General features: G+C 44.4%; 12 protein-coding genes across 19 annotated transcripts; 10 read left to right on the top strand and 2 right to left on the bottom strand.

Annotated features, from left to right (window-relative positions):
- Positions 1–8633: 8633 nt before the first annotated feature.
- Positions 8634–18477, top strand: LOC311422746 (uncharacterized protein; the record flags this gene model as incomplete). Its single annotated transcript, XM_084496098.1, has 4 exons — positions 8634–9534; positions 15768–15831; positions 16230–16275; positions 17542–18477. The coding sequence occupies 4 exons, from the start codon at positions 8634–8636 to the stop codon at positions 18475–18477; spliced, it is 1947 nt and encodes a 648-aa protein (XP_084352224.1).
- Positions 18478–21534: 3057 nt separating this feature from the next.
- On the top strand, positions 21535–27431 carry LOC311423074 (olfactory receptor 6B1-like). The gene is made up of 2 exons (XM_084496666.1): positions 21535–21585; positions 26202–27431. The coding sequence occupies exon 2, from the start codon at positions 26228–26230 to the stop codon at positions 27161–27163; it is 936 nt and encodes a 311-aa protein (XP_084352792.1). The 5' UTR covers positions 21535–21585; positions 26202–26227; the 3' UTR covers positions 27164–27431.
- A 9601-nt stretch (positions 27432–37032) lies between these two features.
- LOC311422745 (olfactory receptor 6A2-like) lies at positions 37033–37989 on the top strand (the record flags this gene model as incomplete). The annotated part of the gene is made up of 1 exon (XM_084496097.1): positions 37033–37989. The coding sequence occupies one exon, from the start codon at positions 37033–37035 to the stop codon at positions 37987–37989; it is 957 nt and encodes a 318-aa protein (XP_084352223.1).
- Positions 37990–44347: 6358 nt separating this feature from the next.
- On the top strand, positions 44348–48793 carry SDR39U1 (short chain dehydrogenase/reductase family 39U member 1). The gene is made up of 6 exons (XM_084496667.1): positions 44348–44447; positions 45328–45434; positions 45772–45854; positions 46531–46652; positions 47243–47386; positions 47585–48793. The coding sequence occupies exons 1-6, from the start codon at positions 44432–44434 to the stop codon at positions 47998–48000; spliced, it is 888 nt and encodes a 295-aa protein (XP_084352793.1). The 5' UTR covers positions 44348–44431; the 3' UTR covers positions 48001–48793.
- Positions 48794–50195: 1402 nt separating this feature from the next.
- LOC311423071 (olfactory receptor 4N5-like) lies at positions 50196–102772 on the bottom strand. 3 transcript variants are annotated; one of them, XM_084496663.1, is made up of 5 exons: positions 102536–102772; positions 100399–100567; positions 98493–98670; positions 59528–59590; positions 50196–51662 (listed from the first exon to the last, which is right to left on the bottom strand). In XM_084496663.1, exons 3-5 carry the CDS (start codon positions 98575–98577, stop codon positions 50707–50709), a joined length of 1104 nt encoding a protein of 367 aa, XP_084352789.1. In that variant the 5' UTR covers positions 98578–98670; positions 100399–100567; positions 102536–102772; the 3' UTR covers positions 50196–50706. The 3 variants fall into 3 exon arrangements, 1 of the variants encoding a protein (XP_084352789.1); XR_014685572.1 differs by lacking the exons at positions 50196–51662; positions 59528–59590; positions 102536–102772 and adding an exon at positions 101406–102008 and having other exon boundaries at positions 97209–98670; positions 100399–100605; XR_014685573.1 differs by lacking the exons at positions 50196–51662; positions 59528–59590; positions 102536–102772 and adding an exon at positions 101325–102007 and having other exon boundaries at positions 97209–98670.
- On the top strand, positions 62072–62920 carry LOC311422728 (olfactory receptor 4D1-like; the record flags this gene model as incomplete). The annotated part of the gene is made up of 1 exon (XM_084496085.1): positions 62072–62920. One exon carries the CDS (start codon positions 62072–62074, stop codon positions 62918–62920), a length of 849 nt encoding a protein of 282 aa, XP_084352211.1.
- On the top strand, positions 68569–69616 carry LOC311423129 (olfactory receptor 10A7-like; the record flags this gene model as incomplete). The annotated part of the gene is made up of 1 exon (XM_084496775.1): positions 68569–69616. The coding sequence occupies exon 1, from the start codon at positions 68666–68668 to the stop codon at positions 69614–69616; it is 951 nt and encodes a 316-aa protein (XP_084352901.1). The 5' UTR covers positions 68569–68665.
- On the top strand, positions 74913–95497 carry LOC311423069 (von Willebrand factor A domain-containing protein 5A-like). 4 transcript variants are annotated; one of them, XM_084496656.1, is made up of 18 exons: positions 74913–75033; positions 84890–84958; positions 85748–85995; positions 86136–86358; positions 86721–86863; positions 86996–87110; positions 87845–87972; positions 88117–88205; positions 88460–88604; positions 88999–89081; positions 89556–89670; positions 89832–89996; positions 90279–90382; positions 91830–92011; positions 92182–92385; positions 94083–94306; positions 94618–94741; positions 95472–95497. In XM_084496656.1, the coding sequence occupies exons 2-18, from the start codon at positions 84916–84918 to the stop codon at positions 95480–95482; spliced, it is 2346 nt and encodes a 781-aa protein (XP_084352782.1). In that variant the 5' UTR covers positions 74913–75033; positions 84890–84915; the 3' UTR covers positions 95483–95497. The 4 variants fall into 4 exon arrangements, 3 of the variants coding, with proteins under 3 accessions (XP_084352782.1, XP_084352781.1, XP_084352783.1); XM_084496655.1 differs by lacking the exon at positions 95472–95497 and adding an exon at positions 94918–95358; XR_014685568.1 differs by lacking the exon at positions 95472–95497 and having other exon boundaries at positions 94083–94460.
- Positions 102773–102902: 130 nt separating the features above from the next.
- Positions 102903–112753, top strand: LOC311423067 (von Willebrand factor A domain-containing protein 5A-like). Of its 3 annotated transcripts, XM_084496649.1 has the most exons (18): positions 102903–103059; positions 104067–104125; positions 104535–104782; positions 104889–105111; positions 105457–105599; positions 105810–105921; positions 106367–106494; positions 106806–106894; positions 107308–107452; positions 107754–107833; positions 108327–108438; positions 108780–108944; positions 109089–109192; positions 109523–109704; positions 109883–110089; positions 110577–110797; positions 110978–111104; positions 111299–112753. In XM_084496649.1, the coding sequence occupies exons 2-18, from the start codon at positions 104077–104079 to the stop codon at positions 111433–111435; spliced, it is 2472 nt and encodes an 823-aa protein (XP_084352775.1). In that variant the 5' UTR covers positions 102903–103059; positions 104067–104076; the 3' UTR covers positions 111436–112753. The 3 variants fall into 3 exon arrangements, with proteins under 3 accessions (XP_084352775.1, XP_084352776.1, XP_084352777.1); XM_084496650.1 differs by lacking the exon at positions 107308–107452 and having other exon boundaries at positions 104862–105111; positions 106793–106894; XM_084496651.1 differs by lacking the exons at positions 106367–106494; positions 107308–107452 and having other exon boundaries at positions 104862–105111.
- Positions 112754–121031: 8278 nt separating this feature from the next.
- Positions 121032–121982, top strand: LOC311422744 (olfactory receptor 6E1-like; the record flags this gene model as incomplete). Its single annotated transcript, XM_084496096.1, has 1 exon — positions 121032–121982. The coding sequence occupies exon 1, from the start codon at positions 121041–121043 to the stop codon at positions 121980–121982; it is 942 nt and encodes a 313-aa protein (XP_084352222.1). The 5' UTR covers positions 121032–121040.
- Positions 121983–128336: 6354 nt separating this feature from the next.
- Positions 128337–130651, bottom strand: LOC311423073 (olfactory receptor 4N2-like). Its single transcript, XM_084496665.1, has one exon. It carries the CDS (start codon positions 129321–129323, stop codon positions 128352–128354), a length of 972 nt encoding a protein of 323 aa, XP_084352791.1. The 5' UTR covers positions 129324–130651; the 3' UTR covers positions 128337–128351.
- Positions 130652–139681: 9030 nt separating this feature from the next.
- LOC311422743 (olfactory receptor 4D1-like) lies at positions 139682–140590 on the top strand (the record flags this gene model as incomplete). Its single annotated transcript, XM_084496095.1, has 1 exon — positions 139682–140590. Exon 1 carries the CDS (start codon positions 139697–139699, stop codon positions 140588–140590), a length of 894 nt encoding a protein of 297 aa, XP_084352221.1. The 5' UTR covers positions 139682–139696.
- Positions 140591–140958: the final 368 nt, after the last annotated feature.

Raw genomic sequence — 140958 nt, 5'->3', positions numbered from 1 at the left:
GCATGTTGGGCATGTCAGGTTCAGGTGGGTGCAAAAAAGGGGGTCAAGGGGTCAGGCATCTCAGTTGGGTGGGTGGAAAAAAGGACACTGGCTTAGCGTCCTGGGTCTGGGCTCAAACCCATGACCTCAGCCTTTGCCCTGGGCCAGGTGAGAGGTAAGCATCACAAGTGCAGTGTTACAGTTGGCCCCTGGTAAGGAGGGGCACCTGCCTCAGTCCTGTCCTTGTGGTTGATTTACAACATACTCTGTGTGTTAGCTAAAACCTGCAAAATCAACATGCTTTCCCTTGTTCCCTGTCTGATGTTTTCTTTTCTTTATTCTAAGCAAATTCTTTGCATACAACACTCCTTCTTCATTCAAAGTTTTCATACAATTCTTACCAGTTTTTATTTGGTGCTTGATTTGGTTACGCTTCCAGGTTTCATATTCATCTAGTGCTTTTATACAGCACCAAAATGCACACTGTACTAAAACACAGGTTAAGAATACTAGTAAAAGCAAGATCCATATTCCTATAACCAATTGCTTAAGCCAAGAAAAGTTGGATAACCTTCAATTTGTTCTGTAATTCTCAAAAGCCCCACAAGGTGTCATCTTGAACTACCTTTTGTAAGATCTTGGTCTTTTCCCAAATATTTTTGAGATCAGTCTCAACTCGCCCTGCCTTATTTATATGCATACAGCAACTAATATTTATTAATGTGCATACTCCCCCTTGGGAGGCTAATAAAAGATCTAGTGCCTAAAACGTTCTTATTGATTTGTTCTAGTTGCTTGCCCAAAACTATAATACGTTGTCATAAATACTGGAATCCTACTTGTGTTAGATCTTCTCCTTTGTATGCATTTGGTAAGGCCTGCAATACACTGGTTCTGGGAACACACACCATTTCCTGCCCAATATCTGGTAGCTGTATGACACTCCCATTTGCTCTAGTACCTGCCACTACAGGCCAGGGGAATTTAAACCCCCAGTCTGTTCCCTAATCCATTCACACTGGTGAAGCAGTAGCTACTATTAGCATAAAAACTGGTCAAAGAAACTCTCTAAGACTCAATTTGGAGATTTAGAAAGTGGGCATTCTTTGATTGTGTGCCAAACACACAGGGCATCAATCCACCTACTGTGCGTGCTGAATTGTTCAAGCTACAGGAGTTGCATACAGTCAAAACATACATAGTCATTAGATTTCCTAGAAATAATCAACATACTCATACTATTTCCCATATCTCATTAAAATATTCAAATGTCCCTGATATATGCGCAATTGTTTCTACTGGTTTTTCGGGGGTCTCTGGTGGCTGTCAATAGTTTTCCTCACTATGTTTGCTGCTTGAAACCAGTTCTTGTGCATGCTCAGACCATAACTTTCTTTTTTTATCTTCTTGTTTTAACTTAGGCATGCATACTAAGCTAAGTCATTTACACATCCAAAGACACGGGCATACTTTGAGTTCCTAACCTATTCTTTTCAGGCACATCCTCCAGGCCTAGGTTATGTTGCCCCCCTGCCCTGTCCTGGGATACAATTCTGTACAGTCTTATGGGTAGGGATGACTAATTAGTGAGTAAGGTATCACCAGAGATACAAAGTTTCTAAACTTCCTCCTATCTAACTAAACATAGTAAAGGTTTGGCCTATCTGTTCATGAAACACTTTGGATTTGGCTCTATTATTCTATCATGGAGAGAAACGTATGTCCTGATTCAGTATCACTAGCCTCTAGACATTGCAGCCATCTCGCACACACATACCAACACTCACCCTAGTATCTGTTTTTTGGGACTCACACCATTCCCATCTCAGGATGGTTGGTGGGGATAATCTTACTGAAATAAACATTCTGACATTCCATTCTGATATTCCATCCCCACTTATCAATTAGGATTGCTGACCGGCTTGTTTCTTGTTACTGCTGTGAGGGCCCAGAGAGGACAGTCCTGGATGACCCACTTAGAGGTTGATGTTCAAAGTACCCTTGGGCTGCATTAAGGTGACATAACACCAAACAATCTATTGAAAAACTTTATTGATGACAGAAACTATTCTGGCAGAAACTGATTAAATCTTGTATTTAACAGGAGCTATTTAAACCTTGTTATTTAAAAAACAAAACAAACCAAACTAATCAACCAAACAAACAAAAACAACAAGAAAAAACAAACAAACAAACACCTGAACAGCCCATAACATTGAGAGAAAAAGAGAGTTAAAAAGGCAGAAGTAGAGGAAAGGTCCAGATAACCAGCCCGGGTTCCAGCAACATCTCTGCTCCAGTCATTGTGTCTGTGATGATGGTGGGGGCACATGTAGCCCCTCTGAGTTGTGCTATTTATGAATTAGTCCCCACCTCCAGCTCTTGCTTTGTATGCTAATTATTCCAAGACTGTGTCCCAAGACCTTCTTGAGAGGGTGTTGGTGTGGTGGTAGGGCGTTGCTAATGCCTTTCTCCCCCAGCTACAGACCACTCATGCCAAGGTATCTCTGATGCTTATCCTAGAAAAGGAAATAGGCCCCAGGAAAGTGGTATCCCGCCGCCACAGGATCCTCTTTTCTGACAGTATCTTACCCTTTTGTTAGCCTTATAACACCTTGGCTCTGACAAGTTGACAAGTGTTTGAGGTTTGTTTTTTTTTTGTTTTTTTTTTTTGGCTTTTCAATCTCTTGCAACTGCCCTTGTCATTTGTTGATCAGGTATATCTCTCTATGGTTGTGTTTATGGCTTCCTCCTTTTCTCATCATTCATTTTGTTTTCATTGAAAAGGCCCTTGACCACATACTGTTAAAGGAACAGATGTTTTGTACTTCCATATAACTTTAGAGTATTTAAAGTTACTTGTCTTACTTGTTTTCAACCCTGTTATATGAAACATAAGATTATGTCAATGTAGGGCTAACAGACACAGTATTGTTACAGCAAGTATTGTTGGAAGTTGCAGTTCTTTCACATACAACTTCAGTCAGTTATCACAGAATCACAGAATCACAGAATTTTTCTAGGTTGGAAGAGACCTCAAGGTCATCGAGTCCAACCTCTGACCTAACGCTAACAGTCCCCACTAAACCATTTCCCTAAGCTCTACATCTAAACGTCTTTTAAAGACCTCCAGGGATGGTGACTCCACCACTTCCCTGGGCAGCCTGTTCCAGTGCCTCACAACCCTTTCAGTGAAGAACTTCTTCCTAACATCTAACCTAAAACTCCCCTGGCTCAACTTAAGCCCATTCCCCCTCGTCCTGTCACCAGGCATGTGGGAGAACAGGCCAACCCCCACCTCGCTACAGCCTCCCTTGAGGTACCTATAAAGAGCGATAAGGTCCCCCCTGAGCCTCCTCTTCTCCAGGCTGAACAAGCCCAGCTCCCTCAGCCGCTCCTTGTAGGACTTGTTCTCCAGGCCCCTCACCAGCTTTGTCGCCCTTCTCTGCACCCGCTCAAGCACCTCCATGTCCTTCTTGTAGCGAGGGGCCCAAAACTGAACACAGTACTCGAGGTGTGGCCTCACCAGAGCTGAGTACAGGGGGACGATCACCTCCCTAGCCCTGCTGGTCACACTGTTTCTTATACAAGCCAGGATGCCGTTGGCCTTCTTGGCCACCTGAGCACACTGCTGGCTCATATTCAGCCGACTATCCACCATCACTCCCAGGTCCTTCTCTGCCTGGCAGCTCTCCAACCATTCCTCTCCCAGCCTGTAGCTCTGCTTGGGGTTATTGCGCCCCAGGTGCAGGACCCGGCACTTGGCCTTGTTGAACTTATGAATAATTGGTTCTGTAAAGGTTTGGATGACTCTTTTTTAGTAATAGACAATATTCTAATATTATTTTGAAAAAAAAAAATATAACCAAAAACACACACACACACACACACACACAAACACCACACATACACACAAAGAAATCACAAAACCACATTATTTTGATTTAAACAAAAATATGTATTCCTCCACCAAGATCCTTGTATCAGAGCAGAATAGTTTTCTGATGTGTTGGGTTTAGTCATCAAAGCGCTCCCATGTATAGGAAGGATCCATTCACACACAAAAGCAACCCTGTAGTAGATTATTCCTTGAAAAACAATAAACTGGCAGACCATGAGCAGTCAGGTGATGACTGAGCCAGCAAACAAAACTGTCTTAGTGGTCTTACTCATCTATACTGCCAGAAGGAAGTGTGTTTTTCCCCATTACACTCTAACCTGCATCTCCTCAACCTACCGACTGACCTAACAGTATACAAAACAGCTTGTTCCTCAACCCTCTTTCACCTTGTTGTTATTTAAACATTTGATCTGAGGATCCAACACTGGATCAAGCACAGCAAAAAAAAAATGAACACAATTGCAGTGGAAAGTACTTTACCTAGTGTTGGTGCTGAATTGTTCAAGGTACAGGGGTTATATACAATTAAAACATACATATTCATTTGATTTCAAAGAAATAGCTAACATATTAGGGGTCCAGGAGGGGTCCAGGAAGGCTGGGCGCTCTTCAAGAGGGAAGTCTTAATGGCGCAGGAACGGTCTGTTCCCACGTGCCCAAAGACGAGCTGGCGGGGAAGAAGACCGGCCTGGCTCAACAGAGAATTGTGGCTTGATCTTAGGAGGAAAAAGAGGGTTTATAAGCTTTGGAAAAGTGGGCAGGCCACTAAGGAGGACTTTAAAGAAGTAGCGAGGCTGTGCAGGGACAAAATTAGGAAGGCCAAAGCTCATCTGGAGCTCAATCTGGCTACTGCCGTTAAAGATAACAAAAAACGTTTCTATAAATACATCAACACAAAAAGGAGGACTAAGGAGAATCTCCATCCTTTACTGGATGCGGGGGGAAACTTAGTTACAAGAGATGAGGAAAAGGCGGAGGTGCTCAATGCCTTCTTTGCCTCAGTCTTTAGCGGCAATACCGGATGTTCTCTGGATACCCAGTACCCTGAGCTGGTGGAAGGGGATGGGGAGCAGGATGTGGCCCTCATTATCCATGAAGAACTGGTTGGTGACCTACTACGGCACTTAGATGTGCACAAGTCGATGGGGCCAGATGGGATCCACCCAAGGGTACTGAGGGAACTGGCAGAGGAGCTGGCCAAGCCGCTGTCCATCATTTATCAACAGTCCTGGCTATCGGGGGAGGTCCCAATCGACTGGCGGCTAGCAAACGTGACGCCCATCTACAAGAAGGGCCAGAGGGCAGACCCAGGAAACTACAGGCCTGTCAGTTTGACCTCAGTGCCAGGAAAGCTCATGGAGCAGATCCTCCTGAGAGTCATCATGCAGCACTTGAAGGGGAAGCAGGCGATCAGGCCCAGTCAGCATGGCTTTATGAAAGGCAGGTCATGCCTGACGAACCTGATCTCCTTCTATGACAGAGTGACGCGCTGGGTGGATGAGGGAAAGGCTGTGGATGTGGTCTACCTTGACTTCAGCAAGGCTTTTGACACCGTCTCCCACAGCATTCTCCTCAAGAAACTGGCTGCTCTTGGCTTGGACTGGCGCACGCTTCGTTGGGTTAGAAACTGGCTGGATAGCCGGGCCCAAAGAGTCGTGGTGAATGGAGCCAAGTCCAGTTGGAGGCCAGTCACTAGTGGCGTCCCCCAGGGCTCGGTGCTGGGACCGGTCCTCTTTAATATCTTCATCGATGATCTGGACGAGGGCATCGAGTGCACCCTCAGTAAGTTCGCAGATGACACCAAGTTAGGTGCGTGTGTCGATCTGCTTGAGGGTAGGAAAGCTCTGCAGGAGGATCTGGATAGGCTGGACCGATGGGCTGAGGTCAACTGCATGAAGTTTAACAAGGCCAAGTGCCGGGTCCTGCACCTGGGGCGCAATAACCCCAAGCAGAGCTACAGGCTGGGAGAGGAATGGTTGGAAAGCTGCCAGGCAGAGAAGGACCTGGGAGTGATGGTGGACAGTCGGCTGAATATGAGCCAGCAGTGTGCTCAGGTGGCCAAGAAGGCCAACGGCATCCTGGCTTGTATTAGGAACAGCGTGACCAGCAGGGCTAGGGAGGTGATCGTCCCCCTGTACTCAGCTCTGGTGAGGCCGCACCTCGAGTACTGTGTTCAGTTTTGGGCCCCTCGCTACAAGAAGGACATGGAGGTGCTTGAGCGGGTGCAGAGAAGGGCGACGAAGCTGGTGAGGGGCCTGGAGAACAAGTCCTACGAGGAGCGGCTGAGGGAGCTGGGCTTGTTCAGCCTGGAGAAGAGGAGGCTCAGGGGCGACCTTATTGCTCTTTACAGATACCTTAAAGGAGGCTGTAGCGAGGTGGGGGTTGGCCTGTTCTCCCACATGCCTGGTGACAGGACGAGGGGGAATGGGCTTAAGTTGAGCCAGGGGAGTTTTAGGTTAGATGTTAGGAAGAACTTCTTTACAGAAAGGGTTGTGAGGCATTGGAACAGGCTGCCCAGGGAAGTGGTGGAGTCACCATCCCTGGAAGTCTTCAAAAGACGCTTAGATGTAGAGCTTAGGGATATGGTTTAGTGGAGGGCTGTTAGCGTTAGGTTGGAGGTTGGACTCGATGACCTTGAGGTCTCTTCCAACCTAGAAAATTCTGTGATTCTGTGATTCTGTGATTCTGTGATATCCACACTTTTTCCCAGAACTCATTAAAGTATGCAAATATCCCTGACATAAGGAAATAGGCCCCAGGAAATTGGTATCCCACCTCCACAGAATCTTTTTTTTTTTTTTTTTTTTTTTTTTTTTTTTTTTTTAATGCTGGTGGGTTTTCGGGTTCTTCCAATCTTCTTCCATAGTCAACTTAGGCATGCATACTAAGCTAAGTCATTTACACGTCCAAGGACATATGAGCTTGGACCACGAGGACCATGGTTTGGGCCAGAAAGACCATGAATTCCTCTACTAATCTTTTCAGACACATCCTCCAGGCCTGGTTCATCATTTACACATACAAAGTTTCTAAACAAAATTTCCAAAAATCCTGAAATTTCTCCATTTGCTTATGGTGGATCATAGTATAAAGCTACGGCTCAATGACTACTAATTTAAAATACATTTGCTTAAACTTTTCAGTTAAAACAGAATTCATTCCTCCTCCTTTGCCCCTTCCTTTCAGGCCTTTCCTTCACTACATCTCCATGACTCCCAGCTAAATCCTCAAGAGATCTTCATGTGGTGGATTCCCTGGGAGAGGTTTTAAAGAGTGGTACTTCATCGGTTTTGTTCTCCACCCTACTTGCTGTTGCTGGGTTATGAAAACATCATTCAGTGCACACAGGCAACATAATTGAGACAGACCATGAACACTGTTGTCACAAAAGCAGGAAATGTCAAGAAACACTTGTGATACAGGAAAGCAAGAAAATAAACTAGATGGTATTATGCAATAAAAGACACATTCTAAGCAATTTTTGGAAGCTTTTAAGATTCAATTCTATGTTCTTTAAAGAGTCTGTGTTCTGACACATTCATACCAGGGACGGCAGACACCGAGGAGATAAAATTGTATAGCACTTTCAGAAAAACTTAGATCTCTAAATACAGAAAAGGTAAGTTTTCCAGTTTGTCTGTTTTTTTTTTTCTTTTTTTCCTTTTTTTTTTTTTTTTTTTTTCCCTTCCCTTCCCTTCCCTTCCCTTCCCTTCCCTTCCCTTCCCTTCCCTTCCCTTCCCTTCCCTTCCCTTCCCTTCCCTTCCCTTCCCTTCCCTTCCCTTCCCTTCCCTTCCCTTCCCTTCCCTTCCCTTCCCTTCCCTTCCCTTCCCTTCCATCAGTCAGATATATATTTTGTAAAAGGAATTTGGTGGTTGTGGCAGGGACCTTACCAAGAGGGATATGCAGTAAAGCTGTATTGTTAACAGGTTGTATCTTCACAATCCTTTCAAAAAAACATACACCTTTATTTTTTAGCTTAGGAATTTCCTATCTGCCATTGTTCCAGAATTCAGTTTTCCTTGATCACTTATCTCTTGATCATTCTTTTCTGAACAGCTGATTACCTAAACATGATACAAGGACTAGTGCTGTTTGCTTCCAGTTCTGCTATTGCCTGGTTTGAGCCCAGATATTTATTTTCCCCTAGGTAACTGTACTGCCATAAAGGTGTGATTATGTAATATTTTATGCTATTTTCTGGAGAAATTTGCGCTATTGCTAAATGAAAGGAGGGATGGAAAGGAGCAAAGCTTTGTTTTAACAGGTAGAAATTGATATCCTGTTGTTTTTATTGATCCTTATTTTTTTTTTTATTTTATTTTATTTTATTTTATTTTATTTTATTTTATTTTATTTTCTTGGAGAGATATCAGAAGAAGAATATCTTTCACATAATGCAAACACAGGAAAAGTCACTAACTATCTCCACTTCTTCTCTAGACTTTACTTTGTGGGTTTGAGATTAATCATGGGATTTCTCCATTTCTGTTTCTGTTGTATGATTGATCAGCTTTTGCTTGCAGCAGAGTTTGTGATGTAAGTTTAAATTGTGACCAGAAAATTTCAAGTAGTTTTAAATTGTGACCAGATAATTTAAACCAACTTGTAAACTTAATATTAATCCTGTATATTTTTAGTCTGTATATACTTCTGATACTAATTCATTATTAATAATGAAAAAAGTGAAGAATAATGTCCTTTTCTTTCCAGGTGTATAGACTGTATATTGTATATTGCCAACCAAATGATTAACATGGAGAATGCAAGCAGTGTGAAGGAATTCATTCTTCTTGGACTTTCAGAAAATCAAGTAATTCAGAAAATATGCTTTGTTATGTTTTTGTTCTTCTATATGATTATCATGTCAGGAAATCTGCTCATTGTTGTCACTGTAATGAGCAGTCAACATCTGAAATCACCCATGTATTTCTTCCTTTCCTACCTATCCTTTGTAGATATCTGTTACTCTTCTGTCACAGCTCCCAAAATGATTGCTGACTTCCTCATTGAAAATAAAACCATCTCCTTCGTGGGTTGCATAATGCAGCTGTTCGGGGTACATTTCTTTGGCTGCACCGAGATCTTCATCCTCACAGTGATGGCCTATGATCGTTACACTGCCATCTGCAGACCTCTCCACTACACCACTCTCATGACCAGGCGTACTTGTGACCGGATGTTGATCTGCTCATGGGTGGGAGGTTTTGTGCATTCCATGGTGCAAACGCTCCTAACCTCTTTTCTCCCCTTTTGTGGCCCCAACAAAATTGACCACTTCTTCTGTGATGTCCACCCCCTACTACAACTGGCTTGTACTGACACCTATGCTGTGGGCATCCTTGTTGTTGCCAACAGCGGAATGATAGCTCTGAGCTGTTTCTTCATCCTGGTCGTGTCCTACATTGTCATCCTGGTTTCCTTGAGAAGACAAACATCCGAAGGGCGACACAAGGCCCTCTCTACTTGTGGGTCCCACATCACTGTAGTGATTCTGTTCTTCGGGCCATGCACATTCTCCTACATACGCCCTTCCAGCAATCTGTCAGAGGACAAGAGTGTGGCAGTGTTTTACACTGTCATCACACCCATGCTGAACCCACTCATCTATACATTGAGAAATGAGGAAGTGAAGAGTGCCATAAAAAAACTGTGGAGTAAAGAAGCAGGACATGAAAAGGGAGAGGTGTAGAACAACAGTAACTTTTCAAAAGTGTCAGAGATCAAGTATCACTCACGATAGTTCCTCTTCTGAAAATTTCCCAAGAACTCCCTCTGAAAGACAAGCTGTATTTTAGCTCCTATTGTAATTAGGAAGATCTGAAGGTGTATCTTCTGATTTGAAGAACAATATAAACTGTAACAAGAAAGGATCCCTTTTCTGTTCTCTTATACTGTCACAGACCCAGGCCTAGCATTCCTGAGAACTACCGAAACACTAGCAAATAAATAAATACTATCAAAAGTATCAAAAATGTCATCTAGACCATTACTTGGAATTCTCCCATATATAAACTTTCAGATAAACTTCATCTGCTCTGTAACCCTGGGAAGAGAAGACTACCCTAACCTGCTGCTGGTAGCAATCACATCAAAGTAGGCCCCTTTCTGCTAGCTGTAAATTCCTTTTCCTGAGAACAACATTCTGTTATTTTGAATCCATATATTAGCAATTAAAAACCTGATATTAGGTGCTAGTTATGTTATTTTCTGATGCAGGTAACAGGAGGAGAATCTTCTCCCTTTCAATTCAAAGGCATCAAGTCCTTCTTGCAGTATTTCAGGTGTCATTGACACTATCCTGTGGTGGTTTTACCTTGAGAGGGCAGCTGAAAAGCAAACCGCTTTCTCACTCCCTCTCCTCAGAAGAAGAGGGGAAGAAGAAATTATGCTGGAAAGAAAAAAAAAAGAAAAAAAAAAAAAAGGCTAGGCTCATAGGTTGAGGTAAGGATAATTTAATTAAAGGAAAAAGGAAGAGGAAAAAAGCAAGCAAAGGCCATGCTGATTTTTTTTTTTTTTTAAATATATTGTTAAAAAATATCGCTCTCTATTTCCCATCAATTAGCAATGTTTGCCCATGACCCATAAAGCAAGGCCACAATATACGTAGAGGTAATCTGGGAGGACACATGTCTGTAGTGGGTTTACGTGGCAAGGTTTTGGTAGCAAAGGGCTGCAGGGGTGGCTTCTGTGAGAAGAATCCAGAACCTGCCACATGTTAGATAAGGGCCGGTTTCAACAAGCTCCAAAGGGACCTGCCACTGCCCAGAGCTGAACCAGTAAGTGATGTTGATTGTGTCTCTGTGATAGCATATTCAAGAAAGGGAAAAACCTGCTGTGCAACAGCAGCCGGGAGAGTGAGGAGTGAGAAACAGCCCTGCAGGCACCAAGGTCAGTGAAGAAGGAGGGGCAGGAGGTGCTCTAGGCACTGCAGCTGAAGTTCCCCTGTAGCCTGTGGAAAGGACGATGGTGGAGCAGGCTGTCCCCCTGCAGCCCATAGCGTATCACAGTGGAGCAGGTTTCCACTCTGCAGCCTGTGGAGGAGCCCTTTCTGGAGCAGGTGACTCTGATCTGAAGGAGGCTGCGGCCTGTGGAGAACCCCTGCTAGAGCAGGTTCTGGACCAGACCTGTGGCCCATGGAGAGGAGTCCACGCAGGAGCAGGTGATCTGTCAGAAGCTGCTGCCCGTGGTGGACCCAGGCTGGAGCAGTGTGTTCCTGACGGATGGACCCTGTGGTACGGACCCATATTTGGAGTGGTTGTTTAAGACCTGCTGCCTGTGGGAAGGCCGTGCAGGATCAGTTCGGGAAGGACGGCATCCTGTGGGAGGGACCCCACGTTGGAGCAGGGGAAGAGAGGGACTGAGAAGGAGCAGCGGAGACCAGGTTCTATAGACTGACCACAAACCCCATTCCCCTGTTCCCTTGTGCCACTCAGGGGGAGGAGGTGGAAGAAGGTGGATGGGGGGGTTGAGTGTGTGTAGGTTTTTTTAATTAATTAATTAATTAATAAAATTTATTTATTTATTTATTTCTCACTTCTCTAGCTAGTTAGTAATAGGTAATAAATTTCCTTAATTTCCCTATGTTGAACCTGTTTTACCCGTCATGGAAATTATTAAGTGATCTTCCTGTCCTTACCTCAACCCTTGAGCCCTTTTCATTGTATTTTTTCCCCCTTTCCCTTTGAGAAAGGGGAGTGAGAAAGTAGTTGTGGTGGGGCTTGGTTGCCCAGCTGAGTAAAACCACTACAACATCTTCAGAGCCCCTCCTCCCCCCTCCCACCCACCTTACCCTTTCCCACTTTTTTTTTGCTGAGTGTGACCTCACATGGTATGGAATATCCCTTTGGTTGGTTGAAGTCACCTGCCCTCCCTATGTCCCCTCCTCACCTCTTGCCCATCCCCAGTCTGCTGGCTCTCGGGGGGTTTTGGAGGGAGTCCTGATGCTGTGCCAGCCTTGCTCAGCAACAAACAAAACACTGGCGTGATACCAATGCTGTTCTAGCTATAAGTGCAGAGCACAACACTATATGGGCTGCTGCAGGGAAAGTTAATTCCATCCCAGCCAGACCCTGTACAAACCCTTATTCCATAGCATTTGTGTCACACTCAGGTTCCATGTATTTCAGTATTCTCATCACCACTGTTCCCTGTCCTTTAACAGATATATATACAGGTACTTCTTTTCATTTGATAGGCCTCTCCCAAAATGTTCATAAGAACTGTTGATGATTTAGGTTTCATCTGTGAAAGTGGTCACTCAAGACAGGCAGAGTAGGATTTCTGGACACCAGCAGCAGCTTAGCTTCAGTCGCTGCACTTGCCCAGTTCCTCGTGAAGTTGACCTGTCATTGGTTCTGCAGTGTCTTCCTACAACACGTAATTTAGATTACAGATTATTATTATTATTTTTTTATTATTTTTTTTTTCCCAAGCTTAAATCTCCTTGAGTCACACACTTGATACTCCCATCCTTTTGCATCACCCACCACAAGTAGTCCATTTTTGGGGTGAAGACAATCCCACAAGTGGATTTGCCTCTTCCCTTGGGAGCAACCCACACTGACGTCCCCAGTCACTTCCCTACATGCACTATGTGCACTACTTTAGCTCCTCCCACAGCATGTAGGGGTTTTGTTTCAGCAGGACCAGGATGGTTGTCAGATCCCCTGGTGTTCACTAGCCCAGTGGCTTCTGGTAAATTAATGTTTCAGTGTTTCCATGTCTCAGCTCCTAATGCTTATGACATGATCTTTAACGGCCCATTGTATGTCTCAACCTTTCCAGAGGCTTGTGGGTGATAGGGGATGTGATACACCCACTCAGTGCTATGCCTCTTGGCCCAGGAGGTGACAAGATTGTTTTGGAAGTGACTCCCACTGTCTGATTCAATTCTCTCTTGTGTACCATGATGCCACAGAACTTTCCTTTCCAGGTCAAAGATAGTGTTTCAGACAGTGGCATGGTCTACTGGGTTTGTTTCCAGCCACCCAGTAGTTACGAAATGACAGAACCCCAAAATGGCCAAGGTTGGAAGGGACCACTGAAGATCATCCACCCCCCTGCCGTACAGCATCACCTAGAGGATGTTGCACAGAATGGCATCCAGGTGAGTTTTGTATATCCCCTGAGAGGGAGACTCCACAACCTCTCTGGGCAACCTGTTCCAGTGCTCTGTCATCCTCACAGTAAAGTGCCCTCTCATATTCAGCTGAAACTTCCTGTGCTTCAGTTTGTGCCCATTGCCTCTCATCCTGTTGCTGGTCACAACTGAAAAGAGCCTGGTTCCATTGTCTTGACACCCTCCTTTCACATATTTATATGCATCAATGAGATCTCCCCTCAGTCTTCTCTTTTCCAGGCTAAACAGGTCCAGTTCTCTCTGCCTGTCCTTGTACAACAGGTGCTCCAGTCCTCTAATCATCTTTGTAGTCCTCCTCTGGACTTGCTCCAGTAGTTGCTTCTACCATGGTGAGAGTTTACCAGGCATCACCATATCGAACTCCTAGCCACCGCCCCCTATTCCAGGGAGACATGGCTCTCTTGATCACAGCACAGGTTTCACATTTATGGGTGACCTGTGTGATGGCCTCAATGGTCAGGTCCACCCCTCAATCACAAGCCCATCTGTATGTGGCATCCCTCCCCAGATGTCCTGATATTTCATAGGCCCATCAAGCTACAAACAGCTCACCCTTATGTCCGCAGTCCAGGTCCACCTGAGGCAATTCAATTGTCAAAGCTCGGTCCACCTGTCTGTTATTCTGATGCTCTTATGAGGTTCAACAAGGCCAAATGCAAGGTCCTACATCTTGGCCAGAGCAATCCCAAGCACAAATACAGGATGGGTGGAAAATGGACTGAAGGCAGCCCTGATGAGAAGGACGTGTGGGTACTGGCTGACAGGAAGCTTGACATGAGCTGGCAATGCACACTTGTAGCACAAAAAGCCAACCATATCCTGGGCTGCATCAAAAGAAGCATGGCCAGAAGGTGGGTGGTAGGCAATTCTCTGCCTCTACTCTGTTCTCTTGAGATCCCATCTGAAGTGCTGTGTTCAGATCCACTCAGTCCAGTAAATCTAGTTGTCCCTTTCCTCTTACCTATTGTCCTATTACTCTTTGACAGGTATAGGCTAGGCCCCAGCACAGTGCAGCAAGCTGGAGTTCTCTGGCATTGCCAGGATCAGGACACACATCTTTCAAGCATTCTGTCAGTTTTTCAGGATTTCGCACTTGTTCAGGGGTAAAGTTCAAAATCATCAGAAGAGACAACCATGACAGGTACTTGCCCATATCCTCCCACACACCTTGCTGCCCACCACCACACTTTTTTTGGGGCAGATTCCAGCATGGCATTCTTAAGTGATTGTTTAATCTTAGGAAAAAAAAAAAAAAAAAAAGAAAAGAAAAAAAAGAGAGAAACGCATTCCTGAAACCTAGCAATAGGAGTATTTTGGTTACCCATAGATGCTAGAAAAACTCAAAAGGTGCTTTAATTACCCCAAAGGGAAAGAAGGATATACCATTCCTGATATCATTTACAAACTGACTTCCCCTTTTCCCCCTGCCTTTCCTCTTTCCCTTTTTCCACCTTTTATTGCTGAGTGTGTCATAATATAGTATGTATATCATGTATGGTATATGGTATATAGTATGTATAGTATGTACAGTATGTAGTATATATATCATGTGGAGTAGAGTAGAGTAGAGTACAGTACAGTACAGATATAGTAATATCTCTTTGGTCGGTTTAGGTCAGTTGCCCTGGCGATGTCCCCTCTTCACCTTTGCCCACCTCTAGCCTACTGGCTTCTGGGGGAGTCAGAGGGAGTCTTGCTGATGTGCCAACGTTGCTCCACAACAGACAAAACATTGGTGTGATAAGAGGGCTGTTCTAGCTCCAAGTGCAGAGCACAGCACTATATGGGCCGCTGCAGGGAGAGTTAACTCCATCTCAGCCAGACCCAGTAAGGAATCATATAGGAAAGGAACTCAAGAAGGACAGGGAAGGACAAGAGAACTGCTTGAGAGTCCAGCACAGAGCCACAAGGATGATTAAGGGAGTGGAGCATCTCCCTTATGAGGAAAGGCTGAGGGAGCTGGGTCTCTTTAGCTTGGAGAAGAGAAGACTGAGGGGTGACCTTATTAATGTTTATAAATATGTAATGGATGAGTGTCAGGAGGATAGAGCAAGGCTCTTCTCAGTAACACCTAACGATATGACAAGGAGCAATGGATGCAAGCTGGAATATAGGAAGCTTAAAATATGAGAAGAAACTTTTTGATGGTGAGGGTGACAGACCACTGGAACAGGCTGCCCAGCGTGGGTTGTGGAATCTCCTCTAGAGACATTCAAAACCTGCCTGGATGTGTTCTTCTGTGACTTGATCTAGGTGTTCCTGCTCTAGTAGGGGGGTTGGACTAGATGATCTTTCAAGGTCACTTCCAATCCCTAACATTCTGTGATTCTGAAAAAAAAAAAAAGGAAAAAGAAAATTATTCTCCTTAAAACTGATGCGAATAAAGTGCATATGTCTAATTGCAGGAAAGGTGGCTCCACGGGGAGCCCACAGAACATTTTAATGGTCCCGTTGTGCCTAGTCTACTGTGTCTTGGATTCAGAGACTCTGTGGCCAACCAGAAATTCAACAACCAAACAGAGCACAAGTATATGAATGTGCATGTAAGCTGCTAAAATACCTCCTTTTTGATAAGGAACAAGAGATTTTCTTCTCCTGCAGGTACACTTTCTCTTTGTATCTATACAGATACAGTATATTTTTCATTCTAGTTTGAGAGAATGTAAATCCCATAGTGTCAGGAGTCAATAAAGACTATGCATCTTGCATTCAAATCTGCATTAGCTGAATTTCCTTTTTCTTTTACAGGACAGTCCACTGACATGAGAAGAAACACCAGTACACCCAAGCATGCTACAGTGTTTGTGGCAAGGTAAGAACAGGCTTGGAAATAAGAGTTTTGTGATGAACACAAATGCCTAAACATATTTTATACTTTTTTATTATTATTATTATTTTTTTTTGTGGGTTGATTCCCCCATATCCATTCCTTACAGTATAGCAATATGAGTATTCTTGAAAAAAAAAATATATATATTTTAAATTTATTTATTTTTTCAAATTGTGGGAGCTGAGTTTACTAGCTTTCTCATTTTGATGAGTTTCTCTTTGACATGAGAACACACTCTTTAATTCAAGACAACAATTTGGGGGCAGGGGGTAAGACAGAGCAAGTCATTTTCATTTTAATTGCAATGGGAAAATTTAGGTTAATCTCACGGAGAATACTAACTATCATGTTTATGAGATCATGCTTATGTTTTTGAGAAGAAAGGCCGAGAGAGCAGAGGATGTTCAGCCTGAAAAAGAGAAGACTGTGGGGTGACCTTATTTCAGCTTTTCAATACTTCAATAGGGTTTATAAAAAGGTGGAGAGAACTTTTTGCTCAGGCAGACAATAAGAGGACAAAGGGAAATGGTTTTGAACAAGAAGAGGGGAGATTTATATTAGATGTTAGGTGGAATAGCTCCACTCAGAGGGTGATGAGACACTGGAACAGGTTACCAAAGAGGTTGTGGATGGAGGTGTTCAAGACCAGGTTGGATGGCAACTCTGGGCAACCTGATCTAGTGGGTGGCATCCCTGCCATGGCAAGGGGATGGGAACTGGATGATCTTTAAGATCTCTTCCAAGTCAAGCCGTTCTATGATAACATTCTATAAAGAAGCAAAATTAGTAGGGATCATGGGCAATCTATTGGAGAGTTTAAAGAACAAATCAGACAAATATTTTCATAAGTTACATCAACAGAGTTCATTCTTCCTTGGAAAAGTGAAATGGACAAGATCAGTTCTTCCAAGGTCTCTACTTAATTTTTTATTCCTGGGCTTATTTCTAGCCTTCAGAAAGCGAATGTGCTCAAGAAGTCAAATGATTATAATTCTCATGTTATTCTTGATTTTTTGAAAATAATAGCAGAGCAGAAGTTCTGCTCCCTTTCAAGCTGAAATGCCATTAATATTTATAGGTGAGCTATTCCAAACCCTTAGCTTTGGCTTTCTGCTTACCATAATTGACCTGAAATTTTGACATAATTATAAGGTGTATATGTCTGACCCCATTTCTTTTGATAGATTTTCCTAGTTTAGCATGTGTTTGACTTTTATATATTATATATCATGTTATAAAAGTTATTTATATATAACTTTGTACATTGTACAATTATCCATATGGGAAAAATGAGTATTTAAAGAGCATCCTGCAAATCATGTTTGAGTAAACATCTAAATTATGTGAGGTGAAACATATACTATGGGGTTAATGTTAGCTGTGCAGATTACTCATTTACACATTAAATTAAGCATTTGTGGAGGAAGAGGTAGTGAGATCTGCAGTAGTAAGTGTGATTTGTTAACCTGTGCTCATTCAGAGTACACTGAAATAATACAAGGCTTTGAAATGCAGGAAATGAAAATGAGATAATTTGAGTTCAGAACTTAAAAAATGTAAATAGGAAGACTGGCAAAGTTATATCTTTACCTTACATCAGCGCCTGACTCCAGCCAGTTTGATGTATTGATGGGCATTTACCTTTTTTTTTTTTTTTTTCAGCATAACTCTGTCTTTTCCTATCAATGATAGATGGCAGAAGGGAATCACACCGTGGTGACTAAGTTCATCTTATTGGGATTCACCGACAACCTGAAGTTACAGGTTCTTCTCTTCACAGTGTTTCTACTTATCTATCTGTTGACCGTCGTGGGAAATCTGGGGCTGATTGTGCTCATCCAAATCAACTCCAAGCTCCACACCCCCATGTACTTCTTCATCAGCAACCTTTCTTTCTTAGATGTCAGCTACTCCACCATCATTATACCCAGTACACTCATGACCCTTGTGGCTGAGACAAAAGTCATATCATACACAACATGCACAGCTCAGCTCTTCCTGTTCTGCATCGCAGTGACAGGCGAGTGCTACCTCCTGGCAGTGATGGCATATGACCGATTTATAGCCATCTGCAACCCCTTGCTCTACCCTGTCATTATGTCTAGGAGGTTCTGCATCCTCCTCGTGTGCATGTCCTACTTCATGAGTTGTGTGAATGCAACCATTCAGACTTTATTTATATTCCACCTGTCCTTCTGCAATTCCATCATCGATCATTTCTTCTGTGATGTGCCCCCCATCCTGAAGCTCTCCTGCTCTGATACTTACATCACTGACTTGGTACATTTCACCTGTGCTACCGTGCTTATCATCTCAACCATCCTTCTTATTCTCATCTCCTATATCTGCATTGGGATTACAATCTACAAGTTGAAATCTGCCAAAGGCAGATGCAAAGCCTTCTCCACGTGTGCTTCCCATCTGACTGTTGTTGCCATCTTCTATGGGACAGGCTCCTTCATGTACTTACGGCCCAGTTCAAAATACTCTATGGAGTATGACAAGATCATCTCTGTGTTTTATACCCTGGCAATACCCATGCTGAACCCTGTAATTTACAGCTTGAGGAACAAGGAGGTCAAAGAAGCCCTTCGAAGAACAGTAACAAGTCTATATTGCTCTCTGTGAGTACTACAGAGATTCAGGAGTCCAAGTGGGAGTGAGAGAACCTGAGAACTGTCAAAACAGAATAATTAAATATGCAATAGTTTGGTTCCTGTCTGACAAAGAGAAAGGAAACGGGAATAGTACCTTAGACATTTTTTTGCCATACCTGCATGATGTGAGAGAGTAGGCAGCCCCCCTTTGCCATTGCAGGGCTTCTTATTTACACCCTCCTAACCCCCCCTCCCTCCCCCTCCCTGAGGGATGTGTCACTGAGTAGTCTGAAGGAACTAACTTTTCAGATGGTGACAGTCACTATTTCAATAGCAATAGGCTCTGTAACATAGTAGTGCCTTACATCTGATCTCATGTTGTGACCTCTGCAACTATAGACAGTGTAAGACAAGTCTACTGGGTATATTCATAGGCATTTTTATTCTCTGCACCCCATCCCCCACCCCCATTTGGAAGACAAAGATAGTAGAATAGATTTCTCAGCAAACTTACTAAGGATGAATTCAACTCCTGCATCCTGATCATTGATAACAATGTTGAACAGGACAGGCCCTAGAACTGAGCCCTGAGGAACACTGTTAATGACTGCCCACCAGCCAGATGTAGCCCCCATTCACTATGACCCTTTGAGGTCATAGTGAATGGTCATCTACTGATGAGCCAGTTCATTATCCAGTGTAGACTGAACCTCTTCAACACACATTTGGACAATTTGTCCAGAAGGATCCTGTGAGGGATGGTATTTAAGGCCTTACTAAAACCCAGAAATATTATATCCATTGTCTTCCCTTCACTCCACTCACAAAGAAAGTGACCTTATCATACAAGGAGATCAAGTTATTAAGGCAGGACTTTCCTCTCATAAATCCACGTTGACTATGCCTGGTAATTGCTTTGTTCATTAACTGCCTTTCTGTATACCCCATTAGAATCTTCTCAATTTATCTGCTAGGTACTGAGGTTGGACTGACACGTCTGTAGTTTTCTAGGTCTTCTCTCATGCTCTTTTTGAAAATGGGTGTAACATTGACTATCTTCCAGTCAGAAGGAACCACCCCAACACTAGTCAACACTATTCAGCACCCTTAATGGGAAGAGAAGGTCTCTGGATCTCATCCCACCTCCAAAACATGTTCTGTTGATAATCCAACTCTGGATACAGACATTGTGGCTAAATCAGAGAGCCAGCCATTGATGCTCAGTTGTCCCTGTAGTCAAAAAGAAACATAGAATCACAGCATCATAGAATGGTTTGGGTTAGAAGGGACCATAAAGATCATCTAATTCCAACCCCCTGCAACAGGCAGAGACACATTCCACTAGACCAGGTTGCTCAAAGTCCCGTACAATCACAGAATCACAGAATTGTCTAGGTTGGAAGAGACCTCCAAGATCAACTAGTCCAAACCTCTGACCTAACACTAACAAGTCCTCCACTAAACCATATCACTAGCCTCTACATCTAAATGTCTTTTAAAGACCTCCAGGGATGGTGACTCCACCACTTCCCGGGGCAGCCCATTCCAATGCCTAACAACCCTTTCGGTAAAGAAGTTCTTCCTAATATCCAGCCTAAAACACCCCTGGCACAACTTTAGCCCATTACCCCTCGTCCTGTTGCCAGGCACATGGGAGAATAGACTGACCCCTACCTCACTACCTCCTTTAATGTACATATAAAGAGCAATAAGGTCACCCCTGACACTCCTTTTCTCCAGGCTGAACAAACCCAGCTCCCTCATCTGCTCCTCATAGGACTTGTTCTCCAGACCTCCCACCAACTTTGTCACCCTTCCCTGGACTCACTCCATGTCCTTCTTGTAGCAAGGGGTCCAAAACTGAACACAGTACTCGAGGTGCAGCCTCACCAGAACCGAGTACAGGGAGACAATCACTTCCCTAGACCTGCTGGCCACACTGCTTCTTATACAAGCCAGGATGCTGTTGGCCTTCTTGGCCACCTGAGCACACTGCTGGCTCATATTCAGACAACTGTGAAACAATACTCCCAGGTCCTTCTCTGCCAGGCAGCTTTCCAACTACTCATCTCCCAGTCTGTAGCTCTGCTTGGGGTTATTGCGCCCCAAGTGCAGGACCTGGCACTTGGCCTTATTGAACTTCATGCAGTTGACCTCAGCCCATCAGTCCAGCCTATCCAGATTGATCAATCTGCCCTTTGGTTGTATCTGTGCCCTATGGTGTGACTATTTAACACAAGTGCTAAGGGGAGGAAGACTGCGCAACCTGATTCCTTTTTATATTGGCAAAGATCTAAATCCTGGAAAATTAGAGACCAAAAGACAGTGGTCACGCAATCCTATAAACAGTGATCCCAAACAAGAACTCTTTGAGCTCTCCAGGGTCTGCAGCGGGCTGCACCCTTGATCTCCCCCTGAGCTGGGCTACTTGTCAGGGGATGTACATCTCACGGCTGACTGAGGAACAAGCTCATCTACCAACAAAGGAGTAGTGTGAGTAATTCACACTAGCAGGTATTTTGGAAGCACGTGACTTCCATTCCCCTTACCCCTGGTCTCAGGTGAACCTTGTCATTCATGAGTCTTTAAATAAATTGTTGTTTCTATTGTAGCAATTTTCTTTAGATCATTCTGTTAATTGACTAACAGATACTGATTAAGTGCTGTTAAAATCATATAATTTTGTTATCTGCTATAAAGATATAGAATAAATCCTTACTTGCTGCTGCATTAAAGTTGCATAAATTTAATTCTGCAATACTCATGTATGGTGGCAAATGCCCTTTGGGAATGGTTACAGCAATGGAAGTAGAGTAACTGTCAGTGCTAAGGCAAACCCATCTGGGCTGCCACATTGTGGCAAGATATTGCTGCCCAGGTAGAAAAGCTGGTTGTAGAAGTATGCCTTCTAAATGCTAATATACCCAAGAGTAGTGCCACTGAAGAACACCAAAACAACCAGCAGGTGAATCAGGCTGCTAAGATTGAAGAAGCTCAGGTGGATCTGGACTGGCAATTTAAGGGGAAGTTATTTATAGCTCAGTGGGTCCATGACACCTGAGAATATCAAGGAAGAGATGCAACATATAAATGGACTTGTGATCAAGAGGTGGACTTGATCTTGGACACTATTGTACAGGTGATCCATGAATGAAAAACATGTGCAAGAAGGACATGGAGGTGCTCAAGAGAGTCCAGAGAAGGGCAACGAATAGGTGAGGGGTCTGGAGGACAAGTCTTACGAGGAGCAGATGAGGGAGCTGGGTTTGTTCAGCCTGGAGAAAAGGAGGCTCAGGGGTGACCTTATCGCACTCTATAGGTACCTTAAAGGAGGCTGTAGCGAGGTGGGGGTTGGTCTATTCTCCCATATGCCTGGTGACAGGACGAGGGATAATGGGCTAAAGTTGTGCCAGGGGTGTTTTAGGCTGGATATTAGGAAGAACTTCTTTACCGAAAGGGTTGTTAGGCATTGGAATGGGCTGCCCTGGGAAGTGGTGGAGTCACCATCCCTGGAGGTCTTTAAAAGACATTTAGATGTAGAGCTTAGTGATATGGTTTAGTGGAGGACTTGTTAGTGTTAGGTCAGAGGTTTGGACTAGTCGATCTTGGAGGTCTCTTCCAACCTAAATTATTCTGTGTGATTCTTTTCTTTCCTTTCTGTTCCATTCTTTTTTTTTTTTTTCTTTTTTTTTTTTTTTCTTCTTTAATTAAACTTCCCGCATCTCAACCCATGCCTTCTTTCACACTTCTTTTCGATTTTCTCCCCCATTCCACTGAGGGGGTGGAGGAGTGAGTGAATGGCTACATGGCATTTAGCTGTCTGCTGGGATAAAACACAACAATTGGACAGTTACTCAGGGAGCCTGTGGCAGAAGTCCATGCTCTGGCTGAGGCTTGGGCTTTTCATGCCTTTTATCCTCCTAAACCAGGGCAACTGCAGGGTGTGAGGACACTCATTGGATGACTTGATGTGGAATCCTGTTAGTTTTATACTACCAAAGGAGAAAATATTCTGTAAATATTATGTTTTCACCAGACATAGTTGCCGTTGTTGGGAGAAGTAATGAAACTGCTCAGGAAATAAAGCTGTGGTGGCTTTACCTTGCTACTCATCTGAAATCCACCACAACTGCTCTCTCACTCCCCTTCCTTACAAGAAGAGGGGAAGAAGATAGTATGCTGGAAAGGAAAAAAAAAAAACAACAAAAAAAAACCAACAAAAACAACAACTCAGGAATTGAGATAAGGATAATTTCCTTAAAGGGAAAAGGAAGAGGGGAAAAGCAAACAAACAGAATCATAGAATCATAGAATATAGAATAGAATCATAGAATATCCTGAGTTGGAAGGGACCCTTAAGGATCATCAAGTCCAACTCTTGACACCGCACAGGTCTACCCAAAAGTTCAGACCATGTGCCTAAGTTCACAGTCCAATCTCTTCTTAAATTCAGACAGGCTCGGTGCAGTAACCACTTCCCTGGGGAGCAAAGAAAACAAGCAAAAGCCATGTGGAAGTACAAAGATAGAGGAAAGAAATGATTCTCAACTTCCCATCAATAAGCTGTACTTGACAACGTTCCTGAAGTCAGGCCTCAGTACATGTAGCCGTTGTTTGGAAGGACAGACATTTTCATAATGAGGACCCCTCCTCATCCCTCCTTCCCCTTTCCCATCTTTCATTGCAGAGTGTGACATCATATGGTCATTTGTTTGGTTGGTTTATGTCAGCTGCCCTGGGGATGTCCCCTGCTCACCTCTTGCCCACTTCCAGCCTGCTGGCTCTTGGGGGAGGTGGGGGTTGGAACAAGTCCTGATGCTGTGCCAGTATTGCTTGGCAATAGTCACAACACTGGTGTGACACCAATGCTGTTCTAGCTACAAGTGCAGAGCACAACACTATAAGGGCTGCTGCAGGGAAAGTTAACTCCATTCCATCCAGACCCAGTACAAAAGCTCAGCTCCATCAAGCTTTCTGTATTTTCATCTTTTTTTCTTGGGCTGGCCCTGATAAATAGCTTTCTTTTCAGCCTTCAGATGATGCACTGTCAGCCAGTCCCAGGTAGGTGTTCTTGCTACTTCAGGTTGTTGGACAGAGTTACATTTGTTTGTTGGCCCTGCATTTGATTAACTGAATTGATGTCTAGATTCCACACACATTTTTGTCCAATTCATCTTTGCCATATAGAAAGTTTGGGTGGTCAGTGCCTACAAACATTTTTAGGTGCCTGAATGAATGATACTCTTAAATATTAAATATTGTTGTTTTTATCTTCAAACTGAATCACCTAATTTTTCAATGGCTACAGTAAAGCAAATTAGTTACAGCCATCCATGTTTGTGTACACATTCACTTCAGTTGTATGCATCTGGAAAACACTGAAGATAAGGTTGTCAAATTTTCATCTCTGGAAGTTTGTGTCTGCTAGGAATCAGACTGCAAAGCCTAGGTAAGCTGGAGTTTTGTTTTGTTTTGAATAACAGCTAAAGTTCAAAGTTACCATAAACAAGTTCTTTTAGAGATAAAAATTCTTAGCTTAACTGAAATATTTCAACACATAGATTTCTTGAATCAATTCCAGGCTGTTTGTTTGGTCCATTAAACATACTTATATGCCTTCACGCAGACCCCCAGGACGTGCAATTTTGTATTGAGTTTACATGGCAAAAGTTAATTAGCAGGGACGCTGCAGTGGTGGCCTCTGTCAGAAGAGTCCAGAATTCCCCCATGATAGTTAAAAGCCAGCTCCAGACAGCTCCAAAAGGGGCCCACCACTGGCCAGAGCTGAGCCAATGAGTGACATTGGTTGCACCTCTGAGAGCATTTTAAGAAACATAAAAAACCCCACTGTGCAATAGCAGCTAGAGGAGAGAGAAGTGAGAACCCACCATGCAGACACTAAGAGCAGTGAAAAAGGAGGAGAAGGTGATTGGACACTGGAGCAGAAGTTCCCCTGTGGCCTGTGGAGAGGCCCATGGTAGAGCAGGTTATCTCCCTGCAGCCCATGGTGTGCCACAGCAAAGCAGAGTATTCTGGAGATAATTATTGGAGATAATTAGAGATAATAAGCTTCTACACCCTCCATTACTTTAATTGGTAAAAGACTTTACTAGCTCAGACCTTTTTGCTGCAAGGGAAGCTTTCCCATAAAAGAAGGGGAAAAAAATAGACAAAGAGAAAGAGAAGAAAAACAACCAACCAACCAAAAAAAAAAAAAAATAAAAATCACGGACTCCTTTAAAGGACAACCCTTCAGATAGTTCAGAAAAACTCTATCTGATACCTCTGCTTGTTGCAAGAGTTTAATGGCCAAATGCATACTTGGGAATCCTGAATAGGTAAGCAAGTCTTAATGTTTTCTTGTAGTAACAGATGACACAAGAAATCACAGATCCATTCTGGTGTAAGTTATTGATCTGAATGCTTCAAAAACAATTTATTCTTTGTTATGCCATGTACTTCATGTAAACTGACAGTTGTATGATATGGGAAAATAGCTGTAAATTAAGAGTAATAGCAAAATGTATTAAGTCTTTTCATCAGATTTTCCCTCTTAATTGAAAGTGCAAGAGTTTGAAACTGCTGAATGCTAGTACTCCTTGTCTCCAGTTCTTTTGTCATCCCTTAATCAAAGGACCATACTTATTCAGGTAGGTAATGAAAGAAAATAGCTAAAGAGTATGTTTCTGTTCTCAGTAAATAAGTACATCTCTTGTGTTGACATCTTTCTTTCTTAGCTTTCCACAAACTTGCTTGTATTAATGAGCTGTAAAATCTACAAGCAAGTAGATTGGGATGAGGTATGTTTGTGTGTTAATTATATGTTTGTTTCCGTTAAAAGCAGTAAGAACAAACCTTATTTTAAATCCTCTATTTTAAATCATCTACAGTTCTACTATAAACAATGGCATCTACTTAAAGGTTAATCAAGGGTCACCGAAATCTCTAGAAATAGGCATTTCTAGAGTGCAAATACATTATATATTTTAACATGTTACATCTGAAGACTCTGTTATACTCTAGGTTATGAATGCTCAATTAATGCCTATTATCCAGGTATCCATTGATGGAATATCTGAAAAGGAATCTAGAGCACAACAGTTAACAGAAACATGTAATGTCTACTTTAAGTTATTGAAATTAAAACATCCACTAGATAGATGTCTAGAGCTAAGATGAAGATATCAAAGTGGAAGAGAGAATTACTCTTCTCTTTCTAAGATGTGTTTCAGTTAGATGAACTGTGGGCTGAAGGAGCCAGTCTTGCCACTCACTGAAAATCTCATTTGACTTGCTTAAACATAAACTACTAAAATCTGTAATATTTTGAAAATGATCTGTTCAATTTATATTATTTTTCTTAAACATTTTTGTCTACATACTCTCTGAGCTTTTGTGGTGCTGTTTTCAGCAGTGTGAATGTTAGTCTTTTTTTTTTCTTTCTGTTTTCTTTTTTTTTTTTTTATTCTCTATACTACAAGAAAACAGATAACTTTAAGAAGGTCTTCTGGTGCTTTTTCGTTCATTTTTGGTTTGTTTTGCTTTTTCCAGTGTTGCTATTAAAAGCGAGATAACAAATCAAGGGAAACAATGATGGGTGGACCTCTCACTTCATTCTGGTCATAAATTTTGGTTCTACTTAGTGAAAAACAGTTTCCATGGGAAACAGTTTACTAAGTGACCTAATTCTTCACACAGTCTTCCTTTTGTGGAACTCTTAACATTTTTCTATTTCTTCTGCTTTGACATCTGCAGGGATAGCTGTGTGCACCCAATATGTTATGAAGAACCAAACCACTATCGATGAGTTCATTCTTCTGGGATTTTCCTATGGGATGCAGATCCAGACCTTACTTTATCTGGTCTTTCTTGTCACCTACATGGTGACAATCACTGAGAATGCAATCATTATCTTTGTGGTGAAAAGGAACCATCATCTACAGAAGCCCATGTATTATTTCTTGGGAAACTTGTCCTTCCTGGAGATTTGGTATGTCTCAGTAACATTGCCCAAGCTTTTGTTTGGGTTCTGGTCACAGAACAAGACCATCTCATTCTCCAGCTGCATGACCCAGTTATACTTCTTTATCTCCCTCATGTGCACTGAATGCGTCCTCCTGGCTGTAATGGCCTATGACCGCTACTTGGCTGTCTGTCATCCCCTGCGCTACCCAGCCATCATGACCCACAAGTTGTGCTTTCAGCTGTCAATTCTTTCATGGACAGGAGGCTTTTCTATTTCCTTGGTCAAGGTATCTTTTATTTCACGCCTCACATTCTGTGGCCCACAAGTCATAAACCACTTCTTTTGTGACATTTCTCCAGTCTTGAACCTTTCGTGCACTGACATGTCCCTTGCAGAAACAGTGGACTTTGCACTGGCTTTGGTGATCCTTCTGGTACCTCTCCTGATCATTATTTTCTCCTATTGCTGCATCTTGTCAACCATCTTGAGTATGCCTTCAACCCAGGGAAGGAGAAAAGCTTTTTCCACTTGCACATCCCATTTCACTGTTGTCATCATCTTCTTTTCAGCCACTCTCTTTATGTATGCCAGGCCCAGAAGGATCCATCCATTCAACCTCAACAAGATAGTGTCCATCTTTTATGCTGTATTCACTCCAGCGCTAAACCCTCTAATCTACTGTCTCAGGAACAAGGAAGTGAAAGAGGTTCTGAGAAAGATCATAGTCACAAGCTGCTCTGCACATCGCTAAGTGCCTAGGATGAGGATACTGATGAGCAAGGACACTACTGAGAAGCTTCCCTCTTGAAATGCATATGAGTAGGACCTCTACTACTTACTCCTTCATGGTTGCTTCAGTCATCAATGACTTGTTGCACTGAAGTCTGGTAAGGAAGAACTTGTATCATTTTTCTATGTGGAAATATCTCCTTCCTATTTGTGAGGATGCTTATATGACTAAACTCACCTGGCTGTAAATTATTCTGCTACAATAATAATGTAATAATTCCTACCACGTTCTCGGTAATAGAAAAAATTCTTTTAGAAAACCTAATAATAAGGTCTATTGTTTTCAAAACCATGTAGGAAGATGGATATCAATGAAAATCAGTTAGCCAAATCCCTATGGACAGAGATACAGAGAGCTAAGTACATGTCAAAGAAATTGTCTGATTTTCTTATACTATCACAATCTTGCTGTATACAGGAAATGTCACTCTTGCTGTATGTATACTATTTGTGTTAGCCATACCTTCACATGACCTCATGTTTGGCTTATAGTAATCCTGACTGAAAGGCAATTGTACATGGACGAGTTAGTAATCCTAATTAATGTAATTTTTAACCTGAGCTGGCATAAGTTTGTGCCATGCTGCACATACAGCTCGGTGTTCAGGCCTGTATTGTGATGTGTGCATCCATTGGCAACAGGGTAAACTTTGCCATTTGATTTTTAACAGTAGAGCCTTCAGTATTTGTGATCATGCCACTTGTATCCTTGCCTTTATCTAAAAGTGCAGCAAGAACTTCACATGTGAACATGTGTTCTGTTTGGTTGAAACAGTAGAAGAAAACAATTCTATCCAAGAAAATACTATACTGGTTCAACTGGCCAAAAAGATAACATTTTGGCAGAAGGGGTATGCACAGCATGCTATAACCTGATTGGAGGTCTGTTTGATGCTATACAATTCAGGATTGCCAGCACCTGAAAAAGGATGTAAGATTATTAGGAAGAAATGCTTCACTGTAAGGGTAGTGAGGCACTGGAACAGATTTCCCAGAGAAGTTGTGGATGCCCCATCCATGGAGGTATTCAAGGCCACGTTGGATGGGGCCTTGGCCAACCCGATCTAGTGGGTGGCATCCCTGCCCATGACAGGTGGGTTGGAACTAGATGACCTTTATGATCCCTTACAACCCACAACCCAAGCCATTCTATGGTTATTAGTACCCTTTTCTTTATACTGGTAGCACCTATAAATTACATTTTGAGCAATACTTTACAAAATCTGAGTTCCTTTCTTACTGGTTTCATAATAAGCCATCAACTCCTGCTGCAAAACACAGGGCTTGAGGCAATTCCATTCTTACCACTGCTAGGAAGGCCATTTAACTCATAAGGGCCAGAACTAGCATGAGACCCAGGGTACAGTCATAGATTTAGGTCTTCAGTGTCACTGAGAATAATACGCACACAAAAAAGTAAAAATGGCAGGTGTTCCAAGCATCTGAAGTGACTTGATTATCTATGCTATCCATTTCTTTACAGTGCTAGCTCCAATAAATGACATTTGAAGGAATATGTTATAGACTGAGTGCTTTTTTTGTGAGGATCATAAGGACCCAGCACTTTCTGGTATAAAACACCTAGTATGGAGAGCTTTATACTAGGAATGATGCATCTTGCTAATGCTTTCTTTTTGATAGATGTTCCTTTAGAAAGCCAGGACCAATTTGCCTTTACCTGGCAATAAAAGCTATATACATTTCATGTTCTGCCTCAGGGATGTACACGGTCCCTCTGTTAGCCACCAAATGATAGCAGCTGACTAGCAGTATGGTCAGGTACCATCACCATTTATCATTATATTGATGATCTACTGATTATGGCAGAGTCAAAACAAAAAATCGAAGTAGCTATCAAATCACTGAAACCACACCTACAAGACCAAGGCTGGGCAATTAGTCCAAAGAAAATACAAGACCCTAGTACTACTGTGCAATTTCTAGAAACAGTCTGGTATGGACAGACTAAAGAAATACCAGAAAAGATACAGCAAACAGTCCAGCAATTCCCTGTACCAACCACAGTGAAACAACTGCAGACTTTCCTGGGACTTTTAGGGTATTGGAGAACCTTTATTCCACATCTGGCAGTATTAATGCACCCTCTGCAAAAAATGACTAGAAAAAAAAAGCTGTTTGGCAATGGACCAAACAACAACAAGAAGACTATGATGCCTACAAAAATGCTCTGAGCACATACAATTATATACTCCAAGGCAGTGATACACTTTTTAATTAGAAATAACAATTCTAAATGATATAGTTTCATGGGGATTATGGCAAATGACTGGGCTGAAAAGTCAGAAAGAACCTATAGTATTTGGGTCCAAAGATCTGCCATGCATATGTTTCTCTGTCATACCCTGATGGAGAAACAAATCTTAGAGGTAGTTTGGGCAGTGAAAGAAACTGAAAGAATTGCAGACCAAGACAATGTAACTGTACATCCACCCTTTACTATTCATAGGTGGGTTACAGGTAATTGTTTTAGGGCCCACACAGGGATAGGCCGGGCAGCCACACATTTACAGCAATGATTCCTGCCAGGAAAACCACATGTAATCACTCCAGAAACCACGCTTGTAGGAAGTGTATCCTTTAACTGTGGGCCCGCACTATGGGAAGCTCCATGCCCCATACCTCCCACCCCACGTACCTCCCCAAATCTCTTGTGGGTGAAGCACACCCTTACAATGAGTTAACAGAAGAGCACAAAAAAGATGCCTGGTTCACCGATGGGAGTGCAACATACACTTCAGCTGGATGAAGACAATGGAGAGCAGTTGCATATGTTCCAGTTTCAGGGATTATATTGCAGCAAACAGGTGTACAGGCATCCAGTCAGTAGGCTGAATTGATTGCAGCATCCTTGGCTATCCTTGAAGGAAAGGCACATTATTTGTACACTGACAGCTGGGTTGTATACAAAAGCCTCACAATGCGGTTACTGTGATGGGACCAAGAAAATTGGCATATACAGAAATATCCTGTATGAGGGCAGACATATGGCAACAAATTTGGCAAAATATCCTTTAAGTATCTCTTAAAAGTAAACTGTGTCTCACCCCACCAAAAAGACAATTTGTCTGAGTCGCAAAACAACAGGGAAGTAGATGATACAACCTCTGCCAAGGTATATGGTCAAGCTATAAATTGCACATATAGCTTGCGGACATTGATCATCTCATACTGCCTGTGCATTGCTCACAATCAACCCCCTTTACAATTACATATGTAAAAGGCATGTGCACATAATTGTGCTATTTGTAGACAGCTACCTTTAAGAGCATGATATAGACCCCAGGGGAAAATAAAATAGTGTCAGTAGTCTTTAAATACCTGTCAGGTTGATTACATTGACCCCCTGCCTCCACTGAGGGTGTGGCAATATGTATTCACTACCGTTGATACAGTGTCAGGATTACTGTTTACTAAACCCACCAAACATGCTAATCAACATAGCATAATTGAAGCATTGGAGAACTCATTCATCAACTTGGACCTCCTCAACACATACAAAGTGACAAGGGGGGAGACTACAACTTCCCAGACATATCCTGGAAGCACAACACAGCCCAGAGAAAGCAGTCTAGGAGGTTCCTGGAGTGTGTGGAAAATAGCTTCCTGACTCAACTGGTTAGTGAGCCTACCAGGGGAGGTGCCCCGCTAGACCTGCTGTTCACAAACAGAGACTATCCAGGACTGGTGGGAGCTGTCTTGGGCAGAGTGACCATGAAATGGTAGAGTTCTCTATTCTTGGTGAAGTGAGGAAGGGGACCAGTAAAACTGCTGTCTTAGACTTCTGGAGGGCAGACTTTGAGCTGTTCAGGACACTGGTTGGCAGAGTCCATTGGGAGGCAGCTCTGAAGGGTAGACGAGTCCAGGAAGGCTGAGCACTCTTCAAGAAGGAACTCTTAAAGGCTCAGGAGCAGTCTGTCCCCACATACCCAAAGAAAAGCCGGTGTGGAAGAAGACCAGCCTGGCTGAACAGAGAGTTGTGGCTAGAGCTCAGGAAGAAAAAGAGGGTTTATGACCTTTGGAAAAGGAGGCAGACCACTCAGGAGGACTATAAGGATGCTCCGAGGCTGTGCAGGGACAAAATTAGAAAGGGCAAAGCTCATCTGGAGCTCAATCTGGCTACTGATGTTAAAGATGACAAAAAAAAAATAAATTATAAATACATCAACACAAAAAGCAGGGCTAAGGAGAATCTCCATCCTCTTCTGAATGCGGGGGGAAACTTCATGACAAAATGAGGCTGAGGTGCTTAATGCCTTCTTTGCTTCTGTCTTTAGCAGTGAGACCAGTTGCTGTCTGGATACCCAGTCCCCTGAGCTGGTGGAAGGGGACAGGGAGCAAAATGTGGCCCTCATACTCTATGAGGAAATGGTTGGCAACCTGCTACAGCACTTAAATGTATGCAAGTCGATGGGGTTGGATGGGATCCACCCAAGGGTACTGAGAGAACTGGTGGAAGAGCTGACCAAGCCATTTTCCATCATTTATCAGCAGCTTGGCTATCAGGGGAGGTCCCAGTTGCAAATGTGATGTGCATCTGCAAAAGGAGGCAGAGCGTGGACCTGGGAAACTATAGGCCTGTCAGTCTGACTTCGGTGCTGGGGAAGCTCATGGAACAGATTATCTTACGTGTCATCATGCGGCACTTACAGGGCAACCAGGCGATCAGACCCAGTCAACATGGGTTTATGAAAGGCAGGTCTTGCTTGATGAACCTGATCTCCTTCTATGACAAAGTGACACACGTAGTGAATGAGGGAAAGGCAGTGTATGTGCTCTATCTTGACTTCAATAAGGTTTTTGACACCGTTTCCTACAGCATTCTCCTCAAGAAACTGGCTGTTCATGGCTTGGACTGGCGTACACTTCATTGGGTTAAAAACTGGTTGGGTAGCCGGGCCCAAAGAGTTGTGGTGAATGGAGTCAAATCCAGCTGGAGGCTAGTCACTAGTGGTGTTCCCCAGGGCTCAGTACTAGGGCCAGTTCTCTTTAATATCTTTATCGATGATCTGGAAGAGGGCATCGAGTGTCCTCCCAGTAAATTTGCAGATGACACCAAGTTAGGTGCGTGTGTCAATCTGCTTGAGGGTAGGAAGTCTCTGCAGGAGGATCTGGATAGGCTGGACTGATAGGCTGAGGCCAACCGTATGAAGTTCAACAAGGCCAAGTGCCGGGTCCTGCACTTGGGTCACAACAAGCCCAAGGAATGCTACAGGCTGGGAGATGAGTGGCTGGAAAGCTGCCTGGGAGAGAAGGACCTGGGAGTATTGGTTGATAGTGGGCTGAATATGAGCCAGCAGTGTCCTCAGGTGGCCAAGAAGGCTAACAGCATCCTGGCTTGTATGAGAAACAGCGTGGCCAGCAGGTCTAGGGAAGTGATTGTCCCCCTGTACTCAGCTCTGGTGAGGCCACACCTCGAGTACTGTGTTAAAAAACGTAACTGTGTTAAAACATAAAACTGTGTGTGTGTGTGTGTAAGGGGGGGCTGAAGGGGAGAGGGCTATTGGCAAGGGGGATGCCTTTGTTTGGGAACTGGCTGGGCATTGTTTGGGTGATGGTGAGCAATTGTGTTCTGCATCACTTCTTTTGTTATTCTTTTAGTTGCTTTTTTTTTTTTTTTTTTTTTCTTTAACATAAAACTTTCCTTATCTTATCCCATGACTTCTTCCACTTTTCTTTCCAATTTTCTTCCCCATCCCACTGTAGAGTAGGGGAAATGAACAAAAGGCTGTATGTTGTCTAGCTGCCTGCTGGTTTAAACTACAACAGATACATGTCTTTAAGTTCAATGACAAATACTACTGCCAGGCTGGGGAAGAGAAGCAATTATTTGTTTCTTTGATTGGTCCCTTTGGAAGAACTAACCAAATGCACAAATGAAGTCTTCAGGAAAGTAAAGAAATCATAAATGGATATCAGAGCACATTCTCTCCGAACTTCTCGCCTTCTCTTTGAACATCAAGCAATCCATTCAACATTGGGAGAAGGATTCAAATTTGTAAGTGAAATTGTAGTATTTGCTATTTAAATATTTCTTACTGTAAATAAAAATAACACTTTGTGTCTTTCATGTATTATATTGGTTAAGGAAGATGGTAAAAATATGACAAAATGTATACATTTTTAACTAAATATTTTTAGTGAGAAACCACAAAATAAATCTTATTTCTCATACAACATGAATTTTCATGCAAAGAAGAAAAATAACACACACGATATCTTTCAATCGAAGATACCTTTTGTCAATCTTTTCCCTTCCCTTCCCTTCCCTTCCCTTCCCTTCCCTTCCCTTCCCTTCCCTTCCCTTCCCTTCCCTTCCCTTCCCTTCCCTTCCCTTCCCTTCCCTTCCCTTCCCTTCCCTTCCCTTCCCTTCCCTTCCCTTCCCTTCCCTTCCCTTCCCTTCCCTTCCCTTCCCTTCCCTTCCCTTCCCTTCCCTTCCCTTCCCTTCCCTTCCCTTCCCGATTCATTCAAATAACTTTGAGAAAAAGGACTATTGTTACAAAAAGACACTATGAAGACCTCTATATTTAAGCACTTAAGAACTAAGCACATTATGAATGTTAATGTAATAGATTGCAAGAGTTTTGAAACCTTTTTCAAGAAGTTCTTCAAGGTATAATCCATATGATTTGCTTTTAATAACAAAAATATGTACTTTGAAGCCTTTTGAATTTAGACATATAAGTTTGTGAAAGCCAACATTGGCTCTCTTAACAAAGAAAAATGAGAAAAAAACTCAATGTTTTTCATTCAGATACATATGTTATCTGGATTTCAATTTTATTGTTTCTTTTTCTCCCCAATAATCGGACAGCAGTGATGTGATTCAGCTCTCAGAATAAGAATTCTTAATTTTGGGGTCTATATGTAGGTGTCCTCATGTGAGATAGGAGTTAAGATTCAATTGTCAAAGTGTCTAAAGCTGTCTAATACCCCTTGAGATATACTAGATGATAACCTCCAATTAATGATGGGCATGTAACAACTCATGGGTGTATATTGGATAGCTTAGGCTATCTTTAAGCGATGCCTCCTAGAAGCACAAGATAAGGCAATTCCAAAATATCGCAAGTCAGGCAGGCGGGGCAGGAGGCCGGCGTGGCTAACCAGGAATGTTCTAATGGAGATTAGGCGGAAACAGAGAGTGTTTCGCTACTGGAAGGAGGGCCAGGCGTCATGGAAAGAATACAGGGATGCTGTTCGTGTTTGTAGGGAGAAAGTTCGAGTGGCCAAAGCACAGCTAGAGTTGAAGCTGGCTGTGTCTGTGAGAGAAAATAAAAAGGGTTTTTTTAGATATGTAAATGGAAAAAGGAGAACTAAAGAATACATAGGGCCGCTCCTTGATAGGGAAGGTCTCCTCACAGATGATGACGTAGGCAAAGCAGAGACGCTTAACGCCCTCTTTGCCTCTGTCTTCAATGCCGATGATGGGCTTCGGGACCCAGGGTGCCCTGAGCTGGAGGACCGGGACGGTGGGGATGACAAACTCCCAACTGACCCTGAACGTGTGCGGGATTTGCTACTCCACCTGGATCCCTACAAGTCCATGGGTCCGGATGGGATTCATCCCCGGGTGCTGAAAGAGCTGGCGGATGTCATCGCAGAACCTCTCTCAATTATTTTTCAACGATCCTGGGAATTTGGAGAGGTCCCGGTAGACTGGAAGCTGGCAAATGTTGTGCCGATTTTCAAGAAGGGTCAGAAAGAAGACCCTAGCAATTACAGGCCTGTCAGTCTCACGTCAGTGCCTGGTAAAATTATGGAGAAGTTGGTTCTCGGACTTATTGAGGCGCACCTGGGGGACAAAGCAGTCATTGGTGCCAGCCAGCATGGGTTTGTGAAGGGTAGGTCCTGCCTAACTAACCTGATTTCCTTTTATGATAAGATCACCCGTATGGTGGACCAAGGGAAACCAGCTGATGTGATTTTTTTGGACTTCAGCAAGGCTTTTGACACGGTTTCCCATAGGATCCTACTGGACAAAATGTCCACCATACAGCTAAATAAAAACATCATACGATGGGTGAGCAATTGGCTAACGGGCAGGGCCCAAAGGGTTATGGTAAATGGAGCTGCGTCAGGCTGGCGGGCGGTCACCAGTGGGGTCCCTCAAGGCTCCATTTTAGGGCTGGTACTTTTCAATATTTTTATAAACGATCTGGATGTAGGAATAGAGGGTATTTTGAGCAAGTTTGCTGATGACACCAAACTTGGAGGAGTTGTGGACTCAAATGAGGGCGTAAAGGCCTTGCAGAGGGATCTGGACAGGTTGGAGAGCTGGGCGATCACCAACCGCATGAAGTTCAATAAGAGCAAGTGCCGGGTCCTGCACCTGGGACGGGGAAACCCTGGCTGCATGTACAGACTGGGCGATGAGACGCTGGAGAGCAGCCTAGAAGAGAGGGATCTGGGGGTCGTGGTAGACAGCAAGTTGAATATGAGCCAGCAGTGTGCCCTGGCAGCCAGGAGGGCCAATCGTATCCTGGGGTGCATCAAGCACGGCATCGCTAGTAGGTCAAGGGAGGTGATTGTCCCGCTCTACTCTGCGCTGGTGCGGCCTCACCTCGAGTACTGTGTGCAGTTCTGGGCACCACAGTATAAAAAGTAACTATTTAGATAACTTAATCAGTCTGTATGTGTCAAAACTTCTCTTGTAGTAGCATGTCAGTGTTCAAAAAGTGTTTGGACAATACACTTAGGCATATGGTTTAACTCTTAGGTTGTCCTGTGTGGAATCAGGAGTTGGACTAGATGACCCTTTTGAGTCCCTTCCAACTGAGGATATTCTATGGTTGCATGTTAGCTAACAGACTTACATCAGTAAAGACAAGAAAGTCAAGATACCAATTTAACTTAACAAAAAAGATTTGAATAAATTGTCCACCATTGAGGTGCTCAGAAATGTTCTGCTCAGCTCCCAGCTGCCATTTCACCAGGTCAGAGGTCCTTTTTAGGTCCTGTGTTATATCTAGCTAAAAGTAATTGATAATTACAGTACCTCATTGTATCTCAGCTGATACACACATTTGGAAATCTCAGATATCTTGAAGTTTCTTAAGTAGTACTACATAGCTATATGTATCCAACTGAATTTGTCCTTGAGGAAAGAGGATCCCAAAACTCAGTAGTTATTCAAGTTTGTACCCTTTCTATACAAGAACTGGAACATATTATGCAAAATGGGAACACACAAATTTTTCAAAATTCTTTGAAAATGTGACACAATATAGAAAATTTTCAAATTGGGTTGTGGATTAAGACCACAATTTCTGGATGTGTGGTCTACAGAGCAGAAAAACTTTATTTATGATAGCTATTTTAATTTCATTATAGTTGCAGCTTAAGTTCTGACTTTTATAAAAATTTCTGCTTTACAAAGTAATAATGCATTGGTAGTGACTACGTAGATGCTGCTAATGATGTTGATAACTGTGATTTTCACAAGTATCTATGGGGATTGATTTTCTGGCAACTCTGTTCACAAACCCACAGATTAGTGCACTGTAAAATTTAGAAAAGGACAAGACAGAGTAACAGATTATTCTCTGTAGAAGGTCAAATAGGAGTTAGGCATTATGTAGCTCAGAGAATTCATAATCCTCTTGAGTTACGGTAATTTTCTTCTAACTAGCATGTCTTTGACTATCTTAATGATTAACGGTACTAGTAAGTATAGCACTATCAACTCTAACGTAGTGTGAAAGAAATGTAAAACAACTGTAAAATGTGAGAGAGATACAGAGAGACAAGTGAATTATATTCACTAATAATAAGTCATTGATGTCATTGTCTTTACAGAGGTAGATGGGAGACATGGAAGTTGGCAATCACACCACAGTCAAAGAGTTCATCCTTCTTGGATTTCCCATTGCTCCTCACTTGCAGATTCTCTTCTTTGCAATATTTCTCATAGCATATATCTTAGTTTTAGCAGAAAATGTAATCATCATTCTGGCTGTCTGGACAAACTATAACCTCCACTGCCCCATGTATTTCTTTCTAATTAACTTGTCCTTCCTGGAAATCTGGTATGTGACAGTCACACTTCCCAAGACAATGCTGAGCTTTGTATCAGAGGCAAAGGAAATCTCCTTCATGGGATGCATGACACAGCTGTACTTCTTCCTCAGCCTGGGAAACACTGAGTGCCTCCTCCTAGCAGTCATGGCATATGACCGCTATGTCGCCATCTGTAAGCCTTTCCATTACTCCACCATTATGAGACATATTGTCTGTGTCTACCTTACTATGGGATCCTGGTTGACTGGTTTCTTAATTTCTGGATGTAAAGTATTTTTTATCTCTCAGTTAACTTACTGTGGACCCAATATAATTAACCATTTCTTCTGTGATGTTTCGCCTCTCTTGAACTTAGCCTGCACAGATATGGAAAGAGCTGTTCTTATGGATTTTGTGGCTGCCTTATTTATTCTCCTGATGCCTCTCTCCATAGTAATGCTATCCTATGCCTATATTATCTTCACTGTTCTTCACATTTCATCTGTACAAGGTTGCCAAAAAGCCTTTTCCACCTGTGCCTCCCACCTTATAGTGGTTATTGTCTTCTATGCAACAAGCATTTTCATCTATGTGAGGCCCAAAACACTTGCAGTTCATGACTCACACAAAATTGTGTCTGCTTTCTATTCTATTGTTGTTCCTCTCTTCAACCCCATAATTTACAGCCTAAGGAACCAGGAAATCAAGGATGCTGTCAAAAAGGTTTTCTTCAACAAAACAGTTTCCTTGCAGAAGCATCAGCAGGTTTAATGAGAGATTGGAAAGATAAGAAAACCATATAAAAACATAGAATTTTATAATTAAATCAAGTTATGAAAATCTCTGGTTTGTACTTCAGAAGCTGAAGCAAGCTGGTCCAAAAAAAAATTTTTTTTTTTCTTTAAATTTTGGAATTGCAGGGAACTGAATGATACACAGTCATACGCATGGTCTTATGTCACTATGAACGTCCCCGTAGGTCCTTTTAAGGAGAAATAATAGTAACAGTCAAAGGTAAATGTGGTGTTAAGGTCAGGGGAAAACTCCTGCTTTTGCAGTTCATTCTCCTGTATAATCAATTCTTGTGATTTAACCTGTCATGCAGCTAAGTACCACACATCCATTCACTTACTCCCCTGTACTGGGACAGGGGAAAGAATAAGAAAATGTAAAAGTGTCAGAACTCATGGGTTGAAATAAGAACAGTTTAATAAGAAAAGAATAAAAAAAAAATAAAAATAAAAACAAACAAACAAACAAAAAACAATACAGAGAAAAGAGTAAACAAAACAAGTGCTGCACAACACAATTACTCGCCACCAACTAATTGATGCCCAGCCAATCCCCAAGTAATGGGAGCTCCTCACTGGCCACCTTCCCCAAGTTTTATTGTTCAGCATGATGTCATATTGTATGGAATACCACTTTGGCCAGTTTGGGTCTGCTGTGCTGGTTGTGTCCCCCACAGCTTCTGGTGCATCTCCAGTCCCCCAGCTCCTCTCTACCTGGCCAGGATGAGAAGCTGAAAATTCCTTGACTTGGTGTAAGCAATGTTCTACAACTAAAATATCGGTGTGTTATCAGCATTATTTTTCTGCTAAATCCAAAACACAGTACCATAACAGCTACAAGGAAGAAAATTAATCCTATCCCAGCCAAAACGAGGACAATATCTACCTCTTAGTCTATGTGCATCATGCTCACGTCCCACACTTTCCAATACATGCCAGTTAATCACCACCACACTTCTTGTCTTTTGACATATAAACACAGATATCATACCCTTAGTCTATAAGCCTTCCCACTAAAATGTCCATTGAGTTCATTTAGTTTATAATTTTGGGCTCCACCTGTCTTAATGGGGCATTTCTGAGGGCAAGAGAGATGGTGTATGGTGTTGGATAGTTGCATGATGAGGTCAGCTCTGATTCCATCTCCGCTTCACTTCGCTTGGTTCCACCAAAATCTTTTCTTCATTAGTTTGGATGATTCTTACTGTAATAACATTGACATGACATATAGCAACCATAGCAATGATGGCATCATATAGCAACTAACATCTTACAATTAAAATCATTGGCTATTCTTTGATAAAATCAAATCCCCTCAAGATACACATCAGACTTGCCAAACCCTATGCATTTTTCAACAAGTAGTCCCAGATCTTCAGCAAAAGTAATCCCACATATGTGTTTGCCTTTGCCTGAGGCAGCAATAACCCAGACTGTCTTCCCCAGCATGTTTTTTGTACGTGCTCTTCAGGGACTTTATCCCCTTTTAAAGCACATGCAGGTTTCAGTTGGGAGGACCATATCAATTAGCAAATAATTGAGTATTAACTAACCAAGTGGCTTTTGCTAAATCTGTATCTCCGTGCTTGAATGTTCCATCATACATTGCTCTCAGTTTTTAAAAGTCCACCATATTATTGTCTTCCCAGGGACTGGTGCATGACAGGGAATCTTATACACCTACTCAAAGCCATATTCTTTGTTTCAGGTGTCTATGAGGTTGTTTCAGAAATGAGTCCTGTTTTCCGATTCAGTTCTTTCTGGAGTGTCACCTTGCCATAAATCTTTCTTTTCAAGGCCCAGGACGGTGTTTCCGATAGTGGCATGAAGCACTGAGTGTGTTTCAAACCTTCTGGTGGTAGCTTGCACCATAAAGCCAAAAGGTAGTGGTCAATGGTTCTATGTCTCTGTGGAGACCAGTCACAAATGGTGTCCCTCAGGGGTTGGTCTTAGGACCAGTGCTCTTCAACATCTTTATCAATGACATAGATGACGGAATCAAGTGTACCCTTAGCAAGTTTGCAGATGACACCAAGCTGAGCAGTGCAGTCGATGCAATATAGGGAAGGGATGCCATCCAGAGGCATCACCTAATGCATCACCTAATGCAAGGTGTTGCACTTGGGCTGGGGCAATCCCAGGTATTTACATAGACTGGGCAAAGAATGTGAGAGTAGCCATGCAGAGAAGGACTTGGGGGTCCTGATGCGGCTCTAGGCAGCCTGCTCTAGTAGTTGGCAACCCTGCCCAGAGCAGGGGGGTTGAAACTAGGTGATCTTTAAGGTCCTTTTCAACCCAGGCCATTCTGTGATTCTATGATAAAAGAAGGGAGATTTAGATTAGATGTTAGGAGGAAATTCTTTACGCAGAGGGTAGTGAGGCATTGGAACAGGTTGCCCAGAGAGGTTGTGGATTCCCCGTCCCTGGAGGTGTTCAAGACCAGGCTGGATGAGGCCCTTGGGAACCTGATCTAGTGCGTAGCATCCCTGCCAAAGGCACACATTTAAGGTTAAAAAAAAAAAAAGAAAAAAAAAAGTTTTCTGCTGATGCACCTTCTCTCCTTTGCCTGTAAAGCTTTTCTAGGCAGCTAGCTCAGTTTGTAACAACTATATTGTAAATGTGTAATGTCAAGACACCCGAATGTAATCCTAAACTTCTTGTAGACAAAAATGGTAAGATTTATCACCCAAACGTAGATTCTACAGTACGTATATCTAATTCTGAGCCAGTAACTCTTTAGAACAGATGATGGCAGTATTAGCTATTTTTTATTAAATGTTTACTGAACACACTTTAAATGCATCTCTGCTTGTTTGATAACAAGTTTAAAATCTGAAATTACATCAACAACTGATTGAAAATTTCCTTTAAAAACTTAGCCACTGAAATTTTGTTTTTCAATAAATATATCTTATTTCTGAAAAATATGAGACACAACCCAACATAGGGGCTTCATGAGGTTTTCTTATTCTTTTTTTTTTTTTTTTTTTTTTTTTTTTTTCATAGAATCACAGAATATCCCAAGGTGGAAGGGACCCATAAGGATCATTAAGTCCAACTCCTGGCACCGCACAGGTGTGCCCAAAAGTTTAGACCATGTGACTAAGTGCACAGTCCAATCGCTTTTTAAATTCAGACAGGCTTGGTGCAGTGACTACGTCCCTGGGGAGCCTGTTCCAGTGTGCAACCACCCTCTCGGTGAAGAACCCCCTCCTGACGTCAAGCCTAAACTTCCCCTGCCTCAGCTTAACACCATTCCTGCAGGTCCTATCACTGGTGTTTACAGAGAATAGGTCACCTGCCTCTCCACTCCCCTTCGAGAGGAAGCTGTAGACCGCGATGATGTCCCCTCAGCCTCCTCTTCTCCAGGCAGAACAGGCACAGTGCCCTCAGCCGCTCCTCATACATCTTCCCCTCTAGGCCCTTCACCATCTTCATTGCCCTCCTCTGGACAATCTCCAACAGTTTAATGTCCTTCTTGTACTGTGGTGCCCAGAACTGCACACAGTACTCGAGGTGAGGCCGCACCAGCGCAAAGTAGAGCGGGACAATCACCTCCCTCGACCGACTAGCAATGCTGTGCTTGATGCACCCCAGGATACGGTTGGCCTTCATGGCTGCTGGGGCACACTGCTGGCTCATATTCAACTTGCTATCAACCACAACCCCCAGATCCCTCTCTGTGGGGCTGCCTTACAGTGTCTCATCGCCCAGTCTGCACATATAGCCAGGGTTGCCCCATCCCAGGTGTAGGAAAAATACATGAATGCAGCCCCCCTCTACCACAAATTATGCAGTCAAGTTTCCTGCATTTGGGGAAATTGCAGGAGTCAGCACACCCGGAGTGCAGGGGATGAGTCTTGCCCTGGGAAAACCACCTGCCTGATCATGGTGTCTCCCCTGCTAGATAAGTAGAGACACAACCCAACATATGGGCTTCATGAGGTCTTCTTATTCATTATTTTTATTATTATTATTATTATTTTTTCACAACAAAAGGAAGTAGAAAAGGTAAAAGAAAATTGTTAGATTGTTAATTGTTTTCTTTCTAGCTCTTGGTAGGTGTTTTTGTTTTTGTTGTTGTTGTTGTTTTTCCAGATTGATATATTCAAATTTGGGTTACAGAATCATGCTTGGGCAGTATCATTTTTCAGCTAACTTTCCTTCAAAAATATTATTATTTTTCATTAGTTTTACGTCATTTTTCAGTAAAGGATTATATATACCTTTGATGGAGTCTGGGAATATTTTACATTTAAGTTTCATGGTTCTTGAATCCAAAAACTTTTAAAGTTTTGGTTGCCTAAAAAATTGAACAAATTAAAACATAACATTGTTACTCGTTATTTTTTAAGCTGCTGCTAAAGCATAAAGGATTTGGATTTACTCTCCTTTTTCTCACTCTTATTCTTATCCTTATTCTTATTCTTATTCTTTTCTTGTTTATTTTTCATTTAATGAGGGAAAAAAAATCAGACATTGTAGATAAAGTGTTGATTAAATAAAAGATTTTTTGGCATAGAGAAACATAATTTCCCAACCCTATGAAATCTCTGGTCAGTAGCTATCCACTATTTCCTTGAGTTTTCTTGACAAGTCTGTGGTACCAGTTGAATATTTGTTTTCACTCTTTGCTTTTGCAAGGCCTTCCTTCCAATACAGAACCATATTCACACAGTGAAGAGAACAAAGAACTTCAGCTTTCTGATGGGTTGGTAATGAGCTTGGAAAATGAAGTATACAAATGAAGAAATGAAGTATCCAAATGGTTGGGCACACTGAGTTCCTCAAGACAAAGAGAGAAATGGCCAGGGGCTACAGTGCAGGACTTCTGGAATGAGACTGAATAGCAAGAGGAAGTGTAGAGCAAAAAGAGCCTGACTTCAGCTCTGAGTTGTGACATGGTGCCCTCACAGACACAGGGGACACAGGGAGAACTAGAGCACTGTCAGTCATCCAAGTAGAAATGTTACCCTCCCATTTTTATTTTATTTTATTTTATTTTATTTTATTTTTTTATTTTATTTTATTTTATTTCCAGATGTCTGTCCAGGCCACAAATCAGATCAGTTCATGATGATGTCATTGCAGCAGTTTCAGATGTTCTCCTGTCACACACTAATCCAAGGTTGTTCACATCCTGTTCACATTGTCCTGTTTGTCATGGCTCACCACTTCCAGCTACTGTATGCATATGTATTGCTTATACAAAGCAAGGCTATGATACAGCAACTCAGCTAGACAAATACATTGTAGTGAAGCATGCTGAAATTTAGGCCACATACTTAAGTGATCAAGGTGAGGTAATACTTAGCAAGTCACAATGCCAGGCAAAGTACTTGCAGCAGGTACCTGTTTCTTGTTGGGTAAATCCAGTTTCATGCCTGGCTCATAAAGGCTTTGGAAATGGGCTTGTTTCCAGCCCAAGAGACTCCGTCTGTAACAGCTGTCCCAGGGAAGCTGGGGACTGGGCAATTGCAGGCACAGAACACCACTACTCAGTGGCATACACTGTAGGTTCCATTTACCAAGTTGATGTCTATGGCAGTAGATGGCAACTTCTATTCACAAACACATAAATCTGGGCAGAGCTCTGACATGAGTCAAGGTCCGAGATCCCTCCTCAGGAGAGCGAGACACACACTGCAGCTGTTTGAGGTGACAAGACGTGGCTGGCAAGCAGCAATTTCAATACAGCAGTTCCACCTTCAGGACATGATGTTGAGATATGAGTCGCTTAGTGGGTAGTATTGATGATAGGATGTTTGGACTAGGTGATTTTGTAGGTCCTTTCCAATCTTGTGTTTCTATGATTCTATGACAGTCCTGTTGACAGTGCAGGCAGTTGGTGGGTGAATTTCTCCCCCGGGTTACTGCTTTCACTATGTACTGCTTTCTAACGTAGACATTCAACATGAGCTCCCAACTGTTTCACTGGTCACATCACCCCAAAGCCAAACTCAGAGTTTCTCCATCTCCAAAGCCGATTCGCTGTTGTTACCCAGGTTCCTTTCTTACCTCTCCATGCAACAGCCATAATTCCTGCCTCACTCACTGTTTAAATTAATAGATGGCCACACTCCCATTTCATCACATTCTTCCAATAGGCGTCACCTGTGTCACGCTACACCCCCGTTCCCCTCGCTTTGACCTGGGGAGCCGCACGTTCCCCAGCGCCTACCGGGCTCACGGCAGCCGTTTCTCCGTCGCCACCTTCCCACCACGGGACCCGTCACCCATGGCGGCCGCCTGCCGCCCTTGGCGTTCCCGCCTCAGCCCCTCCCGTCAGCGCCCGCAGCACGCGGGCCCTTTAAGGATCCCCCAGGGGGGTGGGGAACTGCACGCGCCGGGACACCAAGGGCGGGAGGGAGACCGACTGCGCTCGGCGGGCGGGAGCGGTTGCGCATGCGCAGCCGGCAGCAATGCGGGTGCTGGTGGGTGAGTGCGGGGCGCGGCTGCGCGGGGAGCTGTGAGGGGAGCTGTGAGGGGGGGGGGGCGGCGGCTGCTGCGGAGTGGGGTTCCCCGGGGAGCCGTAGGGCGCAGGGGGGGCTGCAGGAGCTCTGAGGGAGATGTGGTTTGGGAATTGGGGGGGGGAGGGGCTGGGCCTGGATTCACGGAATCACAGAATCGTTTAGGTTGGAAGAGATCTCCAAGATCACCCAGTCCGACTTCTGACCTAACACTAACAGTCCTCCACTAAACCATATCACTAAGCTCTACATTTAAATGTCTTTTAAAGACCTCCAGGAAATGGTGACTCCACCACTTCCCTGGGCAGCCCATTCCAATGCCTAACAACCGTGTCGGTAAATAAGTTTTTCCTACTACCCAACCTAAAACTCCCCTGGCTCAACTTTAGCCCATTCCCCCTCGTCCTGTCACCAGGCATGTGGGAGAACAGACCAACCCCCACCTCACTACAGCCTCCTTTAAGGTATCTGTAGAGAGCAATAAGGTCACCCCTGAGCCTCCTCTTCTCCAAGCTGAACAAGCCCAGCTCCCTCAGCCGCTCCTCATAAGACTTGCCCTCCAGACCCCTCACCAGCTTCAATGCCTTTTTGTGGACACGCTCGAGCACCTCAATGTCCTGTGTGATTCAGCATAATGTGGGTAGCCGTTGGGATCCAGGCACCCTGAGGGATAGGATGCAGTGCGTGGAGCCAGGGTATAGGGAGTGGTGGAGGCCTGCAGTGGGAGGGCTGGGGAGAGGGTGATCAGGGCCCAGTGGTGTACCCTAGGAGGATGGCCATGGTAACAGGAACTCCTGCGGTAGCTTTGCAAGCTGCTTCTGGTCTCTAATATCCTGTCTTTTTCACAGGTGGTGGGACTGGATTTGTGGGCAGAGCCCTGACCCATTTGCTTCAGAGCCATGGTCATGAGGTGACCCATGTCTCTCGACAAGGGGGCAAGAATCGCATCAGCTGGGTACGAAATAAGAGTGATTACAGAAGGGAGACCATGTCAAGGCTGAGGAACTAGCCTACCTGGCATGGCATGCAGGGAATTTGCAGTGGGGAAACTGTTTCCCACTGATGTACCCTGCATCTCCTAGGTGCTGTACTGGTTGTGGTCAGTTGGGGTGGGTACTGCTGCAGCTCCAAGGAGCAAAATGTTCTCCATTCATGCTTGTGCGACAGGCAGTGTTTTACAAAGGTCAGGAAGTAACTGGCTGGATGTCTTGGGAGCTCATCCTGCTTGGTTGTTGGGAAGGCTTGAGAAGAGGGAAGGCTGGGTGTGTGATGTCTCTGTTACCCCTGCCTAGGAAGAGTTGTCCCGCGTTGGACTGCCCCAGTGCGATGCAGTGGTGAACTTGGCTGGTGAGAATGTCCTCAACCCTTTCCGCAGGTAATGTAGTGTTGTAACTTAGTGTTCCATAGTGTTGTGGGGACAAGGTGAAGGCAAGACAGCCCAATGTTGTCAGAAAATGTGGAGTGGGTCTGGCAAGGGAGTAGGGTGTCCAGAAAGGACAACCTGGGTTCCCTGGCTGTTGACATCTGAGTCTTCAGGTATCCAAAACATTTCTGTAGGCCTGTCAAGTCCCCAGAGAATTTTAAAAGATGCATTTTCTTCTGGACTGACAGGTGGAGGCCAGGCAAAGTAGTTGCATATGTCCAAAAAGGCACCAGATGCCTATGCTTAGACAATACTTAATAATATGCTTAGATAAAGTCAGAACCAAAATGGACTGTGGAAGTTGTTCTTGTATTGCTGAGGGTGTTTTTGGAAATGCCTCTTCCAGGTGCTTGAGGAGAATTCACACAGCTTTGGTGCCCACATTTTCTAATGTGTTTGCCCTAAGGGCATCCAAAACCTATAGCCTGTTCTGGGAAATGGTGAGCCGTGTTCTCCCACAGTTATCGTATGTTTAGGTAGTAATATTCTATGTCCTCCTTCTACTCTGGGGTGGGGGGAATTTATGTGACATCTCCTGTGCTTGTGAGGTGACGGTGGGGGCTCCCCATGGGGCTATTGTTTCCTGGGATATCCTGGTGGGAAGTATGAGTGGCTCTCCTTTTTCCAGATGGGGAGATGCTTTCTGCAAGGAAGTTATCAGCAGCCGAGTTGAAACCACCAGGACCTTGGCCAAAGCCATTGCTGATGCTGACCAGCCACCCAATGCTTGGGTCGTCGTCACCGGCGTAGGTATTGGTTGGGCCCAGCGTGCCTCATGCTGATGAGGAGAGGTGTACCTCCAGACAGAAGCATGCTTCTGGGGAAAATATGTCTTGCCTTGAAAGGCCAGCTTTATTGTCATCAGCATCACTGCGACTAGGCAAGGCTTGGTCAGCTTTTTTTTGTACTGCAGTGGAACTTGGATTCTCATGCTTTCACTTGGTAGCATTAGGACAGGACTTAATGTTTTCCCTGTGAAAGCCTTAAGGCATCTGTAGAACCAAGTTGTCTAAGCTGAATCCCCCCATACATCTCCAGCTTTGCATTTCTGCTTCCTACAGGCTTTGAAGCTGCTGCGGGTTAGCATTTATGACAGACAGGAAGCTCCTTTCTATGCAGCCAGCTCAGTGCCTTGTTTGCTGGTGCATTTGATTCATGGCGTTGCCATCTCAGCTGGAATACTAGCACATGCTGTTGAACCTGCAGAGTGCATTTGTAGTTCAAAACCTAGTGCTGTTCATATGAGGATGTCCCTGGAGACAGGGATAAGGGTTGGGGAGAAGAGGGCCAGCTGATGTTGGGATTCAATCCCAACCCGCTTTTTGCTGTTATACCCACAGGCTATTACCGCCCTAGCCCCACAGCTGAGTATACTGAGGATAGCCCTGGAGGGAATTTTGACTTCTTCTCACGTCTGGTGAGCTCCTGGGAAGCTGCAGCTGTCATCCCTGATGGTCCAACTCGTGGTGTTCTGGTGAGATCTGGTAAGACAGGGCATCATGCATGACTGGAGTGGCTCTGCTTTGGAGCTGGGGCAGGAGGGGAAGGGGTGGGAGAAGTGCATCAGATTATGTATCTTGTCTTGTTGGGGTGCGGTCCCAGGTCCCGCCCTCTAAGGATTGTCTCCTGGCTGTAGGTCTGGGGCTGGAGAGGGTCCCTGTCTCACTCTGTTCTTTCCACAGGTGTAGTGCTGGGCCGAGGTGGTGGCGCAATCTCTCAGATGCTCTGGCCATTCTGGCTAGGACTGGGAGGCCCCATAGGGTCTGGGCACCAGCCATTCCCGTGGATCCACATTCAGGACCTGGCTGGGATCATATGTCATGCCCTGGAGAATGAGTGCCTGCAAGGGGTCTTTAATGGTGTCTCCCCATCTTCTCCTGCCACCTCCAACAGCACCTTCACTCAGGAGTTTGCTGCAGCCCTGGGACGCCCAGCCCTACTGCCAATGCCTGCCTGGGCCGTGCGAGCTGTCTTTGGGGTCGAGCGGGCTGTTATGTTGTTGGAGGGCCAGAAAGTGGTACCAAAGCGCACCCTGGAGAGCGGCTACCATTTCATCTTTCCTGACCTTTCTGCAGCTTTGAAGGACATTGTGGCTTGAGCATTCCTTGTTCAGGCTGTTTAGGGCCTTGTTTTTGTGGTTCCCTGGCTCATATACCTTTCCTTGGGTGAAAGAGGGTGTCTTTTCCTGTTCTGTCTTCTTTTGCTCATCGCCAGTTTAGGAGCTCTTAAAGGATTGTGACTGCTGAATCTGCCATCTCTTTTCCACAGCATTTATGTGAGCTGCTCACAGAGCACTTTGGGGGAAGGATGTCTCTGCCCCCTGCAAAAGAGGTATGGTAGCAGGGAAGATTTTCAGGTGTTGTAACTCTTCTCCATGTTACTGGAAGTCTCTCTTCCTTTTTTTCCCAATGTCTTTCACCACATGATCACAAGAGACTTAGTTACGCTCTTCTGTTTTCCTTGTCTCAATCTCATAGGAAATTGTAATTAATTAATTGTAAGCTTGTAATTAAGAAAGGGGGGGATCCATTTGAGGAGGTACAGAGAGTGATGGATATGGGTGACTTGGAGACCTTGCCTTCTCCTTTTTTTCTGGTAGATTCGTGCTAGAGCAAAGGTGTCAGAACCTCCAGCTGACTCGGCCTGAGCATTGTGCCCCTACAGGTGGATTTGCAGGATTCCATAGTACGTAAGGGTTTTCATTCATAAGTTTTTCTGCTTTATGACAAGTTACTACAAATCACTGCTAGCATGTATACGTGTGTTTAATAACACAAGTATATTTATCGAGCTATTATGAATTATTATCAGGAAAACAAGTGTGTGTATTTGTATGTGTTTATATATAAAAAGTCAATAGCAGTAGTCAGTAATAAAGCAGTAAGCATATATACTAATATTACAGGTTATTACAAACAATGCTAGTGAAATTGCAAGCATTCTCATTATTGATTACTTATAGGCACATACATATATTCAAAACATAACCAGTGCCACTAGCTAACAAATCAATCCCCAAAGTGGGGATCAAGCTGTCTTCAAAGTGGTCTAACTAGGAAAACCACCCTCAGAAAGGGGTTAGTAGAGAAAGCTGACCTTAGAAAAGTCAATTTTCAACTTGACAGTTTTATTTTGCCAAATGGTATGCAGAAGATAGTTAAATGAGCAGAAGGCTACAAAGATAATGAGGGGAGTGGAGTACCTCTCATACGAGGAGAGGCTGAGAGAGCTGGGCCTCTTTAGCTTGGAGAAGACTGAGCGTGGGTCTTATTTCAATGAGTACAAATACCTGAAGGGAGGGTGTCAAGAGCATGGGGTCAGACTCTTTTCAGTGGTGCCTAGCAACAGGACAAGAGACAACGGGCACAAGTTGAAACACAGAAATTTCCAGCTATTAAGGAACATTTTTTTACTGTGAGGGTGACAGACCACTAGAACAGGTTGCGCAGAGAGGTTGTGGACTCTCTTTCTTTGGATATATTCAAAACCTGCGTGGATGCCATCCCATGCAATGTGCTCTAGGTGATCCTGCTTGGCGGGGGGGCAGATGATCTCAAGATGTCCCTTCCAATCTCAGCCATTCTGTGATTCTGTACGGTGCGGTGCAGTGCCTTCTTGCATATTAGTGGAGACTTTGTGGATGGAGCTATATTTAGCATATTCTGCACCTACATTGTCTATGAAACATACACTCCAGTAAGAAAACCATGTTCTCTGAAATCCTGGTTTTTCAACAAAAGGAATTAATTTTTCTCAACAAGGAATTATTTGGCCAATTCTACTTGAGAGGCAATACAAGAGGTAAATTACAGGGCAAGTAAGCGCCAAGACAGAAAAAATGGCACAGTTTATTTCAACTCAAAGCAGAAATTGTGTTGGTTGAATCTCTCCCTAGAAATGCCTTTTGCAGGAATCCTTAGGAATCCATAGGATTCTATGTTGCAGATGCCTATAACTGTATAGAGAAACACTACAATCAATGTGTGATGAGGTAGTGGAACAGGTTGCCCTGGAAAGTTGTGGATTTCCCATCCCTGGAAGTGTTCAAGGACAGGTTGGATGGGGCTTTGAGCAACTTGGTCTAGAGGGTGGCATCCCTGCCCATGGGAGAGGGTTTGAAGTTAGATCATCTTTAAGCTCTCTTCCAATCCAAATATATGATTCTATGCCTCCCATAAGACCATGACCACATTGCCTTTGATTTTCACTTAACAATTTCAGTGGACTAGCTATGTTGGATGAGAAGCAAAAGCTTGCCTACAAACTAGATGATCCAGCAGCATACACATTGTCCCTTTGTGGGGAAGCAATCAACTCATTCAAAGGCAGCGATGGAAGAGGGGAGGCAGTCATGCTCCAGAAAGGCAGCATCAACGTTCAAAGTTCAACTATAAACTGAAATCTTGAATTAACATGCTTGCAACCATTTTGACTCTCTGCATCAGAACCTCAAGTCCATTAATAATTCTAGAAAGTCTCAAAACCTACCAGATTATTTCTCAAAATAAAAAAAAAGAAAAAAAAGAAAATAAGAAAAGAAAGATTTTTAACAGTAACTTCATAGCACTACTCATATGATTCCTTTACACAGCTTGGTTCTCCTCTAAATGATTCCATACAGTAATTAGTATCACCCTATGGCTTTTTTGATGGAAGAAAATTTCTTAAAGATTACTGTTTATGTATTATGCTCTTACATAATGTACATCATGGAGTTGCTCCTAAGAGAACTTTATTAACAAACAAAACAACAACAGCAACAAAAACAGTTTTATTTACTTCAAAATACTTAACTGTTTCTTTATTATATTTTTCCACACGTAAGAATGTATTTGCTGACCAGCTTCCACACTGAGCTTCTGATCTCCTTGTTACACAGGGTATAGATTATGGGATTAGTCAGGGGGAAGATGACTGTATGGAAAAGAGCAACAATCTTTTCCATTGGGACAGCTTGGAAGGGTAAGACATAGATATACATAGCTGGGCCACACATGACAAAAACCACAATGATGTGGGAAACACAGGTGGAAGCAATTTTGCTCTTTGCCTTGGAGGACTGTGTCCGGAGCTTCAGCAGCAGGACAGCGTAGGAGATGAGCAGAAGTGCAGAACACATGACAATGACAACTCCATTGTTGAGAAATATCAAAAGTTCCACTACGTGAGTATCAGCACAGGCCAATTTAACCAGCTGATGGACATCACAGAAGAAGTTGTCCAGGATGTTGGGGCCACAGAAGGGGAGAGCAATGGTAAGAGCAAATAGAGTGATGCCATGGATGAAGCCCCCTGCCCATGAAGCTCCAACCAGGACATAGCATACTGCCCTGTTCACAAGCCTGGTGTAGTGAAAAGGTTTGCAAATGGCTACATAGCGGTCATAGGCCATGGCCACGAGCAGGAAAGCTTCAGCTGCTCCCAGGAAGTGGAGGAAGAAAAGCTGGGCCATGCAAGCATTGTAGCAGATTGTCTTACGGTGTGAGAAAAAGTCAGCCAACATTTTAGGTGGGGTCACACAACAGTAACAGATGTCCAAGAATGCCAAATTGGCCAGGAAAAAATACATGGGTGTTCCCAGTTGGGACTCTCCTTGAATTGTGAGAATGATAAGGATGTTGCCTGGGAGAATTATCATATAGAACAGCAGGAAGAAGAAGAAGAGAAGCATCTGGACTTTGTGGGTTTGAGAAAATCCTAACAGAACAAACTCTTTAACTACTGTGTTGTTCTCATACTCCATTTGGACTCTGTAAAACCCTGAAAAACAGTAATCAAAGAAAAATGAACAAATACAAGTGTAAATATACTAGAATATTTAATTAACTTCAGGTATACTTAGACTGCCTAATAAGCACATGCTTTGACCATTGCCTAGTTTTAAGGCGCTTCTTATGGTGAAATACTTGAAAGCTAGTAATTTAGATTCCCATTAACCTGGGCATTGTACTGGAAATATAAACTGAAAACATCCACACGTCATCAGGTGTTCCACATTTTCTCTACACCCCATGAACGGGCACCAGGATTAAGTGTAAGTCATAAAGTATCAGTCCAGTCTCCTATAGTAAGCTATTTTTTTGTGGTTTACAGTGTAACTGTCTATCTGAACTACTCCTGTATACATCCTTTCCAAACGACAAAAGTAGGCCCTTCCAGGGTACTATACAATTCATTCTAATGTAGACAGTCAAACAAGTCTAGATGAATTGCACTCCAATAACTCAGTAAACCTAACAATCACATCCACGGATTATGAAAGAAAGCTAAGTATAGATCACTCATATCTGAAGTGTATTACAACTGAACAATTTAAAATCTCTTTACAGTCAATGATATCTGTACAACCAGCCCAAGGAATAAAGAATTCCATCATAAATTTTTTCAATTCACGCACTTTTTAAAAGAATATATTTTCCTCAATTGTCTTTCAAGGGAGCCGAGATCACATACTGACTTCCATCTTTCCTCAAAGAAATCCCTCAGCAGTGTCTAATTTTCAGACCATTCATCAGACCATTGGAACCATGAAGAAAATTCAATTATCTAAATCTCTCTCTGAAATTAATCCACCAAGAATTGACTTGAAGGGAGATTTTGAAAACATATTGAGCTTTTCCATGGAATGGATCAAGTCATTTAAATTTCCATACATTTTGAATGACATTGTGGATTTTAACTCATCTCTCACAAAGACAGACATTACAAACAAACAAACAAACAAACAAAAACATAGGAAAGAAAACAAAAACAGTCAACTTTAGTTAAATAGAAAGACTTGTAAAATAAGTTCTGTCATTCCTCCCAATTCCAGTTCTGTTTCTTCTGAGTTAGAAGAAAGTTACATGAAATTTTGTCTCCTTTTCTTCTCTAATAGCTTTCTTTCATTTTGCTGCAAAGATGGTATGTTTGTATGCATGACTATGTCTGCCTGTTACTGCATTAATTAAAATAAAATAATGAAATAAAGGAATATAAGGAAGGAAAAAAGAGAGAAAAATACCCTTTAAGACACTTTTTGATGTTTCTGTCAAATATCAAAATTTCTCATCATGCCTTGAAATAAACAAACCAAAACAACAACGAAAATCATATTATTGACATTTTGTGTTTTCTTTATTTTCTCCTTTACTACATGGACAGTTGAAAGGCTCATTGTGCTAGATGTGTGTATAAATAGGTCCATAATTGTCCACTATTTAATTTCTCAGCTACCTGCAAATCCATGCCAACAGGCATCTGGAGCTAAGTGTCTCTTTGCCTCACTTTATATTTCCTCTCATTGATTTGGTCGGCTCTGGAACTAACCTAACAACCCTTCCCATCCCATCACGTGTCAGGAAGATTCCTGCAGGAATCTATTGCTCCACACTGCTGTCCTTTATCTGACCCTACACACCCATCCAATGCAGTAACACTCACCTCTGCTTGCCTATAGATACTTCTGTGGTTGCACTTGACTTTCATGACTTCACATCTCTACCACCTAGGTTTCTCATCCCTAACTGGTATAGAAGCAACTGAAGCTACATCCTCTTGTGACATTTTATGTGCTCTGCTCTACAGTTTCAGATCTAACAGATCTGACAGCACTGAATACTATGTTCAGCTGTTTGAATTCCGCTCTACATGTCTACCTCAGACTTGCATTTTTTTCTTTGGACAGATCAAAATTATATATAATCTCTGAATTTATTCCCTGGTTCTGACTGGCATTCTTGAACCTAAATGTCTGTGAAACTACAGTTCTCACCCTTCTTGTCATCCACCGTTTAAGGCAGAATGTCCTTCCTCCTCAGGCAAGGTTAGCAGTCAACATCTCAAACCCCATACTGGGAGGAGAACAGTATTGCCTGTAATTCTTCTCTTCCTTATTGGTTGTGATAGTTCATTGATTTGGGGTTATTCTCACTGACATCAATTTTATGTAAGACAGCTAAGACCTGAACACCCCTAATTCTTCCATCTCTTATCTACTGTTTTCCCAAGTGCTTCCCAGGTACCAACAGCTCTCCAGCTACCAAACTCTTAGCTTCACTCCAAGCCGTGACTTTATTTCTGAAGCAATCCCAGCTTTAAAATCCTACAAAAGCTAAAATGCATAAAAGCTTCAATACATATCTCACTTTCAGGATCTCTGTTGGTAGTCCATCATCTCTGCTTGAAGTCTTCTTTCTCTTCCTCTCCCCCACACTCCTATGTTTAGCACTGCTGTGCATGCACCACAGGTTCGGTTCTGTTAAATTCCATGCCCATTTTCAGTGGTTTTTTTCCCTGTCTGCTTGTCAGCACTAGCACGACAGAATGCAAACAGATTGCCTATGACCTTAGATGCTTCACTCACCTCCTGCTGATAAAGGATGAAAGGTGTATGCCAGAGGATGAAGAAGATTTTGTTTCTTTGCATCCTCTGTATGTTACTTTCTTTGTCTCTTTAAGAGACAACTGGGGCTGCAGGTGGTTTCTTGTTCCAAGTGTGGAGGTTACACAATTATAGAAAGCAGCCATTCTTCCAGAGTGCTAACTGAGATGCCCAGGGGTCTTAATAAAAGCCCTAAGGTATGTGATTATTTAAGAGCAGGAACGAGTGATAGTCCTCTGGCTTGACCAAGCTCAGTAGCCTCTCTGTGATGTCGTGAATGTGTGTTCAAGGTAGGCAGCAAACCTCTTGAGAGATTGTGTGGGTGGAAAATGGTCCCTCAGTGCCTCTCAGAGAGGAATCTCCAATTACCAAGAGCTAAACTTAGTGAGGGATGCAAAGAATAATATGAAGAGGTTCTACAGGTACATTGGCCACAGAAGAAAGACTAAGGGAAGTGTACCACCTCTGACAAATGAAGACAGAGATCTGGTAATGACAGATGTGGAGAAGGCAGAGATACTTAACAATTTCTGTGCCTCAGTGTCTTTACTAATGGTCAGGCTTCCCATATCTCTTGAGTCCCCGAACCCCTAGGCAGGGGCTGGGAATTTTCCTGAGGGAATTGGCTGATGTAGTCATCAAGCCTGTCTCCATCATATTTGAAAAATCAAGGCACTCAGGCCAAAGTTCCTGGTGACTGGAAAAAGGGAAATATCACTCTCATTTTTAAAAAGGGTATAAAGGAAGAGCTGGGGAACTATAGACCAGTAGTTGCTCTCCTCTCCTACTTTTGTAGCCCTTCTCTGGAAATGCTCCATGGTCTTCATGTCCTTCTTGTAGCGAGGAGCTCAAAACTGAATACTACTCAAGGCGTGGCCTCACCAGAGCAGAATACAGATCACGTCCCTGGTCCTGCTGGCTACACGATTCCTGATACAAGTCAGGATGCCAGTGGCCTTCTTGGCCACCTGGGCACACTGCTGGCTCATGGTCAAGCAAGCATCAATCAGCACCCTCAGATCCTTTTCCTCTGCACATCTTTTGAGCCACTTTGCCCCAAGCTTGTAGTGTTGCATGAGGTTCTTGTGGCCAAAGTGCAGGACCCGCCACTTAGACTTGTTGAGCCTCATCCCATTGGCCTCTGCCCATTGATCCAACCTGTTCAGGTCCCTCTGCAGGGCCTTCCCGCCCTCCAGCAGATTGACATTTCCCCCCAGCTTGGTGTTGTCTGCAAACTTACTTGGGGGTGCACTCAATTCCCTCTTCCAAATCATCAGTGAAGATATTAAAGATATAATCTGGGTGACTCTTACTGTAATACTGCTGATGTGGCATATAGCAACCATAGTAGCGATGACATATTGTATTATATAGCAATTAACATAATACAATTCAAATCATTGGTTTTTCTCAACCAAAATTAAATCCCTTTGAGCAAAATATGGGGCTTCCCCATGCTTATGCATTACCATCAAGAGCAACCAGGTACTTGAGCAAAAGCAGTCCCACAAATGCGTTTGCCTTTACCTGAGGCAGGAATAACCCAGACTGTCTTCCCCAGTAAGTTTTTTATACAGGGATATTATCTCCTTCTACACTGCATAAGAGTTTTGAGTGTGCAAAGACAGTTTGGTTGGCAGATAACCTAGTGTTGAGTAACCAGGTGGCCTTTCCAAGTGTCCATGGTCAGGCCTACCCCTCAAGCAGCCTATCCACGTGCTGGCCTGTATATTCCTGACTCCAAAACTCTAGGGGATGACTTGGGGTCTCCCTTGGTACTTTCTGAAAGATGTTGCAGGTGGGGCCATTCTTCCCCAGCTGCAGTGTAGAGCATGTTTTTTAGATTTTTGTCCTTCCTGGACTGGCCCAATGGCTACAGCATGATGAATATCCTGATTAATTTGTTCTAAGACTTGTCATTGGTCAGGGCCCAATTTGAAATTGTTCTTCTTCCGGGTCACTTGATAGAGACAACATACAATCAGACTGTAGTTTGGAATTTGCGTTCTCCAAAAACCCACAATGTCTAAGAAAGCTTTTCTAAGCCAAAAAATCCTAAGAAAGCTGTTTCCTTTTTGCTAGCTGGTGGAGACATAGCTGTTATTTTGTTGATCACATCCACTGGAATCTGACAATATCCAATTTGCCATTTATTTCTAAAAACCGGATCTGCTTTGCAGGTCCCTTAATATCACTTTGGTTTACAGCAAAACCAGCTTTCAGAAGGACTTGGAGATATTTTCTTCCCTTTCTCAAATACTCCTTCTGCTGTACCGTCCCACTTGATGATGTCATCAATGTATTGCAGGTGCACTGGAGCTTCCCCCTGTTCCAGTGCAGCCTGGATCAGTCTATGGCAAATGGTAGGGCTGTATTTCCACCCTGAGGCAGTTGATTCCAGGTGTACTGGACACCACTCCAAGTGAAAGCCAAGTGTGGCCTGCACTCTGCTGCCAAAAGGATTGTGAAAAATGTATTAGCAATATCAGCTGTTCTTCAGCCCTCTTCAGTCCCACAACAGAAGGGTCTTCTGAGAGACTGGGCAAGGTAGGCAGCTGTTTAATTTCCTCTGTCTCCAAGGCAGCTATGCCAAAAGCCCACTAGTACCCTTTGGCATCCTTAAAATACCATACCATGAGGTAGTCTATGACAAAGATGCACCAGAGCCTCCAGACTTGTCACCAAGTGCTTTTGCCACTCAATTCCTGTTAGACTCACCTCAGCCGCCAATGCAACCACCTGTCCCTGTCACTCCAGTAACAAAGATGGGTTCTGCCCCTTTCTAACTTGATGGCATTAAGTTACACCGTGTATTAGTGTCCACTAGAGCCTAATACTTCTGTGGGTCTGATGTGCCAAGCCTTTGAATCCACACAGTCCAATAAACCTGATTGCTCCTTTCCTCTGCCTGGCTGGAGGCAGGGCCCTTCCAATCAATTGTGGTCACTGTGTTGAAATTCATTACTCACTTCATGTAAATGTGGATCAAATGTCCCTTCACTGAAGCCAGGAGTAAACTCAACTCATCTGTTCTGGAGATCTGCTCACTGGATACTGGAGCAGTCATTTTCTTAGCAGTCCCTTTTTCAGTCCCTTTTTCCATTGTTTTTCCTTGTAATTCGTGTATCTATGTGTTAGTGTTGAGGTAGATTTTCCATCCCACTTCCTCATGTCCTCCCTGTGGTTGCACAGGTAAAACCACAGCATGGCACATGGTGTGTACCCGCTATGTCCTCTCTTGGGCAGAGGAGCACTTACTCCTAATAGCTGAGACACTGGTTCATATAGATAAGGATTAGGGCATAACTCTTTGATTTGCTGGACCTCTTGGGGAAGTTTCCTCACAGCTGAGACACAGGCCCATAGAGCGGAAGAGAGGCTTTCTTCATACTGCTGAAGTTGGACAGACAATGCATCCGCCTTGTGTTCCTCTCCATCTTTCCAGGTTATTACTGCCAATGAGTTGGTGTACAAAAAGAAATGAAAAAGAAGGAAACAAACAAACAAACAAAAAAACATAATTTGGACATGTTGGAATCAATAGTTCATGTATGGGAGTTAGAGACGTGAATCCAACCATAAGCTGCTGCCTAGGTCTATTTTGGCTACATCCTGTGAAGCCATGATCTACTAAATGGCACAATTTAACCAGAACATCCGTTCTTTATGAAGGAGACAGGATGGCATGTGTGAGTGAGGTAGACTCTAGCAAAATCAATAGCTGTGTTTCTTAGACACCAAAAACCAGTATTTATTATTAGGGGTGAAATTCTGATTTACACTAGATGAAGACCAATCTCATTATCAACAACATAAGTTCCTGTTTGTGTGAGCTATTCATTTGGGGTTTGTTTCATGCACATGTGGCATATAGAAACAAGGAACAGGAGAGGTGAATTCAGGGAACATGATATATTGCTGGTAGAGTCTGATGGGTGGGCTCATAAAAAAAAAGTTTAGAATTAATGGATGAATGATTTTGAATGTTTATTTCCTCTTGGAGTGCAATCTGAATCATCTTTAAAAGAGGCAAAAGTAAAATCTGTAGCCATTTGAAAGGCATGTTCCGTTGAAGTGATTCAGGCTGATCACTCTAGTGTTACTGTATTAGAGTAAATAATCTTTTTACAAAATAAAACAAAAAGTCACTTTAGATCTTACCTTGCCCGTTTTGGAAATAAAATTTAAAAAAAAAAATCAAATTTTCTAACTCATTTCTTGGAGGTAAAAGTAGATCAGCTCTCAGAAGCAAAGTTAGTTGAAGCTTAAGTGAAGTTTCCTTAAGTTTGTTTCTCCAGCGTTTTAATTAGGCTTCCAATGTTGCACAGGGAAGTTAATTTCCCTGGGCACATCTAAACAACAACAACAAAAAAATGCTAAATATAATTAAGCATTTTGCCATTAGTTGTTTGTTGTGAAGATTCTGAAGTCAGGCAAACAATGTACCCTGAGATGGCTTATGTTACCTTTCTCTTTAAAAAGCAAACTAAAAAATTAATATTTTGTAGGCCAGTCAGCAGAGTTTGCATTTCATTCTGTCAGTGTTCCTCATCCAATTCTTTCTTCCTTCTTTTCTTTCTTTCTTTCTTTCTTTCTCTCTCTCTCTCTCTCTCTCTCTCTCTCTCTCTCTTTCTGTCTTTCTTTCTTTCTTTCTTTCTTTCTCTGTCTCTCTCTCTCTGTCTCTGTCTCTCTGTCTCTCTCTCTTTCTCTCTTTCTCTCTTTCTCTCTCTCTTTTTCAAGGGTGCTCTGTGTTCTAGCTATGTATGTATATTTGTACATACATATGGTGTGTAGGTTTGCTCTGTGTGTGTGTGCCAACTGGGGACAGATGTTCAGCCGTGGTTCTGGCTGGTCCTGGAGACATGGAGCTGCATCAGCCTCATCTTCATTGCTAACATGATGTATTTATCTGTAATACAAAGAGGTGTCCTATGGAGTTATTTTTTTTCCCTTCTAAAAAAACATCTTGCAGTGCAGCTCAAGCTCACTGCTTAAGACTGGCTGTGTTTTTGTTATGATCAGTTAAGCTAGACCTCTCTCAGAGACCAATAAAGCATCTTAAAATGTAATTGTTATTATTACATGCTGAAGTGCCTGAACCATTACCCAGAAGAAGGTTTAAAACATGAATGCCAAAGTGCCATTGTTACATGCAATAAGGTAAGGTCATCTAGGAGTGTCTGAGAGCGCAGCAAAAGCCGGGATAGCTTTACAAATTGTTTCTGGTGAAAAAAAGTCAAAGTTTATGTGGTGTCAACCTTACTGCCAATAGAAAACAGAAAATGGAGTGAGCTCTCCTCAGAACTGCACCAGTCTTCGGAACATCCTAGAGATTGGATTTGAAGCAAGAGTAATCCCAGATGAGTAATCACAGGAGGCACGGAGGGCAAATTGTACAGGTAACTTAATTGGCAAAGTGAAGATATTTCCTAAGGTGGCCAAAATTTAAACAAAATCAAGGCAGTGAAGTAACAATAGAAACAACCCTTTCCATTCCCGTACACTAGACAAAGAATAGCTTGTCTCCTAGACTAGGCCTGGAAAAACATGAGTACCAGCTCCCTTACTCCTTCTCTGATAAATGGATGTTACTCCCCTTTTGAAATTGTATCAGCAGCTGTGGTGATTCATCTGACCAGTTTGGGACAACTCTAATTAGATAAATTCTGCTTATAAGTAACTATCTTCTCCCACTGCTTACAGATAGGAACTGGATGATATGTGTAGACTTAGTCAATTAAATTTTAGGCAGCTATGTTTAAGTGAGATGAATCCTATCATCCTATCTGTCTACATTATGCTACCTAGCAGATCTCATTGCCTAGAAAAAAAAAAAAAAAGTGAATATTCTTATTTGTTTGCTTGTATGCTTGCACGCTTGCTCACTCCTAATTAAAGTGTCTAAATGCTTAAATTTATGTGGAATACACCCCCTTCACTCATGCGTTAAACCAGCCAATCACATACTCAATTATGACAGTTTTACTAAGCAACTACCTGTTGCAGTGCTGCAATCATTGACAAGCCCTTAGCTGGAATTATTCAGAAACTCATCGGAGATAGACATTAAGATTGTATAGTCGAAGGAGAAAGCAATACTACTGAACTTGCTTTCGTTTACTTTGGGGTAAACGCCTTAAAGGTCATTTTTAAAGCTGTGCTGTGAAAAGAATTGTTTCTTTGTGTTTAGTGTGAAATCAGCGTAGACAACTAGCTAAGATGAATCTTGTAAATTGGAACTATCAAAATTTGGATAGACAATTTGCATCTTTAAAGAGAAGGGTAAAACCCTGAGACCAGCTCTTTTATACTGAGCATGCAGACTGAAGAAACACTTCTGTTTTTCCAAAAGGTACAAGTAACACTGAGAACACATACCTTGCAGATTCTACAATATTTTTAAAGCCCTTGAAGATAAATTATTTTTTTTTATTTTAGTGTATGTCACATGAAAGTGAAGTGTTATCTGCAACAATCTTTTTACCCACTAGCAGGAAGCTTGAGCCTCCACCAAACTGCACAAGGAATAACAGATATCTTTAGAATATAACTGGCTCTTGTGTATCTGAAGAATCCATACCTCACGTCATCTTTGCTGATTTCAAAGCTAGCTATCCCAAGAAGTTTCCCATCACAGCTCTTCATCATCCATACCACAGACAAGGAATCAGGCCACTTTTGGAGAAGAAGAAACTCCAGAATCTGCTAGGTATGTCATTTTGCCTGCCTATTGACATGCAAACAAGGATCAAAGTATTTCTCTAACTTTTGTGAGGTCTTCTTGGTGTGATTAAAAAAGTAGCTATATTGCAATATGGGAAATAAATACAGCAGGTCTGCAGTTGCATGCAGAGTCATTAGAATGAGGGAATAAATGAGGAAGATGAAGAAGGGAGGAAGGGAAGAAGGGAGGAAGGGAAGAATGGAGGAAAGAAGGGAGGGAGGAAGGAAGGGAGGGAGGAAGGAAAAAAGGAATGAAGAAGGAAAGGAGGGAAAGAAGGAAGGAGGACACATCTGTGGAATTTCCACTTGAATCCCACACATAGACTGAACATTTGGAACATGGACAGCTGAAGGAATAAGTTTTCTTTTACAGAGAGTATTTTGACACTCTAGTTTTTGTTTGACTTTACTGACCAAAGCCCAAGGATGGAATTCAGCTGACTAAACACATATGTCTATGCTATATGAGATCTCCTGGTGATACACACCAGCTATCTCTAAAACAGCATGATGCCAAGGTTTAACATAGATACTAGGTCACATCTCCCAGTTCTGTGATTATATCTGGATTACCTAGGGATATCTAAAATGACACTGAGCACTTACATTTAGTCAAATCATGCCCACCTACTTTAACTATAGCAAAAGCTTAGAAGTGTAGTTTACATGAAGATGGACAAAATGCAGATATGCAAATTCAGGTGCCAAAATTCTGAATTGAAACTTGCATTTAGAGTCAAATGACATGAATCCTATGGCTGATCATTTTCAAGGACGTACTGGAAGACTTTGTAAGAAGAGGACTTCTACAGATTAAAACTGCAGTGCAAGAAAAGCTAAAGAAATACAATGGCCTATCACATTTGAGGGAGAACAATAGAATAGCTAATAGACTACTCTTAGTAAGTATATTTATGAATAATAACTACTTCACCTAATCTCATCTCTGTTGATTGCATCCTATAGGGTAGTAATGGAGCTGGAGAATTGCACCACCACTGTGAAAAATATTTTCTTTGTTGGTTTTACTGAAAGTGCCATGTTACAGTATGTACTTTTTGCAACTTTCCTCATAATTTACACAATGACTTGGCTTGGAAATGTCACCATCATCACCACAGTAATCATAGATCAAGAGCTTCACAAGCCTATGTACTTTTTTCTAGGAAATTTAGCCCTCATAGACCTCAGTGAATCCTCAGTGACTCTGCCCAAGATGCTATGGGACTTCCTGTCTGAGTATAAGTCCATTAGTTTTGGAGGATGCATTGCACAGATTTTCTTCTTCCATTTCACAGGAGGTGCTGTGGTTTTCCTCCTCACAGTGATGACTCTGGAGCGGTATGTGGCCGTTCATAAACCTTTGCAGTACTTAAATATTATGAATTACAATGTTTGCCTTGGCCTGGTTGCAGGAGCATGGATAGGGGGATTTGTTCATTCTATTGTGCAGGTAGCACTGATCATTCAGTTGCCATTCTGTGGACCAAATTTACTAGACAATTTCTACTGCGATTTCCCACAGGTAATCAAACTAGCCTGTACAGATATCTATGCGGTAGAGTTGCTCATGGTTTCCAACAGCGGACTGCTTATGATCCTCATATTTATTGTCCTGATTGTGTCACATGTTGTCATCTTGGTCAAAATCAGGGCACATATCACACAAGGGAAGCACAAAGCCTTTTCCACTTGTGGAGCCCAAGTTGCAGTGGTGAGCATCCATTTTGTACCCTGCATCTTCATCTATGCATGGCCATTCAAAAAGTTTGTGGCGGACAAAGCCATGTCGTCTCTTTATACTATCATCACCCCAATGCTGAATCCCATAATCTACACATTAAGGAACACAGAGATGAAGAATGCCATCAAGAAATTTCTCAACAATGTCTTTTTCAGAATGAGAAATTCACAACTGTCATTCCTTTCTTAGATGGTTGTTTTCTTTTACAAATAAATGTAAAAGCAAAGTAGATAATGTGTTAATAACTGATTTTTGCTTTAGAAGAAGAATCATAGAATCATAGAAAGAAATTTAAATAACAATTGACGCAAGACTAAGATGCTGTCTCTGAAGGTAATAGCTGCTTGGAAATCAAAGTGGTTGTAGACTAATAAAACAATGAACCTGTATGAAAACAGAAAATCAACAACACGAATTAAACCAATGAAAACATCCCTTGTCCATTACAGTAGTTCATTTTACTAGGGGTCCAGTTATTTTTTAAGTTTCTATTTTTTAAAAAATTCTAGGGAACTTATATATGGTTGTTCCAGATTTATTTTTTGTTTGTTTCTTTGTTTTTGTTTTGATTTTCTTTTCATGTGGACTATTTGTGATCAGGTGAAAAAATGCAGAACATAAGACTTGACAATAAGCATGAAAATATTTTTGATTGCTTTTGAAAGCAGTATATATATTCTATTTCAAAATTTTCAAAATGTCCAAACTTTCTTTTAAGAAATATTCTTTGTTCAGATCAATGCATTGCGTGAAATATTGTTAATTTATCGTTATCACAATAATATAGTAGTCCAGGAAATCAAGCAGTGACGAGCAGAGAACAAAGCTATTGCATAAGAATGGGAAAGTCTTACTCATTTAATATACATGTATTTACCACAATTTAGTTTAGTTTAATTTAGTTTATGCAACTGTGTTCCATCACAGAAGAGGCAAAGGTTCATCACAGACTTATTCAGATTTTAGGATTTTTCGCTGAGTACTTGGAGACCTGGGCAGCCAGTGTGCTGTGGTTTAACCCAGCCAGCAGCTAAGTACCACACAGATAAAACTCATGGGTTGAGATAAAGACAGTTTAATAGGAAAGAAAATGGGGGAGAGGGGGAAGAATACAAAAAACAAGTGATATGCAACACAGTTTCTCGCTAACACCCAACTCATGCCAAACCTGTCTCCAGATAATGGTAGCCCCCTTGGTCAACTCCCTGCAGTTTTATTGCTCCGTGTGGTGTCATATGGTATGGAACACACCTCTGCTCAGTTTGGGTCAGCTGTCCTGGCTGCGTCCCCTCACAATTTCTTGTGGATTCTAAGCTTCCTCACTACCAGGGCAGTATGAGAAGCTGAAAAGCCCTTGGCTTAGGGTAAGAACTGCTTAGCCACAACTGAAACACCAGTGTCTTATCAGCATTATTTTCCTCCTACATCCAAAACATGGCACCATAGCAGCCACTATGAAGAAAATTAACTCTGTCCTAGCCAAAACCAGGGCAATATCCACCTCTTATTCTATACCATTTATGTCATGGTCAGGTGTCACAGTTTCCAAAACATTCTCATTAATCATCACCGCCTTTCCAGCCTTTTGATATATACACACAGATATCCCTTGGTCTACGGCCTATCCCTCTGTGGTTCAGCCTTCTATGCAAGGGCTGTAGCTTTCATGACTTTGGGCTCCATCAGACATAAGGGTCTTTCAGGGTAGAAGAGGTGGTGTGTAGTGTTAAATTTTTGCATGCAGAGACCAGCTCTGGTGCAATACTACGATACTTCTTTAGTTGTATCATTGCTGCACTTTGGTTCCATCAAAATTCATTCTTCTTTGGTTTGCTGTTGCCTGAGGCAGGAATAACCAAGACTGTCTTTGCCAGCATGTAGTTTGTTGTTGTTTGCTTGCTTATTTTGTTTGTATGTGCATTACAGGGACTTTATCCCATTCTACATTAAATAAAAGTTTTGACGGGGCAGGGTCAGATCAATTGGCAGATTTCCTAGTGTTGACTGAGCAGGTGGCTTTTTCCAAATGCATATTCCAATGTTTGAATGTCCCAGCACCCATTGCTCTTAGTGTAGTCTTTAACAGTCCATTGTATTTTTCCATTTTTTCCAGAGGCTTGTGCATGGCAGGGGATGTGATATACCCACTCAATGCCGTAGTCTTTGATACTGGTGTCTCTGAGGTTGTTTCAGAAATGAATTCTGATGTCTCAGTTCTTTCTGGGGGTGACGTGTCATTGTAAAACTTGCTTTTCAAGTTTTTTTTTGCCTTGGAAGGGAAGGGAAGGGAAGGGAAGGGAAGGGAAGGGAAGGGAAGGGAAGGGAAGGGAAGGGAAGGGAAGGGAAGGGAAGGGAAGGGAAGGGAAGGGAAGGGAAGGGAAGGGAAGGGAGAGGGGAGGGGAGGGGAGGGGAGGGGAGGGGAGGGGAGGGGAGGGGAGGGGAGGGGAGGGGAGGGGAGGGGAGGGGAGGGGAGGGGAGGGGAGGGGAGGGGAGGGGAGGGGAGGGGAGGGGAGGGGAAGGGAAGGGAAGGGAAGGGAAGGGAAGGGAAGGGAAGGGAAGGGAAGGGAAGGGAAGGGAAGGGAAGGGAAGGGAAGGGAAGGGAAGGGAAGGGAAGGGAAGGGAAGGGAAGGGAAGGGAAGGGAAGGGAAGGGAAGGGAAGGGAAGGGAAGGGAAGGGAAGGGAAGGCAAGGGAAGGGAAAGAGGGGAGGGGAAGAGAGGGGAGGGGAGGGGAGGGGAGGGGAGGGGAGGGGAGGGGAGGGGAGGGGAGGGGAGGGGAGGGGAGGGGAGGGAAGGGAAGGGAAGGGAAGGGAAGGGAAGGGAAGGGAAGGGAAGGGAAGGGAAGGGAAGGGAAGGGAAGGGAAGGGAAGGGAAGGGAAGGGAAGGGAAGGGAAGGGAAGGGAAGGGAAGGGAAGGGAAGGGAAGGGAAGGGAAGGGAAGGGAAGGGAAGGGAAGGGAAGGGAAGGGAAGGGAAGGGAAGGGAAGGGAAGGGAAGGGAAGGGAAGGGAAGGGAAGGGAAAGAGGGGAGGGGAAAGAGGGGAGGGGAAGAGAGGGGAGGGGAGGGGAGGGGAGGGGAGGGGAGGGGAGGGGAGGGGAGGGAAGGGAAGGGAAGGGAAGGGAAGGGAAGGGAAGGGAAGGGAAGGGAAGGGAAGGGAAGGGAAGGGAAGGGAAGGGAAGGGAAGGGAAGGGAAGGGAAGGGAAGGGAAGGGAAGGGAAGGGAAGGGAAGGGAAGGGAAGGGAAGGGAAGGGAAGGGAAGGGAAGGGAAGGGAAGGGAAGGGAAGGGAAGGGAAGGGAAAGAGGGGAGGGGAGGGGAGGGGAGGGGAGGGGAGGGGAGGGGAGGGGAGGGGAGGGGAGGGGAGGGGAGGGGAGGGGAGGGGAGGGGAGGGGAGGGGAGGGGAGGGGAGGATTCAAAATAATTAGCTAGAAATGAATGAAATGTCAGCTACAGCCCCTAAAAGCATCCAGTCCAAATAGACAAAGACAGCAGACTAGATCAGTGGTTAAGGTAGGGCTAAAACAAAGCTTTCTCTCCCATAGTTATATCACTTGAATCACACATCTTTTGATGTTTTCAGCTATTTTTCACACCCTCTTGCTTAACAATGATCATCAACTCTTTCAGGATGCACAATTCATAGCATTAAACATGTAAAACATGATATGCTTAAGTCTGAAGAAGTCACTCTGATCCCCCTTTACAGACAAGTAAGAGAAGTTTGCCACTCAAAATAGCATTTGATCTACTATCAGAAGTATGGAATTGGCTCGCTCCCTCCCATTGTCTACAGAGGGAGCCTCAAGTTCAGATCAACCAACTTCTACAGTTCCAAAGTCATCTGAAGTAGATCCCACCCAAAAGGGAAATAGAGATTTCAAGAGAGTCTTCTTAAACTCGGAGTAAATGATGACTCAGAGGTAGTTCAGATATTCTCTTGGCCAAGAAACAAACCAAACCAAACCAACAAAAATGTAAGCTTTGTGAGGGGACACTGCAATGTAAGCTGGCTGTAGGCATCATCGGTCCAATGCTGTCCGTAATGTAAGAAGAAAAAAAAAAGGAAATTCTTCTAGTGAAAATCACCTAACCCGTTTTGGAGACACTGTACGGCAGAGCTGCCGAAGGTAAGACACTTACTTCAAAATGCCTATTGTTATTATACAAAGGAAGTACTAAGGAAGTTCTAAGACCAAAAGGAAGTATTAAGACCAAAACTTGTAAGTCCTCATAGTTACTAAAAAAGAAGTACACAAAGTAAGAGTTGTTCTTCACAGGTGTTTTTCATTAGGTAATAAAACACTAACCTATCAGTAAAGCAATGACTGCCACGAGTTTAATTAACTTTAATTAAAAGCTAAACCAAGGCAATAGGTTAAAACTTTGTACCAAGGCAATAGGTTAAAACTTTGTAAATGATCAAAGAGCTTAGGCAGATTCTACTTCAGCTAATTGGACCTCAAAAGTTAAGAAAAGTATTGTAAATACATGTCCTTCCAGTCTAAGGGTAACTTTTAATGTTCTTCTCTATTCTGAGTAGGCTTTATCGAGGTCTCTCTCAAAACTGGAACTTCAGTAATGTACTATTCTTTCATTTCCATCCCAATAGAAACAATGAAAACCACAAAGATTCCCTTCAAATACATTAGATTTTTAAATGCCTGAAGATGTTAAGAGTTCCCTTATTTTATATATAAATTAAAATCATCTGTGGCTCCCACGTCCACAACTTTGACTTCCTTGTTCATGTTGGAAAAACCACAGACAAAAGGGCAGCGAAAGGGTAAGATACAGCAGACAAAGAAATTGGATTAAGTATTTACAAAAGGTGGCTGAATCATGACAGGGTTGTGAGCATTGCTCTTGTTTTGATAATGTATTATTCTCTTTTGTTGTGGTCTCTTGACAAGGTCCCTATATGTATTGTGGAAAATGTACTTCCGCACCACTCTCCCCATATAAGGATACACTTCTGCCACCAAAGAACATTTTGTGCCTTGAGATTCACTAGTGTAGTCCAATGTTGGGTTCCCCCCTAGGTAACAGAACTTGAGCCTGGAGAATGCAGAGTTAATGACCATTTGTTCTGCTGTGGCAGTCTAATTTCTTCTCTCTCTTTCTCTCAGTTTCCCCTTCTGGGCAGTAACAAAACATGAAGCTGCCACAGTTGGCACAGTGCTGCATAGTGCTCCATCTGCATCACACACATAGAGGCACTCTTCAGGATAATGAATCAATGTGACTAATGAGGCAGACAGCACTGAACTTCACTCTTTATGCCTTATTGGTGTTCTCTGTGGGTATCTTTATTATCCCTTCTTTTGTTAACAGAAAGAATAGACAAAGGCTACTTGGTTTTGCTTTGTTGTATTCCTTTTTCTTCCTTCCTTCCTTCCTTCCTTCCTTCCTTCCTTCCTTCCTTCCTTCCTTCCTTCCTTCCTTCCTTCCTTCCTTCCTTCCTTCCTTCCTTCCTTCCTTCCTTCCTTTCTTCCTTTCTTCCTTTCTTCCTTTCTTCCTTTCTTCCTTTCTTCCTTTCTTTGGTTTGTCAGTGTTTTCGTTGTCAGCTGGGCTTTGTCTTTAGTGCAGGGAATTCCTATGGAACCATTTGGGACCACTAACCTGACATCTGGGGGAGCACATGGTCTTGGCAATTAACCCTACGCCTGTAATGAAGCAAACCCTTAAATACCAACTACTAATAGTTGTATGTTTGGGTCACTCTCGCACACTATGAAACTTAGTGAACACCAGTGTTACACTCTTACAGCACACACAGCAATTGCCTTCTTTGTTCAGCAAAGCCACCTCCAGAGTGGTAACCCTCAATCCAATGCCTCCCCAGGGATTCCCAGAGGCTCCTTGCTTCAGTAACTGGCTGAAACGCTCTGATCTCATTGCAGTGACTACTCCTCTGACACCCTGTCCATTTGCTTCCTCCCAGATGAAGCCAACAGAAAGACCAGAACTAGGAAACCATACTCTTCTGACAGAATTTGTCCTCTCTGGACTGTCCAACCACCCAGAACTGCAGAACTTGCTGTTCTTCACATTCTGCTTGATTTATACATTCACTATCACTGGAAATCTTCTCTTCTTCATTGCCACAGTGCATCCCAACCTCCACATGCCCATGTACTTCTTCCTCCGGGTCTTATCCTTCCTGGATGTTTCGACAGCATCCATTGTTGTTCCCAAGATGTTAGTAAACTTCCTGTCAGAGGAGAGGAGAATTTCCTACGTGGGCTGTGCCACACAACTCTACTTTGTGATTTTCTTAGGAGCTACCGAATGCTACCTGTTGGCAGCCATGGCCTATGACCGCTATGTGGCCATATGCAACCCCCTTAGATATGCAATCATCATGAATAGCAGAGCTTGTTTTTTCCTAGTCCTGCTGTCATGTGCTAGTGGTAATGTTGTGTCTGTGGTGCAGACAGTTTGGGTGTTCACATTGCCATTTTGTGGGCCCAACAAGATTAACTACTTCTTCTGTGATATTCCACCAATCATTATGCTCTCCTGCACTGACACCTCCTTCTATGAGAAGCAGACAATTACAGCCACAGTGCTGGTCATCTTTACACCATTTTGTCTCATCCTGGTATCCTATGCCTGCATCATCTCCAGCATTCTGAAGATTTCCTCTGCAGAGGGAAGATGCAAGACTTTCTCCACCTGTTTTTCACACCTAATTGTTGTAACACTATATTATGGTAGTGGGACCTTGATTTACTTACAGCCCAAGTCCAATAATTCACAAGACACTAAGAAAATCATAGCTCTCTTTTACACTGTCATAATTCCTACATTAAACCCCTTGATATACAGCCTGAGGAACAAAGAAGTGAAAGGAGCACTAGTCAAAATTATAGCTGAGCTGAGTAAGATATAAACTTATGCTGCTTGAAAGGAATCTTCTCCTCTGCATATTTGGATTGTATGTTTCTTTTATCACAGAATCACAGAATCACAGAATTTTCTAGGTTGGAAGAGACCTCAAGGTCATCGAGTCCAACCTCCAACCTAACTCTAACAGCCCTCCACTAAACCATATCCCTAAGCTCTACATCTAAACGTCTTTTGAAGACTTCCAAGGATGGTGACTCCACCACTTCCCTGGGCAGCCTGTTCCAGTGCCTCACAACCCTTTCAGTGAAGAAGTTCTTCCTAACATCTAGCCTAAAACTCCCCTGGCTCAACTTAAACCCATTCCCCCTCGTCCTGTCACCAGGCACGTGGGAGAACAGACCAACCCCCACCTCGCTACAGCCTCCCTTGAGGTACCTGTATGTTTCTTTTATGTTCAACTGTTTTTAAATGTCCTGACAACTTGAAACACTAGGAAATTGGATGTATCTCAAAGTGCACTCAGGAAGTTTTTGTTTCTTTTGTCCAGTATGAGTGTATATGAAACTTACTAATTCAGTATTCATAATGCATCACCTTGTATCAGATGCTAGAGATGAAGATTTTTCTAGTTTTTTTTTTAAATTTTATTGCTTCATGAAAGAAATATTCTTTATTTCATAGATAAACAAAAATTCTCCACCCCCCACATGCTCCCAACATCTTGTAATAGATCATACAATCATTCAGGTTGGAAAAGACCTCTAAGATCACCTAGTCCAACCTTTAACTTAGTACTAAAGTCCACCACTAAACCATGCTACTGAGTTTTGTATCTACACATTTCTTGAAGACCTCCAAGAATGGTGACTCAACCACTTCCCTGGGTAGCCTATTCCAATGATGCACAACCAACCCTTGCGGTAGGTAAATTTCTCCTAATATCCAATGTAAACCTTCCCTGGCACAGCTTGAGTTCATTTCCCCTCATCTTACCACTTGGGGCTTGGGTAATGAGCATCTCATTATTTGACAGGGGAGGAAAGGGAAGAGAAGAAGAAAAACCAATACTTGTTTTGAGAAGAGAAGAGAAGAAGAGAAGAGAAGAGAAGAGAAGAGAAGAGAAGAGAAGAGAAGAGAAGAGAAGAGAAGAGAAGAGAAGAGAAGAGAAGAGAAGAGAAGAGAAGAGAAGAGAAGAGAAGAGAAGAGAAGAGAAGAGAAGAGAGAAGAGAGAAGAGAAGAGAAGAGAAGAGAAGAGAAGAGAAGAGAAGAGAAGAGAAGAGAAGAGAAGAGAAGAGAAGAGAAGAGAAGAGAAGAGAAGAGAAGAGAAGAGAAGAGAAGAGAGAAGAGAAGAGAAGAGAAGAGAAGAGAAGAGAAGAGAAGAGAAGAGAAGAGAAGAGAAGAGAAGAGAAGAGAAGAGAAGAGAAGAGAAGAGAAGAGAAGAGAAGAGAAGAGAAGAAACACAGTAAAGTCACTGTAGCAGAGACTGCAATGCATCTTAGACAATTATCTTGCTACCCAGGCCATACTGTCATTTGTATTTTGCATCTCTCTGCTACTTGTTCTTTATGCCATGAATAATAGCTTTTGGCAAAGTGACTGAGAGGTTTGTAGAAGCAATTGCAGATATGTGACTCCAGGACATTAGAGTATTCATTCAGGAGGAGGGAAGAAAACAGCCCTAGCTTTCTCAGAGGGGGAAGGAAACTGGAATCAGTCTCATCCACGGTCAATGAATGCTCTAAGTCCATAAACGATGACTGTATGTGCCATTTTACCTGGTAAATCAGGACGTCTAGGCCAGATTTCCCATAATTCTTCTGCCTCATATTTTTGTACAGCACACAAGGTTTCTCTTTGAACAAACTCCAGAAACCAAGACACATCATTTAGTCTTCCAAGAGTAAGTAATGTGTTATTTCCAAGAGCAAAATGTATTATTTGATCAATTCACCTAAACACAAAAAATACCGTAACAGGAAAGAAGAAACCTCTGTTGGGATTCATCTCCTCTGAGCTTTGTGTGTTGCCTTGTAGGGACAAATATTAGAGATAAGCATGATTGTAGGTCTATAAGCTGCCACGTTTAGCAGTACAGATATTGTTGATCACCTGGTCAAAGCTAAGGGTTTTAAACTGACCCTAACTCATGGGACTGCATGGGGAAGCTGATGTGTCAGAGCTGATGTGTGGAGACATTACAGACTGTCATTCTGTGTTGGCAGCTGACAGAAACTCCAACAAGTGGAATAGAACCTTACATGCTCCTCCCAGGTGGGTCACAGATTTGAGATGTTATATTACCTTATATACACCTTATCAGCTTATTCTACCAATATCTGTCCCACCAATAATCATAGGATCTTGTCATGGTCCTCTTCTTGGGTCACTTTTTTCAGGTATATTTAGCCAGTGTTGAGAGTCTGCTATCAAAAATATGTTGTTTAAAAGAATAAAACAATTGTTTATTGTTTAATGCATACAAAAGATTATTGGAATGTACCAAGCTCTAAGGCTAAGCATTTGTGTGTTTTTCACTTCCGACAAAGCACCCAAAGAGCCTTGGATGGCCAAGCAGGATTCCGTCAGGAGGGGAAGTAGAAGTCCCATAAATCCTGATGGCAGCTGCAAAGGTGTCTGAGTCATCAAGAGATGTGTGGGACTGCAATGCTTACTAGCATTTAAACAGAGAATTACTGAAGTTGGAAGGAAGCTTTTAAGATCTCTAGTCCAACTCACTCACTCAAAGCAAGTCAACTACAGCAGCGGGCTGAGGGTCTTGCCTAGTTCAGTTCTGAACATCTTCAAGGATGGAGACGCCACAGCACCTCTCGGCAACCTGTTCCATTGTTTGACTACCTCTGAAGTTAGAATGTTTTTCTTACATGTAATCAGAATTTCCTGTATTTTACCTTGTTCCCATTGCCTCTCATCCTGTCACTGGATGCCAATGAGTAGAGTATAGCTCCATCTGCTATGATCCATATTCTTTACTTATTTTTCATTCAGTTGTATGCATTCAACATAGCCCAAATACTTGATCATGGATGAGGTTCATACATTGCAACCGCAAGCCCAGCAGCAGAACTTCTGTATGGTGCCTCTAGTGGGGAATTAAAATCTCTTTCCCACAGCTCAGAAACAGAAAGCCAACAGAAAGTATGGTACAAACACCATCTTAAAATGATGGACCCTGTCTGTCATTTTCAGTGCCAACTTACTATTTCCTTGGTAGCAAGAATCCACTGCTGCAGGATGGGAGCAACTTAGTGCACTTTGGTGACTCCAGCCCTCAACTAAAATAGACTTTGCATTGGGGAACAAGGAGGTCTAAGTGGTCCTCAAAACAGTACCCCACCTCTGGATATAGGCTCACCCATTACCAAACCATTTCCAGCTTTGGCAATCAATTCTCTGTGGGTGTGTGCCTTCAAACAAGCTCAGCAATGTCTACAAGAAAGATCCAAGACGCCCATGTCTTCTTCCAAGGCTTCTTCACTGCTCTAAAATTGGCTCCATACCTGTATCCTGTTGGACCCAATGAGGCATGTTGGCAAAGCAAAAGGTGTAGTGGGTTTAGGTGGCAAGGTTTTGGTAGCAGGGGGGCCATAGGGGTGGTTTCTGTGAGAAGGATCTAGAAGCTGCCCCATGTTTGGTAAAGGCCCCACTGTTGACCAGAGCTGAGCCAATAAGTGATGTTGTTTTGCACCTCTGTGAGAGCATATTTAAGACAGGGAAAAAAATGCTGTGCCGTACAGCAGCTGGGAGAGTGAGAGGAGTGAGGAACAGCCTTGCAGGTGCCAAGGTCAGTGAAGAAGGAGGGGGAGAGGTGCTCCAGGTGCCGGAGCAGAAGTCCCCTGCAGCCTGTGGTGAAGACCATGGTGAAGCAGGATGTCCCCCTGCAGTCCATGGAGTACCACGGTGGAGAAGGGTTCCAAGCTGCAGCCCATGGAGGAGACCACGGTGGAGCAGGTGGCCCTGCTCCAATGGAGGCTGCCGCCTGTGGAAGACCCCTGCTGGAGCAGATTCCGGGCCGGACCTGTAGCCCATGGAGAGGAGCCCACGCAGGAGCAGGTGACCTGGAAGGAGCTGCTGACCATAGGGGAGCCAGGTTGGAGCAGTTTTCTCCTGAGGGATGGACCCCATGGTATGGACCCATATCTGGAGCAGTTCTGGAAGAGCTGCTGCCTGTGGGAAGCCCACACCGGATCAGTTCATCAAGGACTGCATCCCGTGGGTGGGACCCCACAGCACAGGGGACAAGAGTGACCGACAAGGAGCGGCAGAGAAGAAGCGCTGTAGACTGACCATAATCCCCATTCCCATGTTCCCCTGTGCCGCTCGGGGGGAGGAGGTGGAAGAGGGTGGATGGGGGGGGGGGGGGGGGGAAGGTGCTCTTGGTTTCTTTCCTTTGTTTCTCACTTCTCTAGCTTGTTAGTAATGAGCAATAAATCTTACTATCTCCCTATGCCAAGTCTATTTTGACCATTACAATAATTACTGCGTGATCTTCTCGTCCTTATCTCAATCTTTGAGCCTTTTTCATCATATTTTCTCCCCATTCCTCTTTGAGGAGGGGGAGTGAGAGAGTGGCTGTGGTGGAGCTCAGCTGCCCACTCGAGCGGAACCAAAACAAAAGGCAGGGAAGAGCATCGGGAAGGCCAGCTGATGAACTTGTTTGAAGTACTTGTGTGAGTGCAGGGTAAACTGAGGTGGCCATTTGGAGACACTACCTGATCAGCACCCACTTTTGCTTCTGGCTGTGGGGTGCTTCCTGAGGGGAACACATGAGCCTGTCCCCATCCCCTGAGCCCAGTCCCTCAGCAGAGTGGGCAGTACTGGGCAGACACCCCACCCTGTGCATCGCTGCTGTAGGTTGCTCCCTGATAGCCCTGGCTGTACACAACAAGCCTTTGGCAAGTGGCATCCGTGGCTCGGAGTCCCCAGAAGGTGGCCAACACATTACATGGTCTCTGTCAGTGCCTTTCCTAGCCTCTTTCCTCCATCCAGGCCCAAAAAGCACTTCCCATTCAGATTCCCCATGGCCTTATTTTCTTTATGGCTCCACTGACATCTCAGAACAGCCCAAAGACCCTGAGCATCCATACACCCAGTGCCTTCCACCCATCCCAACAGGCAGGGCTGGCAGTATCTCCAGTCCCCCTAGCCCATCCCATCAGGAAGGACCGGCAGCATCTGTGGTTCCCAGCCCTGAGTGCACATTTGTCTGCATTCCAGGCAGCCACACAGGCACTGTAACAGGGAACTCAGTTCCTATCTGTCCCTCCCACTTCCTGCAGAGATCAGCCCTCCTCCTCCTCCTCCTCTTCCTTCTCCTCCTCCTTCTTCTTCTTCTCTGAGCACGTCTGTCCATACTTTCATGCTGCAGCTAACAGGGTTCAGTCACAGAACCATTCCTGTGTCTGTCTGCTCGTTGGTCCTGCTGCAGCCTCCTGTTCCATGGTGAGTGTGTGCCTCTACATCCATCCTTACATCTGTTCCATGCACATGCGCACGTTTGTTTGTGCTTGCTGTACTGCTGCAAAGGTTAGGAGGCTTCTCCGTGTCTGTCTGTTTTTTATTGCTCAATCCTGCCAGGCTGAGGGGCATGGAACTTGTGTTGCTGTTCGTTTCTGTTGCTCTGTGCAATGAGTCTCTCCATCTCTTGTTACTTACAGGGCTTTTGCATGAGACTAAGAACAACGTATGCCCTCAGGGAGAGTGCAGAAATAGAACTGGTTTGAGTAAGTTAGTTTAAATGTTGTCTATATATTTAGGCTCTTCATGGCTGAGGACAGAAAGTGTGCAAGCTAAGATTCAAATTGCCGTGAGATCATACACACAGAGATCATGATATTCAGAAATTCATATTAACACAGAATAAGTGAATAAGCATACATATTTTGTTACTAGATTTCTTAAAATTGGTTGCTGATAAAACAAAATTTCTACTATGATCACAGAATTATATCCTTAGTCAGATCTCTACTAATTTAGCAGCACTCAGTTTTATCAAATAGAAATGGTCTTCACATGAATCCCTCTGACAATGGGGTCCTCCAGCAACTGGAGGTTTATCCACGTACAGCTTAAAGAAACTGGCAGCAAGGATGGCTGACTGGAGACAGGGGTCTCTGGCAACATCAGGGACAAAGATGATGTGTATATGAGAGTATCGCTTTCTTATATGAGTAAGGTGCAGACACTTATACCTACCCTTACTTTTTGTGGTGAATGGTCCCTGATGGCAGGTTTGAACATAGTCATTTTCCTTCCTTTCTTCTTTTCTACTTTTCTCATTCTGTACTTTTGCTATGTGAAGACCCCAAACCCAGACGAAAAACTGTCTGATTTTTATGAGGTCCTTTCAAATTTACATGTGTTAAAATCCCCTTAACTTGGTAACTGTTTGGGGCAGTACTGGCAGAGAATACAAGACTGCCATTAATGCTGAGCTGAGTCAGGGTTGCTGGAGGCTCTCCATCTCCTGGGAACAAAAGGGTGGTTCCCAAAACCATTCCCTCAGAAATCTCACCCTGACTGCAGATGATCATCAAGAGCTAACAGTTCTGAGCTCTCTCTAGGTGCTGTATCATTATGCCTGGAATGGAACTGCATGGTCATGCATCACATCTTCCTGGCTGAGAGCTTAGAATGACTTTGCAAGACAGTTCATCCCCTTCCCGCCCCCGCCCTGCTTGTGTTAACATTCATGTTTACTCCTGGGGCAATGGGGTGGATTTCCATTCATTAGACTGACTTCTGCTCCTGTATGTTGGACAGTCATAGCCCATTGCTTATTACACCATCTGCCCAGTGTTACAAGCAGAGCACATGGGAGACACTCATCCCTCCCACCCCCGCATGCCCCAGCCTCCCAGCCTTCACTGTGAGCCATGCTGCAGAGGGGTCCCCCCTTGCCTGGTCTCATTTGCAAGGAGGTGGGACACAATTCAGCAAGATGCCTCTTCCTCATCGACTGGGGAGAGGCAAGCAGGGACGATGCCCCAGTGCTCCAAGCTTCATTTCAGCCCCTCTCCTTTGCCTTTGTCATCTCCAATGGCCAGATAGAAATGCTGTTGCCATACTTGTCCACCTACTCCGCTCTCCACTCCTCATCCCAGGGTCACCAAGGTCTCCAATCCCCGTTTTCCCCAACAAGAAGCTCATACCTCAGAGGTGCCCAAGCCACCCCGCCCTTCCTCCCCACTGTTTGCAACCTGTCACCCACGTGCTCCTGCACGGGCAGCTCAGGCAGAGCCACTTTAGCTCCAAATATCCCTGTGGCTTCTTCAAGCACTTAGGTACCAACCAAACACAGTGCAAATTTTCCTTCCTTACACCTTACTCCTTGAAATGAGTTAATACTTCAGCTGGACTGGAACACTGAGGCACTTCCTTTTCTCTTTCCAAAAGCACCAGGGAAGTCCCCTGAGCAAATAAATACCTTGCAGCTGCCCCCACACTTTCATGCAGGCTAGCCGGGCACTCATTCTGTCTTCCTCCTTTTTCCAGAAAGGCATTTCTCACTGGGATCTGATGCCTGCATCAAATGTTTTGCACCAGGATTTGCTGGTTTACTATGATCCCATTAAAAAGGACACTCAGATGCTGTAAAATATCATTTAAAATGACATTCTATGTTGTAGGACAGTAGAGAAATATGAGACATATAGAAAGAGGATAGCATAGATAATCACATCCCCATCACTGTTGGGAACCCCAGGCTGTGCAACATCAAATGGTGATCTACCTGATCAGCATGCAATATGTTACAATGTGATATGTTACAATGAGCAGGCTACAGTGTCAGCCCTGTTACAGTGATCTGGCTGAGGTTGTCTTGCAGCCAAGGCATTTGTGCAGCCCAGCACAATCCCGAAGGTGAAGCTGGATGTGCAGCACAGCACAGAACAGGCCTGTGCCTCCTCAGGTTAACTGTTGTGTGGATCACCAACTCCTTCGTGTGTGATGATTCTCCAGCCAAGATCACTACGGCACATTCTGGGTATTTACCACAAGCATGCGCTAGGTGATGCTCCTTGCTCACTTAACCATCACCACTCAGCCACCTACTGGCAATCCTGAACAAACCTACAGGACAAAGCAGCCGATAAATGCAGTGCCAATTCTTCTACTGATACGAAAAAGGACATCTGCTATGATATGACATCACTTGGGGAGCGTATGAAGCATTTTCTCTTACTGGAAAGTGTGAAGCATTAGCTAGTGAAGAAAGAAACTTGGGACTCTATGAAGAACATGCTTAATGATCTTTAACAGCTTACATAAACCACGGCACATTAGTGTTATAATCACAGCAATAGCAAATACATTTAGGTCAGTTAAGTCTGATGAAATCTGTCAGCATGTGACTACAATATAACTGTGCTGTGATTAACTCTGATAATTGTCAGTGAATACCTACCAGAAACGTTAGCTGCACACAATCATGGTTACTGATAGCAGTATAATGTTAAAGGTATGCAGACCTTTCCAGGTTCCTTTAGGACAAGCATTTGTACATCCCTGAGATCTACTAACCTGCTGAGGTCCACAGGACCTGTGTATTAGCCCTTGGAGTCAACGTTCACAGCACAAGGGCTTCAAGATCCTCCCTCCTGACATGCTGAGCAGGCCCGGAGAAGATGTTTGCATCATGTTTTGCATTAAGAAGAAAACAAAACAAAACAAAACAAAAAAGCACTCAGACTTTGTAAAACAGCTCCCATGCACATGTGGGGGAATGGGGAGAAAAAGAAACTGAAACAATAAGTCCACGCAGAAGCACAGAGAGAAGGAAAAAAATTAATCTCTACTTCAAGGCTTTTGACACCGTTTCCCACAGCATTCTCCTCAAGAAACTGGCTGCTCTTGGCTTGGACTGGTGTATGCTTCGTTGGGTTAGAAACTGGCTGGATAGCCGGGCCCAAAGAGTCGTGGCGAATGGAGTCAATTCCAGTTGGAGGCCAGTCACTAGTGGCGTTCCCCAGAGCTCAGTACTGGAGCCAGTCCTCTTTAATGTCCTTATTGATGATCTGGACGAGGGCATTGAGTGCACCCTCAGTAAGTTCGCAGATGACACCAAGTTAGGTGCGTGTGTTGATCTGCTTGAGGGTAGGAAGGCTCTGCAGGAGGATCTGGATAGGCTGCACCGATGGGCTGAGGTCAACTGTATGAAGTTTAACAAGGCCAAGTGCCGGGTCCTGCACCTAGGGCACAATAACCCCAAGCAGAGCTACAGACTGGGAGATGAGTGGTTGGAAAGCTGCCTGGCGGAGAAGGACCTGGGAGTATTGATTGATAGTTGGCTGAATATGAGCCAGCAGTGTGCTCAGGTGGCCAAGAAGGCCAACGGCATCCTGGCTTGTATCAGAAGCAGTGTGGCCAGCAGGGCTAGGGAAGTGATTGTCCCCCTGTACTCGGCTCTGGTGAGGCCACACCTCGAGTACTGTGTTCAGTTTTGGGCCCCTTGCTACAAGAAGGACATCGAAGTGCTCGAGAGAGTCCAGTGAGTGGCAACAAAGCTGGTGAGAGCTCTGGAGAGCAAGTCTTACGAGGAGCAGCTGAGGGAGCTGGGCTTGTTCAGCCTGGAGAAAAGGAAGCTCAGGGGTGACCTTATTGCTCTCTACAGGTACCTTAAAGAAGGCTGTAGCGAGGTGGGGGTTGGTCTGTTCTCCCACGTGCCTGGTGACAGGACGAGGGGGAATGGGCTAAAGTTGTGCCTGGGGTGTTTTAGGTTGGATCTTAGGGAGAACTTCTTTACTGAGAGGGTTGTTAGGCATTGGAATGGGCTGCCCAGGGAGGTGGTGGAGTCACCATCCCTGGAGGTCTTTAAAAGATGTTTAGATGTAGAGCTTAGCGATATGGTTTAGTGGAGGATTGTTAGTGTTAGGTCAGAGGTTGGACTTGATGATCTTGAAGTCTCTTCCAACCTAGAAATTCTGTGATTCTGTGATTCCCATCAACGAGCAATGTTTGGCCATGTCCTGCAAAGCAGGGCCTCAAAACGCGTAGTGGAGGAACAGCCCCGTCTCCCACGAGAGCCCCCCTTTTATTGCTGAGTGTGACATCAGGTGTTATGGAATATCCCTTCGATTGGTTTAGGGCAGCTTTCCTGGCGATGTCCTCTCCCCATCCTTTGCCCACCCCCAGCCTGCTGGCTCTTGGGGCCTTGGAAGGAGTCCTGATGCTATGGCAGCACTATGCAGCAATAGACACAACACCGGAGTGATACCAGCGTTGTTCCAGCTATGAGTGCAGAGCACAGCACTGTGTGGGCTGCTGCAGGGAAAGGTGACTCCATCCCAGACAGACCCAACACATCAGGTTAACTAGTATGTGGATCAACAGCTCCTCTATGTGCAATGGTCACTTGGTCAAGATTGCTACATACTTACAGCAGTTTACTAGACCCACTAGTTTACAGTGGGTTCTTCACTGGTAATTTTCTTCCTAATGACACCACATAGACCCTGAGCTGTCTTTTATCTCCTCTAAATTCAATGGCCTGTAGCTTTCTGTACTTCCTCAATTTCTTCAGGCAGATTGTTCATTGTCCTTGCTAAGTCAGTTCTGTCTTTTGGAAGAGTCAGTTGAAACTGACCCAGAAGCAGCCACTTTGTCCTTATTCTGGAGCTTCCCTATTAGAGGTGTCATTATATTATACATCACATGGACTAATAATTAATTATATACGCTCATGCAGCAATTCTGCAAGCAATGGTTAACTTCTGCCATTCCATAATCAAAGCTAAATATATTTGTGCTGGATCATGATTTAATTCTATGCTCTAATGGTCCCTCTTTCATTTCCTGTGAATCCAAGATTTACATCTCCTCATACACACTTTCTAAGCTGTCTTTCTCCTGCCTGATAGCAAAAGGAACTCTGTCCTTAACACCTGTGAAGAGCAAGCTGGGAATAACTTCAGGCCTAGTAATGGGACTGTTGAAGTCTAAGCAAATACCCTTCATGGAACAAGTTCATGGGGTAACTCAACTGTTTTGTTGGAGGGAGCTGTCTTAGGACAAGCTCTCACTGAGAACCTGTGCCTCTTCTTCCAGTAAGTATGGAGCCCCTGAATGGAATCTGAACACTGACTGATGTGTGTTCAACCCTGCTTTCTCTCTGACAGTACTTTCTTTCACAAATATTCTCTCTCCTAAGGGCTCTTTGTGAAGGGAGGGGAAGAGAAAACCAACAACATAGCATGGAGAAAGAATGGGAAAATGTTGGCATTTGGGAGCACACCTGATTCTAGGTGCTTTGATTCCTCCTCCCTCTCTTTTTGCAGACTGTGCTTAGGAAAATCTTCATTGCTGATGGTGACAGATCAGCATCTGCACAAACTGATGTGCTGGTGAATTTGTCCAGCTTGGAGACCTGCTACACTTCCACCACAATGCTCAGGCTCCTGGCCAGCTTCCTGACTGGGGACTGGACCACCTCTGCTCAGGGCTGTTTGGCTAAGCTCTATTTCTTTGGCTCTCTTGCAGCTTCTTAGTGCTGCTAGCTGGCAACCATGTCCTACCATTGGTACTTGGTCAAACTGATATCAAATCCAAAGGACATATGTTATCCCCCTTTCGATAGAGCAATGGAGCAAAATTTGAAATGCATTATGAGCAGATAGGTCTAACCTTTGCTATGTTTAGTTATATAGGAGGAAGTTTAGAAACATTGTATTACTTAGCCAGCTTCATCCGTAAGCAAATACAGACTTGAACCTCAAAGTGAAGGCAAGATGATGCAGGCCTGGAGGATGTGTCAAAAGAAGATGAGATGAGGATGATATGCATGAGTGCTATGCATATGTCCTTGGATGTGTAAATGACTAAGTTCAGTATGCAGGCCGAACATGAAATAATAAGAAAAGAAAGAACAAGATGTCTAGATCATGCACAAGAGCCGGGTCCAAGCAGCGAACACAGTGAGGAAGACTATTGATGTCCACCAGAAAACCCCAAAAGACCACCGGTAGAAACAAATGTGCATGTTTCAGGGACATTTGAATATTTTAATGACTTCTGGGATGTAATATGAATGATAATTATCCAATAGAAATCTAATGATTTCTAATGAAATTTAATGATTTCGAATGATGATCTAAAGTTTTGGTAGTGGGGGGCTGCATAGGTGGCCTCTGTGAGAAGAGTCCAGAAGCTGCCCAGTGTTAGATAAGGGCCAGTTTCATTAGCTCCAGAGGGACCCAACCCTGGCCAGAGTGGAGCCAATAATTTATGTTGTTTGTGCCTTTGTAAGAACAGATTTAAGAAGGGGATAATCTGCTGCACACAGCAGCTGGGAGTGAGAGGACTGAGAAACATAGAATCCTAGAATATCCTGAGTTGGAAGGGACCCATAAGGATCATCAAGTCCAACTGCTGGCACCGCACAGGTCTGCCCAAATGTTTAGACCATGTGACTAAGTGCACAGTCCAATTGCTTTTTAAATTCAGACAGGCTTAGTGCAGTAACTGTACCCTGGGGAGCCTGTTCCAGTGTGCAACCACCCTCTCGGTGAAGAACCTCTTCCTGATGTCCAGCCTAAACTTTCCCTGCCTCAGCTTAACACCATTCCCGCAGGTCCTATCACTGGTGTTTACAGAGAATAGGTCACCTGCCTCTCCACTCCCCCTCGCAAGGAAGCTGTAGACCGCGATGATGTCCCCTCAGCCTCCTCTTCTCCAGGCAGAACAGGCACAGTGCCCTCAGCCGCTTCTCATACATCTTCCCCTCTAGGCCCTTCACCATCTTTGTTGCCCTCCTCTGGACAATCTCCAACAGTTTAATGTCCTTCTTGTTCTGTGGTGCCCAGAACTGCACACAGTACTCAAGGTGAGGCCGGACCAGCGCAGAGTAGAGTGGGACAATCACCTCCCTCGACTGACTAGCAATGCTGTGCTTGATGCACCCCAGGATACGGTTGGCCTTCATGGCTGCTGGGGCACACTGCTGGCTCATATTCAACTTGCAGTTGACCACAACCCCCACATCCCTCTCTGTGGGGCTGCTGTCCAGTGTCTCATCGCCCAGTCTGTACATATAGCCAGGGTTGCCCCATCCCAGATGCAGGACTCGGCACTTGCCTTTGTTAAACTTCATGTGGTTGGTGATCGCCCAGCTCTCCAATCTGTCTAGATCTCTCTGCAAGGCCTTTCCACCCTCATCAGAGTCCACAACTCTCCAAGTTTGGTGTCGTTGGCAAATTTGCTCATCAACCACAACCCTTTGAGACCTGCCTGTCAGCCAATTGCTCACCCATCATATGATGTTTTTGTTAAGTTGTATGCTGAACATTTCGTCCAGTAGGATCCTATGGGAAACCGCGTCAAAAGCCTTGCTGAAGTCCAAAAAGATCACATCAGCTGGTTTCCCTTGATCAGCTAGATGGGTGATCTTATCATAAAAGGAAATCAAATGTGTTAGGCAGGACCTGCCCCTCATGAACCCATATCGGCTGGGACCAATGACCGCATTGTCCCCCAGGTGCGCTTCAATAACTTCAAGAATCATCTTCTCCATAATTTTACCAGGCACTGACGTGAGACTGACAGGCCTGTAATTGCTAGGTCTTACCCTTCTTGAAAACTGGGACAACATTTGCCAGTTTCCAGTCCACTGGGACCTCTCCAGATTCCCAAGATCATTGAAAAATAATTGAGAGAGGACCCGTGATGACATCAGCCAGCTCTTTAAGCACCCTGGGATGGATCCCATCCAGACCCATGGACTTGTGTGGATCCAGGTGGAGTAGCAAATTCCACACACGTTCAGGGTCGGTTGGGTTTTTGTTATTCCCACCGTCATGGTCCTCCCACTCAGCGCAACCAGGGTCCCGAAGCCCACCATCAGCATTGAAGACAGAGGTGAAGAAGGCATTAAACGTCTCTGCTTTGCATATGTCATTGTCTGTGAGGAGACCTTCCCCGTCAAGTAGCGGATCTACTACATCCCTGAAGACACCAAGGTCAGTGAAGGAGAGCAGGAGGTGCTCCAGGAGCTGGAACAAAGTTCCCCTGCGGCCTGTGGAGAGGCCCCTGCTGGAGCAGGCTGTCCCTCTGCAGCCCATGGGTCCCACAGCAGAGCAGATCTCCATGCTGCAGACCGTGGAGAACGGGGTCCCACCATGGGTTCCACAGTGGGGCAGGGGATTTGGGGTGTGCTGCCACCCATGGGGGACTCATGCTGGAGCAGTCTGCTTCAGACAGGTGGACCCTGTGGTACAGACCCATATTGGAACAGTTCTTGAAGAGCTGCTGCCTGTGGGAAGCCCACACAGGATCAGTTCAGGAAGGATGGCATCCCATGTGAGGGACCCCATGTGGAACAGGGACAGAGGGACTGTGAAGGAGTGGCAGAGATGAAGTGCTATATACTGACCGCAGCCCCCATTTCCCCATTCCCCTGTGCCAATCAGGTGGAGGAATTGGAAGAGGGTGGATGAGGGGAAGGTATTTTTTTTTTTTTAAAGTTTCTCATTCCTCTGTTTTGTTAGTAATAGGTCATAAATTTCTCTAGCCTACCTATGCTGAGTCTGCTTTGCCTGTCACAATAATTACTGAATGATTGCCATGTCCTTATCTCAGCCCTTAGGCCCTTTTCATCTTATGTTCTCCCTCTTTCCCTTTGAGGAGGGGTAGTGAGAGAGCAGTTGAGGTGGAGCTTAGCTGTCCAGCTGGGTAAAACCACCACAAACTCATCTTCCCCCCACTGGCCTGGATGGCCATCCTTGCATCCAACTACAAATTCCATCTTCCTGCCCAACTTCCCATACATTCATATTTTGCTGCCATTCACTCCTGCTGCCACTAAATACTGCCCTCTTCAACCAACAGCTTTGGCACTCTCCTCCCACAAATCCATGTATGCATCCACCCATCTGCCCAGACTACGTTTCATCTGCTCTTTGTCCACCCCTCCTCTGTCCATTTCTTCCTGTCATCATTGGTGCTGGTTTCCTCCATGTGCAGTTGCCATCGCTCAGGCCCAAACCCATGCTCTGCCTTGTTTCTCAGTCTCTGACCATTATTTCTGCCACCTTCCCTTCCCTGTCTAGTGTAAATTAAGCACACACACACACCCCTTGAGCCAACAGATTTTTTGGACATCTGCAGTTCCTATTGCAGGCCTCTCTCCTACCAATCTACTACCAGGCTAGTGAAAAACAATCTTGAGATAAGGATATGAGGAAGCAAGAGTCATCTTGGCCATGTATGCTGGTGGGAGCTTCCTGTCTTAGAGGAAGGGAAGATGGAGGTGCTGAGTTTCTTTCATGAGGTCCTCATAACTCACTTTATGCTCTTTCCCACACAGAACCTGTCTTCAACCTTCAAGTCAAGATGAGGCCAAGTGGCATGCTGAGAAAGCGTCGTATGTACAGGGGTGAGTTGGGGCCAGGAGTGTGGTGTCTGTGAACAGTGGGGAGGATTTTTACTGGGAAAGCAATGTGGAAAGGAACTGATTTCTTGAATGGTTGAGAGGGAAGCACATTTCTTTGTGTTCTGGGACTCAGAGGCATGCCCTGTAGTCAGTATTTACTTTTTCTGAGTTGCACAGGAAAAAAGAGGTTGCTGTACATGTGATTCATTTCACCCATAGTGCTCAGGGCTTTCCAGGGAAGCCATCAAGAAATGGGGTGATTATGTGGACCTCCTGTGACTACCTTTTATGTTATGCTAGGGTCCCTCCTTCCTTTTCAGTAGTGCAAAATGAGTCGTATATGCACTTAAGTTAATCTCTCTGGAACATTAGTCTCAAAACAGGAGGTAGGACTTGCTTCTTGTCTCTGAGATACGGTATGAAGGTTTGAGGAGCTGCAGAGAACTTCCTGCCATTTGCATGAAGCTTGTTGTGGGGCTATCTCGTTCCATATATTGAAGGACAGACTCCTCACAGTGCCATGATAGGTCTGAATTAAGGTGAAGCATGGAACAATTAGGTGATCTGAGGTCTATGCGAGACAGTACGGGGCTTAGAGAGATGAGGAAATGTGGTCCAAGTGACACATACTGGCAGCCTTAGGGACCTTTAATTGCTGTTTGTCAGCTTTTGCAAATTGTATTTCTGTGGCAAGTTTGGACACACAAATGTTGCCTGTTGCTAGCAGACACTTTAAATGTAAAATACTCTACAGTCAACCAGTGAGTCTGACAACTGTTATGTCTTCCTCAGGATTATTTGACAGGGGAATATGGTTCTTTTCAATATATCAAGAAATACAGCTGGAATCTGTGGCAGTAAATGTAACCATCCAGGACTTTGTGGCTGATGTGGAGTCTAAGCTGTTTTTCCGCAATAAGCAGCAAGTCTCTGAGGAGATCATGTTCGTCTTTCCTGTGGACCCTGACACTGTTGTATACACCTTCTATGCTACCATGGGGGACACCCGTATTGAAGCAATGCTCTGGGACAAGGAGGAGGTACTCTGATTCTTTGGGGGGGAGTGGGGATGGGGGATTGATAGGGCAGGGAGAGGGGTTCAGGTTGAAGTGAAGTGTGGAAGTGAGAGAATAAAATTCTGCTGTGACCTCAGTAACACATTTTTCTCGCTTTGTGGTAGGCCCAGAAGCTGCACAAAGCCACTTCAGGCATGGAGAATTTGAGATACCTGCAAGATCAGCCAGATATTTGGGGTCCAGTGTTTGTCTGTTTCTTGGGGACCCTGCCTCCTAACAGGGATGTGGCCATCAACCTGTGCTATATCCAGGAGCTGCCGCTGCATACTGATGGAGCTGCCTTGTTTTGCTGGCCACAAGACCTTTTCCCCCGACATATGCGCTTTAGTGAGTGAGCCCACGGGTGCCTATACCAGGGAGGAGCACACTCCTCCTCACCATCTCTGTGGGGCAGGACCCCATAGCTGCACACATGCCACACCGATAGAATCTGAAAATAACCCCTCATACCTCACAGCCAGAAGCCCCCCCAAGTCTCCCCACATATTCCACAGCAAAAGAACCCCACAAATTCCTATACAGTTCACACTGTGAGACAACATACAAGCCCATGCAAGCATTGCAGTGAGAAAATCTCAGATTCCATATCTGACCCACCACCACCACCCATGACAGATAGTACTCCACAATCACTGTCTGCTGCCCTACATTCTCTCCTTTCACTTTCTCACATCTTTTTGTCCCTACAGACTGGCAGATTTCTGAGGATGAGATACTGGAAAACCTGCACTTTAGAATCTGCCTGCAGTCAGCCTGTGGTGTGTCTCATGTAGACATTAACAGCAGCCACACCCCTCTGCAATACACAGCTCCAGATCAGACATCTGCTGAGGTATGGCCCTGTCAGATGCCAGAGTCCCAAAGTGGCAAAGTAGGGAAGGGCCTGTGATGTACTGATGATACTAAGGACTCCTTGGTCCTTCTATTTGGTTCCCTTTCCTCCCCACACCCTACTTGTCCTCAGGTTTCCTTGAAATCAACACCTTGGCACTTTGATGATTTGCAATTGCTTGTGTATTATAAACGGCCTCACAATCTCAGTGCTGTGGTGGAGAGCAGAGATCCCAAAGCTGCACCTGGTGAGTGTGGATGGCAGAACTGGGCACCAGGGAGACTGGGGAAATCTGAGGAATTTTCAGGCAATAGCTTCATCAAATTAGAGAATCACAGAATATCACAAGTTGGAAGGGTCCCACTTGGATCATGAAGTCCAACTCATGGTTTCACTCAGGATTACCTAAGATTAAACCATATGCCTAAGAGAATTTTCCAAATGCTTCTCAAAGTCCAACAGGCGTGGTGCTATGACCACTTCCCAGGGCAGCCTGTTCCAGTGCCCAATTGCTCTCTCAGTGAAGAACCCTTTCCTAATATCCAATCTGAACCTCTCTGGACACAGCTTCATACTATTCCCCCAGGTCCTGCCATTGGTCACCAAAGAGAAGAGATCTGCACTTTCTCCTCTACTCCCCTTCATGAGGAAGCTGTAGGCCACAGAGAGGTCTCCCCTCAGTCTACTCTTCTCTAGAACAAACCAGCCAAGTGACTTCAGCTGCTCCTCATAAGTCTCCCCCTCTAGACCCATCTAGAATTTGGCACTTGGTCTTGTTAAAGGTCATGTTGTTGGTGATTGCCTAGCCCTCTAATTTGTTAAGATCTCTTTGAAAGGCCTCTCTATCCTTGAGGGAGTCAGCAGCTCCTTCTAAGTTAATATCATAGGTTGGAGCTAAGGGCAATATGTAGGACAAAAGCAAAGAGACAGAGAAGGGGGTTCCAACCTAAAAATCCTCCTTGCTTCTCCCCCACGCTCCAGGATCCCTGCTGGGAGACCCTGTGGTGATGGTGACACTGAAGCCCAGCATTCCTGAAGTGGTGCCCAGTACAGGCCAACTTGGGGAATTCCTCTTTCTCATAGACTGCAGCCTCTTCCAGGATGCACAGGTACCATCTGAGGAGGTCTTCAGTGTGGACTTTTCACAATACTCCTGCTCAGGTGGTGGGGATAGAGGCAAGCTGCTTCGTGGGAGTGGATGTTCTGCCTAGCTTTCCCATCTAAGCTCTTCCCATCGTTCTGTCTGTCCCTAGAACACACTGCTCTTCCTCCTCAAGAGTTTGCCTGTGGGCTGCTATTTCAACATCTACAGTTTTGGGGCCACTTTCAAAGCCTTCTATCCGTGAGTTGGGGGTGATGTTGGGGCAGGGCCAAGAGGCAAGTTGAGTATGACTCTTCTAAGTGAAACTAGGGACAAGCTCTAGCTGGATGGCAGCTGCTGGGTTGGATCTGTTAGAGGCACTGATAGAGTAAGTTCTCCTTTCAGGCTGCTTCTAGAACACTGGTAGTGAGATAGGGCTTTCCTGGGAAGTGGTCATGTGGGGATAGCTGTGGACTGGGTTCTCTCCCTCTGACATTCTGCTTGCTCTCCCATAGGCAAAGTGTGGAATACACGCAAGAAAGCATGGACAATGCTGTGAGACGCCTCTCTTCCATCTGCCCTGATCTAGGGGGCTGTGACCTCTTGGGCCTCCTAAAGTCAATCTACAGCACACCACTCCTTCATGAGCATCCCCGCCAGGTATCAGGGCACAAAGTGTAATGGGGAAGTGAAAGAATGTAAACAGTGGGGCAAAGGCAGATTTCAGTATGCATCATGAGTCATGCTGCTGGCGCTTGCATTGAGAGTTGCCATGTAGGGGGGCATTCTAATGTCAGAACGTGACACCATCATTGGGGTGGGCAGCTTAGGAGGGCTTCTGTGGAATTTGCCTTTGGAGAAAGTGGATATTCCTTGTGGCATGCCACTTTGTACTAACAGATGTCTTGGTGTTCCTGAAAGGAAACACACAATCTCTTTCCCTCCCTCTTTCAAGGTGGAAGAGGGTAAGGCTGCCTGCATTTTAGGAGAGTGTCTTTCCTCTGTGAGGGTTCACAGCCCTAAAAATCTTTGTTTCCCCTCCTCTCCGCCTCAGCTCTTCATATTCATCCAGAGGAAGATCTCCAGTGAAGAGGAAGCTATCATGGCTGAGGTCCACCGCTACCGTGATGACCAACGGTAATGGGGGAGCCCTGTTCCTGTCCCCCAACATGGTCACTCACCCTGACTGTCAGTCTTTCAAAAATTCTCTCAGGGCCTAGTCTGTCCTACATCTTCCCTTTGATGGGACTTCAGCAATGACCTCCACACACACTTTCCTTACCTCACTAAGACTGCCTATACTCTTCTTGTAGTGGGCCTTCTCTCACAATTTTTCCAGGCTGTTCTCAGCACTTCTCTTTTTCCCCTCACCATGCAATACCTCAGTATGCTCTGAGGGCCCAAAATCCATTCCCATGACCTCTATACCCCAAACCAGTTTAACCTCTCCCTACACAGCAGGCAAACTCTCTCACTCCAGGGTGAGAGAAAGCTGAATCACAGTTTCATTCCTACAATTAAAAACAGTCTTACCTTTCCTTTATACCAATCTTGCCATTCTTACCTCTCACCTTTGTCCACTCTCTAACCTTTCTCTCTTTTCCTGTACAGGTGTTTCTGTTTTCCTGTTAACAGCTGTGACAGCTTCAACCTTTGCCAGGCCATTTCCCTGGAGACAAAGGGTGAATGTGTGTGCATCCACTCCAAACTGGACATGACATCTGAGGTAACTCCCCAGGCGCCTGTGCTTCCAGCACTCCCACTCCCACTGCTCTATACAGCACTTCCAATGGTTCTCCTAGATATGCAAGGCAATCCAAATGCCATCATCCACGCCAACTCAGAGACCCCCTCCAGCAGTCTGTGCTCTCTGTGTCCCCTCACCAGGCAGTGAAATGCCTGCAGCAGGCCCTGAAGCCTCTGGCAAGTGAGATCTCACTGCACTGGGACCTTCCACCAGGCCTGGAGGTGACAATGATTAGAAAAGCTCCCGAGTCAATCTTCCAGGGACATCAGAGCATCATCTATGCCCAGATCCATGGACAAGCACAGGTGAGAGATCAGATCCAGGACCAAGGCTTTCTGGAAGGTATAGGAAACACTCCCAGTTTCATGTTCTCAACACAGGGAGTCGTTCACCTCTACTAGACCTGGGAAAGACCAGTGTTATGTCTCTGTGAACCCTGTTTTTTCCCTCCGAGATGCCACTGCCTCTGCTCCAACTACAGACATCTATCTACTACTTTAGCAGAGCAGACATGGAAGCTAAGTGGCCAGCCTCCCTGTGCTTTGCAGATAAACTTTTCTGTCTGACTCTTTCCCTTGTGTCCCCAGGATCCAGAGGCAGATGTGGCAGCTGTGACCCTAAAGTACCTTGTAGGCAGCCAGTCCTTCAATTACACACTCAGGTTCTTACTGTTCCCATCAGCAGATGACAGGTGAGAGGATAACACAATAGCCCACAAAGACAAAGGGACATTATCAAGGTCTCAAGGAGGGACAACAGGTGTCCTTTGCTTGCATACCTTGAGATGGGAAGACAATATAGGTTTCCAGTGCTCCCAACTTATCTCTTCTGCCTTGACATGGGGAGAGGATTTGGGTGACCATTGCCCCACTGCCCCCTCATCTTTACTCCTGCTGCTACTCCACAGCAGCCGTGGTTGAGGGAAACGCAGTTGACGTTTTCTACCTAGACTTCAGCAAGGCCTTTGACATGGTCTCCCACAATATTCTCCTGGAGAAGGTGGAAGCCCATGGCTTGGACAGGTACGCTTTTTGCTGGGTTAAAAACTGGCTGGACGGCTGGGCCCAGAGAGTGGTGGTGAATAGATTGAAATCCAGCTGGCGACTGGTCACCAGTGATGTTCCCCGGGGGTCAGTGTTGGGGCCCATCCTCTTTAATATCTTTATTAATGATTTGGATGAGGGAATTAAGTGCACCCTCAGTAAGTCTGCAGACAACACCAAGCTGGGGGGAAGCGACGATCTGCTGCAGGGCAGGAAGGCCCTGCAGAGAGACCTGGACAGGTCAGATCAATGGGCAGAGGATAATGGGATGACGTTCAACAAGTCTAAATGGTGGGTCCTGCACTTTGGTCCCAACAACCTCATGCAATATTACAGGCTTGGGGCAGAGTGGTTCAAAAGCTGTGCAGAAGAAAAGGATCTGAGTGTGCCGATTGATACTCGCCTGACCATGAGCCAGCAGTGTGCCCAGGTGGCCAAGAAGGCCACTGGCATCCTCACTTGTATCAGGAATAGTGTAGCCAGTGGGACCAGGGATGTGATCTGTATTCTGCTCTGGTGAGGCCACACCTTGAATAGTGTTCGGTGTTGGGCTCCTCACTACAAGAAGGACATTGAGACCCTGGAGCATGTCCAGAGAAGGGCTACAAAGCTGGTGAAGGGTCTGGAGCACAAGTCTTATGAGGAGCAGCTGAGGGAACTAGGGTTGTTTAGTCTGAAGAAGAGGAGGCTCAGGGGAGATCTTACTGCTTCTCTACAGCTACCTGAAAGGAAGCTGTGGGGAGCTGGGTGTTGGCCTCTTCTTGCAGATAACCAGTGATAGGACAAGAGGGAACGGCCTCAAGTTGCACTAGGGAAGGTTTAGGTTGGAAGTGAGGAGACATTTCTTCTCAGAAAGAGTAGTCAGGCATTGGGACGGGTTGCCCAGGAAGGTGGCGGCGTCACTGTCCCTGGGGGTTTTTAATGAAAGGTTGGACGTGGTGCTTAAGGACATGATTTAGTGGGCGATATTGGTGGTAGGGGGATGGTTGGACCAGATGATCTTAGAGGTCTTTTCCAACCTTGATTGTTCTATGATTCTATGATCTCATCCCCCTACCCACAGTGGAAACAAGGACTAACCCCCTTTCTCTGCAGGCTGCCTGTGCACCGTATGGCCATGATGCATCTGCTGTGGAAACTGTCCCGGGATGGGACAAGCAGGTCAGAGAAGGACATCTGGCAGAATGCAGTTACGTTCAGCCTCAGCCTGGGGGTCCAATCCCCCTTCACATCCAGCATAGCTGTACGCATGGAACTGATGGATACCTGGCACCACGGTAAGGCCAAGAATAGTGGGGATAGGATTGTAAGGGGAAAGTGGAACTTGCTGGTCTGATGCCTCCTCACCATCACCAGCCCCATAGCCTGTGGGCCTGAACAACCTTTTGCCTCTCTCTTAAATATATTAGTCTAACCCTCACTCCCCATCTTCCTGCCTCTCTCTCAGATTCTTTGCCTCTAGACTCCCCTATGCTGCTTCCTCCCTCTCACAACCTGGTTCCCTGCCAGCTTCTCTGGTGTGGCTTCAGGCCTGTGTGGTTCAACTCCACCAAGTTTTGGATGGTCCAAAAGTTCCAGTTCTGTCTTGAGCTGCTTCATCCCAAAGCCTCTGATGCTGTAGTACTGACCAAGCTCTCATCCCCCCATAAAGGTAAGTAGAAAATTCTCGACTGTGGATCCTCTGATGTGTTGCGTAACAGTTAAACTCTCCTTTCAGTATTTATTTTCTCACCAGACTTCCTGATTATCACTGTGCTGGTGACGGATGGAGAAATAGGCAAAGCAAATTTTCCCATAGTGCATTGGAAGCCTCAGTCCAGACAGAGCATGAAAGGAAGAGACTGCTGTCTAGGTCTTGAGCTGAAGAGAGAGGCTGGTGCTTCTCTCTGGTGCTGGGGCAGAAGTGCCCTCCTCTGTGAGAGGTATACTCTAGACAAGGCCTGGAGCTGCTAACTGAAGGAACTAAAAGTAATGAGCACACTCCACAGCATCAGGGTGAATGAAGAGGAGATTGCTGTGGTCTTTGTGGAAAGTCTGCAGAGAGAAGATTTTGAGTGACCTGAAGCAAGGACATCTGGAATTCACAGTCAGAATGGAGAAAGCTGGAGGCTTGTGACTTCTGGCACCAATAGGAAGGCTCCTGCTCAACCTGCAGACCTGCAGCTTCAGAATAAGTATAGTGCCCATGCACTGGTGAGAACAAACTAGGACTTTCAGGGGAGGCATCCAGAGTCAGCTGAGCCTGACTGTAGCGTCCAAACAGAAAGAAAAGGCATGTGAATTACTGGAAACTCTCTCATTAAGATAAAGGCATTGATATACTAGAATGAATCTAGAGGAAGGCCACTAAAATGAGGGGGCTGAACTACATGGCATGCAAAAAGAAGTTGAAGGAACTCGTTTTGTTATTAAGGATACCTTATTTTTGTCTACAACTACCTGACTGGAGGAAGATCCAAAGAATACAGAGACTTGGAGGTACATGGCATTAGGATAAGAGGCAATTGATACAAGTTGGAACAAGGGAAATATTGAATGGGTATAAGGAAGTTTTTGTTTTGTTTTGTGTTTTTTTTTTTTTTTGTTTGTTTGTTTGTTTTGTTTGTTTTGTTTTGTTTTGTTTTAAATCATAATAACCAAGAACTGTTGGAATCCTCAGCCTTGGAGATGTTCAAGATAAGTTCCTGGGTAAGCTGATCAAAATGAAAACTTCCTTGAATTATGGCATTGGACTTGATGACCTCCAGAGATTCCTGCCAACCTAAATTACATTGTGTACATTTAGGCTAGCTTTACATGATCCCTAGTTCTGCCCCCAACTTCTTTGTTCCCCAATACTTCTTCTGTCCATAAAAGCTGCTAATTCTGCTGCAGAACTCGGCCATGCCTAGAACATTAATATCCTATGGTCTGTGCTTGACCCTCCTCACCTTCACACTCATGTATTGCAGTGCTGTTGTAGCTTCAAAGAAGTCTTATATCCCAGAATGTGGAAAGGAGCAGCTCATGATGAGACTGGGTTCAAGAATTGATGGTGGAGAAGGATGAAACGGGGTTTTAAATGCTGTAGAATCATGGAATGGTTTGGAACCTTTAATGATCATAGAATCATTTAGGTTGGAAAAGACCTATAAGATCAGCAGTGTCAGGATACCTGTGAGGGACTGGGAAAATTTGAGGGTGCTCTGGGAGTTCTGGAAAAGTGCAGGATGCCTTTGGAGGTCTGGGAAAACTTTGGAAAGCCCAGAAAGGATGTAGGACAGTTGAGGATATCTGGAGAAGGCAGAATTTAAGGTTACTAACCATTACTTATTTCATAGGAGCTATGTGAATATTTCTGTCTTCCAGAGCAGGAATCTCCTCCTGAAGAGCTGGTGATGGAGGAACCACCACCATTTCACACAAGTTGGGACTGGAAAATTTCACCATTGTCAACAAGACTGTGTGACTTCTCCAGTCTCAGGGCAGTAGTGGCACTCCAGAAAGCAAATGGCTCATGGGACCTGACCTCAGCCCTGACCTTAGCCTTGGGGCTCAGCAAGGCTGAAGTTAAGGGCCAAAGGCCCAGAAAGGTAAACAAATCAGGGGCGGGTGGGGCGAAATATCATGAGCTGAACTTTTATCTTCTCCAAGTTTCCAGTCTGAGCTGAACCAGCAGGAGAAGATCAGAACAGTCAGGATATTGAGGCTGTCTGCTTGTAGAAAGGAGAGATGTAATCAACACAGGTATCTGGGAACTTTCTGGCATTGAGGATTTCAGAAGCTCAGAGAGTTTGTGTGTGTGTATAGAAGTCCTCCTTTCAGGCAAAGATTTGTCCAAAGCTTTGTGCTATTTTAGGTTTGGTCTTTCTTTTCCCCCTGACTGTTCCATTTTCCTCCACAGCATGTGAAGCTGACTGCCTGGGCCACAGTGTTGGCCTTAGTCTGGTTGCACCAGTATAAATGGAGGGTATCTTGGTCAGAACTTCTGGAGGCCAAGTCTTGTAGGTGGCTACAGGACCAAACTGGTAAGTAGATTTTGCTAGGAGGAGTCATACTCTAGGCATTTTCCACAAACTTGCACAGCAAACACCCATGTTCTTCTTTCCCTGTGCTCCTGTGTGGCAGTCTATGAGACTGTCAGTACACACTGTCTTCCCTTTCTGAGTTGTGTCCATCCTCTACCTTTTCTCTCTACTTGCAGAGATCTATCTGGATGAATGTCTGGAAGCAGCAAATTCCCTCTTAGGTTGCTTGGTAGAGCCCATCAGCTTCAGGATGTGAACTTCCCCATACTACTGGGAATGAGCAAAACGTTGGTCAGGGAAGCAGCCAGGATTAGTGACCTAAACTGTCTGAAAGGATATTCAGTATCATTAATACAATGCTAAAGATAAAATATGAAAAGGAGAAAGGAAGGGGAGAGGAGAAGAGAGGGCAGGGCAGGGCAGGGGGAGGGGGAAACGGGGGCAAATTGAGGCTGGGGCAGGGGACATTGTCTTCCAGAGAAGGCATTGCTTAGAGATTGGATGGGCATCGGTTTACTTGTAGGAGATGGTGAGTGCCTTTGCATCAGAACTGATTGCCTATGCGTTATTTGTTTTTTCCCCTCTTTTCTTCATTTATTAAACTGTCTATATCTTGACATGAGTCCTCTTGCTTTTGCTCTTTTGTGTGCACCTGATCCTTCAACCAATTGCCTCAAAGCCCTAAAGTCCCTTTGGGTCACTTTTGGTCTTCTCATTTCTATCTTATCAGTGCCAACATGAAAAACTAATAAAGGGTAATAATCAGCGGGATGTACCAGGTGAGTGGCTTTCCAAGTGATGTCTCTTACTTGAGCCCCAGGGAGACAACAGATTTTCCTATAGGTTGGGTCTGGATGGCAAATCAGGCCTTCTATTCCCTTCAGAAGGGAGTCCCCTATGACAATAACCCTTCTTTTTTTTTCTTGGTGGGAGTTGTTGTGATGTGGGGCATAGATTGACTTGCCCTTGGCAACTCCCCCAGTGTGGATGGACCTTTGTCCACATTGCCATTTGCTTGCCCATTAAGTTCCAGAGCCTCATAACTGTTGCGGGGGGGCACCTGGGAAGGTGAGGTAGACAACAGGGGGGTTCACCTGCTGTGCTGAACAAGAACCTGCTTCCACTCACCTGGTTCTTAGGTCACATTCCTCTGCCTAGTGGCAAGGGGGTAGGGGAGTCTTCATTTCTTGTGTAGTGGTTGGCTGAGTACTACCCCCCTCCCCCCCCAAGTCAATCTCTTTTTCTCTCTGATGATCCTCAGCATGCCCACTTCCTCCCCAGTCTCTGCCACCAGGTGAAGCTACTCTTCAACTTGGGCACACCTCCCACTGCTGTGCTCGCTACTGCCATCCTGTACTGACATGAGAGTAGGGCACACCCAGCAGCCTGACACCTGAGTGACAGCATATTCCCCCCGGAGCTCATGGAAGAGAAAAAAATCATCTAATTATTACTGAAAAATAGAAACCACATCTGGCTTATACTATCCCTGATCTGCAAATGATTGGAGATTGGGAGAGTAATCAGAGGAAAGCAGAGTATTCATGAGGGTTTGTCACATTCTTCCTGAGCATACATTTTTGTCCCTCTTGAAGACAGAACAGTAGTTTAAATGCATCTTTGATCACATTCATTGCAGCTTTTTTGAAATTCTTATGCAAACACATTGGAGAACCCTGGTAATCACTGGTAATCATTTCTTCCACTCAAATTTTGGAAAAAATGAGATTTGAAACATTCTTAGTGCAAGTCCTAGGAAACCTGACCAGGGATCCCAGTTGTGTTTCCTTGGTTCTGATAGTCCATGGAAATGAGTGCTGGGACTCATTTGTCCCTTAAACACCGTCCCTGGGAGTGTTTAAGGAAAGGTTGGATGTGGTGCTTAAAGACATGATTTAGTGGGTGATGGTGGTGGTAGGGGACCAGATGATCTTGGAGGTCTTTTCCAACCTTTATCATTCTACGATTCTATGATCACGTCCCTTCACCTGTTGCCCTTCTTTAAGCAGGGATATATGACGTTCAGCCCAAACCTAATCTATGCTGATTCCATGATTTTGTGATTCTAAATGTCTCCCGAGTAAGAAAACAGAGACCAATGTCTTATAGCTTGATAACAGTCTCACGTTTGAACTCTGCCCCAATACATTGCATGGAAGAACTGAGCTCATACAGTTTAGATGAAAAAGCTAAAGAACAAACTTCATCAAAACTTGTCTAGGCAGATATAAATGCTGGTTCTTGAGAATGATATTTTAGGCACATAAATGGAATGCATAAGGTCCTACCCAAAGGCAATACATACAGAAATCTGTGTCTTGCATGTCTTACTCAATGCCCACATCATGAGGACAAACACCATATATTGTGAAAAGTTGGGAGGAGGTATTTTAATCCCCAGAGGAAATGTAAAACTTGATTAAGTGGATGTGTGGCTGCAGTAGGTTAGACATACACACTTTGCAACTCTTTTTAAGCCTCATTTATTTCTACCTGGTTTAGCTATAAAGAAAATAAACATACTGGTCGGTGGAAGTACAGATGTCGGTGCATTCAAGTTTCCCGTTTTCATTCCTAGATATTTTTTCCCCTGACTAATTGTATGCTGTGACCAACAAAGGTGAAGCTATCCTAAAGTATGGACTCGTACACTGACAGTGTGGTTGCCTTGACTTACAGCTCCCGGTAAAAGTATAGGAGGTGCTTTTCTTTTCTTACCAGACTTTCAAAAAAATTGTATCCTTATCTGTCCTTGCTGGTATAGGTGACAGAGGTACAAGCCCTTTTTGGTCTTGGCTCAGCAAACCATGTGGAGAATATGCAGTTCCATTGCAAAACAGCACTGAAGATGTTTAGCATGTCAGTTATCAAATGCATAAGGATTTGCAAAATGGTTCTCTGTTGTGGCAAGCTGCGCATCTGCCTGTCTCTGTGTGTGTGTTGACAACTCATTGCCAACAAAACCTTTGTTTTCATAGTGTTTGGATACTCCTTACCACTGATCTGGCAAGCAAACATGCGTAAGCCAAAATCCATGGAGTACTAGCTTAAGCGCATCTACATACCACAACGAAGATGCCTGAATTCCAACTGGAACTCGTTCAAGAGAAATGATTCTGAGTTTAATGAAATAGCATTTTTCCTGTAGTGCTATTGTTGATTTACCAACCTGGTTACACATAATCACACAGGATTGTTTATGTTTTACAGGCTCTCTTGAGATCATGTAATCCAACCCACTGCATAAACAGGGTCAGCTCAAACAGGCTGTCCAGAACCTTGTCCAGTTGAGGCTTCAGTATCTCCACAGATGGAGAGTCCACAGGTTGTCTGGGCAACCTGTTTCAGTGTCTGACCAACCTCTCACTAAAACATTTTTTCTTTTCTTGAGCTCAGATTCAATTTCATAATTCTTTAAACTCAGTCTGAACACAAGAAAACACAGGAAAATACTAGTGAATTAATCATAGGACAGCTCTGAAGACTTTGACATTTTTTAATATCACAGGCATACTTGTCTAATGCCAGGATGTTATAGGCAATATTATTAGACTGGGATTATTCAGTGCACCATGGGACAAAGTCAAATACTTCTGCCATTGTGAACAACCTATAGGTCAGATATTTAATATTTGATCAGTTTTAATTTTATACACAAGAAATGCAGAAAAATGAGCAGGTGAGAAATACAGAGTCATAAATTCATTATTCTGCACAGAAGAGAAAACAATCAAACAAACACAAAAACTACCTTTGCATTCAGAACTTGTTTGTATGAGAGGAAGATAGAAGCAGTTGAATCTCTTGCAAAATTCTCTTACTATTATTGGACACATTCGGCTTTGCTTTTGCAAGGAGATCTTTGATGTTAGTCTTGGAGTAGGACATCTTAAAAGTAGAGAATTTACTTCTGTATTCTTCAATTTTATCTAGAAAACAGAAAACACTGTGTAAGTAAATGCCAAATATAAAGCTACAAGATCATCCAAGAAAAGCACGGACTTGTGGAAAATATTAATCCCTGAAGACCCACAAGTTTCACATAAAAAATTTTTATCACATTAAGATAATGCTGGAGCCAGCAACATGAGAAAGCAGAAGTTCAATCAAAATCCAGAGATACTTATTTGATCACCAGCTTTATCAGTTATCTAAGAGAGATAGAGAAATCTGCACCAACCTGTTCCTCATCAGTAACTACAAGGGAAACAGTAATAAATATCCCCAATTTGGATAGTCTAGCTTATAAATGTGATATCTCCTCAACTTCTTTTTAATGGGAGGTCCACAATTTAATTAAAATGATCACAGAATCACAGAATCACAGAGTGGCCGAGGTTGCAATGAACCTCTGAAGACCATTTAGTCCAGCCCCCTACTGAGCAAGATCACCTAGAGCACACTGCACAGGATGGCATCCAGGTAGGTTTTAAATATTTCCAGAGAAGGAGACTCCACAACCTCTCTGGGCAACCTGTTCCAGCGCTCTCTTACCTTCACAGTAAAGAAGTGCCCCCTCATACTCAGACGGAACCTCCTGTTCTTCAGTTTGTGCCTGTTGCCTCTTGTCCTGTCACTGGGCACAACTGAAAAGAGACCATCTCCATCCTTGTTACACCCTCTCCTCAGGTGTTCATATACGTTATTGAGGTCTCTTCTCAGTCTTCTCTTTTCCAGGCTAAGCAGGCCACGTTCTCTCAGCCTGTCCTCATATGACAGGTACTCCAGTCCTCTAATCATCTTTGTAGCCCTTCTCTGAACTCACTTCAGTAGTTCTATGTCCCTCTTGTACTGGGGAGCCCAGAACTGGACACAATATTCCAGGTGTGGCCTCACCAGGGCTGAGTAGAGGGGGACGATCACCTCCCTTGACCTGTTAGCAACACTTCTGAATGCAGTCCAGGATAGCATTGGCCTTCTTGGCCACAAGGGCACATTACTGCCACCCAGTCAGCCTGCTGTCCAATAGGACTTCTGGGTCCCTCTCTGCAGAGCTGATCTTCAGCAGGTCAGCCCCCAGCCTGTACTGGTGACTGGGGTTATTCCTCCCTAGGTGCAGTACCCTGAACTTGTCCTTGTTGAACTAAATGAGGTTCCTCTTGGCCCATCCCTGCAGCCTGTCAAGGTCCCTCTGAATGACAGCACAGCCCTTTGGGGTATCAGCCACTCTTCTGAGCTTTGTGTTATCAACCAACTTGCTGAGGGTGCACTCTGTTCCACGTCCAGGTCATTGATGAATAAATCAAACAACAGTGGACCCAGTACTAATACCTGGGAGACACCGCTAGCTACAGGCCTCCAACTAGATTCTGCACTACTGAGCACAACCCTCTGAGCTCTACCATCCAGCCAATTGCCAGTCCAACTCGCTGTCCACTCATCTAGGCTGCACTTCCTGAGCTTGATATAGAGAACAAACTAAAATCTTTTAGCCACGAGTACAGACATACATTTATCTGAGAGAATGAGGGTAAATCCTACATATTAACACCTGCACAAGCATCTGTTGATTATGACTAGAGCCTGCTCTCTTCCTTTTCTTCTGTGTCCATTTACAACAGCACTAGGTAAAAGAGGACTCTCAAATGCTTGGCACCAGAAGTTGAAGATATGAAATGCAAGTACATAGAGACAAAATAGCATCAAATATATGTTACCAGAACAATTCACTTTGTTGAAGAGTGGAAAGTGCATGACCGTAGGGCACAACTTGTTTCCTCGAAAGACATAACAATCAGAAGGGCTTTCCTTGTCCATTTTCTGCTTCTCTATCTTGGGAAATGGAATATCATTTTTCTGGCAATAGTCAGCAGCTTTCTTGACAGTCTGAGACACAAACAAGATAAAAGATGTATACAATTTCTCTGTTTGTTTTTGAAAACCTAGAATAAATCAATCCTATCTCCAGTAATAAAATTAATTTGTACCAAATGATGATAATTTCTTAGACAACAGTAAATTATAACCTAAATTATGTATAAAAATCAAAGTTTTCTTCAGTTCTCTGAGGAATTGACTGAATCAAGAATATAAATGAAAATCTAGCACTTGCTTCTGGAGTCACTTCTACCAAGAATCTTTGTTTAACAAATTACAGCTATGTCCAGAAAGGCTGATGCTGAAAGATATCAAAATTAAAGGGTCTTGACATCTATACAACAGTCTGAAGATATGACCAGGTTCACAAACTTCACAGGGGTGGCAGCCGTGCGGGCGCTGACATAAATAGAAAAGTTGGCATGCTGGACAGTGAAACAGTTCAGCGCAACTACCGACACCCTCTCTCAAATGATGGATGATATGGTCAGTCTACGACACTCAGTGTTGCAGAATCGGGCAGCCATTGACTTTTTGCTGCTGGCCCAAGGACACGGTTGCAAGGACTTTGAAGGAATGTGCTGTTTTAATTTGTCAGATCATAGTGAGTCGATCCATAAAAGGTTGGATTGGCTAAAAGAACACGTGAATAGAATATGAGTGAATGTTAACCCGTTTGATACCTGGTTGAAATCCTTGTTTGGTGACCTTTTTCCTTGGCTTGTATCCCTTATTAAGGAGGGTTTGAGATTGCTGCTTATTATACTGCTGATAATCATTGTTGTCAAGATAACTTATTGTATTATGAAAGGGGTAACAAAGATGACGAATGGGGCCCTGCTTGTACAAAAAGAAAAAGAGGGAATTGTTGAAGAATGGCTCAAAGAGCAAGGGCACGGGTCCCTAGAGGAGTTGTACAAGCAAGTCAATGAAAACACAGAGTTTATAGCCATGGAGTAGGTTGGATGAGAAGCACTTGTGTGAAAAATGCAAGGGCAGTCTGTCCTTGAGAGAGAGATAAACAGGTGGATCTGAGGCCCAGGAAGATAAGGAAGTAGCTTATGCGCTCATATTGAGCTGATCACTTGCTTCCCCGCGCCGAACGTGACAGGTCCCTGCACCTGCAGGAAAGGAGCTGAATTTATTACTTCCAAGTTTGTTTGGGGGGTGGGGGGAAGGCAGGCTGGGGGGGTGGAGGAAGAAGAAAAGTAATGTTTAACACAAGGACTGAGTCATTGTCATGTTGCATCATGCTAGTTACCACAAATCCTAGGGATTCATGATTTACAGACTGGTGGCTTTGGTTGCTCCACCTTAGCAACACTGCCCATATTCCCATAACTGCCATCGAATGTTATCATTTGAACAAGACTTCTTATGCTAAAAACATTCATAAATACTGTGTACATCCAAAGGCAATAAAAAGACCAGTGTTAGCCTAAACATGTATACAAGTAGTATACTACTACCGTATAACTGTTTAGGCTAACACTGGTCTTTTGCTGGCTATTAATGGTTAGTTGACTCAGATTGATTTGATAATTTATATCAGAAAGCAGTTTGGAGTTCCCAGCATTCTGCTTCTTAAGAAGAGAATGGAAGTTTTATGATAAAGCGTGAATAACCCTTTGGTATAACACCCAATTGTTAACAACCTAATTTCAAAATTATTCAAAAGGTAACAAACAGGTATATTGTGTATACAAAACAAACTGAAATATTCATTCTGGAGTGCTGCCGCCTCAGGAGCACACAAGACACCAGCCTGGCTGCACGAGGCCTTTGGCAGCTAATGCTCATTGCACCAGAAGTGAGGACTGAGCTGAAGAGCTGGGCAGTGTGGGGAGGTTTGGCAGACACTGCTTGGGCAGGAGCAGTTCTGCTGAGGGATTTGCAGCACTGTCCTTGGGGGCAGCGAGTGCTGGGCACAGCCTATACAAGCCTGCGGCGAGGAATGACGCTCCCCGACCCGCTTACCCTTCCCGTTCAGGCGCTGTTGGGAACAAGGCGTGGAGGCTGCACTGGCTGCAGCAACGCAGTCTGTATGCAGACGCTTCCTTGCCCACTGCCACTTTCGCTTCCGAGGTGGGACTTGGCGGGAGAGGGGTCCCGCCAAGTGGGGGTCCCTGCCCCCACTAAGTGCCGTCCACCGGGGATGTCCCCACGCTCCTCCTCACCCCGCAGCCCCCCAGGCTTCCCGACACGCACGGCCCATGCGACCCCCACCGCCCCCAGGGCAGCCAGACCCTCCGGCCGCACAGCAGGAGCTGGGCGTCCCCGACGGCCTCTCCCCGCCCCTGCCCGCCTTCCCCTGCCTGTCCATCCGCCCTTGCGTCCCTCCGACTCTCTCCACATTGCAGACGCTTCTCCAGCTACGTAGCCCTGCATCTTCCCGTTTGCCTGAACATCTCTTGCTCGGTCTCTCCATCTCTTCCTCTTCTGCCTCTTCAGTGCATCTGATTGTCTGTCTCTCCCAGCTGACGACCCCGGCTGTTACTCTGGTGAGTGCCTGCTTGTTTGTTCTACGTTTTGTTATTTGCTCCCTGTTGTCTGTTCATTGTCCTCCATCACTGGGAAGAGCTTGCTCCTGTTCAAGCCATCCCTCTGCCCATCACTCAGCCCTACTTCCGCAAGGAAGAAGAAAGAAAACACCCTATTTGGTTTCTTTGTCCACACTGTCAGCATAATGGTGGGGTGGGGATTTTTCTGATGCTGCTGACCCTGCCACCCCAGAACAGGAGAAAGTGAGGCAAGTGTATTGTAATCAGAGAAACTTATATGGGTGGCTTTGGGATACAGGTGGGGGAGTCCCATTCACCTCTAGGCACTTGGGCAGAAGGCAACCAAACATAACTTACCTGCACACTCCCCCCAGTGCCTTTCTGGGATTTGCTCTGTCACCATGGAATACCTGACCCTGCCTTCATTTCTCTCTCTGCCATTTTCCCCCACATTGCCTGGCCTTTCAGCCTGTCCTTGCAAGCTACTCCATGAATATACCCTCACAGGTGCTGTCTCTTGTGCAGCAGCATTCACACAATACTGCCTGTGGTGGGTCTGCACTCATCCCTTCTAAAATGGACCCTTCCACCTATCCATCCATTGTTCCATCTATTCATCTACTTCAACAAAAAATCTCCTGTCTCTCTTTGTCCATCTCTTCATCTTTCTGTCCCAAAATGGATCCCATCTGCCATCCTGTTCATCCAGACATGGATTGTTCATCACAATAAAATTACAGACAGCTACTCTTGCTTTCCTCTGTCTCCTGTTGCTATCCCTCAGTTCTCTTCAAGATTCTCCCATGATGGGAATGGGATGCAGACCTCTTCACTGCAGAGTCATTGCACAGGATTTCTGAATCCCTGGGTTTGCTCTGGCTGTACCTGGTGGGTACCTGGTGGCCTTCAGCCACACACATAGGACTGGGGAAACAGCAAGGAATCTTCACCAGATAAAGGCTACCTGGTGGTATCTCCTCTTACAAGAGACCCCTTCCTGTCTACAGGTCTCCAGAGATGTGGCGTGAGAGCTTTGGACTTCTAGAAAAATCCTACGTCAGTGGCGGTGAGCTGTGGATCAGACAGGGATATTTTGGGAATGCTCCCAAAGGAGGGTAAAGAAAGAGGGAGGGTAGGCTGGATCTTCCCAGAGGGAAACAAGGATTGGAATGGTCAAGGGGTCTACAAGATCAGGGTGGGGGACAGAGGTATGGAGGAAAAAGGAAGCTGAAATGTAGAAGTGGACACTGTTCTGTGGCAGGCTCATGCTAGACCTTCAACAATGTTAAACATGATCCATGGATAAAGACTTAGGATGCCCTTTTGCCATTGGGAGGGGAGAATCTGTCATTGTGTGCTATTCATTGGCCACCTAGTTTTAATTTCCTGGGTGGGAACACACACTTGAAGCAGCTCCAACCCTCTCCTTGTGTCATTCATGTGTGCTGATGGAAAGGTTGCATCTCTCCCAACAGCACCAGCATCCTTTTTGCTGGGGAAGGATCTCCATATACCCCTGTGCCCAGTACCTCTCTGTAGTGCAGTGGTGGATGTTGCCATCCAGGACTATGTGGCTGATGTGGCCTCTGAACTGATCTACCAGAACAAGAGTCGTACCTCCTCAGAAGTCATCTTTGTCTTCCCCCTCGCCCCCCACATGACCATCTACTCTTTCCAGGCCTTAAATGAGGATGCCAAGGTTCAGGCCTTGCTGCAGGATGAGGTACCAGCATTCAGGAAGGAATGGGGGGAAACACCAGACGGGCATGGAATGAGCAGCCCATGGTCTGCCTGGGGATCAGCTTTTTGTCCCTCCCCTTTCCGTCCAGACCCAGCAGCTGCACAAGGCTACAAAGGGCCAGGAGAACTGGGAGTACCTTCAGCATCAGTCTGAGCAGTCAGGCGAGGTGTTTGCCTGCTTCCTGGGTTCCTTGTCCCCTGGCAAGGAGATGGTTGTGACCTTACGCTATGTCCAAGAGCTGCCACGGAAGCTAGGTGGAGCAGCCCAGTTTTTGTTGCCAGCCACGCTGCATCCTCACTGGAACTACTACAGTGAGTAGCCCCATAAGGAACCTTCCCTCCCAGTCACACACTCTACAGAAGGACCAGAGCTTCCTCTTTACTTTACAAGCAGATCTAATGCAACCTTTCTTTGTATCCACAAAGAAAGAGACACAAATTTTCCCCCATGCAACCCATGAGCAGATCCACTCTTGTGTCCCTTGAAACGGATCCACACCTTCCCCACACATTTCACATAAACAGACGCTGGAACCCCTCTGTACATTTTATCAACCATCCCTAGTTATCCCCATATGTCTTATACATAGATGCCAAATCCCATATGCACTCAAGAGAGAGACTGTGTCATTGTCAGTACCATGTTTCTCCCTGCAGCCTGGAATTGTCTCAATAACAAGCCTCACTATAGCCTGCTGCTCACCGCCAGCCTGAAGTCACCCCGTGGTGTGGTCAATGCCGAGGCCAACTGTGCTCTTACTCCTTTGATCTACACTGCCCAGGACCACAGCGCTGCACAGGTATGGCCTCCTGAGGGCCAGGATCCTGGAGATACTGGGCAAGTGGTGTCATCACTGATGGCCTCCTGAGGGCCAGGATCCTGGGGATAGTGGGCAAGTGGCATCATCACTGAGAAAAAGGAGATGCACTGGGATTGGTGCTTGTGCTCCTGGCCTAATGCTGGGCCTGGGCCTCTTCCTCCTGTGTATGACCAGGCATCCCTTCTCTAGGTCTCACTGGCTGAGACCCCTCCAAGAGATGATTTTGAGCTGCTCGTGTATTATGGAGACCCCACTGAAGTCAGTGCTGTGGTGGAGAAGGGAGACCCTGGGGCCCCCGTTGGTGAGTTCATCAGGGGAGGGAGCATGGGGGCACCTCTGAGTAACAGGAGTCATTGAGGCACAGGAGGACACTGGGGACTGTAGGGTGAGAGGCTTCATTGGACAAAGATAGGAGGCATTCAGATGGGATAGTGTGTGTCCTAGGGTTCCACAGTGAGGTGCTGGGGACATTGTGATGAGGTATTAGATGTGCCAGGATGGCTATGAGGACCCCTATATTAGGGCTTACTGGGTAACCTGTATTGGAGCCACTGGGCTGGAGTACTGGGGGCAATGTGTTGTGCAGCTTGTGTACGTTACAGTAGGGTAACAAGGCACCAGTGTGGGTTATCAGGATCTCAGGGATGGTGTAAGCTGAGGGCACAATGAGGATCAGAACCAGGATGAGGAGAGGGGTCTCTAACTGGGCCTAACTGGGCTTTATCCCCACCCTATACCTCCTCCAGGCTCCCTGCTTAGTGACCCCCTCGTGTTGGTGACTCTGTCACCCAGCATCCCTGATGCAGTGCCTGGGCAGTGCCAGTCTGGGGAGTTCATCTTCCTTCTGGACACCACTTTCCTTGAGTGTGCGCAGGTACCTCCACAGAGCAGGGACCAAACTCAAGTTGGGGAGCAAGCTGAGAGGGAACAAAGCCAGGGCAGGTGTTTGAGACACGGACATGGGGGGGGGGGGGAGACAGGGGGAAACAGGGTGGGTAGGGGCAATGGTGGGGTCTGAAAGGGTCCTGGAATATCTTGGGTGCCTAGGAGAGGTCAGGACACTGGCTGGGGTCACTGGGGTCATCCAGAGGAGTCCAGAGGCTTTAGTCAGACCAAGATAAGGGCAAGGGCATCTGTATCCACCACTGGTACCTCCTAAGACCTGCCTGCAGTTTCTTTCCACAGGAATCCCTGCTCTTCCTTCTCAAAAGCCTCCCCCTGGGCTGCTACTTCAACATCTACTGCTATGGAGCAACATCTGTGGGCATCTATCCGTGAGCAAACATGGGGCAGGCTGGGTGTTATGTGTCTGGATTAGATGCTGGCGAGTAGGGCTGGATGCTGTGGGGCTTGACCGGTTGCTGTGAGGCAGAGCAAGATGCTGGAGGATAGGTCTGGATGTTCTGAAATAGGCAGATTGGTATGGGGCAAGGCTGGGTACTGGAGTGCATGGCTGGGTGCTGGAGGGCAGGACTGGATTCTGGGGACAGGATCTTTGTGGCACCATGGGAGAGCATTTATTGGGGTTCTGTTGAGCAAAATGTTGTAGGAACTATGAGGCAAGGTCTCTTTAAGACCTCCTATGGGGCAGGATCTTGCAGAAGATATAGCTATGGGGGTGAGTCTCGGGGAGCACCACGGCCAGCACAGGGTGATGTGCTCTGCAAACATGTTGTGCCTGCTGTAGGCAAAGTGTTGAATATACCCAAGACAACCTGACCAAGGCAATGCAACGCATCCCGTCCACCAGCTCTCGTCTGGGTGATGCTGACCTGCTTGGAACTCTTCGCACAATCTACAATACGCCTCAGCCCCACGGACATGCACGACAGGTCTGGGCACAGGAGCATGGAGGAGTGGTGGGATAGGTGTCCCCGAGGAGCACAGAGTGTGGGGGGAAAGAGTGACACAAGGGGCATGCTGGTCCAAGGTGAACAGACTATGTGGGGGAAAGGAAAAAAAGGTGGGTCCATATCTCGGGGGGGTTCTGTCCCCTGAGAGAATGGGTATCTCTCCTTGGGGGTAGTCTCTCTACAGGGTCTCTCTCACCTGGGTCCCTTCTGGGGACCTGCTGTCCCCATTTTGGGGTCTTGTGCAAGGTGTCACCATTCATTTATGTCTCCTATCTCCCAGCTCTTCATCTTCATGACTGGGCTACCTCCTGACAAGGAAGCCATTGCTGCTGAGGTCTGCCATCATCGCAACAGCCACCGGTAATTGGAACTCTCTGCCCCCAGTCCTTAGTCATCCCTTGATCCCCTCCCATCATTGATGAGGGCCCCTGTTCACCTGTCTGAATCCTTGAACCCCTTCAGTGTCCCAGAGACCCTTCCCACCCTGCGCAGCTCTGTCCTGTGTCAAGCCTCCACAGGGGAGTCTTTACTTAATACTCCCACACCCAAGGCACCCATCACAAAGTGAGGAGGGATTTGTACACCCTGATGTGCCCACAAGCTCTGCCCCAGCCCCACCATACTGGTCCCAGCTCTGCCCCAAGCTCCAGCTCTTCCCTGCCACCTCCTGTCTAACCCCAGCTCCAACCCCAATTCCTCACTCCACTCCTTACTCTTCCTCCTGCCCCTTGTTCTGCATCCTAGATTTGTTCCCCTGCCTAAAACTCCATCCTGTCTTCTCCAACTCTTTTCCTACATGCATGCATCCATCTCTGGCTCCTATTTCTGACACCTTTCTCTGCTTCCACCATAGGTGTTTCTCCTTCTGCTTCTCTGAGGACAGTGCTGCCCTGGCCATGACTCTGGCCAGGGAGACAAGGGGTGAAGCTACCTACGTCAAATCTGACAAAGAACTGGTAGTTGTGGTAGGAACCCAGGAGCCCTGGTTCGTGCCCTTCTTTCCACAGATACACTACTTTCCAGTAACCCTGGCACCTGGACTGCCCACCTGTGGTAGCCAAGACCCAGCTGCCCCAAGGAACCCAGGCACCCAGGCTTCCCCTAACTCTCTACCCCACTGCCCCACCCCACAGAAAACCCAGATGCCTGAACTTCTCCCCCCCATGGTTCACAGACCTGACTTCTACCAAGGAAGCCATCTGGCACCCCACACATCCCCGTGCTATCCAAGGAATTTGGACAGAGGGGCCGTATGCTGAACTCTAATGGAGCTGCCAAAGTGTGGTGTCTTGCCCTTTCTACCCAGGTGCTGAACTGCTTGAAAAGAGCCCTTAAGCCAGCAGCTGAGGGAGTCTCTCTGAGCTGGACTCTGCCCCTTGGCCTGGAGGCTGAGGTGCTGGGAGGCACACCTCGGTCCATCTTTCAGGGTGAACACGTCCATCTCTATGCAAAGATCCGTGGAGAAGCCCAGGTGAGAGCTGCCACTATGGTTATTTCCAGTTACTTCCTAATAACCTTGCATTAACTACTAGTAATCTCTGAGTAATTTCCCAGTACCTCCCAGCAGCAATCATGTATTTCCAGTAACCTCCAGTACTTTTCCATGTGTTACCAGGATACGAAAGTGGCCACCGGTGTCTTGACCTTGCAGTTCAGCCTGAATGGCCAGAATGTCGTTCACACGATCCCGTTCCCACTATGCCCACAGGGAGATGGCCGGTGAGAGCCTGTCCTACACATGGACTCCAGCTGAGAAAGGAAACAGATAGCTTGTTTATTCATTCCCACCTTCCAAGTACCATCCCAAACTGGGAGAGAACCCAAGTGTCCAAGCATGCTCTCCTTCCCTGCTTGGAACCCACAGGGATAGGACCCATGAACCTGGACCTCATTTCATTGCAGACAGGGGACCCATGCATCCACATCTTCCCTCTACCCATTCTTACCCCTGAAGGGAGAGAACCTAGGTGTCCAGGACCAATCTCTGTCCACCTTTCTCCAGCACGGAGAAAAGCCAGGTAGTTGGGCCTCACCCCACTCTGTCCCCAGGCTGGCAGGTCATCGTCTGGCTGCAAGGTGCTTGCTCGGGATGTTGTTGGCAGACGTTGTGAGTGGGTCAGGGGATGAACCAAGGCAACGTGCAGTCGAGATCAGCCTGACTTCAGGGATCATCTGCCCCTTCACCAGTTATGTGGGGGTTCGCACATCTCAGTGGGTTACCTGGTACCAAGGTAAGGAAAGATGCTTGGGGGAAAGATCTGGAGGGGTTTCTCCATGGGATGTTCTCATTCCACAGGAGCCAGAACCCCAACCACAGGGCACCCCCAGTCTCATGGGGTAGGCCCCATCACCACCAGGTACTCCTTTCCCATGGGCTTAATTAAGTCTCTTTCCCTGTTTCCTTCAAAGGGCCCCTGGCACTGCTACCACCCCACCAGTCACTGGTTGCCTGCCAGATCCTTCAGCTACGTGGCTCCACTTGCAGCTCTTCTTGCTTTCCTAAGAGCATCTTCATCCCACCTGGCTGGCTGACTGCAGTACAGGAGTCATGGTTTGCCATGCAGCGTCTAACCCATGACATTGCTGCCTTGGCTCAGAATGGGGCTCACTCAAAAGGTATGGAATCTTGATCCAGACAGGAGATTTAGGGATTAATTAAATGTCCGACAAGAGGGTTATGTTGTTACTCTCCATGTTTGCTCTTGGTCTGAAAACTAATGAATTTTGCCTTTAACCTTTCCCCTAATCATGCTTAAAGCTTAAAGTCCTTCAGCAATTATGGGACCCAGGTCAGGGACACCCAGAGACAGGTCAGGACCAGTGCTGCATCATGAATGCACATTTGGATGAGATGTTCTAAGGATATCAAGAGAGGGTTTGGGGACATGGCTGGGCAGGAAAGCTAGGAGAATTAGGATGAATTAGGGACGTCCAGAAAGGGTTGATGATAGGAATATTTTGGAGATATGCAGGGAGGTCCTCAGCCTGCAGGTAATTGCTCAGAGCACAGTGTTTTGGGCATTTTCTCAGAGCACAGGGGAGTAGAGAGGGGCCAGCTTTCCTGTGATTCCTTAAACCCTCCAGTTTACATTTTTTCCCACAGCACCTAAACCACCGCCACCATCTATTTATTCTCTCGAGTGTGTGGATCCCAAATTTGTTTTGTCCTCTCAAATTTTTGGGCCATGGGTCAGCAAAGCCATTGATGAGTGTCAGGAGCTGGTCGCACTGCAGAATGTAGATGGCTCTTGGACCCTCAGCTCAAGCTTAGCTTCTGCACTGCAAGTCGATGAGGCTGAAATCAAGGGAAAGATGCCTGGTGAGGTAAGGAGATAATCCTTTGTGGTGCCAGCGTGTAGACTTGGGGCAGTGGGAACACCTTGGCTGGTGGAACCCCTTGGAATCCCAGGGCACCCAGAGGTGAGTGAAGGGGTCAGGAACCAGAGTCACAAAGGAAGAGGTGCTCAACAATGTGAGCGGGTCTGAGTCATTGTTCTTCTACAGGTCACAGAGCCAAGCATCTGGGCCACAGTACTGGCTGTGACCTGGCTGCAGAAGAAAAACAGGTATTATCAAGACCTATGTGAGTTGCTGGAGGCCAAGGCTGTGACCTGGCTGTGCAGCCGAGCTGGTGAGTCTTGTTTTCCAGATCTCCACAGAATGGCTTCCTCCCTGCTCTCTCCAGTGAGGCCTGCTAGAGGCCTAATAGTGGACCTCTTCAGGACCACTATTTCCTGGGAGTCCTGTGTCCCCTTTCTTCTTTCTGCCTGTGGACCTTTCTTCCTGCCTTACTCCCATGGTGCCCCTATCTCTCCCTCATTGCAGCGTCCCAGCTGGACAAATGCCTGGAGGCAGCCAACACCCTCCTCGAGAGCAGCGTGGAGCTTGTTGCAGGAAGAACGGCCGAAAACATGACAGACACTAGTATGGTCGGATCATGCTCCATTTTATTACCTGAATAGCCTGACTTTTATAGTGAACTTAACAGGGGCAGATAGTGTCTCACACAAGATTATTGGTCAAAAGCACTCAAACAACTACAAGAAAACAACCCCCTTGTGATTAGCAGTCACGTAGACCTTGTCCTTGAAGCCAACTACTGGCAACAATATTTTTCTAAATTCCTCAGCTGGGTGATGTGGGAACACTGTCATGGGAACTTCTCATAGTCGTCCTGGTAGCTTGGTTTGCTCAGCTGCAGCAAGCCATGGGATCTTTGCTGTTTTAAAAATCCCTCAACAGGAGCTGAGTGTTTTTAGGCTCTGAGCACAACACATGCCTTGTGCTGCAGACCATCAGCATCTGTGGAATAAAACAGGACCACAAAACACAGCTTAAATTTACCTGCCATGCTGGGATCCCACTGCTGATGTCAGTTGGGGTTTTACGTAACAGATGAACCCTCACTGCTTTTCAGATATCTTCTACTAGGTGAGCTGCATTTGTAGCATGCTGAACTCCTGAACAGTTCACAGCCTCCGGCATGTTTGGTTTGGGTGGGAGTGAGAGTTGGAGATAGCCTCTTCTAATTGTGCCTGTCATCAGCATCTCCAGACATGGTCCATCGTGGGCTAACAGAAACATGTTAGAGTGTGGGTGAATCACCATTTTGAGTCGCCTAGCCATCCCAGGATTTCTATGGACCACCTAGTTGTTTTCCTTCATCTTCATTTCCCTCTAAAGTCTTCACAGTCATGGGGAGGGAATCATCAGGGTTGTTATTATGCTCATCTGCAATGCTGGGAAAACCCTAGGAAGGGGCCCGTTTCTGTGTCCTTGTGTCGACTGGGACAGAGTAAATGTTCTTCATAGGAGCTGGTATAGTGTTGTGTTTTGGATTTAGGATGAGAATAATGTTGATAAAACAACAATGTTTTAGTTGTTGTGGAACAGTGCTTATACTAAGACACGGATTTTTCAGCTTCTCACTCTAGCCTGCCATTGAGGAGGCTGGGGGTGCACAAGAAACTGGGCTGGGAGTGGACAGAATTAGGACAGCTAACCCAAACAGCCAAAAGGATATTCCATACCATATGATGTCACGCTGAATAATAAATATGGGATGGCTGGCCAGAGTGAGGGCTGGGGCCACTGCTTGGGGATGGCATGGGAAGGGCATCAGTCAGCAGGTGATGAGTGATGCATTGTGCATCACTTGCTTTCCATATCCTCTTATCATTATTATTTATATTTGTTAATACTATTTTTACTACTATTACTATTATTATTATTTTTCCTTCATTTTCTGTCCTATTAAACTGTCTTTATCTCAACCAACAAGCTTTTATCATTTTTTTCCCCAATTCTACCCCCCATCCTACTGTGTGTGTGTTTTGTGTGCGTTTTTGGAAGGGGGGTGGGGTGGGAGGAGGGTGGTGAGTGAACATCTGTGTGGTCCTTACCTGCCTGCTGGGTTAAACCACAACACTCAAGACATGGACTTTCCCTGGGCAGACAGTGAGGCACATTCCGGGTATTTACTACAAGAATGCGCTAGGTGATGCTCCTTGCTCACTTAACCATCACTCAGCCACCTACTGGCAATCCTGAACATAGAGCCCCAAACCTACAGGACAAAACAGCCGATAAATGCAGTGCCAATTCTTCTACTGATACGAAAAAGGACATCTGCTATGATATGACATCACTTGGGGAGCATGTGAAGCATTTACTGTTACTGGAAAGTGTGAAGCGTTAGCTAGTGAAGAAAGAAACTTGGGACTCTATGAAGAACATACTTAATGATCTTTAACAGCTTACATAAACCATGGCACATAGGTATGATAATCACAGCAATAGCAAATACATTTAGGCCAGTTACGTTTGTTGAAATTTGTCAGCATGTGACTACAATATAACTGTGCTGTGATTAATTCTGATAATTGTCAGTGAATACCTATCAGAAATGTAGCTGCACACAAGCATGGTAAGTGATAGCAGTATAATGTTGTTTGTCATGTCCCCCTTAACATATTTGCACTGAAAAGCACTGAAAAGATCAGGTAACCCTACTGAAGCAGAGGCTCACACCTTCCAAATACCTTTGCAGTCAGCACCTCCAGACACTTTCCTTAGCAGCTGCGGTTTTTAAGCAACACCTTCACGTCATCTCCCCAGACACATTGTGTGTAACTTTGGTTTGAATTGACTGCTAATTCCCCCTTTCATGTAGTTCTTTCAGCAGGCTGGGCAGTCAGATGAATCCTCCCAACTGGACCAAGGACAGGGAATCCTTTCTATTGTCCTTTCCACTTGAAAGACACAAATCTTCACTCTGCTCCTGATGATTTAGCTGTTCACTCACCTGGGGAGCATGGTCATCATTTCCACAACCATTTGACCACCAGTTCCACGCTTCAAAAGTATTTCTTCTTCAGCAACTTGCCCTTCTTTGATATTCTTCTTTGATATTTCTTCTTTGATATTCACCTTGGTGAATTCCCCAAAAATCTTTGTCAGTCTTACATTGGAAATGAAGATGGGGTGGCTGCTCATGATTCTCAACCTTCTCCTTCATCCGGATTCTGCAGCTGGGACAGGGCAACCCTGGATATTCATACAGACTAGGGGATGGGAGGCTGAAGAGCAGCCCCATGGAAACGTATCTGGAGATTTTGGTTGATAGTAAGTTGAATATGAGTTAACAGTGTGCCCTGACATCCAAAAGGGCCAATCATATCCTGGGGTGCATCAAGGACAGCATTACTAAGCTAGTCAAGAGAAGCGATTGTCCTGCTCTGCTCTGCACTGGTGCAACCTCACCTTGAGGACTGTGTGCAGCTTTGCACGCCACAATAGAAGAAGGACATTAAAAAAAAGACATACCTGCTATCCTAAAAAATAATCCAGTTTCTGTCCATGTAGATCATTCTATTTCTCTGTGCTTTCTGCAACACTATCTAGAACAGAAAGTTAATAGCGTGTGGTGGTTTTACTCGGGTGAGCAGCTAAGCTTCACCACAACTGCTCTCTCATTCCCCTTCCGCAAAGGGAAAAAGGGAGAAAATACGTTGTAAAGGGCTCATGGTTTGAGATATGGATGAGGAGATCGCTCAGAAATTATTTTGATGGGCAAAAACAGACTCAGAGTAGGGAGATTAGTAATTTTTTTTGCCTATTACTAATAAGCTAGAGAAGTGAGAAACAAAGGAAAGAAACCAAAACCACCTTCCCCTCATCCATCCTCTTTCATTTCCTCTCCCCAAGTGGCACAGGGGAATGGGGGTTGCAGTCTGACTATAGCACCTGGTCTCTGCTGCTCCTTCATGGTCACTCTCTGCCCCTGCTCTACATGGGGTCCCTCCCATGGGATGCAGTCCTTCCCAAACTGATCCTGAGGTGGCTGCCCACAGGCAGCAACTCTTCAAGAACTGCTTCAGATATGGGTCTGTACCACAGGGTCCATCCATCAGTAGCAGACTGCTCCAGCCTGGGTCCCCCATGAGCAGCTGCTTCTGCTAGGTCACCTGCTCCTGTGTGGGCTCCTCTCCATGGGCTACAGGTCCGGCCTTAGAATCTGCTCCAGTGGGGGCTCTCCATGGGCTACAGCCTCCTTCAGGTCAGATCCACCTGCTCCACCATGGGGTCCTCCATGGGGTGCAGCATGGAAATGTGATCCACCATGGCACACCATGGGCTTCAACCTGCTTTACCATAGTCCTTTCCACAGGCTGCAGGGGAACTTCTGCTCTGGCTCTTGGAGCACCTCCTACCCCCTCCTTCTTCATTGACCTTGGTGCCAGCAGGGCTGTTTCTTACTCCTCACTCTCCCAGCTGCTGTTGTGCAGCAGTTTTGTTTTGTTTTGTTTTGTTTTGTTTCTTAAACATGCTTTCACAGAGGTGCAAACAACATTGCTTATTGGCTCAACTCTGACCAGGGGTGGGACCCTCATAGCGCAACTTTTGGATTCTTCTCACAGAAGCCACCCCCGCAGCCCCTTGCTACCAAAGCCTTGCCACATAAACCCACTACATAGAGTTATCAGAGAGTGTCCAAAGGAGGGCAACAAATATGTTATACAGTCTAGAGGGGAAGACATATGAGAAGTGGCTGAGGTCACTCTGTTTGTTCAGCCTAGAGAAGAGGAGTCTGAAGAGAGGCCTCATGGGGAGGCCTGCAGCTGCAGCTTCCTCATGAGGGGAGCGGAGGGGCAGGAGATATCTCTGCTCTCTGGGGACAGTGACAGGACCCAAGGGAATGGCATGGCGCTGTGAGAGGGGAGGTTCAGAATGGGTATTAGGAAAAGGTTCTTCACTAAGAGGCTGGTCGGGCACTGAAGCAGGCTCCCCAAAGAAGTGATAGTGACACCAAGCCTGCCAGAGTTCAAGAAGTGTTTGGACAATGTTGTCAGAATTATGATTTCATTTTTGTGTGGTCCTGTGTGGAGCCAGGAGGTGGACTCAAAGATTCTTTTGGGTCCCTTCCAATTTGGGATGTTCTGTGAGTATATGATCTTCATGGACATCCTTCAGCTGCCTTCATACAACTTCAATTGATGTATTTTAATTGTTAGTGGTCACTTGCAACCTGTTGCACTACACTGTCAATTTGAATGGCTGATCATTCTCCACATTCCTCCTTAACTGAATGATGACATATCAGTCTGCACTCAGCCCCACCATCATGTAAACCAAGCTAAACTTCTGTTCACAAGAGACACAGCATTTCATCTACAACATGATATATTTTGGAGCAGAGATCAGTCCATGTATGCATCAGTCAGCTTGTGTTGAAAATAAATAAATCAATATGTATATGTCCACACACTAAGGAATTATTGACCACTGTCATTGGAGTGTTTAGATGACAGATAAATTAGGCCTGTTTTAAACTTTAAAACAAAGCATAACTTGGTTCATGTTCATTAATAAAACAGAGAGACAATGGTTAGTTTTTAATCATTATCATTCAATATCACCATATATGAAGGCCTTAACAAAGTTATTCTATACCTGTTAGAGTATGACACAACCAAAGCTGCTCCCTGGAATTGAGGAAAGTTACTGCTGCTCACTTGACACTCAAAATAATTTTCCTCAGCCCTTCCATCAACCGTATGTGGAGAAATTCCTGGAATAAGCTTTCAAGGGGACATTTTTTCCTCAATAAACAGACTCCTGATGTAATGTACACATTTTTTAAAAGGAAGGTAGGAAGAAATCCATGGATTGATCATGTTATTGATCCAAAGACATTTGATATGTTTTTCTTCCTGAAGAGACTTTTAGGTGTACTCCTTATCACTCTTTCCCAAGGATATTTCTGCTTTTGATTTATTGTTTTTTTCCTGGTAATTTGGCTAGGATAGAGTTAATTTTCCTCCTAGTGGCTGGTAAGGTGCTGTGTTTTGGACTTAGGATGAGAATAATGTTGATAACACGCTGACAGTTTAATTGTTGCAGAACGATGTTTTGTAGACATTCGTAGTAGTAGTGCTATTATCACTATTATTTTCCTTTCTTTTCTGTCCTAATAAACTATCTCACAAAACACACAACTCAACACACAAGCATTCATTTTAATTTATTTTTTTTTAATTCTCTCTCCCATCCCATGGGGCGTGGTGCTGTGTGGTGCTTAGCTTCTAGCTGGGTTAAACCACAACCAACCTTTTGGTGCTTCACTGTCCTTCTTCACTGTCCAGAAGGTGCCATGGTCCTTCTGCATGACTTGTGTGGCAAAGTGCTTAATGACAACTACTTTCAGCCACAACGAATAATTATCTTTTACAGCTAAAGGAGGAAACGGCCTGTAGTATCCTTACTGCATAAAAGTGTAAGGCCTATGCTGCTTCCTACTGACATCTCTCCAAGTTTGAGAGAGAAACACTACTGGGACTCTGACCTAAAAGGAACCTTGTAAAAATGCATTTAGGCATTATGGTACCCAGCACTGCAGCATGCAAAAGTGTCATTGCCTGAAACTAAAGTTCACAATGCTAAGATATGTCTGCCTCCTGGTTTGATAATAAACTGCATAAATTCCCAATGAATGGTATATATGTAAATTGAAAAGCTAAGGTCAAATGAAGCACAATGCAGGTAATGGAAATCCTACACAAATTTTTATTTAATTCAGATGTTGACAGAATTCCAGATCCCTCCTTACTTCAGTATTTTTTTAATATGCAGTGCTATGAGAAGGCCTGTTAAATCTACTACTTCAATTTTAATGTGTTCACCTGGGGAGCACAAGACAACTAATCCCATTCTTGTTTTATTGGGGTCATTTGGGAACTATTCTCTATCATGTTCATAGGCAGGTCTACTGTGTACAGTTAGCTGAAATCGTTAAGTTGTTCTGTCCAACTCTTCCTTTTGTTCCAAGGAATAAAAATAAAGACATTATCCACTATTCTTACTATACGCATTAATGATGCTTAAAGAGAGACTCCATCTCTTGCCTTCCTCTATACCATACCACCTTGATTCCACCTATTCATTCATCCACCTAGAAAGTCTGATGCTTCAGTTGCATTATTTATATATAATATATATATTTTCTAAAAGGGGGTGTACTGAGCGTTGTGAGTTTATGTGCCAAGGTTTTGTCAGTGATGTGAAGGTGCAAGGGTGGCCTGTGTGAGAAGAGAACAAGGCTGTCCCTGTTGGGGACACAGACATTTCCATCTGGCTCCAAAACAAACCAACTGCTAAGCATAGGTAAGCCCATAAGCAATGTTGTTGGCACCTCTGTGACAAAATATTTAAGAAACGGTAAAAACTGCTGTGCAGCACATGTGTGAGAGAAGTGAGAAAAAATGTGATCGAAACAACTCTGCAGACACCCAGGTCGGTGAAGAAGAGGGGAGAGGAGGTGCTCTAGGTGATGTAGCAGTGATTCCCCCGCAGCCCATGGAGAGGATCATGATCCTAGAATCCTAGAATCCTAGAATGGCTTGGGTTGGAAGGGACCATAAGGATCACCTAACTCCAACCCCCTGCTATGGGCAAGGATGCCACCCACAAGATCAGGTTGGCCAAGGCCCCATCCAGCACGACCATCAACATATCCAGGGATGGGGCAGGTCGCCCCCCTGCACCTCATGGAGCAGTTCATGAAGAACTGCATCCTGTGGGAGGTACCTCACACTGGAGCAGATGAAAAGTGTGAGGAAGAAGAGGCAGACAGGGAGCTGTTATGGACTGACCGCAATCCCCATTCCCACCCCTCCTCCGTCACTTGGCAGGGACGAGTCAGGACTGAAGGAGTGAAGCAGAACCTGCAAAGAAGAGGGGCGCGGGATTCTACAAGAGATGTTCTAGTTCTGTCTTTGTTTCTTGCCAGCCAACTCTATTTTTAATTGACAATAAATAAGAGTAATCTTCCCCGAATCAGGTCTGTTTTGCCTGTTGCAGTAATGGGTAAGCCATCTCTCTCTCTTCACCGCAGCCTCCAAGATTACGTATGCCTGTGCACAGTGCACAGTGAAAGAACAAGAGTCACGGCTGAAACAAGGAAACCTCCACTGGACAGAAGGAAATTACACCTCACAATGAAAATGATGAAGCACGGGCAGTGCCCAGAGAAGCTGGGGGATCCCCATACTTGAAGACATCCAAGCTTATGTAGATAAAGTCATGACCAACCTTGTCCATCTTGGAAGTTAGCTTGCTTTTAGCAGGAGACTGGACCTCCAGGGGTGCTTTCCAACCTCATTTTCTCTACGGTACGACTATGTTCTTGCTGATCTTTAAACTCTCAGAAGTGTTTTCCCAGAAGGTATTTGGCAGATTTCGATACCAAATTGGTCCCTGAGGTTTGACGCAGTGAGGAAGTACAACAGTGTAAAATACTGACAGCATTATAAGAAGGAGCTCAAAAGTGGAAATTTATTTGCTGGAAGTCAGACTACATAGAGGAGAAACATCAGAATTAGACTTCTTTTTGAAGCATCCTGGCTTGCTGTGGATATATTGGTAACTCTTTGGAGCACTTCTTAGAGATTGGGCGTGATTGTTTTGGAGATAGGGAAAGAAGAACTGGATAAGGGCTTGGAAAAATGACTGGCTCATTTTTAAAACTCAAGTAAAAGCTTTAATATGTTACCGAGGGAGTCTCTGGTTTTAAAGGACCAAGCTCAGCTTCCAGATAATGTCTGTCCATCTGTGGTATTAAAAAAGGATGTCCTATACTTTATGTGATAATGTGGGGGAAGGGGGTGTTCTATTTGCATGTGTGGTTTTTGTTTTGTTTTGTTTTGTTTTGTGTGTGTGTGGTTTGTTGTTTTTTGTTTGTTTGGAGAAACAGCCATGAGATGTAGCTAATAAATGCCCATGTTTTGCTGACACCAAGTGCACCAAAGGAGAAAGAACTGACGGGAGTAGTGTGATCAGGATAGTCATAGTGTTCTCACTCAGATTTACCCTTTTCTTGAATATTTTGTAAGTTGCACTTGAAAAGAGAAAACCAGATGGCAAGTTTGGTATGGGCTATGTGTTGTCTAAGGTGTGCTTGCCTTCCCTGGAAACTCATGTTGGTACTCCTTTTAATCATTCAGAAATAGCTGAAGTGAGTCTGAAATGAGTGTGAAACCAGATTCAAAGACACAAGATAAAATCTGGGAGATCTGAGTGCAAAACTAGCTCCACATCTCTTTTTAGGGCTAAGAGGCTTGGTATCTGGGAGAGAAGGGAGGGAGAGTGCAGCTGAAATGCCATAGATAGTATCTGGTAAGCCTGCAAGAAAACAGCGTGGTTGAGTTGAGGGGCATCATCCAAGGTTTTGAGCCTCCCCTTCACTTCCACAGAGTAATGGCAACCACAGTAGTGACTACTACAGTAATATAGTACAGTAGTGCATTAGACACATTGCATTGGACAAAGTACCTGTCTGAGTTTAGGGCAGGATGGTGTACTGTGGCAGGATACTTGGAGACAGGTGCCACAAAGAAGAAACCATCAGCATCAGAGTTGATCCATTGGAGCTATAGTGCTGAGGTTAAATGAAAAGTAAACAGAATTTCTTCTTATACTTTCCCCCTTCTCCCTCTTTTGCTTAGTGTAGTATCCATCCATTCCTTGGTACATTTTCCCTTTGCTCAGTGGTAACCAGCTCTACAAACCTGTCTTTGGAGCACTGATCCCATCTATCCAGCCTTTTCTTTGTAAAGTCTCTTTCCCTCTCTCTTTGTCGTTTTAGCTCCTTATAACTGCAGCAAGTTCATTTTCTGCAATACTACTTTTTCCATCACTACTGTGTCTAATCTGCTTCAGTCTCTGTCTATTGTTGATGGGGAATAAACACTGTCATTACCATTCAGACATTCATGGTCCCAAGGTCGAAAACAGTTCCCGCACATGTAGCCCTCTCAGCTGTCCTGAGAGGGGACCCATATGTGTTGCCCGAACTGGAATGAGGACTAGGCATTGCAAATGGTGCTTGGGACCCTATCTACCTGAAAAAGATTGTTTAAATGTAGTTACTGCGGTTGCTCCAGTCTCTCCCAGGGGGTTACTTACTGGTATCTCCCTTATATGTTAATAAAACCATATTGACTTGTGTCCTGTTGTTTTCCACTAGTTCTCAAAACGGGTCTTTTCTTGTTCCGCTAGCAATGAAGATTCAATGAACCACACAACAGTAGTGGAATTTGTCCTCTTGGGGCTGACCAACAGCCGCCATTTGGAGATCATCCTCTTTCTGATTCTGGTGATTGCCTACTTCCTGATCCTGTTTGGAAACGTTACTGTCATCAGCATCACTCTTGTGGACCATTTTCTTCAGACTCCAATGTACTTCTTCCTCAGGAATTTTGCCATTTTGGAAATCACATTCACCTCCACATTCATTCCTAGCACCCTCTACAGCCTTCTGACAGAGAGGAAAATAATTTCCCTGCCTGGCTGTTTTCTTCAGATGCTGCTTTTCTTTTGCTTGGGTACCTGCACTTTTTTCCACGTGGCGGCAATGTCCTTTGATCGGTATGTTGCCATCTGCCGCCCCTTGCACTACACGACTATTATGAACAACAGATTTTGCTTCCAACTGGTCCTGGCTTGCTGGGCAGTGAGTTTTCTCCTGGTGTCTCCTCCCATCATTATGATTGTCCAGTTGCCTTTCTGTGGTCCCAATGTCCTGAACCACTTTTACTGTGATACTTCACAGTTGTTGCAGCTGTCCTGCACAGACACATGGTTCATTGAAGGACTGCTGTTTATCCTATCAATTATCATTGTGCCAGGTACCTTAACAATAACTGTCATTTCATATGGTTGCATTATTATCACCATCCTACATATGCCATCTTCCTCAGGAAGGAAGAAAACATTTTCCACTTGCTCAGCTCACCTTGTGGTGGTGACTGTATTTTACAGCACATCTATTTACAGGTATAACCGCACAGCGCAGCGGGGTGGGCAGGGCTCTGACAAAGTTCTTTCTTTCTTCTTCTCCGTGGTGACTCAGATGCTTAACCCATACATCTACTCACTCAGGAACAATCAAGTCAAACGAGCGTTGAAGGAGAGCATGTCAAAGGCATTTTCTAGCTCCCGGAGGCACCCATGAGAGCTGGAGTAGACCCTCCAAGTGACTGAATTGTTGCCCAGATGCATCAGCATTGTGCAAATGAATTAAAGACTCTGAATTCAAATGGTTTATGCTTTATAAATGTTACATAGTACCTTTTTCTATCAGAAGCCCAGACATTCCAACACAGGCAGGGTCATCGAGTCCACCAGTACCTGCACTTGGTCTTGCCTGTGTGTTCTTTCCACTCGGTTCTGGTGTTAGCCTTGGCTAACAACCAAATTTGCTCCCAGCTGCCCAGTGTAGGGCAGAAGAATTTCTTCCTTATATCTAATCTAAACCTACCCTCTTTTGCTTTAAAGCCACTCACCCATGATTTTTGTCTGCACTCGCTGATAAAGAGATCATAACAATGTGTAACAACCACTGTGATGTAACATATAGACAAGTTAACACTGTGTGTTGTTTGTATGTTTGAGGGTTGTTGTTTGTTTGTTTGTTTGTTTGTTTTTGTTGTTGTTGTTGTTCTGGTTTTGGTGGTGGAGGTGGGGATGGTGCTTTTTTGTTTGTTTATTTGTTTTTTTTTTGAGATATTCTTCCTGTTTGGTTCTTTAAATACAGCTAGGTGAGAAGGTAGATTTATGTTTGCCCTAACAAGAACTGAATCCTTTTGGACTGGTAACATCAGTAATTTCTCCTGTAAAGCTTGTTTACTGTCTTTACATTTCTTAGCCAGTGAATTTGGTTATCTTTACTGACTTTGATATCTCTTCTTTTTCTTTGTATATTACTTCTATGGATAAGGATAAAGGGATGGCCAACAGGGCAGACAGCCTACTGGGGGTCTGTTGTAGACCAACAAGAGCCAAACAAGGATGAAGAGACAGATGAGGTGTTCAATAAGCAGCTGGCGGATGTTGTGCAATCACCAGCACTTCTCATGGGGGAATTTAACTCCACAGACATATGCTGGAAATACAATACAGCCCAGAGGAAGCAGTCTGGAAGATTCCTGGAGTGCGTGGAAGATAGCTTCCTGACTCAGGTGGCTAGTGAGCCTAACAGAGAGGTTTCCCAGCTAGACCTACTGTTCACAAACATAGAAGGACTTCTGTAGTCAGACCAATTATCCTCAGGGTATTAAGCCTCCTGACCTGGAAGTCTGGGACGAGGAGTATAAGAACCCCCACAGTACAGTTGGAAACAGTTACAGAATCACACAGAATCACAGAATTGTAGGAGTTGGAAGGTACCTCAACAGATCATTGGGTCCAACCCGCCTGCCAAAGCAGGCTCCCTAGAGCAGGCTGCCCAGGTAGGTGTCCAGGTGGGACTTGAATATCTCCAAGAAGGAGACTCCACAACCTCCCCGGGCAGCCTGTTGCAGTGCTCCATCACCCTCACTGTGAAGAAGTTATTTTGCATCATCGTGCAGACCATCCTGTGATCCATTTTGTGGCCATTGCCCCTTGTCCTGTCCTCAAAACCACTGAAAAGACGTTGCCCAAATCCCTCTGCCTCCCACACTTAAGATATTTGTAAATTATTAAGACCCCTCTCAGTCTTTTCTCCAGGCTAAACAGACCCAGGTCTCTCAGTCTTTCCTCATAGGGAAGATGCTCCAGGCCTTGTATCATTTTTGTGGACCTCCACTGGACTTTTCAGAGGAGATCTCTGTCTTTTTAAGCAGTTAGAGACCTGCTGCTCCACCTGGACTGTCACAAGTCCATGGCGCCAGATGGGATCCATCTGAGGGTGCTTGAGGGAGTTGGTGGATGTGATTGCTGGGACACTTTCCATCACCTATCAGCAGACATGGTCATCTGGAGAGGTCCCAGATGACTGAGACTTGCTAATGCTATGCCCATGTAGAAGAAGGTTCTTAAGGAGGACCTTAAAACTACAGGTATGTCACCCTGACCTCACTGCCAGGAAGGGTGGTGGAACACGTCATCTTGAATGCAATCCCACGGCATATGTGCGACAACCAGGGGATCAGGCCGAGTCAGCATGTATTCATGAAAGGCAAGTCCTGTCTCACCAACCTCATCTCCTTCCATGGCTTGGACAGGTACACTCTTTGCTGGGTTAAAAAGTGATCAGGCCCAGAGAGTGGTGGAGAATGGAGTGAAATCCATCTGGTGACCGTTCACCAGTGGTGTTCCCCAGGGGTCATCATTGGAACCCCTCCTCTTTACTATCTTAATTCATCGTTTGGACAAGGGAAATGAGTGCATCCTCAGTAAGTTTGCAGATGACACCAAGTTGGGGGAGATGTTTCATTCTTCCAGAGGGTAGGAAGGCCCTGCAGAGGGACCTGGGCAGGGTGGATTGATGGGCAGAGGCCAATGGGATGAGGTTCAACAAGTCTAAGTGCTAGGTCCTGCACTTTGGTCACAACAACCCCATGCAATGCTACAGGCCCGGAGCAGAATGGCTGGAAAGCTGTGCAGAGGAAAAGGATCTGAGTGTGTTGGTCAATGCTCACCTGAACTTGAGCTGCCATTGTGCCCACACATCCTGGCATCCTGGCTTGTGTCACGAATCACCGCAGCCAGCAGGACCAGGGAGGTGATTGTTGCCCTGTACTCTGCTGCGGTGAGGCCACACCTCGAGTACTGTATTCAGGTTTGGGCCCCTCACTACAAGAAGGACATTGAGGCCCTGGAGTGTGTCCAGAGAAGGGCTATGCAGCTGGTGAAGGGTCTGGACCAAAAGTCCAGAGTGTGTGGCTGAGGGAACTGGGGTTGTTTAGTCTGGAGAAGAGGATCCCAGGGGAGAGCTTATTGCTCTCTACAATTACCTGAAGGGAAATGTTGTGGAGCTGAGGGTCAGCCTCTTCTCTCAGTTAGCTAATGACAGGAGTACAGGGAATGGCCTCAAGTTGCACCAAGGGAGGTTTAGGTTGGAAATGAGGAGACAATTCTTGTCAGAAAGACTAGTCAGGTACTGTAACAGGTTGCCCAGGGAGATGGTGGAGTCATCATCCCCGTTGATGTTTAAAGGAAGGTTGGGCGTGGTGCTTAGGGGCATGGCTTAGTGGGTGATATTGGTGGTAGGGGGATGTTTGGACCCGATGATCTTGGGGGTCTTTTCCAGCCCTAATGATTCTATGATTCTTATTACAGATGACAAATATCAGCACTTACCTCCAGTTACAACTACAATTTTATTTGTACTTGGGCCACCAGACTTCTGGAGTTTAAGTATTTGGATCAGCAGAAATACAACCTCAACAAACTTTGTTATTACTTTCCTGTCACAACAACGGGTGATGACCATGGAAGCTAGGCTACAAGGAGATACATTCTTTAACAACTACAGAGCATTCTAGAAATAATAAAAATAATAAGTCAAATTGATACCTAAACCAAAACATATGCGCATGGCTTGAGCTGGTGCTTGTGAAGTCACTTGTGGCTGAGGAGTTGATAGGGCAGGAGCGGTATCATAGCTTGTGTCTTTGGTTGTGAGGTGGCACAGACTGCATAGGTGCTGGAGGTATCTGCTGCTGGTCTTCCTGCTCACTTCTATCATTTCTTCAGTTCTTTGATGGGCTTTGTGTTGGGACACTTGAAATAAGGAAACGGGCAGTCTTCTTATCAAAGGAATTCATGACAAGGAAAGGGGGATTCTTGGGAGAAAGGAGGATGAATAGGCTGTAACATGGTAATTTCAGGTTGGACTGGTAAAGAAATGTCTGCTCTCTGAACAAATCTCTTTTCTGCATAAGGTTCACCTCTGCATTAAACGCTTCTCTCAGCAACCATTTTCCCTCTGTACCAACCAGCCACATCTGCATAGCTGGAGTCTGTTTGTTGTCAATGCCAAAATGACTGAAAAGGAGATAAGAAGCAGTGCTGTAAGAGACTGCTTCGCTGTGGTGCTCCTCTGCTCTGGGTCAGCTTAATTTTCATGAAGATGCAGCTATCATGGGCGATGGAAATGGGAGTGAGCTGACAGGTACAGGGGCTGAGGGAGTTTTGCCTTCCTGAAGCCACGTCTGTTACAGAAGCAATGATGTTCATTGAAGGCACAAAAGTGAGGATGAGTATATGCAGGAGACAAGAGACAGTTGTCGTGAAGCTCAGGTCAGGAGCTCCTTGTTCCTGTTGGGAAGTCCGAGTAATGGCAAGTCCTCACAATTGCCTAATAGCTAGAGAAAGTTCAGAGCATCCTGGCTGCAGAATGGCATCTCAAAAAGTACATCCCTGGGGAAAAAATAATTATAAAGTGTCCCAGCCAAGAAGACTAAAGACTAAGCCACCTCCATCTGGACAGGCAGGGGAAACAACATTAGATGTGAAGACTTTCTACTTGCATGGTGTTTTTCCCCATCATCATGTACACCCATCGTCACAAATGTTAGTCTAGTTGAACAGCTACAGGAAAGACAATGGTTGCACAATGACCATTTTCTAGTTCAGATGATAACTAAAAATCTTACCATGTGGATTTTAAAACTCTGCTACATGCACTCCTGAAACTCTCTGTTATTTGGTATCAAAGAATAACATAATCACAGAATTTCTAGGTTGGAAAAGACCTCAAGATCATTGAGTCCAACCTCTGACCTAGCATTAACAATTCCTCCACTAAACCATATCACTAAACTCTACATCTAAACATCTTTTAAAGACCTTCAGGGATGGTGACTCAACCATTTCCCTGGGCAGCCCATTCCAGTGCCTAACAACCCTTTCGGTAAATAATTTTTTCCTGCTACCCAACCTAAACCTCCCCTGGTGCAACTTTAGCCCATTCCCCCTTGTCCTGTCACCAGGCCCGTGGGAGAATAGACCAATCCCCACCTTGCTACAGCCTCCTTTAATGTACCTATAGAGAGCAATAAGGTTGCCCCTGAGCCTCCTCTTCTCCAGGCTGAACAAGCCCAGCTCCCTCAGCCGCTCCTCATAAGACTTGCCCTCCAGACCCCTCACCAGCTTCAATGGCTTTTTCTGGACACGCTCGAGCATCTCAATGTCCTGTGTGATTCAGCATAATGTGGGTAGCAGTTGGGATCCAGGCACCCTGAGGGGTAGGATGCAGTGCGTGGAGCCAGGGTATAGGGAGTGGTGGAGGCCTGCAGTGGGAGCGCTGGGGAGAGGGTGATCAGGACCCAGTGGTGTACCCTAGGAGGATGGCCATGGTAACAGGAACTCCTGCGGTAGCTTTGCAAGCTGCTTCTGGTCTCTAATATCCTGTCTTTTTCACAGGTGGTGGGACTGGATTTGTGGGCAGAGCCCTGACCCATTTGCTTCAGAGCCATGGTCATGAGGTGACCCATGTCTCTCGACAAGGGGGCAAGAATCACATCAGCTGGGTACGAAATAAGAGTGATTACAGAAGGGAAGCCATGTCAAGGCTGAGGAGCTAGCCTACCTGGCATGGCATGCAGGGAATTTGCAGTGGGGAAACTGTTTCCCACTGATGTACCCTGCATCTCCTAGGTGCTGTACTGGTTGTGGTCAGTTGGGGTGGGTACTGCTGCAGCTCCAAGGAGCAAAATGTTCTCCATTCATGCTTGTGCGACAGGCAGTGTTTTACAAAGGTCAGGAAGTAACTGGCTGGATGTCTTGGGAGCTCATCCTGCTTGGTTGTTGGGAAGGCTTGAGAAGAGGGGAGGCTGGGTGTGTGATGTCTCTGTTACTGCTGCCTTGGAAGAGTTGTCCCGCCTTGGACTGCCCCAGTGTGGTGCAGTGGTGAACTATGACTAGCTATGTTGGATGAGAAGCAAAAGCTTGCCTACAAACTAGATGATCCAGCAGTATACACATTGTCCCTTTGTGGGGAAGCAATCAACTCATTCAAAGGCAGTGATGGAAGAGGGGAGGCAGTCATGCCTCCAGGGAGGCAGCATCAACGTTCAAAGTTCAAAGTTCAACTATAAACTGAAATCTTGAATTAACATGCTTGCAACCATTTTGACTCTCTGCATCAGAACCCCAAGTTCATTAATAATTCTAGAAAGTCTCAACACCTACCAGATTATTTATCAAAAATAAAAAAAAAATGAGAGAAAGAGAGAAAGAGAGAAAGAGAGAAAGAGAGAAAGAGAGAAAGAGAAAGAGAGAGAGAAAGAAAGAGAGAGAGAGAGAGAGAAAGAAAGAAAGAAAGAAAGAAAGAAAGAAAGAAAGAAAGAAAGAAAGAAAGAAAGAAAGAAAGAAAGAAAGAAAGAAAAGAAATATTTTTAACAGTAACTTCATAGCACTACTCATATGATTCCTTTACACTGCTTGGTTCTTTTCTAAATGATTACATACTGTAATTAGTATCACCCTATGGCTTTTTTTGCTGGAAGAAAATTTCTTAAAGATTACTGATTATACATTATGCTCTTACATAATGTACATCATGGAATTGCTCCTTAGAGAACTTTATTAAGGAACAAAACAACAACAGTTCAATTTACTTTAAAATACTTCTCTGTTTGTTCGTTTGTTTTATTTTTCCACACGTAAGAATGTATTTGCTGACCAGCTTCCACACTGAGCTTCTGATCTCCTTGTTACACAGGGTATAGATTATGGGATTAGTCAGGGGGAAGATGACTGTATGGAAAAGAGCAACAACCTTTTCCATTGGGACAGCTCGGAAGGGTAAGACATAGATATACATAGCTGGGCCACACATGACAAAAACCACAATGATGTGGGAAACACAGGTGGAAGCAATTTTGCTCTTTGCCTTGGAGGGCTGTGTCCGGAGCTTCAATAGCAGGACAGTGTAGGAGATGAGCAGAAGTGCAAAGCACATGACAATGACAACTCCATTGTTGAGAAACATCAAAAGTTCCACTACGTGAGTATCAGCACAGGCCAATTTAACCAGCTGATGGACATCACAGAAGAAGTTGTCCAGGATGTTGGGGCCACAGAAGGGGAGAGCAATGGTAAGAGCAAATAGAGTGATGCCATGGATGAAGCCCCCTACCCATGAAGCTCCAACCAGGACATAGCATACTGCCCTGTTCACAAGCCTGGTGTAGTGAAAAGGTTTGCAAATGGCTACATAACGGTCATAGGCCATGGCCATGAGCAGGAAAGCTTCAGCTGCTCCCAGGAAGTGGAGGAAGAAAAGCTGGGCCATGCAAGCACTGTAGCAGATTGTCTTATGGTGTGAGAAAAAGTCAGCCAACATTTTAGGTGGGGTCACACAACAGTAACAGATGTCCAAGAATGCCAAATTGGCCAGGAAAAAATACATGGGTGTTCCCAGTTGGGACTCTCCTTGAATTGTGAGAATGATAAGGACGTTGCCTGGGAGAATTATCATATAGAACAGCAGGAAGAAGAAGAAGAGAAGCATCTGGACTTTGTGGGTTTGAGAAAATCCTAACAGAACAAACTCTTTAACTACTGTGTTGTTCTCATACTCCATTTGGACTCTGTAAAACCCTGAAAAACAGTAATCAAAGAAAAATGAACAAATACCAGTGTAAATATACTAAAATATTTAATTAACTTCAGGTATACTTAGACTGCCTAATAAGCACATGCTTTGACCATTGCCTAGTTTTAAGGCGCTTCTTATGGTGAAATACTTGAAAGCTAGTAATTTAGATTCCCATTAACCTGGGCATTGTACTGGAAATATAAACTGAAAACATCCACATGTCATCAGGTGTTCCACATTTTCTCTACACCCCATGAACGGGCACCAGGATTAAGTGTAAGTCATAAAGTATCAGTCCAGTCTCCTATAGTAAGCTATTTTTTGTGGTTTACAGTGTAACTGTCTATCTGAACTACTCCTGTATACATCCTTTCCAAACGACAAAAGTAGGCCCTTCCAGGGTACTATACAATTCATTCTAATGTAGACAGTCAAACAAGTCTAGATGAATTGCACTCCAATAACTCAGTAAACCTAACAATCACATCCACGGATTATGAAAGAAAGCTAAGTATAGATCACTCATATCTGAAGTGTATTACAACTGAACAATTTAAAATCGCTTTACAGTCAATGATATCTGTACAACCAGCCCAAGGAATAAAGAATTCCATCATAAATTTTTTCAATTCATGCACTTTTTAAAAAAATATATTTTCCTCAATTGTCTTTCAAGGGAGCCGAGATCACATACTGACTTCCATCTTTCCTCAAAGAAATCCCTCAGCAGTGTCTAATTTTCCAAAGAAATCATCAGACCATTGGAACCATGAAGAAAATTCAATTATCTAAATCTCTCTCTGAAATTAATCCACCAAGAATTGACTTGAAGGGAGATTTTGAAAACATATTGAGCTTTTCCATGGAATGGATCAAGTCATTTAAATTTCCATACATTTTGAATGAAATTGTGGATTTTAACTCATCTCTCACAAAGACAGACATTTAAAATAAAAAAAAAAGAAAGAAAACAAAACAAAACAAAACAAAAACAGTCAACTTTAGTTAAATAGAAAGACTTGTAAAATAAGTTCTGTCATTCCTCCCAATTCCAGTTCTGTTTCTTCTGAGTCAGAAGAAAGTTACATGAAATTTTGTCTCCCTTTCTTCTCTAATAGCTTTCTTTCATTTTGCTGCAAAGATGGTATGTTTGTATGCATGACTATGTCTGCCTGTTACTGCATTAATTAAAATAAAATAATGAAATAAAGGAACATAAGGAAGGAAAAAAGAGAGAAAAACACCCTTTAAGACACTTTTTGATGTTTCTGTCAAATATCAAAATTTTTCATCATGCCTTGAAATAAACAAACCAAAACAACAACAACAACAACAACAACAACAACAACAACAAACACATTGTTGACATTTTGTGTTTTCTTTATTTCCTCCTTTACTACATGGACAGTTGAAAGGCTCATTGTGCTAGATGTGTGTATAAATAGGTCCATAATTGTCCACTATTTAATTTCTCAGCTACCTGCAAATCCATGCCAACAGGCATCTGGAGCTAAGTGTCTCTTTGCCTCACTTTAAATTTCCTCTCATTGATTTGGTCGGCTCTGGAACTAACCTAACAACCCTTCCCATCCCATCACGTGTCAGGAAGATTCCTGCAGGAATCTATTGCTCCACACTGCTGTCCTTTATCTGACCCTACACACCCATCCAATGCAGTAACACTCACCTCTGCTTGCCTATAGATACTTCTGTGGTTGCACTTGACTTTCATGACTTCACATCTCTACCACCTAGGTTTCTCATCCCTAACTGGTATAGAAGCATCTGAAGCTACATCCTCTTGTGCCATTTTATGTGCTCTGCTCTACAGTTTCAGATCTAACAGATCTGACAGCACTGAATACCATGTCCAGCTGTTTGAATTCCGCTCTACATGTCTACCTCAGACTTGCATTTTTTTTCTTTGGACAGATCAAAATTATATATAATCTCTGAATTTATTCCCTGGTTCTGACTGGCATTCTTGAACCTAGATGTCTGTGAAACTACAGTTCTCACCTTTCTTGTCATCCACCGTTCAAGGCAGAATGTCCTTCCTCCTCAGGCAAGGTTAGCAGTCAACATCTCAAGCCCCATACTGGGAGGAGAACAGTATTGCCTGTAATTCTTCTCTTCCTTATTGGTTGTGATAGTTCATTGATTTGGGGTAATTCTCACTGACATCAATTTTATGTAAGACAGCTAAGACCTGAACACCCCTAATTCTTCCATCTCTTATCTACTGTTTTCCCAAGTGCTTCCCAGGTACCAATAGCTCTCCAGCTACCAAACTCTTAGCTTCTCTCCAAGCTGTGACTTTATTTCTGAAGCAATCCCAGCTTTAAAATCCTACAAAAGCTAAAATGCATAAAAGCTTCAATACATATCTCACTTTCAGGATCTCTGTTGGTAGTCCATCATTTCTGATTGAAGTCTTCTTTCTCTTCCTCTCCCCCACATTCCTATGTTTAGCACTGCTGTGCATGCACCACAGGTTCGGTTCTGTTAAATTCCATGCCCATTTTCAGTGGTTTTTTTCCCTGTCTGCTTGTCAGCACTAGCACGACAGAATGCAAACAGATTGCCTATGACCTTAGATGCTTCACTCACCTCCTGCTGATAAAGGATGAAAGGTGTATGCCAGAGGATGAAGAAGATTTTGTTTCTTTGCATCCTCTGTATGTTACTTTCTTTGTCTCTTTAAGAGACAACTGGGGCTGCAGGTGGTTTCTTGTTCCAAGTGTGGAGGTTACACAATTATAGAAAGCAGCCATTCTTCCAGAGTGCTAACTGAGATGCCCAGGGGTCTTAATAAAAGCCCTAAGGTATGTGATTATTTAAGAGCAGGAACGAGTGATAGTCCTCTGGCTTGACCAAGCTCAGTAGCCTCTCTGTGATGTCGTGAATGTGTGTTCAAGGTAGGCAGCAAACCTCTTGAGAGATTGTGTGGGTGGCAAATGGGTCCCTCAGTGCCTCTCAGAGAGGAATCTCCAATTACCAAGAGCTAAACTTAGTGAGGGATGCAAAGAATAATATGAAGAGGTTCTACAGGTACATTGGCCACAGAAGAAAGACTAAGGGAAGTGTACCACCTCTGACAAATGAAGACAGAGATCTGGTAATGACAGATGTGGAGAAGGCAGAGATACTTAACAATTTCTGTGCCTCAGTGTCTTTACTAATGGTCAGGCTTCCCATATCTCTTGGGTCCCCGAACCCCTAGGCAGGGGCTGGGAATTTTCCTGAGGGAATTGGCTGATGTAGTCATCAAGCCTGTCTCCATCATATTTGAAAAATCAAGGCACTCAGGCCAAAGTTCCTGGTGACTGGAAAAAGGGAAATATCACTCTCATTTTTAAAAAGGGTATAAAGGAAGAGCTGGGGAACTATAGACCAGTAGTTGCTCTCCTCTCCTACTTTTGTAGCCCTTCTCTGGAAATGCTCCATGGTCTTCATGTCCTTCTTGTAGCGAGGAGCTCAAAACTGAATACTACTCAAGGTGTGGCCTCACCAGAGCAGAATACAGATCACGTCCCTGGTCCTGCTGGCTACACGATTCCTGATACAAGTCAGGATGCCAGTGGCCTTCTTGGCCACCTGGGCACACTGCTGGCTCATGGTCAAGCAAGCATCAATCAGCACCCTCAGATCCTTTTCCTCTGCACATCTTTTGAGCCACTTTGCCCCAAGCTTGTAGTGTTGCATGAGGTTCTTGTGGCCAAAGTGCAGGACCCGCCACTTAGACTTGTTGAGCCTCATCCCATTGGCCTCTGCCCATTGATCCAACCTGTTCAGGTCCCTCTGCAGGGCCTTCCCGCCCTCCAGCAGATTGACATTTCCCCCCAGCTTGGTGTTGTCTGCAAACTTACTTGGGGGTGCACTCAATTCCCTCTTCCAAATCATCAGTAAAGATATTAAAGGTATAATCTGGGTGACTCTTACTGTAATACTGCTGATGTGGCATATAGCAACCATAGTAGCGATGACATATTGTATTATATAGCAATTAACATAATACAATTCAAATCATTGGTTTTTCTCAACCGAAATTAAATCCCTTTGAGCAAAATATGGGGCTTCCCCATGCTTATGCATTACCATCAAGAGCAACCAGGTACTTGAGCAAAAGCAATCCCACAAATGCGTTTGCCTTTACCTGAGGCAGGAATAACCCAGACTGTCTTCCCCAGTAAGTTTTTTATACAGGGATATTATCTCCTTCTACACTGCATAAGAGTTTTGAGTGTGCAAAGACAGTTTGGTTGGCAGATACCCTAGTGTTGAGTAACCAGGTGGCCTTTCCAAGTGTCCATGGTCAGGCCTACCCCTCAAGCAGCCTATCCACGTGCTGGCCTGTATATTCCTGACTCCAAAACTCTAGGGGATGACTTGGGGTCTCCCTTGGTACTTTCTGAAAGATGTTGCAGGTGGGGCCATTCTTCCCCAGCTGCAGTGTAGAGCATGTTTTTTAGATTTTTGTCCTTCCTGGACTGGCCCAATGGCTACAGCATGATGAATATCCTGATTAATTTGTTCTAAGACTTGTCATTGGTCAGGGCCCAATTTGAAATTGTTCTTCTTCTGGGTCACTTGATAGAGACAACATACAATCAGACTGTAGTTTGGAATTTGCGTTCTCCAAAAACCCACAATGTCTAAGAAAGCTTTTCTTAGGCCAAAAAATCCTAAGAAAGCTGTTTCCTTTTTGCTAGCTGGTGGAGACATAGCTGTTATTTTGTTGATCACATCCACTGGAATCTGACAATATCCAATTTGCCATTTATTTCTAAAAACCGGATCTGCTTTGCAGGTCCCTTAATATCACTTTGGTTTACAGCAAAACCAGCTTTCAGAAGGACTTGGAGATATTTTCTTCCCTTTCTCAAATACTCCTTCTGCTGTACCGTCCCACTTGATGATGTCATCAATGTATTGCAGGTGCACTGGAGTTTCCCCCTGTTCCAGTGCAGCCTGGATCAGTCTATGGCAAATGGTAGGGCTGTATTTCCACCCTGAGGCAGTTGATTCCAGGTGTACTGGACACCACTCCAAGTGAAAGCCAAGTGTGGCCTGCACTCTGCTGCCAAAAGGATTGTGAAAAATGTATTAGCAATATCAGCTGTTCTTCAGCCCTCTTCAGTCCCACAACAGAAGGGTCTTCTGAGAGACTGGGCAAGGTAGGCAGCTGTTTAATTTCCTCTGTCTCCAAGGCAGCTATGCCAAAAGCCCACTAGTACCCTTTGGCATCTTTAAAATACCATACAATGAGGTAGTCTATGACAAAGATGCACCAGAGCCTCCAGACTTGTCACCAAGTGCTTTTGCCACTCAATTCCTGTTAGACTCACCTCAGCCGCCAATGCAACCAGCTGTCCCTGTCACTCCAGTAACAAAGATGGGTTCTGCCCCTTTCTAACTTGATGGCATTAAGTTACACCGTGTATTAGTGTCCACTAGAGCCTAATACTTCTGTGGGTCTGATGTGCCAAGCCTTTGAATCCACACAGTCCAATAAACCTGACTGCTCCTTTCCTCTGCCTGGCTGGAGGCAGGGCCCTTCCAATCAGTTGTGGTCACTGTGTTGAAATTCATTACTCACTTCATGTAAATGTGGATCAAATGTCCCTTCACTGAAGCCAGGAGTAAACTCAACTCATCTGTTCTGGAGATCTGCTCACTGGATACTGGAGCAGTCATTTTCTTAGCAGTCCCTTTTTCAGTCCCTTTTTCCATTGTTTTTCCTTGTAATTCGTGTATCTATGTGTTAGTGTTGAGGTAGATTTTCCATCCCACTTCCTCATGTCCTCCCTGTGGTTGCACAGGTAAAACCACAGCATGGCACATGGTGTGTACCCGCTATGTCCTCTCTTGGGCAGAGGAGCACTTACTCCTAATAGCTGAGACACTGGTTCATATAGATAAGGATTAGGGCATAACTCTTTGATTTGCTGGACCTCTTGGGAAAGTTTCCTCACAGCTGAGACACAGGCCCATAGAGCGGAAGAGAGGCTTTCTTCATACTGCTGAAGTTGGACAGACAATGCATCCGCCTTGTGTTCCTCTCCATCTTTCCAGGTTATTACTGCCAATGAGTTGGTGTACAAAAAGAAATGAAAAAGAAGGAAACAAACAAACAAACAAACAAAAAAACATAATTTGGACATGTTGGAATCAATAGTTCATGTATGGGAGTTAGAGACATGAATCCAACCATAAGCTGCTGCCTAGGTCTATTTTGGCTACATCCTGTGAAGCCATGATCTACTAAATGGCACAATTTAACCAGAACATCCGTTCTTTATGAAGGAGACAGGATGGCATGTGTGAGTGAGGTAGACTCTAGCAAAATCAATAGCTGTGTTTCTTAGACACCAAAAACCAGTATTTATTATTAGGGGTGAAATTCTGATTTACACTAGATGAAGACCAATCTCATTATCAACAACATAAGTTCCTGTTTGTGTGAGCTATTCATTTGGGGTTTGTTTCATGCACATGTGGCATATAGAAACAAGGAACAGGAGAGGTGAATTCAGGGAACATGATATATTGCTGGTAGAGTCTGATGGGTGGGCTCATTAAAAAAAAGTTTAGAATTAATGGATGAATGATTTTGAATGTTTATTTCCTCTTGGAGTGCAATCTGAATCATCTTTAAAAGAGGCAAAAGTAAAATCTGTAGCCATTTGAAAGGCATGTTCCGTTGAAGTGATTCAGGCTGATCACTCTAGTGTTACTGTATTAGAGTAAATAATCTTTTTACAAAATAAAACAAAAAGTCACTTTAGATCTTACCTTGCCTGTTTTGGAAATAAAATTTTTTAAAAAAATCAAATTTTCTAACTCATTTCTTGGAGGTAAAAGTAGATCAGCTCTCAGAAGCAAAGTTAGTTGAAGCTTAAGTGAAGTTTCCTTAAGTTTGTTTCTCCAGCGTTTTAATTAGGCTTCCAATGTTGCACAGGGAAGTTAATTTCCCTGGGCACATCTAAACAACAACAACAAAAAAATGCTAAATATAATTAAGCATTTTGCCATTAGTTGTTTGTTGTGAAGATTCTGAAGTCAGGCAAACAGTGTACCCTGAGATGGCTTATGTTACCTTTCTCTTTAAAAAGCAAACTAAAAAATTAATATTTTGTAGGCCAGTCAGCAGAGTTTGCATTTCATTCTGTCAGTGTTCCTCACCCAATTCTTTCTTCCTTCTTTTCTTTCTTTCTTTCTTTCTTTCTTTCTCTCTCTCTCTCTCTCTCTCTCTCTTTCTTTCTTTCTTTCTCTGTCTCTCTCTCTCTGTCTCTGTCTCTCTGTCTCTCTCTCTTTCTCTCTTTCTCTCTCTCTTTTTCAAGGGTGCTCTGTGTTCTAGCTATGTATGTATATTTGTACATACATATGGTGTGTAGGTTTGCTCTGTGTGTGTGTGCCAACTGGGGACAGATGTTCAGCCGTGGTTCTGGCTGGTCCTGGAGACATGGAGCTGCATCAGCCTCATCTTCATTGCTAACATGATGTATTTATCTGTAATACAAAGAGGTGTCCTATGGAGTTATTTTTTTTCCCTTCTAAAAAAACATCTTGCAGTGCAGCTCAAGCTCACTGCTTAAGACTGGCTGTGTTTTTGCTATGATCAGTTAAGCTAGACCTCTCTCAGAGACCAATAAAGCATCTTAAAATGTAATTGTTATTATTACATGCTGAAGTGCCTGAACCATTACCCAGAAGAAGGTTTAAAACATGAATGCCAAAGTGCCATTGTTACATGCAATAAGGTAAGGTCATCTAGGAGTGTCTGAGAGCGCAGCAAAAGCCGGGATAGCTTTACAAATTGTTTCTGGTGAAAAAAAGTCAAAGTTTATGTGGTGTCAACCTTACTGCCAATAGAAAACAGAAAATGGAGTGAGCTCTCCTCAGAACTGCACCAGTCTTCGGAACATCCTAGAGATTGGATTTGAAGCAAGAGTAATCCCAGATGAGTAATCACAGGAGGCACGGAGGGCAAATTGTACAGGTAACTTAATTGGCAAAGTGAAGATATTTCCTAAGGTGGCCAAAATTTAAACAAAATCAAGGCAGTGAAGTAACAATAGAAACAACCCTTTCCATTCCCGTACACTAGACAAAGAATAGCTTGTCTCCTAGACTAGGCCTGGAAAAACATGAGTACCAGCTCCCTTACTCCTTCTCTGATAAATGGATGTTACTCCCCTTTTGAAATTGTATCAGCAGCTGTGGTGATTCATCTGACCAGTTTGGGACAACTCTAATTAGATAAATTCTGCTTATAAGTAACTATCTTCTCCCACTGCTTACAGATAGGAACTGGATGATATGTGTAGACTTAGTCAATTAAATTTTAGGCAGCTATGTTTAAGTGAGATGAATCCTATCATCCTATCTGTCTACATTATGCTACCTAGCAGATCTCATTGCCTGGAAAAAAAAAAAAAAAGTGAATAATCTTATTTGTTTGCTTGTATGCTTGCACGCTTGCTCACTCCTAATTAAAGTGTCTGAATGCTTAAATTTATGTGGAATACACCCCCTTCACTCATGCGTTAAACCAGCCAATCACATACTCAATTATGACAGTTTTACTAAGCAACTACCTGTTGCAGTGCTGCAATCATTGACAAGCCCTTAGCTGGAATTATTCAGAAACTCATCAGAGATAGACATTAAGATTGTATAGTCGAAGGAGAAAGCAATACTACTGAACTTGCTTTCGTTTACTTTGGGGTAAACGCCTTAAAGGTCATTTTTAAAGCTGTGCTGTGAAAAGAATTGTTTCTTTGTGTTTAGTGTGAAATCAGCGTAGACAACTAGCTAAGATGAATCTTGTAAATTGGAACTATCAAAATTTGGATAGACAATTTGCATCTTTAAAGAGAAGGGTAAAACCCTGAGACCAGCTCTTTTATACTGAGCATGCAGACTGAAGAAACACTTCTGTTTTTCCAAAAGGTACAAGTAACACTGAGAACACATACCTTGCAGATTCTACAATATTTTTAAAGCCCTTGAAGATAAATTATTTTTTTTTTTATTTTAGTGTATGTCACATGAAAGTGAAGTGTTATCTGCAACAATCTTTTTACCCACTAGCAGGAAGCTTGAGCCTCCACCAAACTGCACAAGGAATAACAGATATCTTTAGAATATAACTGGCTCTTGTGTATCTGAAGAATCCATACCTCACGTCATCTTTGCTGATTTCAAAGCTAGCTATCCCAAGAAGTTTCCCATCACAGCTCTTCATTATCCATACCACAGACAAGGAATCAGGCCACTTTTGGAGAAGAAGAAACTCCAGAATCTGCTAGGTATGTCATTTTGCCTGCCTATTGACATGCAAACAAGGATCAAAGTATTTCTCTAACTTTTGTGAGGTCTTCTTGGTGTGATTAAAAAAGTAGCTATATTGCAATATGGGAAATAAATACAGCAGGTCTGCAGTTGCATGCAGAGTCATTAGAATGAGGGAATAAATGAGGAAGATGAAGAAGGGAGGAAGGGAAAAAGGGAGGAAGGGAAGAATGGAGGAAAGAAGGGAGGGAGGAAGGAAGGGAGGGAGGAAGGAAAAAAGGAATGAAGAAGGAAAGGAGGGAAAGAAGGAAGGAGGACACATCTGTGGAATTTCCACTTGAATCCCACACATAGACTGAACATTTGGAACATGGACAGCTGAAGGAATAAGTTTTCTTTTACAGAGAGTATTTTGACACTCTAGTTTTTGTTTGACTTTACTGACCAAAGCCCAAGGATGGAATTCAGCTGACTAAACACATATGTCTATGCTATATGAGATCTCCTGGTGATACACACCAGCTATCTCTAAAACAGCATGATGCCAAGGTTTAACATAGATACTAGGTCACATCTCCCCGTTCTGTGATTATATCTGGATTACCTAGGGATATCTAAAATGACACTGAGCACTTACATTTAGTCAAATCATGCCCACCTACTTTAACTATAGCAAAAGCTTAGAAGTGTAGTTTACATGAAGATGGACAAAATGCAGATATGCAAATTCAGGTGCCAAAATTCTGAATTGAAACCTGCATTTAGAGTCAAATGACATGAATCCTATGGCTGATCATTTTCAAGGACGTACTGGAAGACTTTGTAAGTCTACAGATTAAAACTGCAGTGCAAGAAAAGCTAAAGAAATACAATGGCCTATCACATTTGAGGGAGAACAATAGAATAGCTAATAGACTACTCTTAGTAAGTATATTTATGAATAATAACTACTTCACCTAATCTCATCTCTGTTGATTGCATCCTATAGGGTAGTAATGGAGCTGGAGAATTGCACCACCACTGTGAAAAATATTTTCTTTGTTGGTTTTACTGAAAGTGCCATGTTACAGTATGTACTTTTTGCAACTTTCCTCATAATTTACACAATGACTTGGCTTGGAAATGTCACCATCATCACCACAGTAATCATAGATCAAGAGCTTCACAAGCCTATGTACTTTTTTCTAGGAAATTTAGCCCTCATAGACCTCAGTGAATCCTCAGTGACTCTGCCCAAGATGCTATGGGACTTCCTGTCTGAGTATAAGTCCATTAGTTTTGGAGGATGCATTGCACAGATTTTCTTCTTCCATTTCACAGGAGGTGCTGTGGTTGTCATCCTCACAGTGATGACTCTGGATCGGTATGTGGCCGTTCATAAACCTTTGCAGTACTTAAATATTATGAATTACAATGTTTGCCTTGGCCTGGTTGCAGGAGCATGGATAGGGGGATTTGTTCATTCTATTGTGCAGGTAGCACTGATCATTCAGTTGCCATTCTGTGGACCAAATTTACTAGACAATTTCTACTGCGATTTCCCACAGGTAATCAAACTAGCCTGTACAGATATCTATGCGGTAGAGTTGCTCATGGTTTCCAACAGCGGACTGCTTATGATCCTCATATTTATTGTCCTGATTGTGTCACATGTTGTCATCTTGGTCAAAATCAGGGCACATATCACACAAGGGAAGCACAAAGCCTTTTCCACTTGTGGAGCCCAAGTTGCAGTGGTGAGCATCCATTTTGTACCCTGCATCTTCATCTATGCATGGCCATTCAAAAAGTTTGTGGCGGACAAAGCCATGTCGTCTCTTTATACTATCATCACCCCAATGCTGAATCCCATAATCTACACATTAAGGAACACAGAGATGAAGAATGCCATCAAGAAATTTCTCAACAATGTCTTTTTCAGAATGAGAAATTCACAACTGTCATTCCTTTCTTAGATGGTTGTTTTCTTTTACAAATAAATGTAAAAGCAAAGTAGATAATGTGTTAATAACTGATTTTTGCTTTAGAAGAAGAATCATAGAATCATAGAAAGAAATTTAAATAACAATTGACGCAAGACTAAGATGCTGTCTCTGAAGGTAATAGCTGCTTGGAAATCAAAGTGGTTGTAGACTAATAAAACAATGAACCTGTATGAAAACAGAAAATCAACAACACGAATTAAACCAATGAAAACATCCCTTGTCCATTACAGTAGTTCATTTTACTAGGGGTCCAGTTATTTTTTAAGTTTCTATTTTTTAAAAAATTCTAGGGAACTTATATATGGTTGTTCCAGATTTATTTTTTGTTTGTTTCTTTG

Source organism: Aythya ferina, assembly GCF_964211825.1.
Source record: "Aythya ferina genome assembly, chromosome: 23".
Lineage (NCBI taxonomy): Eukaryota > Metazoa > Chordata > Aves > Anseriformes > Anatidae > Aythya > Aythya ferina.
Note: the sequence above shows the minus strand (reverse complement) of the source record. Positions and strands in the feature narration are given on the sequence as shown.

Excerpts from the sequence above, each read along its gene's own strand:
- LOC311423074 (XM_084496666.1), top strand. The coding sequence starts at position 26,228 with ATGAAGAACCAAACCACTATCGATGAGTTCATTCTTCTGGGATTTTCC.
- SDR39U1 (XM_084496667.1), top strand. Across the intron at positions 45,435-45,771 it reads GCAAGAATCGCATCAGCTGG|GAAGAGTTGTCCCGCGTTGG; the intron begins GTACGAAATAAG and ends ACCCCTGCCTAG. Across the intron at positions 45,855-46,530 it reads GTCCTCAACCCTTTCCGCAG|ATGGGGAGATGCTTTCTGCA; the intron begins GTAATGTAGTGT and ends TCCTTTTTCCAG.
- LOC311423069 (XM_084496655.1), top strand. The coding sequence starts at position 84,916 with ATGAGGCCAAGTGGCATGCTGAGAAAGCGTCGTATGTACAGGG. Across the intron at positions 86,359-86,720 it reads CCCCCGACATATGCGCTTTA|ACTGGCAGATTTCTGAGGAT; the intron begins GTGAGTGAGCCC and ends TTGTCCCTACAG. Across the intron at positions 89,082-89,555 it reads CGCTACCGTGATGACCAACG|GTGTTTCTGTTTTCCTGTTA; the intron begins GTAATGGGGGAG and ends TTTCCTGTACAG.
- LOC311423071 (XM_084496663.1), bottom strand. The coding sequence starts at position 98,577 with ATGTGTCCAATAATAGTAAGAGAATTTTGCAAGAGATTCAACTGCTTC. Across the intron at positions 59,591-98,492 it reads AACAAGTTCTGAATGCAAAG|GATGTTCCGAAGACTGGTGC; the intron begins GTAGTTTTTGTG and ends TCCAATCTCTAG. Across the intron at positions 51,663-59,527 it reads TTTTCTGTTTTCTATTGGCA|GGTTTTACAGAGTCCAAATG; the intron begins GTAAGGTTGACA and ends ACTGTTTTTCAG.
- LOC311423067 (XM_084496649.1), top strand. The coding sequence starts at position 104,077 with ATGTGGCGTGAGAGCTTTGGACTTCTAGAAAAATCCTACGTCAGTGGC. Across the intron at positions 107,453-107,753 it reads CCCACGGACATGCACGACAG|CTCTTCATCTTCATGACTGG; the intron begins GTCTGGGCACAG and ends CCTATCTCCCAG. Across the intron at positions 109,705-109,882 it reads GTGGGTTACCTGGTACCAAG|GGCCCCTGGCACTGCTACCA; the intron begins GTAAGGAAAGAT and ends TTTCCTTCAAAG.
- LOC311423073 (XM_084496665.1), bottom strand. The coding sequence starts at position 129,323 with ATGGAGTATGAGAACAACACAGTAGTTAAAGAGTTTGTTCTGTTAGGA.